Here is a 144179-nt window from a genome sequence, read left to right as displayed (position 1 = left end):
TGTAACTTATTTAATTTCATGTGTGTTTTCTATGTTATCAGCAAGTGTGATTTGAGTTTATGTATCTTTAGTGACATTAGATTCCACCTAATTTCATGTGTATTTCTAAGTCAACAAGTATTGAGTTTCCGTATGTGTAATATGTGTGTGCATCCGATAATTATAAGACATTTATTAATTGTGTTTTCTTTTTATTTTTTTGGTCAAAATTATTTGTGTTTTCATTTACAATTTAAATGGCTCGATTGATATCAATTGATGAAAGAATTTTTATTTTATTTTAGCAAGCCTGAAAATTTTGATAATTATATATCCATATTATCATCTTTCACTATATATAAAAGCAACTTTGGATTTAGGCAACTAATAATGGTGGTCGAGTGGTTAATGATAATAACTTATAATATATCCATAATTTATCATAGCCAGGGCAGAACTAGCTTTGAATTCCATGGGGGCCAAGCAATTCACTTCACACGCTGCCTCCATGCACCTAATTATTACGTTATAATATTATTTTAATTCTCTTTATATTTAAAAGATAATATTAAAAAAATATTATTTATAAAACCTTTTTGTAAATTATCTTATATTTTCATATAATAATATATCCCCAACTTTATCTCACAGTTTGGGATGGAGCAAGTATTATTTCAACTATCTAGCCATATTATAATCAATATAATTTTATTCCATATGTAAGTAAACAAAACAGTGTCGGTAATTTTGACTGGTAATTTTTAATAAAAAAATACAAATTTTAGATATCAAGTTGTTTTAAAATGAACAAAATCTCACAAAAGAGTTTATTTTTTAGAATTTTCTGTACTAGCGATTCTAGACACATGGCTTGACTAGTGCGTGTTTGGTTTTTCATTAGCCAAAAATTAGTTTGTTAAAAGAATATATGATAAAAGTCAATTTAATAAAAGTTAGTTGTTGCAATAAAATTTATATTTGGATATAATTTTTAAAAGTTAATTTGATAAACTGAAAGTTGTTTAAATTATATATAATAAAATATGCTTTTGAATGAACAATTATTAAAAAACATTAATTTTTATTATTTATTATTTTTTTATATAAATGCTTCATATTAAATTAAAATGTCTTAAAAAATTAATATTATAAATTGTATTTAATGAACTTTTTTTATATGTGTAATTTTGCAAAAAGAATGTTTTGTAAATTTGGATGGAGAGAGTATTAATTAACATATTCCCTTAGATGTTAGGTATAAATTATAAATGAGTAATATACATATATAACATAGTAATAATTAATAACTTATTTAATTAATTTTAATAAAAATTTATCACTTAAGTAGGAGAAATCAATGTAAAAAGAAATAAAGGATGAAAATGCAAAAAAAAAAACTGAACCAGGAGGAAAAAAAAAGGAAAATATAAAAATAATTTGATGTAAAAGTAAAGTGAAAGGACGAAACTGTCAGCATAAAAGTCTTCAAGCATCTAATTGTTGGAGTGAAAGCACAGTGAAAGGAAACTGCAAAGAAACCAAGCTAGTTCAAAATAATTGTTGTTCGCAGTGCCGTATAACTGAACCAAACAAATCATCACATCACATGCAAATGGTTCACTTTTCTAACATGTGTCGGAGCAATTTGACGGAAGGAAATGTGAGAAGAAAAACGTCAAGTGTTGAAATTATGAATGTACTTTTGAAAAGCTTCAGCCAGTTACATTGGCAAATTCACATTCTCGTTGTTTTTGAATGTGCTTTTGTAAAGTCATTTTGGATAGCTTTAAATCATCCCAACAATATTTGACTTTCTAAATGTGGAAATACGCTTTTAAAACGTTAAATGTTGTAAATATAAATGGACCGTAAACTTTTTGGTAGGACAAGGTTTCAGATCTGGATCCTCTCAAAAGCTTACCTCTCAATGTCTCTCAGATCCAGATCATTCAAGCTATCTATTATTCCAGGTTTTGTCACATCATCCCACGTAGCAAAAAATTTTGGCCTTAATTGATATAATTAAATTTTATCAAAATATTACAATAAATAAACAAGCTTGTGGGAAGTAGGAACTTATAACTTAGCGTATTTAAAATTTGGCATGCTCTATTTAACAAAAATCTATTTTAAAAAAAATCTACAAAGTAATTTTCTAGGATAAATTTTGTTAAATAGGTTAAATTTTAAATAAGACAAGCTCTATGTCCCTAGAAATATATTTACTTATTTTAATATTTAATAAAATTTAATTATAAATAATTTATTTATATCAAACAGGCCACATAAGGACATCGGATGGCTTAAATAGGGAAACAAAATTTTTTTATCATTTTTGGTTTTCAAAATTTGTAAAATCACTCTGCAGATTTTTTTTAAAACAGATATTTGTTAAATATGCCAAGTCAAAATTTAAATACACTAAGTTATAAGTTCCTACAAGCCTGTTTACTTATTGCAATATTAAGACAAAATTTAATTATATCAAATATGGCCAAAATTTTTTGCTACATAAGATGATGTGATAAAATATGGGATATTAGACAGCTTGAATGGTCTAGATCACAAAGTTGCTGAGAGATGCTAAGAGGCAAGCTTCTGAGAGGATCTGGATTCCAAGATTTCTTGAAAAATTTTGATAGTCATACAAAGCATTGATTTACTGGAAAAATTAGTTACTAAAGGTAAAATTTATGGGGGTGGAATACCTCTTCTTCCCATCTTCTTCATATCTTTTCCTCCTTCTTATTTTTTTTTATAATAAAAAATTTAGGAGAATTGAGTTCTTGAGACTTGTCAAGGCCAAGGCATGTCTCCATACTTAAAAACCATTTACGAAAATACTTACAGATTGTTCATTAATAAGATTCTCACAATAACAGTGAGATTTAAACCCATGACGTGACATTATAAATTACTTCTTTTATTTCTATATATAAAATATTTTTAATTGAATCACGCAAACAAATATAAGTTGGTTATCTAATTAAAAATATAACAACATTTTAATTTTACCCTTAATTATTGTAAATAAAAAATGAATATCTTTTGTAAAGTAAATTAGTAAGAGTATATATCTTTTTCTCTTTTTAATTTAATAAAGATATAATGGTCATTCATTAAAAAATATGCTAACAACCTCTTATCTTTAGGGATAAAAAATATTCTAAAAAATATTTTATATATAAGAACGAAGGGAGTATAAACTAAATTCTTATCAACTAAACCAATCTTTGTTGGCTTTCTTTCCTTTGAACTCTAACCATTAGATTAAGGTTTGAATAGCTCATGTTGGATCTCCTATAAAATTATTCTTAAAATGTTAAATTATAAAAAATATAAATAATAAAATTCAAACAGTTAAAATTTAATATGAACAACTAAAAAATACAATCACATCAAAATAAAATGAAATATTTTATCAAAGATCAAGTTTAAACCATCAAAATCTTGATCTTATGATTAGAAATCGGGAAGAATAGCGGAAAAGGACAGGAATGGAACTATGAAAGAGGGGAGAATCCGGTCCCAAAAGTTATATTTAAAATAAATATTAATATTTTTTTATAAATTAAATTCAAATATTGATTATATTATGCTAAATGTAAAATTTATTTAAAAATACTACTAAAGAATCTTCCTTTCTTGAAAATCCCATTTGCTGCACTCACGGCGTTAATTAAATTATAAAGTAGTCTTTAGCAAATAAAAAGCTTCATATTGAACTGATCAATACTCTTCAAAATTGATCACCCTGTTGAATCAAAGTTTCTGCACGTTCTTTTGAAAGTTAAAACTTCAACTTCTCCAACTACGGGTTGGCACCTCTCTCAAAATCCTTCTAAATACCTCCTAAAGTCTCGTTTGATTATTAAAAAGAAATAAAATAGAATAAATTAAAAAAAATAAAATAACAATGAACTAAATCTCTCTTTTTCCTACGGTAACTATGATAAAAACTCATTAATATATATATTACTTTTTTTGGGCCAAGAACAAAGAACTATATCATATTAACGAAATAGGGTGCATAATACAAGCAAAAAAAAATGAAACAAGGACTAAACAACAAGACACAGGTGTTAAAAAATGAAAACATCCCAAACTCAGAGAAGTCACAGTCCAAGAAAAGATCCAATAGATGTAGGGGTTGAGTAGCCCAGTCCAAAGAGCACAACTCCTTTCCTATTGCATGAGAGATCCAATCAGCAACACGATTCAAGCTTCATGGGATCCACTGAAAGCTCCAAGAGCTTAGTCTTGGCCTATGATTTAAAATATTATCCACTAAGGTCAAGCTTTCCCAGTCAGGGCAATGATAATGGAATTGCACAGCTTTAACCAGAGGGAGATAGTCAGATAGGAATAACACTTGAGAAAGTCCGGCAACAACACACCAACATACACCTTGAAAAACAGCCTCATCTTCACTATAGAAAGGCGAGATAGCACAAGTAGACTTAGCAACCATATGCACAGAGTGACCAGATGCCTCTCTAGCAATAAAGCCAAGGCCAGCCTTATTTCGAGTTAGAAAAGTACCATCATAAAAAGCAAAAAACATGAATCTTCTATGATCAAGCACCCCACCTCTAATAACAACTTGAGCATTAGTAGCCTCTTGAGCCCTGTTGTCCACACAGGTGGCTCTGATATCAAAATTATACCACAAAGAACTTAGCTAGTTGAATAATTCCTCTTGCTTCAATAGATTTTTTCTCAAGGACAAAAGAAAACTTGGCTTTCAAAATTTGCCACAGTGCATCTTTAACCTTCATCCTATGAATTGAAATGGAACTAATCCCTTCAATCTAAGACGATGAACTTGCATATCCATGTATATAATTAGGCCTACTATGAGTTTCCAGCGCAATCTTCTCAACATTGACAGGACTCTTGAAAGTATACAAGGGTCTTTTTGATTCTTCCTTGCTAAGAGCGGGCCTTTTTTTTTCAGATCCTATATTGGCAAATTGCCTTGATTTGTTTGAATTGTCCAATACCCTAAAGTTTGAAGCATCATGCTCAAGAGCATTGTAATTTTGGTTTAGATGAGATTGAAACACTAACCACCCAGCCGCACAAGTTGAAGTCCCAATCCTTGAAAAGCTCTATCTAATTCGCTTCACCCCTTCCAAAATTATCTTCATACACAGCCCTGGACCAAAATTACAACCCTCAAAAGAACCTATCAACGATCTTCATCCTCTCTGTTACTATTAAAATCAAACCACCCACCCATCTCTAAGGCGATTGCAACCTAAATCGACATTCCACTCTAGATCTGATGACAGCACCAAGCCTCCTTCACCCTGCTGACCATTGTTCTTCCCAAAACACCATCGCTACTCTTCAAAATCCCCCACTCACACAACCCAAAACTTGTAGTCACCAGCACACCAACCCAAAACATAATCACCCACAAGCTCAGCCAATGTCGAGAAAAAGATGTTGCTGACGACATATTCCACCATATGGTGAACTCTCAAGGAATGAGAGAAGGGCCAAAACTCTAGCAAAGCATTCTCTATAGCAAGGAGCTTGAAGACCTTTTTCATTAATATACACTACAAATGTGAGAATCATCACATCCTCTAAAAATCTTATGAATCATGATTTCTAACCTTATGAATCAAATTACCTCTCTTTTTTATAAATGTGCTCACCTATTCCCTTTGATCATGTTTTTTTTCTCTTATATCAGTATTGCCAAACACATCTCTATTTCAAATCCTTAGCTTAGATTGCATATCCCTCAATTTGTCAACTGCTTCTTGCTCCTTATTCCAATTATCAGCAAGAAACTCTTTAAAGTTGTCATGCAATCATCCAAGCACCTTCAAAACGAAAAGACCTTTCATAATAGTCTCTATTCCACGCCTCAATGCTAAGGAAGATGGGGTGATGATCAGAGTTAATTCTTGACAATAAACTCCCACAAAAGCTTGTAGAAAACGTCTTTGCCAAGCATCTGTGCAAAGAAGCTTGTCAATAATTAGCTTTATATACACACGATCAAGACCCTTCCACTTAGGCTCTCGATCTCCAAGTGAAAAGAGGGCCATATGAAAATCGATCAAACCATTGTGATTAATCCATTTCCCTAAACTTATCGCACCTCTGGTTATTAATTAATCCTTCCCCCAACTTTTTGCTCCAACATACTAGGGCCGTCGCTAACCATTAAGGCCATCGCCTAGAGCCTCACATAAATTATAGATCTCATTTAAGTTATAGTATTGAATTTTACTTTATAAGCATGTAATAGTATTTGACTTTGTTTCTTCACTCTATTAAAATATATGCAGAGATAAATTTAATGAAAAGTGAAAGATAAATATATAAAGATATTTAATGAAAATTCTACACGTTTTGTCCCCAAAAAAAATTTGGGATTGAACATTAATAACAGAACCAATAATAACCGCTTGCATTTAAATAAGTTTTAAATTCTAAAATTATGTAAACTCTATCAAAGATATATAAACTGTACTATAATACTCCCTCTAATCCTATTTATAGGATAAAAAGAATATAATTTTTTTGATCATATTTATAAGTCACATTATTAAATTTTTATTATAAATTTCTTTTTTTATCCTCTATTGAATGTTGGTGAGAGAAAATATGTCATTGAAGTGTACATATTTAATAGGGGCAAAGTTGAGAACTTATTAAATTTTAAGATAGAGTTAATGATTTTTAAAGTTTTCCTTGATATTGGTAAAATATGTTAAAAGTGACTTATAAATAGGACCAGAGGATTATAAGTTAAAGTATACTCTTAGCTTCTTAATTATACACAAGATTTTATTTTGATCCCTTAATTTTGTAAAGTGTCTTTTAAGCTCTTTAACCTAACCAAATTAAAATCTTATACAGTATAAAATTAAAAAACTAAAAATATACTTCAACCTATAATATAAAGTGAATTAATTATTCATATTTCTTATTAGAAGTAAAATCTTAGAATTACTTTATCAAAAAATATTGATAAATAATTTTGCAGCTCACAAACATAAAAAATAATATGCAAATTTATGAGTTACATTACAAGATATTGGACTTTTGTATCAATTCTACCTTAAACCTCAAAACTTCTAGACACGGCCTAGCAATCTCATATTTCACAATTAAGTCAATAAACAAATGCCTCCTGAATAACCTTCGTTGTCAATAGTCTCAAAATAAATGAAGCCGAGCTTTTTAATAGTATATATTCTTAGCTTTGTAACCACACTAGAACTTGGTTCCAACAAGCACACCATATGAGAACGAAATTGTCATTAAAGTTCTTTGAAAGAGTGAGCAAAACCTTTCCCATTTGCTCCTCTAGCTAGCATTCACATCATGGCTCTCACAAAATAAAGAAATAAATAAATAAAGATAAGAATTCACTTTTTTATCAGTCAAGGTGAATTCTTAGTCACATTTAAATCAGTTACTTTCTTACATCACTTTTTTAATATTAACCGAGGCAAATGACTGGCCTCGCAAGCGCACAAGATTAGGTCAGAGTAGTAAAAATCTTGGAATATTACAAGAGTGAATCCAGGAAAAAAATGATTTTTTTTATTTTTGAAAGTTTAAATTGATTTCTAGGAGATAATTAAACTAAATAAATCAGCAACAGTAAATAAAGAACAACATAATACACAATAACTATAGTTAAAATATCCAATCAACAAATACTAGGGATCAAGTCTTGGTCAAAGCCAACTATCTGATCCTGATCAAAGTTGAAGGTTTGGTCCCGATCATCATTGACGGTCCAATCCCGATTAGTGCTAGCTGTTAGGTCATGATCAAAGCCATCCTTCCAATTCGAGTCAAAGCCGTCCGTCCGGTCTTGGTCACATCCAGCCATCTGGTCATGGTTGGCACCTGCTTTGCTCCCAATCCATGCTGGCATTTAAGGTCTCGATTGGTGTTATCCTTGCATTTCCTATTAAAGTAATAGGTCCTTGTCTGCATCGGCCATCAGGTCCAATCAATGGTGGCTGTTTAATCCCGGGATTAAAATAATTAAATTAAATAAATCAATAGCAATCAATAAAAACAATATAATACACAATAACTATGACTACAATATCCAATGAACATATACCAGGGATCAAGATTCATTTACTAGGAGCCTTCACTCAATTTCTCGTTCCCATTCAATTACAATGACAACCGTTACGAAAATATCTCAATTACCTCTTAGTATATTAGATTGTATCTACATTTGCAAGTTGTTCATGATAACTGCTTGTCTGCTTCTTTTTTCTGTTTTTGATTTCTCATCTTGATTTATTAATTTGCATTCAGCTGTGATGTAATCGTTTCCTTGCACATATTTTTTCCATTAATATAATTTTCTTTTTTATCAAAAAGAAAAAACTCATAATATCCAAAAGGGTCATTCTCTCCAGAGGGTATTTTTGGTCTCCTCTACGATCGATGTAATTAAAGTTAGTATTAATTCAGGCCTAGTCTCTCTACTAAGTCTCCTCAAACTTAGTCGCATGCTTCAAATATTGTTAATGCACCAAATACATGTCATTGAAATTTCCCACATGCATGACTGGAGGGATTAATGAGGACAGTTATATCCCAGGTATTTTTTATTTAACTGACGTGTACTACAACATTGAAGCATGCGATCAGCTTTCAGGTCCAGTCTCTCTACCAAGTCTCCTCAAACTTGGTCGCATGCTTCAATGTCGTAGGACACGTCATTTAAGTTTCCCACATGCATGAATGGAGGCATTAATGAGGACGGCTACCTCCCAACTATTTTTTAATTTTACTAACCGTCCTGTTTATTGTATATCAAGCTTTTCTCACGCAATCCAATCACCATTAGGTAAAAGTGATTATATATTCTGTTAATGATGGGAAAAGTTATATTATTTGTGAAACAAAATTGATTAAATTTTAATGGGGGGCCCTCGACCAAACATAGTGAAAAAGAGGACACTTGAATTTCTAAAATTTTAGTAAAGGACCCATATGAATTTTTATTTGAATTTGTGACAAAAATGATAAAATTGCCCTCATATAAATGAATAACATAAATGATTTATTTGTTCCCACACTTTATGTTGTTCATTTATTTACGAAAGTTGTTCGTTTCCTTACTTCACTTGTTTATAACCTTAGTTTCACTTGATTTCATTCCTAGTATTAGTTTCATGATAAGATGACTTGTTCATTTCCATACTATATATTGTTTATTTATTTACGGGATGTTGTTTGTTTACCCACTTCATTTGTTTATAGCCCTAAAATGAAATTAAGTGAAAGTAGAACTATAAACATGTGAAGTAGGGAAACGAACAACATCTCGTAAGTAAATAAATAACATATGATATGGGAATGAATAAATTGTTTATGTTGTTCATTTAAATAAGGGTAATTTTATCATTTCTATCACAAATTCAAATGAAAATTTATATGGGTCTTTCAGTGAAATTTTAAAAATTTAGAGGTCCTCTTTTTCATTATATCTAGTCAAGAATCCCTCACTGAAATTTTTCCAACAAAATTATATATTCATTGTGAGATTATTTGTTACAAAATTGAACATGGTCCAATCAATAACAATAATTTTAGAAATTGAAATTATTTGTAAGGATATGATAGAATATAATGAACGAAAAAGAGTCCATCCCATTTAATTTCTTTCTCATTATTTCTTGTATGCATTATCTCATTGCTTTCTCTAATTAAGACACTGATATATCTTAGCCATCTTCATCATCTCATGCATGCAGACACACACACACACACACACACACACACACACACACACACACACACACACACACACACACACACACACACACAAACACTATGTTTCATTATTACTTATAAATAAGGATATTTTTAATTATTAGGATGCATATAATTTGTTTATTATTAATTGTAAAAATCCCAGTTAATTAAACTCTTAAAAGTAAGCCTTCTTCTAACACGTCAATTCCAATTGCGTGCCTATTAATTAAGCAGTGCACGTATAAGTGTTCATGCCTAATTGAAATTGACTCACTCAGTCTACCATGCATCGTATATAGACCGATGGTAATTATGAGTAGTACTGTGGGTGTAGCTAGAAGTTTGAATTTTCCCTTATAAATAGATACTTCTTAGTTCATCAATTCATATCCATTTTCTCATTACCCTCTATGTCGACGTCACCGATCATCCATGGCCACCAGCTTGAGGTTACTGGTATAATATTGTAAAACCCTATTTTTCTACATATTTCTTAGTTAATTAGTTCGACACTTTCAATTTTCCTTAATTATGTCCCTATAATCAAACTCATCATTTTTTAACTTTTCTGTCTCTCAAGTCGTAGGATACAACATATTGCCTGAATCGTGTTGGATTCCCTGGAGCCATCCCTTGTATGTCTGTTTTCAATATGCTGGCAAAACCTACATTACAATCCACAGTCAAGGTGAATTATTCTTAGTTTTATTTAATATCTTTTTGGTTCTCTTATACATACATTACACAAATAATACATTGTAAAAAATTCATTTTTATTTGTAGAAATATTTGTAAAACATAGTTTTTTTTTTTGTTTTAACCTTAACTGCTGGTCAATAGTAGAGCACAATAACATCATGCAATTCATATAGCCAACCTTACCTAACATGATAAACTTTGTTGTTGTTGTTATTGCTGCTGTGTTTGATATTAACTGGCCTAAATGCATGATGTAAAAAGACTTTTTTTTTGGGTGTACTAATGTTTTATGGAATTCATGACTTGTGAACTCTATAATCTCTCTATGTTGCAGATGGAGGAATGAATAGCACTTTTTCAAATAAATTTGATTTCCCACTAATTGAATGTCAAAGTGAGCTTAAATTTGTGGTTTGGAAGAATATTCATGCTAATTGTCCTTACGAAGATTTTGTGGGCAGTGGCAGGTAATAATACAATTTTCTTTTAATTTTTTTTAAAAAAATCCTAATCTTTAGTTCGATGAATTCTATATTTTATTTTAATTGGAAGTTAACTACAAAAATCACGGTTCATCACTTTTCACATAAAGAGAACGAAGTTTTAAGGTTCACCCTAATATTGAATTCGAAAATAATGGTTGGCAAAAAAAAAAAATAAAAAATGATGAAGATGATGAACTTTTGAAGAAAAATATAACAATTGTTTCTTATATTTTTAACGTATTTTGGTTTTATTCATCTGTTATATTAGTTCCCTATATTTTTAGACATAATCGTAAGGACTTAATGGTGACTAACTTACATAATTGCACGTAAACTCTTTTACTTTTCATAAATTATGAGTTGTATATAAAAAAATGAGTATAAGGCAAGAAGAAATAAGTAGGAAACTAAATCAGAATCCTCAAACGCTCGATGAGCAAAGTTTTAGAAAGAAGAAGATGTGAGGGTTTGGACAGAAAGGTCGTTAGTAGTCACTTAACTCATATAATGTCCAGCTCATTATAATTTTACAAACTCAGCAACAGAATTAACAAAATTATATGTGCACATTAGCAAACTAATTTTAACTATGTCAATGACGGTAAAGACTAATTATAAGCGTACAAATGACTTCGTTCAATTTTAATTAATCTCATTATATATTTTCGACACTTTCAGGGTTCAATTGCAGAATGTCGTTTCAAAAGGTTTTGATGAATCCTCTTGTCCCTTTCAAAATTGGAACAATAGGTAATTAAGTAGATCTTATATTTATTTGATTTTTTTTTTCCAGAATCTTACATGATAAAAATTTTCCTTCTTTAATTTGCAGGCATCTTGCTGGTGAATTAAAACTTGTAATGCGGTGTGCAACCCATTCTAAGGTTGGTTAGATTAAACTGTCCAATAATAGTTAGAGAAAATTACATTTTCTTAATTAATTATCAGATATGATCGTTGTCTTTAATTAGATTAATCTTTTTAGCCATCTTGCCGAAAATCATAAGTTAAGATATATAGAGAAATTTAAAACAAATGAGTCAATTACTAGTTAGTATCAATTAAAAAAATAGATGTATGGCATGTGTGTGTGCGTTTTGTATTCCCCTATCGCAATTAAACTTAATATTTGTTTTAAAATGGTAGAAGTTATTGAAATAGTATTTGAAAATTTCATATGTAAAATGACAAAAAAAATTAAAAAAGAAAGATAGAATAAAAAAATAATTTTGCAGATCAAAAATGCCCTCCAATTACAATTCTAAATAAAAAAGGTACTTTTAATTACTCCATTCATTTTTTTAATCAAATATCGCTTTCCAACAGAGTAGTTACTTATTTTTAAACTAACATCATTTTTCTATATTTACTTTTATTTAATAAAGTATTTTCCTTTAAAATAAATACAAAGTAACTTATTTACTATGGACACTTTTAGATAAAAGCACATTAATTACACATTAAAACACTAAAAATATCTTATATTATTAAACATTTAACCCCTTAAAAATGTTTAATATTTCTTAATGGGGGAGTAAGAATTATCAAAAATAAATATTTCATATCTCTTTTTTGGTGCAATAATAAAAATTCATAAATGTTTGGCTCTTGTTATCATAAGTGATCAATTTTGTTTGCAGAACGATCCATCCTCTTCAGAAAGATCGCCACCACAAAGTTATCCACAATATTCCTATCCTTCACATGATTTTTCTGTAGGTCCAAATTTATCAGACTGGCCTCCTCTTTTTCACCATCATTCACCTCTATATCCTCCACCGTCGCCGGGCTATTATCCGCCTTCATATCCACCATCATTGTCTCATCATTATCCGCCGCCTGTATATCCTCCGCCATCACTCCATCAATATTATTCACCTCTATATCCTCCTCCTCCGCCATCGCCACCACCTTATTATCCACCTCAATATCAAGTTCCATTGTCTCAACCGCCGATTTCTTATCTGCCGCCACCACCGCCACAAGCAACACCATCACGTTCTAGTTTTCTTCCTATACAAATGGTTGCTTCCCTGGCTTCAATTGGAGCAAGCTTGTTTCAGTTTTTTGAACGTCAACTTATCATTTCATCCGTCTTTAACGCGAAGAACATGCAGATGAGAAAGCCAACAATATTGGTATTTGATTATTGTAACCTATTTAATTTCACGTATGTTTTCTAAGTTAGCAAGTACAATTTGAGTTTATATGTTATGTGTAGTGATATATATTCCTCCTAATTTCATGGGCATTTTCCAAGTCACCAAGTATAGAGTTTCCGTATATGTAATGTGTGTGTGTGTGTTTATTAATTTGCGCTTTTTTTTTTCCGGCCAAAATTACTTGTGTTTTCATTTACAATATCATAAACGGCTCGTTCGATATCAATAGATGAAAGAATTGTTATTTTATTTTACCAAAATTGAAAATCGTAATAATATTTATATTATCCATATTATCATCATTCACTATAAAAGCCACTTAGAAATTGGGTGATTGATAGTGTTGATCGTTAGTGATTAATTAATGATGATGGCTTATAATAGTACTTGATTAACTGAAGATAATTTAACATATAATCAAATGTAATGTGCTTTAGAAATAAAAAAATAAAAACAATTTGAAGTTATTTTTATTTTCAAAAAAATAAAAAATAAAAACAGTTTTGAAAGTATTTAAGTTTAAAACATCTACCCAAACAATTTTTTATTTTTTATTTTAAAAAACAAGACAATTTTTTAAAAACAAAACCCAAATAGAGCCTTTTATATGATGATGGAGATGATGGTTTGTTGTAGTTGTTGCTATACCTAGCTTAGCTTTTATATGTAGCTTTGAAGACATATTGTTTGAAATTAGAGAGAGAATCCAATCAAGATATTGAAGGATGAACAAAAAGATCACTGAATGATATTATGTTGATAATATAATGCAATCAAAACTATATGAAGCTTGAGGTAGTTGTGAACATAAACTAACCTTACATCAACTGTGCTTTAAATATAATTACTTTTAATAAAAAAATATTTATAAGTAACTAAAAATAATAATAATATGAAGTGGATTGATCTATACTATAGATTGATTAGAATCTTCAATCCTTTAGATCCTTTTTGTAGATTAGAACCTCTTAAAAGGATCTTTTTGTGAAACATCAAGGGTAAAAGATAAATTATTTTTGACTAGATTTGTTTTTGGGATATTGCAATAAAATTCATTTAAATTATATATAAATGACTTTTTAATCTCTCGAGATATCATAATGCTCTTGAAATCTTTAAAAAAAATTTCATTAAGAAATTAATATAAATGATCAAATTACCCTTAATTTAGATATAAATTACTATTCATAAATTTTGTTCTAAAATTCATAATTTTTTTAAATAGCAAGAATTCATCAATAATTTACAAGGTCACATTTAAAATCTTGTTATTCGTCAAGTATTGCAAATATTAATTACTATTCACAAGTTTTATTTTAATATTTTCAATTTATCTTCTTAAAATTATAAGAATTCAACAATAATTTACAAGTTTGAATTAAAAATAATTTGATCATTTATATTATTTTTTTAAAAATTTCAATAGCATTAGTCTATTTAATTTCAAGCTTAAGCAATGGTCAACTCATCAAAATCAACAAGCTTAGACCATGAATTTATTAAAAAAAAAACTCAGCAAGTATAGATATACATTGGCCAAAGTGTCATATATACAAGCAAAATAACATCTCACAAAAATTATATTTTCTGCAAATCATGGTATTAAAAAATTCTATAACATTACGTCAACCGAACAACAATATTACATGAATTAGAGAAATGCTATATTAGATCAAAATACTTTTTTATCCCAACTTCTCTTGAAAAAGAACTTATTGAAACCTCTCACAAATATGAAAGCCTAAAAATTATCCAATCACTAGCATATCATTTCCACAATCCAACATAAATAAATTCATAGTTTATTTATAACATTATATTAGTACTTCTATCCTATTCTTTCTCAAAGAAATGCCTTCTAAAATTTATACTTACTGCCAACATTCCACTCTACTTCCCCAATTGAAATTTTTGCTTCTCCACTTAAACAATTAAGAACCACAAATAACTCTTCTCTCCATCATTGAAACCATTAACAAACAAAAGAGGTAAAGATTTAAAATTTCACATTCCTATGTTAGTCATGGTGACAAAACTATCCACATATATAGACGCACTCTCTTCTTCTCTTAATCACACAAAAAACTATGACCCCCTTAAACTAGGGGCAGTGCCAAGACTCTAGACGAGGGGTGCAACATTTTTTTGGTTTCAATTGAATATATTTAAATGTTTTTTGAAATCCAAATATTTTTAAAATTGGGCTAAGGGGCACAAAATATTTAGACCAAGAGATATTAAATAGTGAAACATCTAACACCTCCTTATAATTTTCTCTAGTGAAACATATAACATATTACCCCCTGACTTATACATAGCACTGCCCATGCCTTCAGCCATATAAATAACAACTGAGACTCCCCTGTTCAGCAAAATAATAATCGAAATAACAAGGCAAAATTACGATTGATTTTCTTAATCTTATTTTAAATGGGTATTAACTTGGTACCTTCCATTCATTATTCTTACCTCAAAACACCCATACATGAACTTTACAAGATATCATAACAGTATTTTCATTCACACATTTTATTTACTTAAACTCATTGATTTTATCCAAAACCTCATAAATTTATGCTTGTCTTATTCCAAGCATTCCACAGCCTTAATTTCTAAGATTTTATCTCTCTAAGCTCCTCTTTCAAACCTAGAATCCTAAGAAACCACTATAATCAGATGAAAGCTTGAGTTGAGTAGGTTTGGAACATGCATTTGCATGTGGGGTTAGGGTTTAAATGATAGGTATTTGGCTGGTTAATCCCTCTCTCTCGAAACTCTTACCATAGCCATGGAAGCTGAATACGCACTTCTCTCTCTCCACTCACGCCGCTGTATCCGATTAACTTTCCTTTTGTCATCCAAGTGCTCTGCATCCTTACTTCAATGTGGCCCATTATTTATTAATCCAAATAATAAATACAAGCCTAATTCCCTATTTTCTATTTGCTGATATACAAGCCATTTCCATCCATGGGCTCAAAATACTAATTTTTATTGTGGAATCTTATGGGAAGAATGATGATATTTCTAAAAGACCCTAATATTCTAAATCTTATAATTAATTTTTTTTTGGATATTTTCTAATTACACATATTAATTTAATTCTTCCAAATATTTCTTTCCATCATATTCTAATTTTTCTTTATGCCCCAAAAATAATCCTTATTTATTAGTCTATAACTTATGATTATCTTTATCCAATGATATATTAATCCCAATATCTTCTAAAAATCATTTACCATATTTCTCCATATTTGAATAATTGAATAATATCCTTGTTTAAATCTTATTCCTAAATTCTCCATTAATTAGCATACAAAAATCCGGGCATGACATTATATAATATGTAGATTGTGGTGTTAGCATTATATTATTGGAAGAAAAGGAATAGTTATAAGGGGAGGTTTGTTTGCAAGGAGAAAATGTAACCTCTACTTTTATGTTGTGGTGTATGTTGTGTGATTGGTTATGTGTGTTTTTTATTAAAAAAATTATTGTTTGGAAATATAATGCTTGGAAAAATGCATATTTTTTATTTGAAAAATGTATTGTTAGTAGGATGAAAATTTTATATAATTATGTTCAATTTGAATCTCTTGTTTTTGGAAGCTTAATTAACTATTCAAAAATTCATTTATTTAGAAATCTTTTATACATAACATGTTTGGGTTTGGGATAGAAAATGGAAGGTTAATTGTGCCGATATAGAATTATTATCTTGTGATATGCCCCACATTGGACACAATAAATGCAGCTTGTTGGGGCTTAGGTCAGTTTATCTTTACTCAGGTAAACAATATTAAGTATAGACTTCAATTTGGATATAAAGGAACACATAAGGAATGTGGGCATGCATTCTTGCTTAGATTTGTTTGGAATTTGTTTGGATTAGTTGTTTTTCAACTATATCTCAATTTTTTTATTTTTTTAAGATAATGCAATGGAATTTCAATTGCACTTGTATAAAATATTTAAGGAGAGAATAGTTTAAAATATAATTTTATTTAGGAAATTAAAATTTTAATTAATATTTTTTTGGCCAAGTTAATTAATATTTTTTAACAGTATAAATTAATTATTAATATTTTATATTGTGACATGGTGAGTAAGTTATAATAATGGAAGCTTATGATAATAAATTATTTAAACTCTGCGGGCTGTGTTTTTCTGACTTAAGGTTTGAATATTGATAGATTATTGGTATTGACTATTGATGAAGGTGATTGTTGATTTTTGCTACCAAAAAGAAGATAATTATTGATTTTTTAATTATTGATGATATTAATTCCTTCGATCAATTAAGCATTTAAGCGTTTTTTGCTTCTTCTTTATTCTTTTCTGTCTTCGGACCCTAGCCACCGCCAGCCTCTGCACGCCGCCATTTTCGCCGTGCCGGCTCCGCTTTTTTGTGTTCTGTTAGTTACCGCGCCACTTCTGTTCTCTCCTTCTTCAGATTTCTCCTGGTAAGGCTTTTCGCTTTCGCTTCCCGTTTTGGATGATTTTCCATCTCGGTTCTTTTTATTCTTGGTCTTTGTTATCCTTCAGCCATATGTTGATTCGGGTGAAATCAATTGCTATTTTCTTGTTGTTGGGAATGAACTTAGTTTTTGGTTACTTCAATCGTTTGGTCTCGTTCTGGGGATTGTGGGCCCTTGCATTTTGTGTTTAAATTTTTTAGCCATTGGCTCTTACTGTATGTTAAATGAATGGAATATTGTTATCTTAGTTGGGATCCTATACCAACACAAAATGCAATTTTTTTGCAATCCTGAATACGTTGACTCCAAACGAAGATAACTGGCACTCCATTTCTTTCCACAAACCTTATCTGAGTATTTAAAATTAGGAAACAGTAATATGGAGTATATGATACAGTATGATACGAAATCCTGGGATGTCGGATATGTATACTGTCAACAAATTAATGCATGAAAAAGTAAATATCATTTTAAACAAGCACACCAGATTTAAAATAACGAGGTTCATTATAAGTTACCTACAAAAGTATAAAACAAATTAAATGTTAGTCTTCATCACCATTCATATGACCATGTCGTTAATATTCTCTAAATGCTCTTCATAATGCATTTGAACGGGTGAAAATCAATTTAAGGGAATGGATGGAAAGGGGACTTTTCAAAAAGAATGCTTGTAATTCTTTACATCCTTTTCTTCTCTTAATGCTAATGTTTGTTGCCAAATTTGAGGGTAAAACATTAATTTTTTTTTTTAAAACAATGAACTGATATCTCTGAATTCTATATGTTGATTCAGGACATCTTTTGTCAGTTTATCCCAAATGCATCTTTTTGCTTCAAATTTTGTAGTCTTGAATACATATGTTCTTCAGTTACGTAACTTTCCACTCTTCCCTTCCACAAACCTGATTATATAGATAGAAGAACAAACAAGTACAATTGGTAGAACGTTAGCATATGGGTCTGAGAGGTATATATGTGTGTGTTTTTGTATATTCGTAGGTAGCTATACGTATGTAGATGTATATTCAACAAACTGACACGTGAAAAAGTAAATAACATTAAAGGAAAAAAATGAGTCTTCAAGAAGTATTTCAAATTTAAAGTAGAGGTCCATATCAGACAGGCTACCAATGAGCTTCGTTTTTTTTTTTTAAGAAGAATACTTACTGCCTTGACATCACTTGCAATACTGACTATTAACTTCAGATTAAAGAATCAAGTAGTTTTCAAGGCTAGGATTTACTTTGAAGGCTGCATATTTAGTGTCTGTTTGGCTGTCGGTTTAGAAGTGTAAAAGCAGTTTTATAACAAATTGATGGATTTGCTATTGCTATTGAAACATCCTGCAATTGATGGATTTGTTTTGGGCCATCTGAAATTGATGGATAAACAGCTTTGTTTTATAACAAATTGCAGCTGATGATGGTACATCTCATGAAAGAATGACACATGGATCCAGAAGGCAAGAAGTTTGGAGGAGGTAATCATTTGCCATATTTGTGCTTAGCTTTGAAAATGTAATTTTCCATGTATCATGTTTTGATTTTTATGTATTCTGGATTTATTTGTATGATGATGTGGTGGCCATAGAGAATTGGTTTTATAATATTGTTTAAGTTGGTTTGTTTTGAATAGGATTTTCTTAGTGTAAACCATTGTGTTGAGGAAAAATAGGGTGTTTAGTGTTTATGTGCTCTATTAGAGATCTTGGTTTATGAGGACACTGGATATCTTGGCTATATTGAGTATGATAAGCTTTTAAGTTTGCTGATCCCTTTTTGTTCTTTTTTGTATGTTGTATAAGTGTCTTCAAATTGACTGCCAATGACTTACAATATGTTGCTTCAACTACATTCAGTTCCTTATTATGTTCTTAAAAAATTATTCAAACATGAAAACTACTACAACAACAGCAGCAAACCTTATTCCATTAAATGGGGTTGGCTACATGGATTACACACAGCATTATGCTCTATCAACGACCAAATCTCTGGATATGTTGTTCACCAAAAGGTCCCGTTCAATAATTTTTGAGTAATCTATTTGGTCTTCCTCTACCTCTCTTCACATGGCTCACCTGTCTGTTCAACCATCCTCATCGGCACTTCCAATGGCTTTCTTTGTACATCTGTCATGGCCCAAGAAAGTTCTATGCTTTGTTGAATATGATTACAGATTTTAGTGTTTGTTTGAAATTTGGAGAAATTAAAAAATTTCATTACTTTGTATTGAAGATAATTCTATTACTTTCTTATGAAAAGTGAAATCAATTATTGAACACAATACCATGATCATAGATGGATTAGGGGATAGACCAATAATTTAGCGGGAAATATGAAATTGCTGTAATAAAGATATGGAACAGTGGAAGGGGAAGTTGATGTATAAAAGTGGGGAGAACTATTTTCCTCAAATTTTGGAAAACTGTTATTGATGAAGGATGACATATACAAAAAAACAGTGGAAGGGGAAGTTGCTGTTTTACATTTTGATAAAGGTTGTCAAAATCATTGCTCAAGCTGTAAAACTGCGTGATTTTTTATGCCAAAGTTGGGGTAGCTTGTTAGATTGTATTTCTGACTTGAAATAAGTGAGCATCATAGATGAACTGTTATTTGAGTTGTTTTGCCCATTAATGTTGCATTTTTTTTGGCAAATTGTTATATGAGGCGCACTTGAGTTTGTCTTAATATTTTCTTGCAATTATATTTAAACAGCTGATGACTAGAGACCAGGAAAACTACAAATCCTTGCCATTCATTACTCAGTTCAGAGATGTTTGCTTTATTTATTGTTTTCCCCCATCTTCTCTGTAACCCCTCTAATTCTCTATTTTGAGCTCTAGTTCTTCCTTTTTCTGAATTTTCATCTCAATTAGTTTGTTGATGGTGGTAAAGATGATAAACTTGTTAACTGTTAAGCAGATTTTATTTTATTTTTATTTTAATGTGATCTTGGTATTTTGGTTTTTGGTGTCATTCGAGGGACGTTGATCTACATTATAATTCTCTCTCTCAGCATGAAATGTCATATTGATTTGTGCAGATTAGTTATGTGATGAAAATCTGATTCTTCTTGCTCTTAAAGTTTGCTATGTAATGACAGTATGTGTGGGCTTATATACAAAGCATTATGTTGTGGCTCATGTTTATAATAGTTGCATTTCTCAATATTTTGTTGTTTTAGTTATGCAATATTTTTTTTTAATCATTGTTATTTTGTACTTTTTTTTTTAATACTTTGTATGAAGAGGCTAGACAATTGTAAGTGTGGAATGCCATAAGAACCTGTTTCAGGAATTTGAGCCAGAATGAATCCTCTCCAGGTTGCTTGATATCCATTGTTTTATTTTATTCTTACTAGCATTTCCAGTTCCAATTGGACCCTTTTAAGGATTTTGTTCTAATTCTTTCAACAATTTATGGGTGAAGTGGCTTGTAACTTTTTCTTGGGCTAGATTTTTTCTCACTTAGTTCATACATTGTTATTTTAACCATTAGGACCAAGGGAATTGACAGGGGCTGTGGATCTTATAAATCATTTCAAATTGCTACCCCACTATGAGTTTTTCTGCAAGAGGTCACTTCCTGAGTCAATCTTGGACACACAGTATCTTTACAATGTCGTGGGAGACACAGAAATCAGAAAAGGAGATAATATGCAGTTGGATCAACTTATTCAAACTCCATCCTTCTCAAGAGATACAGCTGCTCGTATACAGCCTTTTGACTTAGATATTCTAAAGGAAACCTTTCAACTTAGGGAAACAGGTCCCATTGATTTGCCTCCAGTAAGAAACTTCTTGCTCTGAACTTCATTTTGCCATTGCATAATTGTCCTGTATACCTGAAACTATTGATCATGTCATCTTATGAATAGGGTGAGAAGGGAGCTCCCACAATTGCTGGAAAATCAAAAAGTGAGTCTAAAGACAAGGAGAAAAGGCATAAAAAGCATAAGGGCAGGGACAAAGAGAAGGACAAGGAGCATAAGAAGCACAAGCATCGTCATAAAGACCGAAGCAAAGATAAAGACAAGGAAAAAAAGAAGGATACAAGTGGCCATCAAGTTTCCAGTGTTGATCATGGCAAGAAACACCATGAAAAGGTTGAGGAATTTTTTTCTCTGCTGCTTTTTTCTCATTCAGTGTTCTATAGTATTGGATCATAATACTGTCATCTTGCAATTTGATGAAATTAATTAGTTTCTTCATTGAATATCTTATGAATTCCGTTTTGTTTTGGTTATACATGAATTTTAAGAAAGTTCTGTTGATGCTATCAACCCTCAGTTGCTTGTGAATTACGATCCAATTCAGGACATGACTTTGATTTGATGTCAGCATTTGAAAAGGAAGTATGAAGATTTGTTTTTGATAGGATCTAAGGTAGGTAGGGAGAAATAAAGAAGATAAATCTATATTAAAATATGAGATGAGAATCCAACATCATCAATTAATAAAGATAAAGGAAAATCTTTAATAGAAGATGAGTAAGAATCTTAAACTTATACAACTAATAAAGCCAAAGGAGAATTTCCATTGATATAACAAAATAATGATTGTATTTCTAGATGATTTAAAGCTGAAGGAAAATCTTTAATAGAAGATGAGTAAGAATCTTAAACTCATGCAACTAATAAAGCCGAAGGAGAATTTCCATTGATATAACAAAATAATGATTGTATTTCCAAATGATTTCTACATGTTGTACCTTAGTATTTATAGACAGAACAATGATTAATAATTCTTAAAAATATTCCCATCAATGCATCCATAACTCAGATAAGGGGGCATAACTACTAGAAAAATAAATAAATAAATAAATAAAATGACTGGCGTAATCTATGATACCCACTACTCCTAGGACCACTCGACAAAACAGAAAAATAATCTAAAAAATATTATTAAACAGATAATATCTAAAATAACTTGAAAATAATAATTATTCCTAATATGTCTACAACTCATTATCCTATGCTACTCGGTACTCTATCAGTTTCATACTGTTTCAAAATGATGTGGAAACTTCATTCTGTACGATTTTTTCCCTTTCATATGTTACAGAAAAGGAAGCATGATGGAGATGAAGATCTTATTGATGTACACAAGCACAAGAAAAGTAAGGTAATGAAGTGAGAAGCTGTCATTGGATAAGTTACCATCTGTTTATTCGGTGCTCTTGATTCTTTATGCATTAATACTTCTTGTAGCTTCTCCTTGTCTATTCATTAAGCTTTCATTCTTTTATTTTATTTTATTGCAGCATAAGAGCTCAAAGATTAATGAATTGGGGGCGATAAAGGTAGCTGGCTGAATGGTCACATACTGAAGTTCACTTCTTTTCCTTATATGATTATTGTCTTCTGTAAAGTTTGAAGGCATCTTTGACTTGAAATTATCAAATTTTTTGAGGTACTTGTTATATTTGCCAAAATCTCAAGTCTCTATTTCTGCACTTTTATCCCTTTTAGAGTTGTCTTTTATTTTTGAAATGTTGGCGGTTGATTATGCATCTTCAATTCCTTTTCAATGAGAGTCTCAAGCATTAACTTTGTTTATTATGTACATCATTTGTTTCGAGAAAGAATTTGCTAATTTTTCAGCTATTCGTTAAATTCTTAATTGAAGTAACTGTGAACAAATTTGTGAACTGAGCAGCAATATTTACAAACAATGGAAGGTGGAGAATGGGCTGGCAATTATGAATCATCATTTGCAAAAAATTCTAACATGAATTTAACTTTCCATATTGTGATTCTATGGCTCATGATTTATTGACATTCCCCCCCCCCAAGAGTAAGCGTGAGAAAAGAATGCTATGTATTCGGAAATTGGGTAGTCTGGTTGTTTTGTACAGAGCTTGTATTGTTATGTGTTCGAACATTTTAGGACAGAAGAGGGGAATATATGTAGAGTACTCTATTGTCTGATAAAGAGAACAGCTGGTATAAATAGTAATTTAGGTGAAGAAAATAAGCTTAGACTCCTTTACAAATTTGTTGCAGCCAAAGGAAAGAAATAGAACTCATAAAGGCAGAAATCGAAAAGAATAAAGAGTGGAAAGGATCATGATCTGGCTCAATCAGTAAAGGGGCTGATTCTCTTCATTAAGAGGAGAATCACATCACTAAGAGTCATTAACACTGGGCAGGGCAAGTTTTTTGGGTACTCATCCCCATCCAATTTTCTTCCTTATTTTGTCTCCTATATCCTTGCTGGTTTTTTGTCCTATATCCGTATCCTCTGGTATTCTGTTGCTCCATACCTTCCACGTCCCAAAACACATAAAGAAACTTGTATGTTCTATCAAATTGATTCTCCTGTCCATATATTACAATTTACAAATATTTGAAATCCGAGCTAGAAATTTATAAGCTTGATACTTTAGATTGAGAACAAACCTCTTTAATCTTAGGCTTTATTCTTACCATTGATATTGATAATTATATATATATTATATTTGATGGGGATATGAGACAAGTTCAGGTTAGGGCACAAGTTGGGATTGCACTACCCAACCTCCACACAAAACCCAAACTATTTTTTCTTTAAATGTGTTCCAATCTCTTATTAAATGTCAACTTACCCAACTCAAGCAGGTGGAGCAGGTTGAGTAATTGCAGATAGGGTCTAAATTGCCGTCCCTAGCATTGGCCTTCTCATTGATTTAAGCGAGACCATATTTCACTGTTTTCGAGTTAGGATTTTACAATTATGGTGTTTTGTTAATTTCAGACTTTTGCCATAATTTGCTAGTAAAGTTATTTTTATGTTTGAAAAGGTATTGTTTTTCTATCTTGTTTGTTTCATTATATCTGCAGCCATGCTTGAATGAATTTCTAACCTTTTAAGCAATAGCAGTAATTGGTAATATCATTGATGTAACTTCTTGGGTATTGAAAAAGAATGTAGAAAAATTTCCCACATCAGTATTTTACAGCTAAGCATTGCTGGCTTTCTGGATGATAATTCTTCATTGATTGATTGATTGTTATGGCTGTATAGAACCAAATCTAGCTATGATGATGGTAACTACGTGTTTCTTGGGCACTTCCATCATCGTTAATTGATATAATTGATATTTGTTTGGAGAGACTGCTGGGAGATGACAGATTTTTGGGGAAAGCAAGATGGAAAAAGAACTATTATTGCTTTGAGGGCATCATGAAATCTTGAGTTTTACTCTGTCGAGAATTAGTACTGTCAACGTAAAGGAGGCTAAAAGGAGGGCATTTTGCTTTGCATGGCAATATTTAGTTTTCCATCATTATGTAGAATATAATTAATAGGTCTGTTGCATGCGTTTGTTGGAGAGATGCCAGGGACGCCTTTGTCCGTGAGTGTTGCATGTCAAGATTTCGGTTTTTATTTTTTTGGTTAATTAGTTAAATAAGTATAAAAATCCTACAGTATGAGAACTGCTTAATGCATGAATATCTGAAAAAGCTGATTATATATAAGGTGAAGAATGTGCTTTAAGTAAGGAACAGTAAGTCTGGTAGTCATTCTGGAAAAGCTGAAATTGAAGGAGCAGTCTCACATAGAACATCAGTGATTTTGTTTTACTGTTGCTTCCAGTAACAACTTACAGATATGCTTGTACACTACATTCCATGCTGAGATTTTAATGTAGATTTTTCTAGACATCTGATTTGGCTGATTGGTTTGTTCATGAGTTTAATGAAATCTGGACTTTGTAATTTTTTGGGTATTAAGTTTATTCTTATTTTGATTTTGATTGGGTTGGATTTGAAATTCTACGTCTGCCTCTGAGCATCTGAAACATCATCCATGCTCATGATTCCAGATCCAATTTGATTGTAGACAACTTCAGTTATGGCCATGCGACGAAAAAGAATTTGGCAAGGTTTTACATCTTCAAAATTCTTGACTTGAACTCTTTTCTTTCCCATCCTAGTAATGGTGTCCTGGGAAAAGTGCTTTGCTTCGTTTCTCTAGCTATGAACTTGAAGAACAACATGCTTTTACATAGTCATACCCAGTCGAACAAATTCAAGAGGATTGTATGAATGAATATTCAAACCTTTTAAATTGTTCCCAATACTTGTTAGACCAATAGGGATTTTATTTTTTATTGCAATCCCTTGGGAGGTGCTTTTTACCTCCGTAAAAGCTCTTCTTGTGAATAAGTTGTCCTTCATCTCGACTTCTCTGTATACCTTGATTTCAACGTTGAATGTTTTTTATTCATGCACATTTATCCTCTAAATTCCCTTGGTTTACCAAAATGGATTTAGCTTTATGAGAAATCCTTAACATGGGGTTTGATTCTTTGGAAAGCATTTGGTGGGATGAAACGCTAAAGGCCCTATGCAATGTTAGTTACTAAATTACCATCTGGATATCCTCACCTTTTATTCTGTTCACGGGTGGTACAAAATTCTTTACTTTGCGTCTGGCATTTAGTCTATGCATTGCTAATTGATTGTTTCTGATTGCTAGCAAAGATTGACTCTGCTCATAGTTTAGTTCATAGGAACTGTTAAATCTTGATGGTCGCAATATGCATGATATCTCCAATTGTATATGCAGAATAGGTGAATATTATCATGAAGGTGAATTTACTTGCCTGTTGATGGACGAAATGTTGGATGTAAGGTAAAATTTGCTGAAGTTGAACCTATTTTGTGGAGTGATTATTTGACATAATTTCCTGTAATTTTGTAAAACCGTAGTCCTTTTCACCTTCCCAGTTCCCAGTTTTGACCCTGGATATAATCTTGATCTCTCCTGGATGAGTTTCTTCTTTTAAATTATTGGAAGAACAATCAAGCAAAGCTATTCTTCCCCTTTCAATTCCCCCTCCCTTCCTTTCCTTTTCTGTTTTTCAGGGGTGGTAGTGACTCTGAATGATTTAATATTCAAATTAAACTTTAAGAGCACGTTTAGTCTGTGGATAGTAAAAATAAAAAGGCATCAATTTTGTAATGTCTATTATATTCCTGTATTCTTGTAATAATTATTATACATTAATTTTATTTTATTTATATTTTTTGAGGGGGAGGAAAAGCTAGACATCCTGCTCAATGTGCAAAAGCAATAGAAATGAAAGAAAGTTACATGGAATCTCATTTCAACATTTGGAGGATTGTTTTGCTAATATATAATTTATATGTAGGGGGTTAATCATATGATACAACCTAGCGTAGACCATGAGGATGAGTTTGAAAACTTTTTAAAGTATAGGGGCCAATATAAAAGCTAATCTAAAGTGTGTGGACCGTGGGTTGATTTCCCCTGTTTTATAAAACATTTTTCATTTCGATTTCCTTCCAAGCATGACATTGTCTAACACTCAGTCCTACTCATCTCATCCCACTAGAATGGAGTGACAAGGTAACATTAAGGATTGAGATATTTGTAATGGAGCCTAGCTCATCAAATAGTATCTATAAATGGATTAGCTATGCTGAGGGTTTTATTTTTTAAAATTACAGTGGCAAGAGCTAAAATGCTTGAAGTATTATACATGATCAAGTATATGGCCATTGGTGCTTTTCTCAGCTTTCAATGGCATAGTTCACATGGTATGCAGGACCCTACTCTAGAATGATTAATTCAGGGGGAAACAACCATGGAATTCAATATCAAATTAATATCAGTTAATGAATAATTGACTTTAAAATTGTAATGTAGTATTTTGGTCTTTAACTAATATTAATTTGTGAGGTTAAAAGATTAAATTATCCCTAAAAGTTTAAAAAAAAAAAAAAAAAACCACCTCTCCACTCTCACCAATGCTGGGTGTTGGATTGCTGCTGGCCCCTTGGCAATGAAGTTGTCGAAGCCTCCTACCACCGACAAGGTCATTGCCAGCTGGCCATTGGAGTTTCGGCACATGTGACATTTTTTCAAGAAATATTTGGTTCAAGGTGTTAAGGGAGGGTTTAATTTTATAACCTATTAATCACCTAAAAGGTTTGATGGCCTAGTGGTCACCAAGCTCTATAATTATATTTGCCACAAAAAAAAGAAAAAGAAAAAGTAAATAGTAAATAATAAATCAAACTTCTAACTACTTTTATATTATAACATAATAATATGTTGTTAATTTTTGAATTGTATTTGTTATTTTATTAATGTTATTTGTGAATATAACATGCAATTACAAGTTGAAAGTTTTAAAACTTCATGCATTTTACTTCTTAAATGTTTGAATATATTGTTGGGTTATTGTTAAAATTTAAATAGATATTTATTGAGAAAAGATTAACATATACAATTAAGCTAATTCTATCAGTTTTTTCTAACTTTGTTAAAACTTGAATAAATTATTATTAATTTCGAATGAATTGTTATGAAAACTTAAATGTATATTTGTTGATAAATGAGTAACATTTGTACAATTAAGTCTATTTTATTCATTTTTTTAACTTGTTAAAACTCGAATGAAATGTTATTAATTTAGAATGATTTGTTGTTAAAATTTAAATGGGTACTTGTTGATGAAATACTAACATGTACAATTATGCATATTGTATTCATTTTTTTAATTTGTTAAAACTCAAATGGAATATTGTTAATTTAAAATGTTTTGTTGTTAAAATTTAAATGAATATTTATTGATAAAAGACTAATAATTTAGCTCATCATATTTGTTTTTTTAACTTATTAAAGCTTGAACAGATTGATGTTAATTTAAAATGGCTTATTATTAAAATTTGAATGGATAATTGTTGATGAAAGATTAATACATACAATTATGTGCATCCTTTATGTTTTTTTAGCTTGTTAAAGCTTGAATGTACTGATGTTAATTTAGAATGTGTTATTATTAAAATTCAAATGGATACTTGTTGAGAAAAAACTAATATGTATAATTTTGTCTATCATATTCAATTTTTTAACTTGTTAAGCCTGAATAGAGTGTTTTCAAATGGAACAAATGTGTAAACAAGTCATTTTAAATCAATGACAGTTCATTCAAGCTTTAATAAACTATAAAAACATATTGGATAGACATAATTTTACATGTTAATTTTTTATCAACAAGTATCCATTCGAGTTTTAACAATAATTCATTTAAAAAAATGAATAAGATGGGTTTAATTGTATAAATGTTACTTTTTTATTAACAAGTATATATTTAGGTTTTAACAATAAATAATTCTAAATTAATAACATTTCACTTAGGCTTTAACAAGTTAGAACAATTGATGAGATATATTTAATTGCATGTGTTAGTTTTTTTTCAACAAGTATCCATTCGGGTTCTAGATACAATTTATTAGTTATTAACAAGATATTTGAATGTTTAACAAGTAAAATACATAAAGTTTTAAAGCTCATAATTTGTAGTTGTTATTGTCATATTAGCAAGTAATATTAGTAAAATAACAAGTGTAGTTTAGAAATTAATAACATACCGTTATAACATAAAAGTGGTTAAAAGTTTGGTTTAACACTTATATATATACATATTATATATATATATATATATATATATAATTAAAAGGTTTGGTGGTCTTTTTAGATAGTTAAAGGATCATAGGATCAAATCCTTTCTTGACCACTTAAGTCAAAATTCCATGGTTGTTGGTTTTTTGATTGATTCATGTTAAAAGAAAAACTTCAATCTATGATATATCCTTTATGTTGAATTATTCAAACTTTCGTTAATGATTTATATTCCTTTGTTTGAGTGGAGGGAATAAGAGATTTTAATTAGTTTGATTTAAGAGAAATTGATAAGTGGGATTATAACATTTTAATAAACAAATATGTAAGATAAAATAGTAAATAAAATTAATTAAAAGCTTTTAATCTCACTTCTACAATTTTTTTAAAATTGAATTTATTAAAATTTTCTCTCCCATCTTCTTCAACTAACCGCACCGACTTTTTTTTCCCTATCGTCATAACAAATTGACAACCTCCACCTTCTTTCTTCCGCTTTTTCACTGCAATTGATAAGTAGATAGTAACCAAAATAATATGTAACTTAATTTATGATAGCTAAGTACTTGATGAATTTTTTTAAAAAATAAATTGTAAATATTAATTTGGAAACTTGTAAATATGAATTCCAACTATAAATTAAGAGTTATATTTAAAATTTAAATGTCTTATTTGCAATTAAAATTTCATAATTTATGACTATTTGAATTAATATTTATAATTAATTTTTCAGAAAATTTGGTATAATTGTCTTAAATTCTAAGTTTTGGAGCTTTAGTGTCATCGTTAAAAAAAAAAAACACACACACACACTGAGAAGAGTTTCCTAATTAGAAACTGGCCTGTCCTAAAGTTAAATTAGTTAACATATTGGTCGATGTGCTAAACAAGAAAAGATAATGACTTTGCTGATGAATGGGTAGGAGATACGAGACAATAGATGTACTGTTATAGCCAATTAAGTTAAATCTTTTAATTTATGTATTCTAGTATTGATGTTATTCAACAATATCCTTTTCTTATTAATATTTACATTTTCTGAATTCAATTTAACTAAGACCAAGGTTAAAAAAAAAAAATAATACTAGAATCCTCATCTCTTGATTCTTTTCATTCTCTTAATTAACTATTTAATAATTACCATATATTAAATTCTCATAAGATTTCGAATAAGCCAAATTTAAACATACTACAAAAGTTAAAAGGTGATTTCAGTGAAAATTAAAAAGATCAATGATCACAACGTGAAACACAGTACATGTGTAGTAATTTTATTCACAAAGGGATAATGAAAATAACAAGTGAGATTTAGGGTATTACTTTTCAGTGTGTGTGTGTGTAATAAAAAAAGATTTTTTAAAAATTCACCTGTAAATGAAAAAAGGAAAGCAATGAACCTATCATACAATTACAACCTATAAAATCAAAGCCGAATTATAGCACCTGAAATACAGCCTACCCATACCCTCAAGTTAAAAAACAAACAAATAAATAAATAAATAAATTATCAATACCCTTCTTTTTCCCTGCATCAGCATTCTCACCATAACAGTTCCTCCAACATATTACACTTCTCACCATTGCCCTTGCTAGCCACCAAAGACATACCCTTCCGCTCCTTAATATAAAATAAAGTTTAAGATTTTTTAATCTTAAATATTAGATAAAGTTAGAGTAATTAATGTTGTCTTTTTCAATTTTACTCCTTATTTATTTATTGTCATTTAATTCCTAAATACCTATTTATCATGTTCATTAATTACAAAGAAGGGTAAAATTATAAAGTTACATTTTTTTTTTACAATTTGAATATACCTCTGTAACACATGCACAAATTCTCAATCACACTTGTCGCACCCAGAAAAATAGCGACGCAGACGACACACAAGCGGAGGTTTCGACCTTCACGGTGGGAACCGGACAAAATAAGAAGTCGCCACCGAGATTTTGAGGTAAATCTTGAGAAACTATTTAAAGGAAGATGAGGATAGTCTACAAAATCAGAGAATAGGTTTGGGAATCGGTTGAGTGTGGGAGAGATGTTAGGCACCCCATAATACCTATTCGTGAGAACGGTTACCCAAAGTTTGTTGTGCTATATTAATATAGTTTTAAAATTATTTTAATTATCCCTTTTATATTTATGTGTTTGATATAAAAAAGACAAGAATTAAATGAGAAATATTTATTTATTTATGAGGGAGGACTTGATTCAGAATTTGACTCTAAGGCCTACATACTCTGTGATGGGAATCAAAGTCTACGTAATTTAGGTTTAAAGGTTTGTTGGTGAAAATATTTTTTTTAAAGAGAAATTAATTAGAAATAGTTCACTATAAAACAATTTCTAAAATTTTGATATGTGTGTTTTAAATTGCAATAAGTGATTTAATTTAATTATTTTTTCAATTTTTAAATTTTTGGAATAAAGAAGGAAAATAGTTTAAAATTATTTTTTTTTATATTTTATGATTAAAAATTTTAACTGCTATACCTATAGAGCCTTATTGGTTCATATGATAATGCAGTTGTTATAAATATTTGTGGAGATTTTAAAATCTTACATGATAAAAGAATTTAACAATTTAATTTATTTATTATATTCTTATGTATATTTTTTAAGTATCAATAACATATTTAAAATGTGTATGTACATGTTTTTTTTTTTTTGAGAAAAAATATTAACCATCATACCTGTAAAGCCTTATTGACTTATATGGTAATATGATTGTCCTAAATATTTACAATGATTTTGAAATATCACACGATAAAGAAATTAAATTTAAATACATCTTTAATTTAATTAATTTAATATATAATTTATATGTATTTTAAAAACTTAATCATTATACCTGTAGAGTCTTATTGACTTATACAATAATACGATTATCTTAGAAGTCTACAGAGATTCAAAAACCTCACATGACCTAAAGATATAGTCGGTAAATGTGATTACAATTTAAATACATTAATTTGGTTAATTAATTTTTTAAATTGTGTATTATATGATTATTTACAAAAATTATTTATTCATTATAGAAATTGAAAATCACTGCATCTGTGAGGACTTATTATCCCCACGATGATGTGATTAATTTAAATCTTTACGAAGATTTTTGAAATCTCATATGAAACTTAAATTATTAATATGGATTATAAAAAGAGAGTTAAATTTAATGATGAGCCATTGAAATTCATATAAATATGTACAAAATTGATCCTCATACTTGTAAAATCTTATTGATTTACACAGTATGTAATCATTTTAATCAGTTATGGAGACTCATACGATTTTCACACAACCAATTTTACTTAAGACAAATGAAGTTATGTCTATTAAACACACATGGTCACATTCATGCAAATTTAAATTCTAATTTTTAAACTGCCTAGCAATCTTTATAATTATGACTTAAGAAACAACTTAGCGCAATTTAAAATGCATTCTCCTTAAGTTACCAACAACATAAGCAACTGCAACTAATATTGTTCAATCAACGTAAAGTGACACTTTTGAGATTAATCATAAAGGCTAATTCCTAAAATTTTAAAAAACCTCAAAATGTTGTAAGACAAGTATATACTTTAACCTTTAGGGAGAATGAGTTCAACCGCTCCTTATTATTTAAAACCGAGCCTATCTAAGTTAAAACTATAAGCTTGAAACTTTTATTATCTAATTGTTTCCATATAACATCTTGATTGTTAAAAGACAAAGCAGCATGATTTATGGCCTCCTAAAAACCTCTAAGGTAGCCAAATCATGAAACAAGCATACTAGTAATTTCAAATATTCAAATTCATGATATAGGACCAGATTTCAGCAACATACGTCTACTAATTCTAGATGTGCCTACTCTCTTATTTCACATTTTTGTTGGCATCTTAAACACACCCTACGAGCATACATAATTCATGTAAACCCAGAGTAATCAGCTAATGAAATAGGATCATCAAGCTTACAACAAGCAAACTTAGTAAATATTTGAGAAAATGATTTCAGCCTTTCAATCCGTACACATCTGAATAAAACAATCACATAGCAAATCAAATTTCATAGAGTAGAACGTAAAGTGGAATCAGGAAGCCAAACGAGAATTTAAAACACAAAAAATGAATTCTCAAACCTATTATAGTAAGGAGATATCAGTCTTCGATTCTTCAGAAATCCTCTTCTTCCTTGATCCTTCTCACGTTCGGCAAGAACAGCCTCCTCTCTCAGTCTTTTGTTAGAATTGATCCTTCCCACGTTCGGCAAGAACAGCCTCCTCTCTCAGTCTTTTGTTAGAAAACTACTCACTCTCTTAGACTCTCGTTCTATCTCCCTTTTCATTTCTCTATTTTTTCAGCCAGAATAGCCCCCTCCTCTCGGTTTTTTTCACTCTCCCTTCTCAGAAAAAATTTCCAAATTTATACAGAGAAGAGAAGGGATGAATCCATCTAGAGTCATAATTACTTACTTGCCATTTATCTTTCCAATCTCACACACCTCAGCCTCAGATCGCCTTCCCTGTTTTGCTTTTTTCCCTTTCTCTCGCTGCATCTTCTACGTGTGTGTGCTTTCCTTCTTCGGTCGCGTGCATGATTCAACTTCGATGTCTGCTCTTTGCTCTATTTCTGCCTCTTCTCTCTGGTGCTTTCAGTGTCTATAGCTCAGGTGTGGTCGCGTGTTCTGCTTCCTTCTTTTTTTCTTCTTATTCTGCGTCTGACTTTTCGCTTCTCCTGCTTTCTTTCTTCATCTTTGTGTGGTCGTGTCTCCTCTGATCTCGCTGTATGGTGCTGCTCTACTTCTTTCCTTCTTGTTCTGTGTCTGGGCTTTACTTCTTCTTCCTTCGCTGGTCTCGTCTTCCATTGGCCGCGTGTGTGTGTGCTCCTTCTGCTTCCTTTCTCTGCTGCATCTGACTTTTTCTTTTGTCGTGGAAAGCAATGTTTTGGGGTGGGTGATATATCATTTCACCCACCCTTTTATTTTTATTTATTTTTTATTTTGTTAACCTAATTTTAAAGTTAATTTAAAAGAGTTAACTTTTAAATATTAATTCCTAATGTTCTGAATGGTTGGAATAATTTTTTCCTTAAATTTAAGAAATATTTTTTTAAATTTTATTAGATTATTTATTTTTTAAACATAATCCTAAAAAGGATTAAATTTTATTTTTGTATATATATATATTTTAATGAACAAAAAGAAAGAAAATCCTAACCAACAAAAGATTATCTAAAAGGATCGATTATTGAAAAATTTAAGATTATCTAAGAGTATTGTTCAAGAGTATTGAACAAAAGATTAATTTTGTGTACACTTGAAACTTCTAGTGATAATCTAAAAGTATGGCTATAATCACTTTGTTTCATAATCGATAGAAACTCATCTTTCAATTTTTCTATTTCTTTTAGATTATCTTCCTTCGGCTTGTCAATATTTATATTTTTCTCTCTTACTGTTTTCCTAATGTAAGACGGTAAGTATGGCTTTCCACTTCGAGTAATACCTCCTGGGTTTGCTATTTCATTGCTTGTTCTAGCAATCAACGTTGAGTTTTTATGGTTCTCTATAATGCTTTGATATCTCCACAAGACTGCTTGATCACTTTTATAGGGAAAGGGATGAGGTGTGTTTATGGTCAATATTGGTTGTCATGCGTGAGGTGCAAGATCTATAGAAACTTTATTGATCACAAAAAGAGACTGCTTGGACTTACTCTTTTGGGCTTGAGTTTTTAATGACAAGCTCAATACACCTTTTCTCTACCATGCACACTTTGGTATCTCCCTTTTTTACCAACACAATCCCTAACACCATCATTTTTCTAACAGTTTCTTCAAATTGTTCACAACTTTCTATGTCATGGGCTATTATCTCCTGATGATATTCACAATATCTAAGCATTTGATCATTGATATTATCTTTGAGGAGCATTTCTTGCAAATAGCCATACTCCTTTAAGTGAGCATAAAGCTCATTTATAGGCATCTTGATCTTTACAGAGCTTCTAAAAAATGTATCCTCTTCTTCGATAGCGTTAACTCATTTTTCATGGTTTAGAAGTGGATCAGTGATAATGGTAGAGCTTCCCTCTTCTTTAAGCTAGATATGATTAGAATCAACCAGGTCTAGCATATTCCTTTTGAACGTCACACAGTCTTTTATTGAGTATCTAGGTGCACTCATGTGGTATTTGCAAATAGCATTTGGATTATGCCATGTTGGGTAAGGTAGACCAAGAAGCTTATAAGGTCGTGAACCTAATAATTGGGCTGCCAAAAGTTTATGGTATAATTCAACATTTGTTAATCCAAAATTAGGCCATAGGCGACTATCCCTGGATTGGATATTTCTTCTCTCTCTATCCTGCTCGTACTTGTTAGGCCTGAACTCGAATTGTGTCTGTCTTTAATTCCTTCCCTCTATTTGATAAGGGACTTAGGGACTGGTAGTAGCTTGTCTTATAGGTTGAATATAGTTCACATTCCCATCTTTCTTTTTTTGGTCATAATTCTTTCGTGAACTACTTTTAGCTTGAAAAGTGGCTATTTTCCTCTCTCGTATGTCTGCGTCAATCCTTTCTCTAATTACCATTAAATTAGTAAAATCAGTAACATGTGTTCCTATCATATGTTGGTAAAATGGCTTAGCCAACATATGAATAAAGTATGAGCAAAGTTCAGAGTTCACCATTGGAGGTTGCACTTGTAAAGCCACTATTCTCCATCTTTGAGCATATTCTTTGAATGATTCTGATGATTTCTTGGTTATTGCTTTCAATTATTCTCTAGTTGGAGCAGTATCAAGATTGAACTTGTATTGTCTTATGAAAACGTCTACAAGGTCTTTCCATCTTTTAATCTTTGTTTGTTCTAGTTGCATGTACCAAGTCAGTGCAGCTCTAATTAAGCTTTCGGGAAAGAAGTTTATTAGAAACTTCTCATCTTGTGACCATATAGACATCTTTGTGCAATAAGCCCTCAAATGATAACTTGAGTTACTTGTACCATTATATTTATCGAAGTTTGGCATCTTGAATTTCTTGGGAACATCAATTTCTGGGGTCAAGCATAATTCCTTTAAGTCTAAGGAACCCCACGCGTTTGATCCTTGAAGAGCCTTTAATTGATCTTTCATCTCTCTAAGTTCTTCTTTCAACTTCTTCTCTTTGTACGACACTTCTGGGATTTAGAACATATAGGCATGATCTTTCCCAGGACCATCCAGTATGTTAAAGGCCCTTATTCTAGAATCTTGTTTCTCTAGCGTGGGTATCTTAAGGTCTGATCCTTAGTTTAGCTCAATTGTTTCGTTAGTTGCATTCTCATTTACTATGGTATTCTGCGGTGGATTATCATCACTCTTCCCTTTTAAAGTCTCTATTAGCAGTTTCATCATGTCACTTATTTTGGCCATTTTGAATTCTACTGCAAACATCCAATCATTTAAGGCCACTGACTCATTCATATTTGAACTTTCTATAGCACGACTACGCGATTGTGTGGTGTATCTTCGAGTGGTGGGAATTTGGGCAGACAAGTTTTTCCTACAAGGCACAATGTTGGCTTACTTGTGTAACATAATAATTAATTTTAATAAGTTTTACCTTTTACTTTTTTTTCATGAGATAGCCAGCATTGTATAGGCATAAGGGTTTCACGATACAGGCACCTTTTAAATTCCTCTAAAAATTTATTATTTCATAGGGAATTTAAAGTTGGCCATTAAAGTAGAAGGACATTAGATCCCATTAAAATTCAAGGTTTTAAGTGAATGATGGTAATACAAACCAATCAACAATTTCACAACCAAAAAGGGTCATATAGATCCTTATACAATGATTTAAATGTTAATATAGATTTAAAACTTTGTCACACTATTAAGTTCTTTTACAATTTCATGGCATAAATGGAAGAATTCAACAATCTCTAACGGAGTTCCTCTGGGGAGAACTATGCCTTCAACTTGCTTGAATGCTCTTGTAAATTCTAGAATTTTATCGTTAGCTAAATCGATCATCTGCCTACATTTTAACATCCATTCTTTAGTTTATTCTATTTGATCAAGGCAAAGTGATTTCAACTCCTCTAAGACTTCATTCTGTTGATTAAGCCTCTAAATAAAGTTCTGTGCTATCTTAGATGTACTTCCTCTTACCCTAGCTAGTTCATTCACCTTCCTCTCCAATTGTCATGTGAGCGTATTGATTTCTTGCTGTATCTCCTTGACAGGCCTGATGTCTTGTAATTCCTTCTTTAATGCATTTTCCCTGACTATTTTGACAAGTCTTGCTTTAGTACTTTGAACCTTGTCATCACTACTTTGCATCTCTCTTTTTATCTTGGCATTTTCTTTTCTCAATTTCTTAATCTCAAGTGTTTCTTCAAGGTTATGTCTTTCTGTTTCCTTCACTAGCTTCTTCCGTAACTCAATGCATTCATTTTGGCATTTTTTCAGTTCTTCTTTATTCTTGGACTCTGAGCTAGCAAGCTCTTGTAACTCATTTTCCTTCATCTTCAAACATTCAATCAGCTGCCTATTAATCTCTTTCAAGTCATTGTATAATAAGGGATTTTAAGGAGGGAATGAAGGATTTTCTCCTTGAATCATACTCTTCAGCCAAGTAGTGTATTCTAAACTTGAGTTTACTATATGTATCCGTAGCTCAATCTTTCCTTTGTACCCTATCTTTTGCCATGCTTCTTTAACATTCTAGTTTGACAACTTCATTCCATCCTCCTCATGTAGAAAGTATAACTCTTGCACCTCTTCCTTAAAAGGAACATTTTGCTTATAGGCTAGTTAACTTAACACTAAGGAAGGGTTATAGTTGATACACCCTTTGGGTCCCATTAAAAACACATTTGAAAAGTCATCACAATAGTAAATAACCTCCTCTTTCCACCGCCAATCTAGTTTCTATAGGATGAAATTTTCTCTAAGTTCTGTGAAGGTTCTTTTCCAATCCATATAGCTCATTCCGTGAATCACGAATTGTCCCTTAAAAGACATAAGTGGATTACTGTCTGAGTCATTCTTCTTTCTGAAAGGAAGCGTCTTTCCATAAAGGTGGCCAAGCATCCATATATCCAATAATGCAATACAACAATTAACCTTTCCTTTCCTTTCCTTTCCTTTTATTATGACATTGAGCTAAGGTCAAGTATGTTTCTGCCAAGATTGCTGGTACCAGATTTACATTATGATACTCCACCATTTGGAATACACTAATGGCTCCTAAATCAATTATGCTAATTGATGATGGAAACAAGATTATTCCATATATGCACAAGGCAAAGACCGTGCAGAACATAACCCAATCCTCTTTTTTTGCTAAAACTTTCAAGTAGGCTTCTATATCAGCTCTTGAGATTCCCTCTACTTGTCCTGGGCAAGCCATTCATACTTTTTCCTTAGGAATTTCCAAAATTTTTACTATCGTACCTCAAGACGGTAAATACTCAAAATAAAGATGTACTACCATATTCTCCTTAAGGGGCATTCTCAAAATTTCTCCATATTCCTCCAAAGTTGGTGCCATTTGGAAGTCTTGAAATGTGAAACACCTTAACGAGGCATCCCAATATTGGCTTAATTCTATTATTGCATCATTATGTATTGTGATTGACAGAAGATCTAAGATACTTTCATATTTCCTTTTAAAATCTTGCATAATCTTCCCTTTGATATAACGGCTCAACTCAATTAGGGTTTCTAACGACTCAACTTTTACAGATAACTTGATCCCTTTTCCTTAGTATAACTTTCTAGTATGATTTAGATTTGTACTACCTTCAAGTGCCATTTATCCCTTATGCTGATTTCACAAAGCTTCTGGATAGCTCACTATTCTTGTTAAGCAAAGCAAAAGTTAACAATATGCAATTCTCATGATTTTAACAAGCTATCTAGCTCCTTTTTTTTTTTTTTGAAAATCCACTCTTCCAGACACTTATTACATCATAGGGAGATGGAGTAAACAATTAATCAAGAGGCTTAAATCCCCTACATGATTAACATTGAAAGGTTTAGCCTTGTAATTTTGTTTTTTTAAGAAATAAAAAATTGATTTTAGTTATAGATATGTTCGGAGAAAATCCCTTCTCTCCTCAATGTGTTTATTGCCCTATAGGGAGAAAGGGATAAATTAACCTATGTATAGCTAAACCTGATACATGACTAAAGTCCCGACTTTAAAAGCAAAATAACTCAGTCATCTAATAACAAGAGAAATTTTGTTTTAATTTGTGGTTTTGTTTTTTTTTAAACAATGTGAATGCCTTTATGATGACATTTATGACATGTTATGAAAATGATGCAATAAAAGATCAATACTCTTATTCTGTGTCTTATTCAAAGAAACTTAAGTTCATAACCGAATGTTAGCTAGAATGGTTAGCTATTAGCTTTCATCTAAAATGTGTAACTCAAGGGTAGATGTATATTCCTAACAGATAAAAGGCTCCCAAGATGCCCTCACCCAAAGGTGAAGAGCTTACTTAATAATTTTGACCCTTTAAGAACATAAGCTCTACAGGGATCAAATTCATTGAGCAAGTAACAGCTTAGGTGAGGTATTTATGGTAACCGCCAAGAGTTCAAAAACTCCACAAGGAGACCAATACTAATCTTTACTAACCTATGGTACTCATAGACTCGGGTATAGGGACCAAAATGTGTGTGTGTGTGAAATTGTGTAAGTGCACAATGTGTAATGAGAGCATGTAAGTCTGTCACCTTATTCTTATATGCTACCTAATCTTCATCTGTTAATCAAATCAAATAGAGAGACAAATATATATATAAATAAAAGTCTTCTATCTTAAGATTTATTCCACATGTTATCTATCTTAAAAACATGTTATGTGTGTTTACCATAAAACAATTTCTGAAATTTTGTTATGTGTGTTTAAATTACAAAAAGTGATTTAATTTTAATTATTTTCTCAATTTTTGAATTTTTGGAATAAAGAAGGAAAAGAATTTAAAATTATTTTTCTTTATGTTCTATGATTGAGAATTTTAACTACTATACCTACAAAGCTTTATTGGTTCATACGGTAATGCAGTTGTTATAAATATCTGCAGAGATTAAGAAATCTCACACGATAAAAAAATTTAGTAATTTAATTTATTTATTATATTCTTATGTATATTTTTTAAGTGTCAATAAGATATTTTAAATGTGTATGTACATGTTTTTTTTAAGAATTTTTGGTTGCGTGTTCTGCTTCCTTCTTTTTTTCTTCTTCTTCTGCATCTAATCGTCTGCTCCTCCTGTTTTCTTTCTTCATCTCTGTGTGGTCGCGTCTCCTCTGATATTGCCGTACGATGCTGCTCTGCTTCTTTCCTTCTTGTTCTGTGTTTGGGCTTTGCTTCTTCTTCCTTTGCTGGTCTCGTCTTTCTCTGGCTGCGTATGTGTGTGCTCCTTCTGCTTCCTTTTTTTGCTGCGTCTGACTTTTTCTTTTGTCATGGAAAGCAATGTTTTGGGGTGGGTGATATATCATTTCACCCACCCTTTTATTTTTATTTATTTTTTATTATTATATTATTTTTTATTTTGTTAACCTAATTTTAAAGTTAATTTAAAAAAGTTAACTTTCAAAAGTTAATTCTCAATGTTCTAAATGGTTGGGATAATTTGAGAGAGATTTTTTCCTTAAGTTTAAGCAAGAGTTTTTTAAATTTTGTTAAATTATTTATTTTTTTAAACAAAATCCTAAAAAGGATTAATTATATATATATATATATTTTAATGAACAAAAAGAAAGAAAATCCTAACCAACAAAAGATTATCTAAAATAAAATTAAATCCTATTAATTATTTTTTAAAAATATAATCCTAAAAAAGATTAAATTTTATTTTTATATTTTTAAATTTTTTTGTTATTTATTATTAATTTTATTAAATTAAAAAAATATTTAGATAAAATACAGTGTTCGTAGCACCTTTTATCATCTAAACATTTTATTTTTCTGTACAACTCTTGACAGCCTGCCTCAATAATCAAATCCACCCCACCAAACCCCTGCCCCCCCCCCCAAAAAAAGCCAAAGAAAAAAAAAGATATTCCTCACATGCAAAGTCTCCAACAAACCCATTCTTTCAGACGTAAACCTCTCCAAAACTAACCTCTTTCATTCCTACCCCCTTCTCCAAATGCTGCTTTCTTTCTGACCAGATCAAAATTCAGCAGCATCTATCTTCACCTTCACTCTTCCTCCACTTAGGGCAGACCAGCTCAAAGCTCTCTCAATACTCTTGCCAGATACAGTCCTCATTTTCCTACTATCAACCTCCCAAAATTCCCTTGCTAACCTAATTGCCCTTGATAAGCAGTCCACATCAATCTCCACACCCTCAAACACAAATCTTCTTCATCATCATCCATCCCTCTACCCATCTATCAAACTTATCCACTCCCACCTTCCCAAATTTCAAAGCCAAAGGTGATCCAAACCAGCAGCCTCTGACCCAAGAACACAAGAACAATCTACCCTACAGATATCACAGACAGGTTTATCATTCGAAAAGATCTTTAATGACCAAGACAAATACATATAACAACAACAATCTTCTATAACTCTTTCTAACCCACTCTCAAGATTGTAATTGACAGATTTCCCCAAATTCTCATCATCATCAAGAAAAGATCTCATCATCAGTGATACGCTCATTAGTCATTGCTTTAAACTGGACTTGGATCTCATGGTATACTCTGCTACAAGTTGGGCAAAAGAAGATGACTTATTCTCTAGCAATCCTGTGGGTGTGTCACACTCCTCAATCAGTCCTGCATCAATACCATGGAAATTATATATAAATTGAAAGGGTACATCAAAGTACAGAAACTAATCAAGTTCAAAAAATAATCAACTATCATCTTAAGTTGATCTTGATTGAGCAGCGGAACCATATCACTATCAAGGACAGAAGTTATTCTACGTGCAATGATAATAACTGTACACTCAGAGAAGTGTTGCCGAAGAATTTGCTGAATCAAATTATGTGTGGCAGTATCAACTGATGCAGTAGCTTCATCAAAAACTAAAACCTTACTTTTCTTCAGTAGTACCCTACCAAGACATACCAATTGCCTCTGACCCATGCTCCAGTTCTCACCATTTTCGCTAACTACACCCATTTTCACAAAAGCAATCAGTTTTCATTTCTGGGATCAGACATAGTATAATATACTATCTCTTTATGTTCATAGGAAAAAAATAGAAGACAAACCTGCAGAACGTAACATTCCTTCTTTCTTTTGAACTATGTCTTTAAGTTGACATTTTTCCAGAGCCTAAAAGCATATCAATCCATAAAGGAAAAGCCATATTAAGAAACATACATAACCAATGTTTGTGTGTATGCATGTGTTTATCAAATAATACCAACTTACCTCCCAAATCTGTTCATAGTGTACTCTTCCAGTGGGTCCAGGTTACTTCTTACTGTCCCCTCAAACATGGTTGGATCTTGAGGAATGGTACTAAGTCTAGACCTCAAATCATGAAGTCCAAGTGAGGAGATGTTGATGCTGTCGATCATAATTCTCCCAGCAGTTGGCTCAATGATTCGAAGGAGTGTTTGTATGAGAGTCGTTTTACCACTTCCTGTTCTCCCTACTATGCCAGTTTTTAGTCCTCCAGGGAATTTGCAAGTCACACCACGCAACACAAGTGGCAGATGAGGGGCATAACAAACCTTCGTCATCATATGCATGAATATTTAGAATCATTTGCATGCAATATTAAAATGTTAAATGAATTGACATGATTCATCTCCTTAGCAGGCAGAACCGTTCATTTTTGAGGATAAATTCCAAACCTTAATAAATGGTAAACTTATGTATTACAAACTATTTGCCACAAAATTACACGAAAACAAGATCCTAACATGCTATATATGATTGAGATGCACACTTGGAGTCAAAATCATTACTTGCTCACATTACCTGAAGATCATGAATGTCGACTTCTCCATGTGATGGCCGAGAAGAATCTGTTTGAGTTTCTTCTATTACAGGAGGTTCACTTGGAATGCAACTGTATTGTAGTATTCTTTCTCCTGATATAATTTTTGTTCTCCATCTTGCATAAAGTGGTTATCAAGGAAGCTTGTAATATGTTTAGATTAAGTCCATATGTGACAACTAAACCAGCAATACCTTTAGAAATAAAAAAAAAAAATAGATAGAATAAATAACTTCCATTATGTAAGTTGATCAACTATCAATAGGTTAAGATTACAAAATTGAATTAGGTACCTGGATCTATAGAACCCTTTGGCACTAATACCAAACATATTAAGGAAAAGGCAAAAGTGATGGAAGACACATATCCAAGCGAAAGCACAACCATTCCATAGCACCAGCATTATTGAACATTGGTTGAGAATACTTATCCATTAATTTCATGTTTGTTTCTGCAAATCTTGATTCTTGGTTAAAGCTCCTGATGGTGGTTGATCCTGAAATTGTTTCAGCAAAGTGTTGAATGATTGGAGCTTTACATACTCCAACTAATAGAGATTGTTCTCGAGCAGCTGATATATAATATTGCTGCAGAATGACAAGATTGTATGGCATAGTTGTTAAACAGACAACATGATATAGTATTCATATGTAACATAAAGTTGGCAAATAAGTGCATAATCTTTGTTGGCAGAGCCAATGCAGGAATGAAAAGGAAGAATATACAAGAAATATGTGGAAGCTTATTTCATGCAAGACTACATTCTTAAAGCAAAATACCTGGTACCAAATGCGGATTGATATCACAGTTATAAAGATGGTGGAAACCTGCCATGCACCTTGAGACATTACTACTATATTTCCCAGGAGCTGGATTACAATGTAGGCGAATGGCCCAACTTGATAGGGAATGCTTAGATCCACTGCACTTTGGTCTGTAGAAGTCTACAGGAAAACAAAGATGAAGAAAAACTGTTAGTGACTCAATGGATTATTCTTGATACGTAGTTAATGAAGAAAACCAACATGATGAGAGAGATAATTAATTTGAAGGAGAAAGTTGTATAAGATAGATAAACTGCAATATTTTATTACTTTTTAGCTAAGATAAGAAAACAAGAAATAAAAAATGGATAATCCAGACTTCTACTTACTCCATTAATGATTCTTCCACTAGGAGTGGCTTCCAAAAATGACATAGGGGCACGGAAAATGCACAAGTGCATTTTTCTGAAGAGTACAGTTGAAATCTTAATGCCAGCTACAGAAAGAAGTATTGCTATGGCAAGGATGAAGAGAGAACTTCCAATGGATATAGTAATATAGGTAGTTATAAGAGTATAGGCTGTGATTGTTGATTCCACATCTGATGAAGTAGGTGTTGCGCAGGCCATCCAATATTTGCTTCTAATTTGAAAAAGTTGAAATAGAATTTGTCCCAACAATAGACATGGTACAAGAGCTCCTCCATATGCTGTTGTAATAAATTTCCAATAGATTGAAAACCCAAACCTTTCTCCCTCTCTTCCTCTTGAACAAGTAGGCCTTTTGGTTCAACTGCACCTGTTTTCCCACTGCTTTGTGTATCTTTGTTTACCTCTATTTCTTCTTTAGCTTTTGCACCAGAGATATTTATTGGGAAAATGACAATGAAGTTCCAAAGGACTAATTTTATACTAGTTAAGTCCTAAATAATTGTAAAAGGCCAATAAAGTCCCATGTTATTTTTCACAAATCAAACTTACAAAAGAAATGACAAAAATTCCCTTATGATTAAATATAACATGTACACTCATCATTAATGAGTGTTGAAGAATACCCACCATTAATGAGAGCTGCATGTAAGTGGTGGAGTTACACGTTGAAGAATACCCATTATTAAAACAAAGTTGTGTTTGGAAGAGGTGGAGTTGCCTTAATTATTGACTCAAGAAAGCTTAAGGAGTTGTGCTAGTGCGTTTAGATAGGTGTGTCTTTTTTTTTTTCCCTAAATCCCTGCATCTAAACAAAAAAGTTTACTCCATTAAGGTCTGATTTCTTGCAAAATGGCTCTCGTAAGGAAAAGATGGAATGGTTTTTTGCAAGTGAACATGAACTTTTTTTTTATTTCACGTTTCTAAAGATTTGGCATGAAGATTCGACCTTTTGCAATTGAAAGTGTAATAATTTATCATCAAGTGTCTATATTTTAAGATGGAATGCTGTCACTGCTTCACTAATGAAAAAATCACTTATGTCAAAAGTAACTTGTTTCTAAGTGATATATTATTATATTTTATTTTGTTTATTATAGGTTGATATCATTGGGTACGATGGAAAGTAGTTGTTTAAAGAAAATTTTTTGTTATTTTCATTTTGGTGGAGATATTGTAAAAGATATGTATGGGACAATGCATTATGATAGGGGGAGTTGTAATGGAAGAATGATTAGAGAAGGAATGTCTCATGAAGGACTTGTTAGATTAATTTCATTATGCTTGAATTGTGATTTAAATGGAATAGAGTTGAAGTACACAGTAAAGTTTGATTGTAATGCTCTTTTAGACCTTAAAAATGATGAAGGGATAAATCAATTAATGAAATTGAATGTTAATTTTGCTCATGTGTATGTCATTAGGAAGATGCAACAAAGTACAAAGGCAACAAGAGATTCAATTGATGGGTAAGTTTTTTTAATCGCTGCATGATTAATATTATGCTAATATGAATATGAATGGTAGTAATAAACATGATTTGAATGGAAATGCAGAGTAGGATGTTTAGTTGGGAATTCACATGCTACACAAGATCTTGAAATTCTACCATGTGCAATATAAAGTATCCCAACAACAATGCCTAAGCTAAATACAACAAAGTGGAAGGATTTGCTAGTAGGACCTAGGCAGATTTTTGCAAGTGCTGATGATTGTAGACAAGCAATCTACAAGTATAGTATTGCACACAGGTTTAAATATAAATTTGTGAAGAACAACACAAATAAAATAATTACAATTTACAAGGCAAAAGGATGTCAGTGGAAGATATCAGCATATTCATTAAGGAAGTCAATGCCTTTACTTTGTGTAACAACTTTCAAGAATAAGCACTTACATTCTACTTAAGAAGACCTTGAAGTTTCTTACAATGCAAGGTGCACACTGACTTCATCTATAATTGATGACATAGTAAGGTATAATGTGGAAAAAAGACTCAATGAAATCAAAGCTGACATATATAGAGACTATGGCATAAGTCTAATTTATCGTCAAGCTTTAAGAGCGAAAGAGAGGGCATTGGTGGAAATAAATGGGCTTCCTGACCAATCATATATGTTTGTTCCTTGGTTGTGTAATAGACTAATGGAGATTGATGCTAACACTATAGCAAAATGGGTGGCTTCTGAGAATAATAGATTTGAACATTTATTTATTACATATGGTTGTTCCATCAAAGGATTCTTACTTGGGGCTAGGCCTATTTTATATATGGATGGATGTTTTCTTAGTGGTCCTTATTGGGGCACCTTACTGGTAGCTTCAGCTTACGATGCCAATAATGAGTTGTTTCCATTAGCTTTTACAATAGTTGGTAGTGAAACTCACAATGATTGGACTTGGTTTTTGCAAAATATTAGAGATATCCTTGGTTTGCTACAGGTAACTATTGTTTCTAATAGAAATAATGCTATTATTAGTGCTATTAGAACCATATTTAGTGGCGATCGACATGCATTTTGCTATCGACATGTCAAGGAGAATTTTAGCTCTGAGTTTAACAAAGTTTGTAGGGAAAGGGGAAGGAACAGCAAGGAAGAGGCACTAAAGTTGCTTAATCACATTGCCTATGCAAGGCATGAGCATGAATTTCATATAGCCATAAGAAATTTGAGGATGTTCTCTCCACAATTAGCAAGATGGGTTGAAAATCAAGACAATATTAATCGGTGGGCACTATCGTTGTTCCCATTTCGATATGGGATAAGATAATAACCAACTTAGCCGAATCATTCAATGCATGGATTCTTGAGGAGAGGAGGCATAATATATGTGTTCTTATAAATGAGCATAGGGACAAGTTGAGCAAGAAATTTTTTGCAAGGCAGCCATGAGTAAGTGGAAAAGCATAATTGGTCTTAATGTTGAAGCAAAGTCGAAGGAAAATATTTTCAGGGCAAAAGTTATGATAGTTTAGCTGCATGGCTCACATATTGCATTGGTTCGGACATTGTGTGGAGAAATGTATAGCATTCCTTGCCCACATGCCTGTGCAGCCATAAAAGAAGTGCATGGTAATGTGTATAACTATGTCGAGGAATGTCATCTTCGTTGCTCACAGGAGAAAATATACAGTAGCACTATACATCCTGTTAAGACCCATGAACCAAACCTTTTTGCTGCCTCCTAGAACATCTCAACCATCTGGCAAACCTCCTTGTGTGAGGATCGTGTCTCAACATCAACAAAAGAAGGCTTATCATTGTTCTCGCTGCCATGAAGCAGGTCATACGTGGAAGAGGTGTAGAAATCCAAATTCAAGTTGATGTTACTGTAAATGGGTTACCATATGAACTTGAATTTGGGTGACATACACATATGGGTTATTTTAAGGGTTTTTTTTAGCATATAGCAGCCCTTTTTTTGTAAATCCAAGTTGATGTTTCTATAACATGAGATTAGATCAACTTGAATTTGGTTGACATATATAAGTTTATGTAGATATATATTGGTAGTATTAGGGTTTTTTTTGGTACATAGCAACCCTTCATTTGTAAATCCAAGTTCATGCTTTAGTGTATGTGGACAGATGATATGTGCAGATGCATTAGATGAATTAATACATGTTTCTTACCAGCATAGTTCATATCTTCTGTGATCATTAAAAGTGTGCCGTCTTAAAATTTCAAATAGAGGTAAGAAATTATTCGTAAAGAAGTTGCAAAATTTGTATGTCAGTTGCAAATTACTAGAGGCATGTCAAAAATTAATTTGGAAGTTTGCAAATGCAAGAATTAAATAGTTCTTCGATCCAAAATTTTAAGTATGAGTTGCAAATTTTTTTTAAGGAAGTTGCAAAATTTGGTGTCTCAATTAGAAAATATTGGAACGCTGTCCTAAAAAAAAACTCTTGTAAGAATTAAATAGTTTTTCGATCCAAAATTTTGAGTATGAGTTGCAAATTTCTACTAAGGAAGTTGCAAAATTTGGTGTCTCAGTTGGAAAATACTAGAACGCTGTCCTAAAAGAATAACTCTGATAAGAATTTAATAGTTCTTCGACCTAAAATTTTGAGTACGAATTGCAAATTTCTCCTAAGGAAGTTGCAAAATTTGGTGTCTCAGTTGCAAAATACTAGAACACTATCCTAAAAGAATAACTTTGTAAGAATTTAATAGTTCTTCAATTTAAAATTTCGAGTACCAGTTTCAAAGTTTGCCTAAGGAAGTTGCAAAATTTGATGTCTCAGTTGCAAAATACTAGAACATTATCCTAAAAGAATAACTTATAAAAATTTAATAGTTCTTTGATCTAAAATTTTGAGTATAAGATGCAAATTTCTCTTAAGAAAGTTGCAAAATTTGGTGTTTCAGTTGCAAATTACTAGAACTTTGTCATAAAATAATAACTCTTGTAAGAATTTAGTAGTTCTTCGATCCAAAATTTTGAGTACGAGATGCAAATTTCTCCTAAGGAAGTTGCAAAATTTGGTGTCTCAGTTGCAAATTACTAGAACCCTGTCCTAAAAGAATAACTCTTGTAAGAATCTAATAGTTCTTCGATTCAAAATTTTGAGTACGAGTTGCAAATTTCTCCTAAGGAAGTTGTAAAATTTGGTGTCTCAGTTGCAAATTACTGGAATGCTGTCCAAAAAGAATAACTCTTGTAAAAATTTAATAATTTTTCGATCCAAAATTTTGAGTACGAGTTGCAAATTTTTCCTAAGGAAGTTGCAAAATTTGGTGTCTCAATTGCAAAATATTAAAACGCTGTCCTACAAGAATAACTCTTAAGAATCTAATAGTTCTTCAATCTAAAATTTCGAGTACGAGTTGCAAATTTCTCCTAAAGACGTTGCAAAATTTGGTTTCTCAGTTGCAAAATACTGGAGCTTTGTCTTAAAGGATTTAACTCTTTTACAAATTTAAGAGTTCTTCAATCCAAAATTTCGAGTACCAATTGCAAAGTTTGCGTAAGGAAATTGCAAAATTTAGTATCTCAATCATAAAATACTAGAATGCTGTCCTAAAAGAATAACTCGTATAAGAATTTAATAGTTCTTCGATTCAAAATTTTGAGTACAAGTTGCAAATTTCTCCTAAGGAAGTTACAAAATTTGGTATCTCAATTGCAAATTACTAGAGCTTTGTCCTAGAATAATAACTTTCTTAAGAATTCAATACTTACCACACCCAAAATTTTGACACACAGTTGTGACATTGGCTATATATAATTGATTTGGTTGCTTGTTCAACTTGCTTGATAGTCACAAAGAATGTTTTATATCACTTCACTTGTCCTAAAATAATAATGCAATTAGAAAATTCCATGATTTATTTGTTACATTGAATTGGATCACCATATGATTAAAGTAATATAAGTAACAGCCCAACTGTATCAATTGGCAAGAAATACACATTATTTTAATTTGTTGAAAACAATAAGTATTAATTAGTATCTGTGATATAAAATCAGCATGGAGGTGTTGGCAATCTTGTTCAAACAAAATCATAATTTAGTTAGCTAAAATGCATGCATGTGACCGAGTTCTGATCAAATAACATGTTTTGGATACAAAATTAACCAAGCATATCTCACAAAGGCCAGCTCAATTTTGTGGCCAAACATCCTATTTTTATAAGCCCTGTAATTTATTGGTAAAAATATTCTTATAAGGCTTAAAATTTAGATACAGCTTCAAATTCAATTGAACATGTCCTCACTTTACAAACTACATAGTCTACCTTCAACTAAGACACTCAAGGGAAAAAATTAAGGAAGAGGCAATTTTTACAAAATCAGAATGGTGAACGTTGATGAGGAGCAAGATCTTCAACAAGGCAAATGCATTACACCCATCAAAGATTAATGATGAAAATAAGTCACAGATTAAAAATTCATCTAGACTTCTTTCCTACCCTCTTTGGTCGATTAGCTATCGAGACAGAGGCAAAAACTTTATTTCTCACTTCATTTCTTGTGTAATTTACCAGCCACCACATCACATCCACCCTAAACTGTCTTAGTTATTCCTAAAAAAACATAAAGAAAGTTTAAGTTTCACATTGATAATTGGAAGAAAAAAATTAAAAAGATTGTAGATCACATATGCATACGTTTGAAAAGTCCTCCATAGTCAGTCCTCCTTTTCTTCTTCTACCATCCCATTCTGCACAGTACTTTATCACATATACCCTACAATTATCTCTACAAATATGAGCAATTAAGATAAGGCAAAATGTCTACTTGAAATGAAAGGTAGTTGTTTTCATAGACAGTTACTTACACATGACTCTATTTGAAAAGTTCTTCAAATATCATCTCCATCTGAAAATCCTCTCCATATTTCTTCGGGTCACATGCTTGTAACAACTCAATTATGCAAGTTCTTTACAAATAGTTTCAATGTTAGATAACCATTCTCATCTAAAAATTTAAGTAACCTAAAGTAGTTATGCAAAAGCACTAATAAACCATACCATAAATCAAGCCATCATCTTCTTCTCTTTAAATAACTTCCCAGCTAATAAATCAAGGATGAAAAATTTTTCATTTTTTAAATTAGCACAATAACAAAACTAGTGATTGAACACAAGCATGGGTAAGAAGAGGTAATCACAATTTCGAAGGTTATATCCAAGTTTATCGGGCATAAGCATCTTTGATCCTTAAAAATAGAACATCTTAACTTTTTATCCCTTAGGTTGGCCATAAATTCTGAATCAAATATGTACCTTTACACCTTTCCTTCATGAAATTGCTCACCAATCACTTTTGTGACCATGCTCATGGCCTATAAAGACCACATCCAATACTCAATGTACTATCCAATTAAGCAATTAATTAAAACTGTCAGACATACCACTGTACTTATCCATTTTTTTAGGACAAAGACTTTAGCATTCAGCCCTAGTTAAGTAGTAATCATACATCTCAACGACATACCTACTAAAAAAAGTGTTATGATATCAAACATAATGCACCATAATTATCAAAATGTAATATCACATTACTTACTCTTCACCCTCTGCTTCATTGGTCAACCTAGTGCAATATTTATATATTTGTTGTTCTTTCATTAGGATTTCATATGTTCTCCTCCTCTTCTTGCCATCTTGTCTTTCATCACTTTCTTCCTTACCATCAGAGCTTTCATCTTCATCTTCTTCAAATCTAGCTCCAGCTACAATTTCATGTCCATCATCATCCTCATCTTTATCCCCATCTTCATCCCCAGCTTCATGTGCATCTTCAGCTTCATCTTCGCCTTTGTCTCCATCTTCATCATCTTCTTCAGCTTCATCTTTATCTCCACATTCCTCTTCCTCCACTTCTTCTTTGCTTGGTTCGCCAACCTACACAATAGCTTTACTATCAGATATTTGAAGTTGGTCAAGACTTTGTTGCAACTTCAGCACTTTACTTGCAAATGTATTAGCATATTGCAAAAAGTCTTCGTTTATCTCCCTCACACCCTAAACAAGTTTTAACACCAAGCTTATTAAGCAAGTGAAAACTAAAACATAAATAATAAATTATGGACATTTATATACTGGGTGAGTTATCACTGCAAGTAGAGGTAAAACTTCAGACACTTCATTAGTCTGACCACCATAAAGAATGCCATGGATGCTTTCTTTTTCCAGCTTAACCTGTTTTTGCACCATGTATTGGTTCCACAAATGCATCACGGGCGTTCCACCATCTACTGGCGGTGTTGGGCCCAATGGAAAATGGTGCATGTAAAATATCTGCACCAGAAAGATAATTATAATCTAACCAATAACAAATAAATTAGAACAAAATATAGAAGGATTTCAAATAGTCTATACCAGTAAGAAAAATAAGCATCCTCCTGCATTCTTCTTCCTTCGTCCACTCTTTAATGCTGTCTTATAAGTCAAAATTTCTCTAATAAGCTCCGGTAACACAAAAGAGGCCAATCATATTCTTGAAAATTTTTCTTCCCACTCAAACTTTTAATACTCCTCATACTAACAGTTCTATTTGTTGTAGGACAAAGAAATGTTCCAAGAGTGAATAACAAAAACACCGTTTCAAAAATTTTTTAGCCTCGCCGGATATTACCATATTCTTCAACTCAATGAAGGGTTTGCCAAGATAATTCTTCTTTAATGCCTCAGTTCGTTGTCATCGTCTAAAAAGATGGCTTTCCCACCATAAGGCACACCTAAGATAGTGTGCACAACCTTCCCATTAACACTTACTTTCTTTCCTCTAATTTCAAGTGTTGAGGTTGGTGTGTCAAAAGCAAAAATTACTTGTTTACACAACTCCCTCGGTAGTTTATTAAATTTAAAATCTAAAAGAGCTTGGAACCCCATTTTCTTGACCTTGGTACATAACGTTTTATGTTTGGATATGTATTCCACAACTTTCTTGAACTAGCCAGGAGAGCAACACGTATTAAATGGAACCTACAAACCAAGAGGAATAATATAACACCGTACAATGCATAACAATCATATTAAAAAAATCATTAATTTAAAATAAATACAAGTGAGTGATACCGTTGCCGTGAAACAAGATACTGATTCCTTGCCTCGTCCATCTAACGAAGTCATATTTCTATATCTTTCTTGTTCAGCATTTAATAATTTTTGCCAACTTTCTCTCATTGAGTCATTAGCTTCTATAAGACTATTGAATTTTTTTTCATTTTTTTAAGAAACTCTTTCTTCAAGTTGTCGTATCTTGACTTCTTTTTTAGTGTAGCTTTCTTGTTATCCATAATTTCTTGCTGTCTCATATGCAAATTACATTTTTCTAGTTCATTTTTTTAAGAAACTCTTTCTTGAAGTTGTCGTATCCAAACTTCTTTTTTATTGTAGCTTTCTTGTTATCCATAATTTCTTGGTGTCTCATATGCAAATTACTTTTTTCTAGTCTATAACAAAAGAAAATGAAATAGATTCAGCCCAATGTTACACCCAAAAACACACCAAAAACATATACACTGACATGGAATAGTGAACATGTAAGGTGGCAGCTTTTAATTCAGCCAAATTCTCTCCATTCTATCTTATTGTCTGGCTTTTACTTTTCTCGCTATTTAATTGATTCGGATATCACAAAAATGAGGAAAAGCTATGAGTGGTCAACATTAAAAATATCAAGCCACTGTGATTACATATAAGCTAAACTAAAGGACATGTATACGCAGTGATTACAGTCCCAAGCCACATCATTACAAATATAATCTCAATACAAATGCTAGAAATCCTCTGAAACACACACCACATAGACATAATAAACACACACACAGCTAGCTTTTGAAAATTAAATCCATAAACATCATATTTTCACTTTAGCTTAAAATATAGCCCCATCTCTCATCCAAGGGTCATTTAAATGTCATTAGAACTAGAGTTAGAAAGCACTCCCCTTGCTTTAAGTCTATGCTCTGATTTAAAAAAATGTCTAAATAGAAGAGAGACATTTGGGTTAGGCAGCTTTTGAAGTGTAGGCATCCTAATTATTAAGAACTCTAAAACATATATACATATATATATAATATGAATGAATGGATCATGAGATATATAAAATTACAAAATAGTATATTGTTGGGATATATACAACACTTAAGTTTTAAATAGGTTTCAAGTGCTTGGCAAAACTAAAGAATGCACATACCAAACACCACCTAAAAGATTCTTCATATTTCAATGTATCTCATCATAATTTGGCTACTATAATCATAAATGGGAAGGGTACCAATGCACACATTATCTCTTGGTGTAACAAACTTAGAACCTCACATAAGAGGAAGCAAAACAAACATTAGAAGATATGAACAAGAACCAAGTCTTACAAGATGCTACTCAAATTGGAAACACCATATTGATATGCCATATTTTATTACAAAAATTAACACCTAAATAGAAGTATTTTACAAAATCTCCCATGCATATTTCCACAACTTAAATTGGTTTATCATAAAACAAATGAGTTTACTTAAATGTTTAACCAAATTGACAGTTTAACTTAAACAAAATCAAAATGATCACTCCAGTTAGTCTGAGTCAATAAATATTCATTGTTCTTGCATTTTAAGCAGCATTTTATTTCTACATTATCAGCCTTTGATCAGTCCAATGTTTGAATTTATGATTATTACAATTCTTAAATTGTAAGCCTACACTTAAACAACTATTCACATAAAAACATTGCAAAGTTGATGAATTAAGCAGTCTGCACCTTGATATAGACCTTTAAAGTTAATAAAACGTAGAATAGCATGATCAAATGCTAATTACCATTGGATAAAGTCACTCGCATTCACTAAAATGAGTTCATAACACAAACTAGTTTCAAAATAGCATAAAATTACTAGACCATCTTTTATTAGCAAATTTCCTAAAATCCAAATATGACAGAAAACCAAAGTCCACTAGCCAAATCAAATATCCCTAAGCTCAATTCCAATATAGAAAAGACAAAAACTAGGAAAATTTCCCAGTTGAAAGATTCATACATACTTCTTCTAACTTGGAGAACATACGTCTGAAGCCAAAATATGCAGGCAGCTTAAGGACAGTCAGACACAACATAAACAGTAATAAGTAGTAATACACACTAAATATCATTAAATGACAGAATGAGAGACAGGAAAGTCCCGGTGATACATTGAGGGACAAAGCATGCTATTATTTCCCACGGATCATATACCAAGGAATTTGAAATGTGCTGGTTTGGAATTCTAGAAAAAAAAATCTAAGGCACAAGCTAAGCCTTTAAAAACCTATCGAACCAATCAGATGCTTCTTTCATCATGGATGGTGTTGTTTGATGCTCAATTCCAGGTTCTGCAATCAGCTATAGCAAAGAGATCATATATAAATGAAAATATATATCTTGGAGAAAATAGTGATGGAAAAACTTTTATCCCCATATCAAATTAAAATATGAAAAAAAACTATATAGAATAAAACCCAAGACTTACTCAAGTAATCTTGGTAGTTTTTGTTTTCATTAATTATTGATACAGCGAGAATGAATCAATTAGAGCCTCGTCTCACTACCCATATCTTCATTAACCCCAACCCCTCCCTAAATTGTGTTTGAACAAATAGTCTTATTTGTGTGCAACAATGGCCCATTGTCTAAGGCACAGATCCAAATGTGAGTGATGCAGAAAGAATCAAATAAAACACGTAACGTCATCAAAATATCACATGATTCAATTTTCAATAATAAAATGGCAAAATGGATGACCCTCGCACAAACAACCCACCATTTATATGTACATGCACTTGTTTGTGGCTATGATAGCAGGGCAAGATTGTAGTTTGAGTAACTTTCCTTTCAATCTTTAGCCAAGGGCGGGTTGGAGTTACACAGTTTAGGGGTGATTTGCCCTAATCCCCTCTCGCCCAAAAATTTTTTTCACATGTATGTATATATGTATAACATTATTACCTAAAAAATTTTAAAATCTACTACCCTCATCATAAATTTTTTAAACCCAAACAAGATTCCCCCCTGGGTTTTGTACCTGATTAGTGTATCCTCCAACGAGAAGGGACAGAGAGAAAATAGAGAAGAGACGACAAGCAATGTATCCTCCAACAAATTAATCAAAACAGCTCGCGTCAAGGCAGAGAAGCTTTCCTCCAGTCAATCAATCGAAAGAGCTCATACTAGGGCATAAAAGCTTTCCTCTAGTCAATTAATCAAAATAGCTCCTCGCTATGGCAAAGAAGATCAAAATAGAGCTCATTGCTAGGGTAGAGAAGAGAGCTTGTCGCACACACGAGAACTCGTCAGCAAGGCAGAAAAGAAACCGAGCATTTCAGAGTTACTTCAAGAAGGCTGACCCAGAGAAGAGAGCTCATCGCACACAAGGAACTCATTCAGTTCAAGAAGGTTGACCCAGAGAAGAGAGCTCGTCGCATCGCACACAAGGAACTCGTTCGGCCAAAGAAGAAAACGAGCATTTTACTTGATGAAGCATGTTTCAGTCTTTTCCTGTAACATCAAAATATCACTTAAAGACTCTAGGACTTCAGTGGCCTTTTACAATTATTTGAAACTTAATTGGTATAAAATTGATCTTTTAGAACTTGATTGTCATTTTTCTATATTTATCTCTTCTGCTATACTTAATTCATCAAATACTTCTCCTCCATCCAATGAATCAAGTACAGACAAAGCTTTTCTATGTGCACCAACAAGTACTATAAAGTTAGTCCCTGAGTTAAGCAAATCATTGTACTTTCCGCATTGAGTAATTTTACCATCTTTCATGACCTAAGCATAAGGTATGATATAGAAAGATTAGAGGATACAAGACATGGTAATTTCTCTTTGAATTTATGGGGATTAAATTCGTAGAATCACTTACCAAAAAAAGATCAGCAGCAGGTAAGAACTCTAATTGATGAGTGATATAGAGGACAGTCTTTGAGCTTAGAAGACCTAGTAAACATTCCTGCCATATACAGAAGTAATGAAAGAGCTAATCAATTTTAATATTTTAACAAGTTTGATGCCATGTTACTATATAAGTTAGAAAAGCCAAATCTATATTGCATAATCACTTCTAGAAGCTACCTTAAAGAGGTGTGATCCCGTATGAGCATCCAAAGCACTAAATGGGTCATCAAATAGATATATTTCAAAATCTTGGTAAAGAGCTCGTGCAATTTGTATTCTCTATTTCTGCCCACCACTTAAATTGATTCCTTTTTCTCCAATAATTGTTTGATCACCAAATGGCAAAATCTCCAAGTCCTTCTTCAGGTAGCATGCTTTAAGGACCTTCTCATATGTTTCCCTATCCGTCTCCTTCCCAAATAATATATTCTCTTCAATCTTGCCACTTTGAATCCATGGAGACTGAGCAACAAAGGCCTTTGGTCCACACACTCTCAATATTCCTAATGTCTTTGGCATTTCTCCCAAGAAAGAAGAAAGTAGACTAGACTTGCCTGAACCAACAGTACCACAAATAGCAACCCTAGTGCCTTTAAAGATTCTAAGGTCTATATTTTTTAATGTCATATTAGGTGAAGATAAATCCCAGGAGAAATTTCCATTAATTACTTCAATTGCTATATCAGAACTACCCATTGGAAGCTTCTCCACAGCATCTGACTGCAAGTCATCAAGACAGAGGAATGATGCAATCCTATCTAGAGACACCTTAGTTTGTGCTATCATTGACATTGTGTCCGAAGACTATGAATAGATTGCTGAAGTATACGTAATGTAGCAAGTGCAGATAAGATCTTCCCTGATTCAAGTGCAATCCCTCTAAGTACACAAGTGCCGAAAGTAACCACAGATACAAATGTTAGCGCAACCCAGAAGACAAAAGTGGTGATGGCAGTTGTAGAAACATATTTCCTTAACCAGCTCTCCTCTTTCTTCCTCGATTTAATAACTTTAGACAGAAACTTAAATTCCCATCCTTGTAGTTTGAGAATTCTGATGTTCCTTAAAATCTCAGATGTGGCCTTCATTCTTCTATCTTTTGACTCCATCAATTTGCCTTGAAACCTTTTTTGCATTGACCCCAAGGGAATATTTGCCAGCATTACAATAACAGCTGCAACAAAAGCTGAAATAGTAGCCAGCCCAAGATTTTTATATAATATATACAAGGCCAACATAACTTCCAGAATCACCATCCAGAAATGTTGCATATACTGACAAAATTCGCCAACTCTGTCAGCATCGACTGCCATGAAATTGGTCATTTCCCCGGAAGTGTGCCCCAGCTTGGACTGACATGAAAGAGTCAAACCTTTACTATAAACCATTGTCACAAGCAGTGCTCGGATCTTTATTCCAACTTGCTGCAACCTAAATTTCCTCTGTCTTTGTGACAGGCACTCAATAAGCTTTGCAACAAAAAATGCTGCCACCAAAAGATATCCTTCATTCTTAGGAGTTTGTTTGCCATTGAGGTATTGAACAAAAGAATCAATGAGATGTGGACCAACAAAAGAAGCCAAGGTGTTTAAAAGTGCAAGAATAGCAGTTGCAATAATCTCTTACCAAGCTGAGAGTATTAATGATCTCACCAGTAAGTGTGGTAACTCTCTTTAATGTGCTACAGTCAGCCTAAAATTTATTTCTGAAAGTTGGAAAAGCTCCAATTACACTGTCACAACTGGCTAGTTGTGGCACATCTTGAAGCTCTAAAGTCTTCTCTTTCCCAGCAGCAATCAAAGGACCCATCCAAGAGAAGGTAAGAATGCTGAAAATTCCAGCATTTGAATAAGGAGTAACAGTTTCTGCCCCCTTGGTTTTATTTGACTCTGATTTATAATTGAAGTCAGTATTATCCTTCAAAAGTGGCTCTTGAAGAATTCTATCTCCACCCTCATTTTTCACAGAAAACCCCAGGTAACCAATGAGTATGCTCAGAATAGAGGAAACAACATCGGAAATCAAGTAATGGATGGTTAACTGAGCTTGCTTTCCGTGGAGAAAAACATTAATGTCCAGCAGAAAACAATAACAAGAAATAAGGATGGACAAAGCGCACCAAGTTCCGAAGAAAAATGTTAATCTCATATCAGCTGAACTGAAAATGAAGCTCCCAAAACGAAAGCAAGCACAAATAACACCCAAAGCAACTGTTTTAAGCACCAAATCCAAAAGGGTCACGATCATTTCATCAGACCAATTCTCTGCATACCAATAGAAGTAATACATTTGACACATGGCAAGATTAAATGCTGAAGCACCCAGAGTACAAAACAGAGTTCTAATATTCAGAATGCTTCTAAATTTCTCTTTGGAACCATCTCTGGCATCCTCTGCAATTTCATTCCGCATCCGTGAAAGGGAAAAAGCAAGTAAAAGCAAGTAACTATACTAGATGGAGAGAAGCTGACAACAAGCGTAAGAAAATGGGGTTTAGCTGAAGATGAGCCGCCAAAACAAACAACATAGCTTACTTGAGTATGAATAAATTAACTGTCAAATAAGCAGCTTTCAGAAATTGGGTGTACCAGATATTTCAGTTCAGTTGTAGGTTAACGTAATGCCCAAGGAAGAAACATGAATTCAAGTGAGGTTAGTTTACAGGAAAGCGATGGAACTCTGAAATAGAATCAGACAGCTTTGTTAGAATTCAACTCAAATCTCAATGTATGTGTTGGCGACTAAGAATTGGAGAGATTATGAGAGGAAGGACTTTGAAATGTTCGGCGTATGCTTCTTCCCATCCATTATTCCACCGTGAATGAATAAAAAAAATTGTAGTTTTTCAATATAAAATGTTGACGATGGAGTCATTTATTCGTTTTGTTCTAGCAATGCAGTTATAAAAGACCAACGTGCTTGGCAGGAAACTGCAGAACATTTCTTCAGAATGATCGAATGGGAAATAGCTCATTTTTTCTTTATTTTTGTATTTTAAGTTTTTCAAAGGCTAATTAATGAGGTTTTTTTCCTTCCAAATGCCTTTAACTAGATGTGTAATTGAAAAGATTTTTCAATTAAAACACTATGAAATAGAAGTAAGCATAAACAAAGGATATAATTTTAAAGATAATTAAATAAATTAATGGGGGTTTAATTATAAAAGGATCAAAATCCTCTAAAATTCATTTCCTAATATTGTATTTGGATACATATGCATTTGGATTTAGATTTGAACCAAACTCATTATTTACGTAATTAAAAATATATGGATTTGGATTTAACCCAAATTCAAATCCAAATTTTACTTCAATCTTTTTATAATTTGAAATCATTTCTAAACCTTTATTATTTTAAATTCTAACTCAATTTTTTTTTTGTAATTTGACCCTAATCTATGAAGTTTGATCAGCTCGCCAACAATAATTGGACTAAATAGCTGAAGCTGACTGAAACAAGCCACCATTGTTGACAGGAATTGAATTGTTGCAGCCAACTTGGATTGCACCACCGGTGTCAGTTGGGACTAGATGGCCGACTTTCATTGGGATCGAACTACCTGCATCAATGGGGATTGGAGTGCAGGTGACAATTTATAATAGACACTTGACTTTTGTTGGAACCAAACCACCAGCATCGACCTAGACCGAATGGCCAACTTCTACCAGATTAAACCATTGAAGATGACTCAAACAGGCCTCGACTTTGACTGGGTTGACTTCTACTAGGACTGCACCGTGACGGTGATTGAGATTGAACAATTGACTTCTATAGGGAACAAACCAATGACAATGATCGAGATCAGATGGCCGACTTTCACCTGGACCAAACCAACAATGATGACTAGGACTAGACGGCCAACTTCAACCGAAACTGGACTGACAGTGATGAACGAGACCTAATGGCTGACTTCCATTAGGATTGGACTGACAATGATAATTGGGATTGGATCGCTGACTTTCATCAAGATCGAGCGACATATGTTGACTGGGATTGGATGGCCTCTTGCTACTAAGATTAGACCACTAGTACTAACCATGATTGGATCGTCAGCGATTCAATGTCAGTCGAAGTCTCCATTCCAATCCTCATCAAAGTTGTCAACCTATTCATGGTAGGAGTCAGTTATTCAATCCTAGTTGTAGTTACAATCTCGATCGACAAGAGTGATCTAATATCAGTCGCCTCCTAGTTGAAGTCGGCCATTTGGTCCCAGTCATCACCGTCAATTTGATCTTGTGGAAGTTCATCGTTCTTGCTGTCAATTTGTTCTAGGTGGAAATTAGCCTTTTGGTCCCTGTTATCATCGTCAGTTCTGTCTCGATGAAATTCAACCATTTGATCTTGTTGTTATCAATGCTACAATCCCAATTGGCGTTAATTGTCTAGTTCCAATGGAAGTTTGTCATTCAAGCCGTCGACTTTGACTAGAAACGAATTGCCGACATCTTTCAAGTTTCTTTTAAATTTAAATATAGAATTTCAAAGGGAAAATCACACTAGGTCCTCTAGAGTAAATAAAAATATAGCCAAGTCCCGCCAGATAGAGAAAATATTCTGCAGTCCTCCTTGGTCCTTTGATGTGAATAATTCAATATGTAAAATTACTCATTTACATTGACTAAATCAAAAGAAAAGAATGAAAAAAGAGAAACCATTTGAATAGTTTATTTTTCCTTCTTCTTCTTGTTCCTTTTATGTTGTTAGTTAATTGATCTTGTCAAGCTTTGGTTCGTCTATTGTAATTTTTATTTTTTATTTTTTTTTAAAAGGACAAACCTGCTCATTGTACCCACTAAAAAATTTATAATATCTTTCTTACACTAAAAAAATGTAAAAAAATTTTAATTAAATCTCATCTCTCAATAAATAATTACTTGTATTTAAACTAACACTATATTTTTATATTCACCTTATATAATCAGGTGTTTTACTATAAAAATAAATATAAAGTGATTATTTAATAAAGATTTTTAAAAAATAAGGTAATAATTATACTTTAAAATAATAAAAATACCTTATATTTTTTTAACACCTAACCTATCATAAAATACTTTATATTTTTTAACGGAGTGAGTAGCATTTTTTATGAGATAAAATGTTCAAATATATAAGGTATTTTAAGTTTTTTAAAGGGTAATTAATGAGTTTTTATTCCAAAATACCTTAATTAAAGGGTTAATGAGTAAATAGAACTCTGAACCCTTGCTCAAAAATTACTCTGGACCCTAAACTCTTAAAATATGCAAAATAAATTCTAAATTTTAAATTCATAATAAAATAAACATTAACCATTAACTTTTTAACACCATAACTATTCATGCAAGTACTGTAATAATTAGGGTTAAATTCGTAAAAAAATAAATTGTAAATAGTACCTGTATAAACAGTTACAGTGCTAAAAAGTTAACGGTTTGAGTTTATTTCGCTATGAATTTAAAAGTTTTAGAGTTTATTTTACATAGTTTAATAGTTTAGGGTCTAGGGCGATTTTCAAGTAATAGTTCATGATTCTATTTACTCATTAACTCTTAATTAAATATGTAATTAATAATTTTTTTCAATTAAGACACCCAATAAAATAAAGGTAAGCATGAACAAAGGGTATAATTTTAAAGATAATTAAATAACTTATTGAAGGAATTGATTTAATTAAAGATGTTTTATAATATTAAATGGAGGGAATATTAATTTGTAAAAAGATCAAAATTTTCTAAAATTCATTCCCTAAAGTTTCGTGAATTTGAAAGCATTTGAGCGGTCGGATAAATCAATGACAATAAATGCGTCTGATTTTGATTCATGGGTGACAATAGGAACATAGGGAAATATAAATATGTAATCTGTACATGAAATGGGAGAAAAAAAAATTGAAAGCATTTTGCACCAAATTTTACTATTTTGATCTCAAGCAAAGCATATGATTTCATTTATTATATGATAAAATCCTGAATATTTATTTAATCAAATTTTTTTATTTAAAAATATAAAATATTTTTTGACAAGTTAAATGTTAAAAAATATAAATATTTTAATTTTTTAAGGTGTATTTATTATTTTTTAAAAAGTATTTTTATTAATGAATGAAAGGAAGAGAAATGCCAACATTAGAGATAACGAAGTCGATACCATCTTCGACAATTCACTTAAATCAACGCGTTTCTCACATACACAGTCAACAAGCGCCAAGCAATCTTTTTCCACAATGACGTTGTCACTCTTCAAAGTTGCTGCTAACATCAGTCATTTCTTTAGTTTAGCGCTAGAGCTTTGAAAGCCGAAAGAGGGACTAAATTTTTGAGCTAATGAGTAAATAAAATTTTAAATTATTATTTAAAAATCATCCTAAATATTAAATTCTTAAAATATATAAAATAAATTATAAATTTTTAAATTTATAGCAAAGTAAATCCCAACTGCTAATTTTTTAATATCGTTACTGTCCATACAACTATTGTTCAGCATTTATTTTTCTATAAATTTAACCCTAACTGTTATAGTATCTGCGTGGGCAGTAATAGTATTAAAAAAGTTAACAGTCATAGTTTATTTTAATATAAATTTAAAAATTTATAATTTATTTTATATGTTTTAAAAGTTTAAAGTTGAAGATAATTTTTGAGCAAAAGTTCAAGGTTCTATTCAGTTATTAACCCTAAATTATTTTCCACAAAAGCCCATACAAAGTCCCCCCTGAAAAAATGATTTTTGCAAATAATGCCAAATATATTAAATATTTTTATTTTTTTAAGATATAATTAATATGCTTTTTTTAAAAAGTGCCCACGATAAATAAATTACTTTATGTTTATTTTAAAGTAAAATACCTTATTAAATAAGAATAAATATAAAAAGATATGTTAGTTTGAAGAAAATTAATTATTTTATTATAGGATATAATTTAATTAAAAATATTTATATTTTTAAATAAAGAGAATAATTTTTAGGTAGCCAAGAGGTGGGAATTTGAAGGTAAGTATCATAGGAATATCCATGATAATCACCTCCTCATTCCTGTTGGACTCCAAATAATCCAGAGTAACCAACACATGTGCAATACCAAACCAAACGGATTAATTCGAAAAGTTGGCTCACCACCAAACCAAATGTACTTGACCAATTGCAGAGGAAGCACAAATATTCAATGACTACATCACAGATTGGACATATTCTCGTATGCTACTGAAAGAGTCAGTAATTCAAGACAAATTCAACAGGTTCACCAAAATCTGTTTAAAAAAAATTAAGATCAAGATTGATTATATACCTTCTTTAAAGAGGGTATGATACTTTACATCGATTCAAATAAACTTGACCCAAATTAAGACTGACGCAAATAAGATGACTGTTAGAATTTTTGACTCTATATGTAAATAGAGTTGGTATTTTTAGCTAAGCCTTTTGGGCCTATCCAAACTCGATCAAAAAATATTAGAGTTAAGCTTGACTATATAAAATTTTTTAAGAGGATAATATACTTTAAATCTGATTCAAATAAACTTAACTCTCCTCCCAAATTACCATCTCTAGCCATCATTTCCTCTTAGCTAAAGCTTCAATAGTTGCAATAGCATTAGATAAGATACACCATATAAAGTGTTTGTATTTGAGGTAGTATTCTAATCTTTCAGATTTTTTGCTAATAGTTTCTTCCTTAACTGCTCTTGGTTGTGTCATTAGACAAGATTTAAGATTATCATTAATTCTAGTAAGATATGTTAAAAGTGATTTATAAATATAACGGGAAAAAAAATAGTCTTAGTCAATAGCCTTATATCTATTATTATAACTCAATAAATTAACGCACTAATTTAAGTACTTAATTAAAGTGCTGATAGTAAATGAGAGTCCTTTATAAAAATTGAGAGGCACCTTCACATGTGTTTCCCATCCCATGTTAGTGAATAAAATATTACATTTTAAAATAAAATGCTGCCAATAAGCTTATAAAAATATCAAACTGCACAGCTGCACTTTTAATTGGTAGGAGATTAAATACTCAAAGTTGGTAGTTGGCCAAAAAAAAAAATGTCCAAAGTAGGTGAGTGAATACACACACACACACACAGAGCAAGGACCTAAAATTTTTGGGTCAACTTCAATTTTTTACACATAGCTATTGATTAAAATACAATATTAAAAAAAAGAATTATACAAAATTGACACACAGTATAATTAAATATCATAAACTCTATTAATAATTGAGTAAATTAAAATAACATCACTGCATATTTCTTTTTTAAAAAATGACAACACCAGATAGCAAAATGATAACTAATTGTGATGTTATCGCCATGCAAAGGCCATCATCAGCGCAAGGTCATTATTACTCATTATGTATATAAAACTACTCAGTCAATTTATACATTTCTACTCAGTCAAAAAAAAAAAATTGACAAGATCAACATAAAAGTAAAATATACGCCAGTAGATCTTTGCAAATAGTGTTCGGTTTTTTGTTCTTATTATTTTATTGGGTTAATGAGCAAAATAAATTTTGAAATGTTGTCGAAAAAACGCTTTCAACCTTAAACTTTTAAAATATGCAAGATAAACCCTAAATTTTTAAATTATAACAAAATAAATTTTAACGGTTGATACTTCAAAGTTTAGGATTTATTTTGTACAATTTAAAAGTTTAGGGTTAAAGGTACTTTTAAGGCAATACTTTAAGGGTTATTTTGCTCATTAACCCTATTTTATTTTGTTATTATCATTTCCTTTTACTAGCATAAAAAATATTTTTTAAACTTGGTAAAACGGAATTGCTAAAACAGTTCTACAACCAGTATTAATTTAGTGGAATGAATTAATTATGACCTCCTAAACATAAAGTATTGAATTTGAGTATATGTGTGGAAAACATTTTTTTCAAAAAAATTATCCAAGGCGCAAATTGTTTGTTCAGATAAAGTAGAATGTTCTAAACCAATTATTGCCATAATTGGTCTAGAATAAGTGAGTTTCTAAATTGTTTGTGACCATAATTTATTTGGAAATTACACTTTTAATCTGGTTATTATCACAACCAGTCTAAAATCTAGTTTTTAAAATATTTAGTTTGTTTTCCCCCTAACCCCCTGTTCTACACCTAAAAAGAGGAATAGACAGCAAATATGCAAATATTCCAACTAGTCCAATATTTCAATTCAATTGAAATCAATTTTTTAAATATTTAATACCATGCTAAATCATATATCTGTGTTGTAAATTTAGTTTTGAAGCCTTTTTATAAACTTTATTTATGTCAGAAGAGTTTTTTGTTAATTCCCTGTAATTAAGCTGTTAAGATTTGAACAATAACTTGTTTTGGTGAACCAAAAGACTATGTGATCAAACCTCCCCTAGCTACTAGTAGCAGTCTTCCTAGCAATGACAATGCAAGTTTTTTCAAGGGAGAATGACAAAGAGGTGATTCAAATTAGGTACAAAATGTTAAACTTTATAAATTTATAACTAAATCTTTTAATTTTGTAACTGCATTGTAATAAATTTATAATTTATTTTTTAAATTTTAACATAATTGAAGATTAAAAAAAATATTTTTCTGTTAAAATTTAAAATACAGGTTACAAATTCATCATAATAAAGTTGTAAAATTGAAAAATTAAGTTGTAAATTCTTAAAATTTAACATTTAAAATTTAACTTGAATTAATTAATCCTTTTTAAACTTCTTTGTCATTCTTGCTTTTTTTAATGGAACATATCATTTTAGTAATTGACACACAAAATTTAATTACGAGGGGGCATGTAGTGTTTTTTTAAAAATATTTTAGGCTTTAATTGCAAATGTCTTTTTAGCAAGCCCTAAGTGAAATTCTCTCTATTATTATTATTATTATTATTATTACTATTATTATTATTTTTTTGGTTGAAACACTCAAATATCATTACTTTAAATTTAAAAGGAGACCCAAAGTAAGGTGGTATGAATGATAAGGTTAAATTTTAAATAAAGCAATCCAAATTATATGACTTTTTTTTTTTTGGGGGGGGGGTGGGGGAGCTCAGAATCAAAAAGGTGGGTTGTACCTAATCCCAGATTTGGTGGTAATTCTTCCGACCATTTTTTTTTTCCACTACTAATTGGTAATGATTGTTCAAAGATTCTAAGAAAACTCATTCAAAATAATCACATGATTCACAAAGTTGAATCAAAACAAATAATAAATTAAGTGATAATTTTTAACTATATTACAATTACACAAACTAATTTTTATTCCCCTAAACGACGAAGGGAAGAATACATACGACTTCAACAACTGATGATTATTATGAAGTATTCCAAATAATTATCTTCTTTCTATCTTTCATAAGTGTTAGCTTTCCATACATACATTGCTCTAAATAAACAGCCTAATAAAAAACAATACAAACAGCCATAGAAGGTTAACATTATTTAATTGAGTCATAACAAATTTCACATTAACCAATTCATTGTGTTTGGCTGATTTCCTCAAATTCTCGTCATCATCTGGAAACTGCCTCGTCTTGTTCAGTGATAAGACCATCACTCTAAACTGGACTTGGATCTTATGGTATATTCTGCAACAAGTTGAGCAAATGAAGATGACTTGTCCTCTAGCAATTTTGCTGGTGAGTTATACTCTTCAATGAGTCCTGTATCAGTATCCATAGAGATCATATGAAAAAGAGAATTAAAGCATATCAAAGTATAGAAACTAGAGAAGTTCAAAGAAGAAGAATAAGCAACTTAGCTGACCTTGATTAAGAAGCAAAACCATATCACTGTCAAGAATAGAAGTTATTCTATGTGCAATGGTAATGACAGTACAGTCAGAGAAGTGTTGTCGAAGAGTTTGCTGAATCAAATTATCAGTGGCAGTATCAACCGAAGCAGTAGCTTCATCAAGCACCAACACCTTACTTCTCTTAAGTAGCACCCTACCAAGGCACACCAATTGCCTCTGACCCATGCTCCAATTCTCACCGTTTTCATTAACTACACCCATTTTCACAAAAGCAATTAGTTTTCATTTCTGGGATCAGAAATTGTATAATGTGTCTTTGTGATGAAGAAAAATAAGACAAACCTGCAGAGTCCAGCTTTCCTTCTTTCTTTCGAACTTCATCTCCAAGTTGGCACTTATCCAAAGCCTAAGAGCATGTCAGTCAATGAAGGCAAAGCCAAATCAAGAAACAGAAACAAATTTAATTATTGGAACATGACTTGATGTTTGTGTGTGTGAATGTGTGCTTTACAAATATAACAAGCTTGACATATACCAATATATATATGTATGTATGTATGTATAACAAACTTGCCTCCCAAATTTGTTCATCTGTGTACTCTTCCAAAGGGTCTAGATTACTTCTCACTGTGCCTTCAAACATGGTTGGATCTTGAGGAATAATGCTAAGCCTGGACCTCAAATCATGAAGTCCAATTGACGAGATATTAATTCCGTCAATCACAATTTTCCCGGCAGTCGGCTCAATGATCCTAAAAAGTGTTTGTATGAGAGTTGTTTTACCACTTCCTGTTCTCCCTACTATGCCAGTTTTCATTCCTCCGTGGAATTTGCATGTTATGCTATGCAATACAAGTGGTAAATGTGGGGCATAACGAACCTTCATTATGTGCATGAACATCTTTACCGTTACTATAAACATAATGTTGAATCCATCGACAAAAACAATCTTTTATATGGCATAATCCATCCATTTGAAGATAAATTCCAACCCTTAAAAAAGACAGAGAGTACCTGTAGATCAATAATATCAACTTCTCCATGTGAAGGCCATGAAAGATAAGGTCGATTTTCTTCTATTACAAGGGGAGGCTCACTTGGAATGCAAGTGTACTGTAATACTCTCTCCACTGATATAATTTTATTTTCCATTTTGCTAAGATCCACCATCATCCAAGCTTGTAACAAGTTCAGGTTAAGTCCATATGTAACAGCTAATCCAGCAATGCCTTCATATATATGAAACAAAAGAAGTAAACAATTCATATACAAGTTATCAATTGGTTAATATGGTAAAATTGAATTAGTTACCTGGATCTACCACTCCCTTGGACATAAATATCAGGAATATCAAGAAAAAAGCAAATGTGATTGAAGACAACATATCCAAGCGGAAGACGAGCCATTCCATAGTGCCGGCAATATTGAAATTCAGACGAGAATACTCATCCACCAATTTCATATTTGTTTCCTGGAATCTTGACTCCTGATCAAAGCTTCTGATAGTTGTTGCTCCTGAAATTGTTTCAGAGAAGTGTTGAATAATTGGAGCTTTGCAAAGTCCAAGTATCCGTGATAGTTCTCGAGATGTTGGTAAATAGTATTGCTGCATAATTACAAGTTTGTAAGACATAGCTAGTCAATCTATGTCATGATAAAACAGAAACATTCAAATTATAGTTAGCAGATTAGGGCATAATCTATGCAAAACAACAATAGAGGAATGTATTGGAAATATATGGAAGCTTATATTGAGGAAGATGGCATGATTTAAGCAAGATACCTGACACCAAATGCTCATAGATATTACAGGTATGAAGATGATGGAAACCTGCCATGCAACCTGAGACATCACTAATATAATTCCTAAAAGCTGAATTGAAGAGAATGCAAATGATCCACATTTATAAGGAATGTTTGTATCCAATACACTTTGGTCTGTAGAAGCCTGAAAGAGAACAAAGAGGAAATAGAAAGATTTAAGTGACCCAAGCTATTGAATAAAACCAGCAAGATGAAGGAGGTTGTTGATTTAAGTGATATAACATTTAAATTTAAACTTCATAGAATATGACATCTTAATACTATTAAGAGCTTATAGGAAGAAGAAGAAAAACAGTGGCATGTCCACACTTCTACGTACTCTACTAATGATTCTTCCACTTGGAGTGGCATCAAAAAATGACATAGGCGCGCGGAAAATGCAATTGTGCATTTTGTTGAAAAGTAGAGTTGCAGTCTTATAACCCGCAGTAGAAAGGAGCATTGTTCTGGAAAGGATGCAGAAAGAACTTCCTATGGCCAAAGCAACATAGACAATCATAAGCATAAAGGTTCCAGCAGGTGCTATTACATTTGATGAAATGGGAGTTGCCCAGGCCATCCAATAATTGCTTCCAATTTGAAGAAGTTGAAACAGAATTTGAGCCAACAATATAAATGGTACAAGAGCTCCTCCATATGCTGTTGTGATGTATTTCCAATAGACTGAAAGCCCAACTCTACCTTTCTCCCTTTCTTCCTCTTGAATGAGCTGACCTTTTGGTTCAACTACACCATTTGTTTTTCCAATTTGCCTATCTTTATCTTCCTTTTTTTCATTTGTAACTTTTGCATTAGAAATATTTACTTCTCTACTTCTTGCACATAATTTATCAGACGCTTCCCCTCCATCAAATGAATCAAGTGCAGACAAAGCTTTTCTATGTGCTCCAACAAGCTCCATGAAGTCGGTCCCAGAGTCAAGTAAATCATTATACTTTCCACATTGAGTAATTTCCCCATCTTTCATGACCTAAACACAAGATATGATAAGAAAAAGATTAATGAATGCTAGACAATGAAATTTCTTTTTAAATTGACGAGGATTAAATTTTGAGAATCACTCACCAAGATAAGGTCAGCTGGAGGCAAGAACTCTACTTGATGAGTGATATAAATAATTGTCTTCGAACTTAAAAGGCCAAGTAAACATTCCTGCCATATATAAAAATAATGAAAGAGCTAACAAACTAAAAAAATTTTAACAAGTGCGTTGTCAATTTAAAGAATCAAGTTTGAAAATGGTACCAATAAGAATTGAAAACTATATAATATACAAGTTAGAATAGCCAAATATATTTTGCACATGGTGAAAAAAAAATTATCACAACGAGATACCTTAAAATGTAATCCTATATGACAAACAAACTGATCATAATGAATAATTTACCTTAAAGAGGTGGGATCCCGTATGAGCATCCACAGCACTAAAGGGATCATCAAATAGATATATATCAGCCTCTTGATAAAGAGCCCGTGCAATTTGTATTCTCTGTTTCTGTCCACCACTCAAATTGATTCCCCTCTCTCCAATAATAGTCTGATCACCAAATGGCAAAATTTCAAGGTCCTTCTTCAGGGAGCATGCTTCAAGAACCTTCTCATATCTTTCCCTATCCATCTCCTTACCAAATAATATATTCTCTTCGATCTTCCTACTTTGAATCCATGGAGACTGAGCAACAAATGCCTTAGTTCCGCACACTCTTAAGTTTCCTGATATCTTTGGAACTTCTCCCAAAATACAAGATATTAGACTAGACTTGCCTGAACCAACAGTACCACAAACAGCAACTCTCATGCCTTGAAGGATTGTGAGATTTATACTTTTTAACGTTGTAGTAGGAGATGAAAAGTCCCAAGAAAAATTACCATTGGCTACTTCAACAGCTATGTTAGATCTACCCTTTGGAATCTTTTCTATAACATTACACTGCAGCTCTTCAAGACGAAGGAATGATGCAATCCTCTCTAAAGATACCTTAGTTTGTGCTATCATGGAAATTGTCTCTGGAAGCCTATATACTGGCTCTTGAAGCATTCGAAATGTTGCAATCGCAGATAAGATCTTTCCTGATTCAAGTGGGATCCCCATGAGTATACAAGTGCAAAATGTAACCACAGATACGAATGCGGGGGCACCCCATAGGACAAAAGTGATCATGGCTGAAGTATAGACATCTTTCCTTAACCAGCTTTGCTCTGTGTTCCTCAGTTCAATAACCTTAGACAGAAACTTCATTTCCCATCCTTGTAGTTTTAGAATCCTCATATTCCTTAAAATCTCAGATGTGGCCTTCATTCTTTTATCCTTTGACTCCATCAACTTGTCTTCGTATGTTTCTTGCAATGACGCAAAAGGAACATTTGTGAACATTACAACAACAGTTGCAATAAAAGCTGCAATCGAAGCCATCCCGAGATTTCTATACAAAATAAACATGGCCAATGCTACTTGCAGAATTACTATCCATGGATCATGCATGTTCCAAGCAAAGTCTCCAACTCTTTCAGCATCAACTGTCATGAAATTGATTATTTCACCAGTTGTGTGGCCTTGCTTGGACTGACCTGAAAGGGTCAACTCTTTACTGTAGACTATCGTCACGAGCAGTGCTCGGATCTTTATTCCAACTCTCTTCAACCTAAAGAACCATTGCCTATGTGACAAACACTCTATAAGCTTTGCTGCCAAAAACACGGCCACCAGTACATATCCCTCATCCTTAAATGTTTGTTTGCCATTGAGGTATTGAACAAAAGTGTCAATGAGATATGGACCAACGTAAGAAGTCAGTGTGTTCAAAAGTGCAACAATAGCTGTTGCTAATATACCTTCCCAAGATGAGAGTATTAATGACTTTACCAGCTTAATTGTGGTTACTCTCTTTAATGTACCCAACTCATCCTCAAGTTTATTCCTAAAAGCTGGAAAAGCTCCAACTACACTATCACAAGTAGCTAGTTGTGGGACATCCTCGAGGTTTAAAGTCTTCTTTCTGCCAGCAGCAATCAGAGGACCCACCCAAGAGAAGCTAAGAATGCTGAAAACTCCAGCATTAGAGTAAGGAGTAACAGTTTCCTCCCCCTTGGTCTTATTTGACTCTGGTGAATTTCTAACATCAGTATCATCATTCAAAAGAGGTTCTCGAAGAAGGATGTCTTCGCTCTCATTTTTCACCATAAGCACCACGTAGCAAAAGAATACACCCACAAAGGAGGAGACGCCATCAGAAACTAAATACTGAAGAAGTGGTATTGAAAAGTGTTTAAGATGGAGAATAACGTCCAGCATAAAGCAGTAACATGAAATAAGGAGGTAGAAAGCGCACCAAGCTTTGAAGAAAATTGGAAATCTCCTTTCACCTGAATTGAAGAATCCTGTGTGCGAAGAAGCACCAACAATCCCCCAAGCTACTGATTTAAGCGCCATATCCAAAAGGGTCGCCAACTTTTCATCAGACCAATCATGTCCATAACAATATAAGCAATAGAGTAGAAACAGGACAAGGTTAAATGCAGAAACACCAAGACTACAAAACAGAGTCCTCTTATACTGAGTGCTCTTAAGTTTCTCTTTGGAATCATCTCTCGTACCCAGGGAAATCTTTTTCCACGCCCAAGAGACAAGAAACACTAGTAATAAAGCTAAGTGGAGAGAAGCAGAAGCCAAGTGCGAGAAAATGGGATTTTGGAGAAAACCCACCAAAACAAACGCCATTGAATAAGTTGATCGTCAAAGAAGGAACATTCAGAAATGGAGCTTTTTTCTGAAATGGGGGTGCTTGAGGTAATTCAGTGGTTCATGCTCTGTTGATGGTTCTAAGAGGTTGAGAATGGACATGATTTGAGCTTACAAATGGAGAGATTGAGGAAAAGAGTCAAAGATGAGAGAGATTGATTTTGAGGCAGGTTAACGTGGCGTCCAAGGAAGAAGACGACCAAAACGAAAATCAACTCAAAACTCATTTAAAAATATTGGTGGGAACCATTAAGAATGATATTGGAGATCCAAGACCGCAAAAAATTATTTTATATTTTAAAATAAAAATGTTGACTGAAAACTGTGAAAAGAAATCACCTAAATTAATTATAGTTATAGACGGAATTGTTATCCTCGAGCACCCACAGGCCACAACATGTCCGTTGGGGATCAAAACAGTCTCAAGGAAATGGCAATATTGGAGCCGGTGTATAAATAAAGTGTCCAAATTTGTTACACAGTCCATGCAGTGCACAGACAAACTTACATCAAAGACCACGAGTGTGTAAAATTTATGATGGATAATTAAAAAAAATATAATTTTTGTTTCCCATACTTTTAGTATATTTTGGTGTTAGTCCCTGTGTTTTTTTTTTTTTAGTGCTCCAAGTTCCTTAAATTTCATATATATGTAATGTTGCTCTTTATCATCACTGATGGAGTTAAATTTACTAATGTATACATAATTATATTTAATTTTCTTTTCAAATTGATAAAATTATAATGAGTTGGATATTGTATGAGCAAAATGGATACTAATTTGTCTATTTGTTTGCCCTAACTGTGTTTTTTTTTTTTTGGATAAAGGTACAAACTTACTCTTGAATTTTCCCTCCAAGAGTATCGGGTATTTTAAATCTTTTTTTAGCAACATTACCCTAAAACTTTTCAAACTACTACAATATTACCCTGCTATCAGAGTTGATTGTTTGTTGATCATTTTGTCTGACTGGACTTGTCACGTGACTACCACATGCATTTTTTAAAAAATAAAAAAATAATAAAGGTGCAAATTTACTCTAAAACTTTTCCTCCAAGGGCGCCATATCCTCACTTTTTTTAGAAGTACTGTTGCCCTATTGTTAAAATTGACTGTTTTGTTTAACTTTATTTGCCATGTGGTAGCCACGTTGCATTTTTTAAAAATTAAAAAAATGCCGTCTCCTCCCTCCTTATGTCTCAGTTGCACATTACTCTCCCTTCTTCACATTCAGCCATTCTTCTTATTTTCATTCCTCCCTCCTCCACCTCGGCATTTGCAAGACTAGAGCTAAATGAGAAGCCTCATAGCTGTCGCCCGCTGAATTGTTATTTCTCCCTACTTGGCGTTGGTCAATCTAAGTTTTTTATTTTTTGTTCTTGTTTTTTTTGGATATTTTGTATTATTCTTGAATTGTGTTTTTTTATTTTCTTTCTCTCTACCCATTGTCTTTGGTTGTTTTTTGATGTTGAAAATCTGGGTTTGATTGTTTTTTATGTTGAATTTCATCTTATTGTTCTGGTTATTTTGCCTTTTAAGTGTTGTAGATAAAGAAGAAGAAGCTAATGAAGACAAAGCATAACTCTTTTTTTTTTAATTTTCAAAAAAATGCCATGTGGCTACCACGTGGTAAGTGAAGTCAAACAAAATAGTCAACTCTAACAAGGCAACATTGTTTTAAAAAAAAAAGTTAAGGATATCAAGTGCTCCCTGAAGGAAAAGTTTCAAGATAAATTTGTACCTTTATAATTTTTTTAAATGCCACATGGCAAGTCTAGTCAGACAAAACGGTCAACTCTAATGCCATTGTAATGTTGCACCATTTTAGAAAGTTTTAGGTTAATATTGTTCCGAAAAGAAGTTCAAGACACCAAGTGCTCTTGGAGGGAAAGTTGCAAGATAAATTTGCACCTTTGTCCTCTTTTTTCCCTTCTAAAGCTTCATACATTGCACATTTAAATATTCTAATTTAATATGCTGTTTATTTTTTTTTTTGTTTTCTACTCATGTTTTATACAACTCATCATAATTTTAACATTAGTGAGCATATTCTGCATATGTTAGCCATCATTAAGTCCTCATGGTCATATTTAAAAATATATAGACTAATGTTGTAGATAGATAAAATTTAAAGAACTTGAAATAACAGAAAAGGTGTACAAGGACTAACACCAAAATATGTTAAAGTATAAGAACCAACACTAGTATTTGTCCCTAAATAATATTAATATCATTATAGATTTTTCATGTTTGTTCCAACCAAATATGTATTTTACTCATTTGTTTCCATTTATAAGGTAGAGAAAGAGTATTTGTATTGGTGCTTTTTATAGGGTACCTCAATAATGGTTGTGTCCATTGTTATCCTGTTGATCATATTAAATGTTGAAAATGTTATTCAATATTAGAGCATTTTATTTTTAAAATATGTATAGCTAATAAAATTAAAATTAAAAATTTGTTAAATTTTTAAGCAGCTCATATGATGTTTAAGATTCTATGTTTTTTTGTCTTTTTTGTGATTTTTTTAATTCTTTTCTATAATTTTTTAAGTTCTTTTATGTAATTTTTTAATCAACTAATTGTCAAAATTAACGGCAACAGGAATAATGTCACAATTTTAAATGTTTAGGGATGAAAATGCACTAAGAACGAGTTTAGAATGTCAAAGCTCATGGACTGTCAGTTTAAGGGCCAAATTATTATTTTACTGTCTTTAAAAAACTAATTAATATTTTATCTACTTTTTATTAAACTAGACAATTTTTCTCGTGTTTTGCATGACACTACCACAGAAAATACCCATACTTGACGCTTATTTTTCACAATACTTGACGGTTTTTAACAATCAAGTAAGGGTGCGACATATATTAAAGAAATAATACTTGACGGTTAAAAACCGTCAAGTATTAATCTTATACTTGATGGTTATTTGAAAAAAACCGTCAAGTATATGAAGTAAATATGCACTTCTCAGAATAAATACTTGACGCTTGTTCAAGTATATGAAGTAAATATGTACTTCCCAGAATAAATACTTGACGCTTGTTTTGAAACAAGCGTCAAGTATTTATGGCCAAAACCTGCCAGTTCTTTTGGCCATAAATACTTGACTCTTGTTTTCTTATAACTGTTAAATATTTACAAATACTTGACGCTTGTTTTGAAACAAGCGTCAACTATATTGATACTTAACGGTTATTTTGAAATATAATCAACTTTCAAAAAATTAATCAACCATGATTAATTCAAATATAATCGACTATATTAATTCAAACATGAAACAAAAATGGCATAATTAATTCAAAGGTTACTTTGATTAATCAACCATGATTAATTCAAATATAATCGACTATATTTGAAATCCAAATGCCTTCATTGTGATCATTTCTGATGTATAGAGCTTCATCAACAGTGTCGTTACTTTGATTTGATATCCTTTCGAATGGGTCATCTTCAATTGCTACATTTTCATTTATTTTTTCATGTAACATAAGAATAGACCACCCCTTATTAGCAGGGTCAGGGACATAAAACACTTATTTGGCTTGTTACGCTAAAATAAAAGGCTCATCCTTATACCCTTCCTTGTTTAAATTGACTTGTACAAAGCCAAATTGGTAATCAAATTTCAAGCCATTTTTTCGATTAATCCACTTGCACCCAAAGACTGGAACTCGAAAGGATATGTAATCTAAATCCCATATATGCTCAATTACACCAAAGTATGACATGTTTGCATAGATAGGATTTTTATCCTTAGTGCTGGAAATATGCATGGAATGAGCTACAAGAGTTACACCACTATTTTGCATTGTGCTCCTATCATCTTGCTCCCTTGTATAAAATGTGTATCCGTTGATAAGGTAAGCAGTGTAAGAAATGGCCTGTCTACTTGGACCGTTAGCTAACCATCTCAATTTGTTAGAAATTGAATTGGAATTAACATTTAACTTTTAAAGAATGTGCTCCTTAAACCATCTTGTAAAAGTTTTGTTGTGTTCCCTACATACCAAATTTTTGATTTATTGAGATTGTCCCTCCTAAGTTCAGCCATATGCTTGCCTACATACTCTTCAATCTCTTCAGTGTTGTGCGACACATATAAGTGGGCTTGCTCCTACTGTACACTTGACATAGTAATGACTTTGTTTCCCATGATCCCCTCTCCACTCATTCTACCCATATGTTGAGACTTTAGAAGCCCAACATAGCTAATATGACTCAGGTATTCAGTACAAAAGTCAACAGCCTCTTCACAAATATACAGTTCAACAATACAACCCTCCGGTCGACTTCAATTTTTCACATAGCCTTTCAAAATCTTCATATAGCACTTAATAGGATACATCCATCTTAAATAAGCAGGCCCGCACATTTGAACCTCCCTAACCAAGTGAACAGTTAGGTGGATCATAATATCAAAGAATGCCGGTGGAAAATACATCTCAAGCTCACACAGTGTTAATACAATTCGAGCTTGCAACCTTAGCAACTTATGTGGGTTAATCACTTTATTACAAATGAACTTGAAAAACAAACATAACTTAATGATCGTCCCTCATACTTTAGGGGGTAAAATTGCACGTATAGCAACTGGAATGAAATCCTCCATTAAAACATGGCAATCGTGAGACTTTAAGCCCTTCAACTTCAAATCTTTCATTGATACAATATTTTTTATGTTTGAAGAGTAACCCTCAGGAACTTTAACTATATTAAGGAACTCATAAAATGCAGTTTTCTCTTTCTTAAGTAGCGTATAAGTTGCCGGAGGGAGAAAGGTACGATTCCTCTTATCTTGGGGTGCTAATTCTTCTCTTATTCCTAAAAAGACCATGTCCAACCTTGCTTTTATGTCATCTTTTGTTTTTCCTGACACTTAGAGTAAAGTCCCAATAAGACTCTCACAGACATTTTTTTCAATATGCATGACATCAAGAAAATGCCGAACATCTAAGGTGGTCCAATAAAGGAGTTCAAAGAAAATAGATTTCTTCTTCCATTCGGTTGTCCCAAGGTGCCTTGCAAATGGTTTGCCAAATTCAATATCCAAATCCTTAATCTTCTCAAACAACTCATCACCAGTTAACAGTAAAGGTGTCTTACCTTCTTCTGGATTTCCATTGAATGCTTTTCTCAACCGCCAATAGTGATGTTTTTGGTGTAAAAACCTACGGTAGCCTAGGTAAACATTCTTCATCCCATGCTGAAGCCTCATAGAATGTGTTTCCTCTTCACAAATAGGGCATCCAAGTTGCCCTTTAATGCTATACCCTAACAGATTGCCATAAGCAGGAAAGTCATTGATTATACCGAAGAGCATAGCTCTTAAATTAAATCTTTCTTCTCTATACCAATCATATACCTCCATACCTGACTCCCACATGATCTTCAAGTTATCAATTAGAGGAGCCAAATATATGTCTATGTCATTCCCAGGTTGCTTGGGTCCCACAATTAGCATGGACAACATCATATACTTGCGCTTCATGTAAAGCCATAGAGGAAGGTTATAAATCACCAAAATGACTGGCCAAGTGCTGTGGCTACTACTTTGAATCCCATGAGGATTCATCCTGTCGGTAGACAATGCAAGGCATAGATTTCTACTCTCTTCCCCAAATTCAGGGTATTCATAATCAATCTTTCTCCATTGTGGAGAATCAGCAGAATGACAAAGCATGCCATCTTTTATCCTTTCATCCGCATGCCATGTTAAGTTTTTCGCAATTTCTGCACTGCTATACATGCATTTAAATCTAGGCACGATTGGAAAATACCATAGTGCCTTCACAGGACTTGATCCGTTCTGCTTGTAGCATGAGGCATTACACTTCGAACACTCGGTTAACAACGCATATTCATTCTGAAATAAAAGGCAATCATTAGGGCACGAGTGTATCTTTTCATAACTCATGCCAATTGATCGCAATACTTGTTTTACGTCATATGTTCGACAAGGAAGCTCATTTTCCTTAGGAAGTAATTCTACTTTCAAATACCCAAGTAACTCAGTAAAGCTTGCATCACTCCATCCATGTTTTGCCTTCATGTTGTACAATTTTAACACTGCTGACAACTTTGATGCACTACAACCAGCATACAACGGTGTCTTCGCATTACTTTTCAACTTCTCAAACATTTTCGGATAATCCTCGAGGTCCTTTTCAACTGCTTTGGCCATCTGTTCAAGACAATCTTCCTCAAGTATACATGTATCAAAATCATCAAGAGATTATGCACAACTTTCATTATGCTTCTGGCTACAACCAATATCATCTCTTGTCTCTCCATGCATTGTCCAACACTTGTAACTTTGATCCATCCCATTAATCACTAGGTGTTCTTCACAAGTATCTGGACTAACCCGCTTCACAAGACCACACTTTAAACATGGGCAAACAATCCTAGTAGGATCCTCCACATGCTTAACTACAAGCTTAACAAAATTTGCCACCCCATCCCAATATTCCTTGGATAGACGATTGACAGACATCCATTCCTTATCCATAATTCCTAGAAAGATTAAGAGGAAAATATGATTAGTGACTTTGACTACTCCTAGATAATAGGAGAATTAGATACAAAGATCAATTAGTCAATAAGTCACTAACCACATGTTTGCACATTCCCTCTTTAATCTTGTTTAAAACTAATAATTATATTTTAATGCTAGCGATTGAAATAATTTCGGCAGCATAACAACTTAAAAAAGAGAGTTTCCCGGGCCTTATCCCCTCTTTCTATTAATCTAAATGACAACAACAACAGCATCCACAACAACAAATACATAAAGTTATATTCAAGAATAATTTAAAAAATTAATAGTATATATAACGGCTTAAAATGAGTATTACCAGGTCTTTATGCCTTTAAAAAAAACAAGTTATCCATAATGAGACTATATATGATCCAACAACAATAATAACAACATTAATAAGAAACTCAATTTTAATTAAAATCATATTAAACTACATCAACACTATATAAATATCAATTTAAAATATCAAAAATATTAAAAACAAGGTAATTAGGTGGTATACTATTTTTATATCCTTAATGAATCTCCTCATATCAACAAAATAATTGGATGATCCCTTAATTCAATAATTAAGTACCCAAAAACTCAAAACTTCAAACACTCACTGGGAAGAACAACAATGCAGATCAAAATGAATAACACAAAAATTATTTATTACATATGAAAATCAAAATCAACAACCCATACATTCAAAATGAAGATTAATGATTGGGAAAGCAAGAACCTACCTCAACAAGAAGAGGGAACATCGACTATGCAGAAAAACAGAGACGAGAGTCTGTTGCAGAGTGATAGAGACTGAGAATCCAAACGAACGAGTGCCCACGAGACTGATGGAGGCTGAGAATCAAAAACCCCTCAAGAATCGAGACCGAAAATGTGTTTTTTGGCAGTTAGAGTGTCGAAAAATAGGTTTCGGTGGCTTTGGGTTTGTTTCTAAAGACGAAGGATTTGCAGAAATAGAGAGCGAAAAAAAAATTTGGAGGGAATTTAAATGATAATACTTGAGAGTTATTTCACAATAATTTCATAATAACCGTCAAGTATTACATATATGACGCTTGTTTTAAAACAACCGTCAAGTATATGGCAGACAAACTTGACGGTTATTTTAAAACAAGCGTCAAGTATGTGAAAAAATTTAATTTTTTTTTCTACTATTAATTTGACGTTTGTTTATTGAAGACTGACGTGTAAATTTTAGCTTTATATGACGGTTATTTATAAAAAACGTCAAATATATATACTTAACGGTTATCTTTAAATAACCATCAAGTATTTACTTAAATATTTGACACTTATTTCATAAAAACCGTCAAATATTCTCCGCCTTTTTTTATTTATTATTTTTTTTCAAATAAACGTCAATTATACACCTTTCTGTAGTAGTGTGAAGTCTGAAAAATAAGTTTTGTCATTATTTATGATGTAATATTATGACTGATTATATATTATATATATATTTTAAGATAAATGAACAAATTATTCCCTCAACTTTAGATCAAATAATACATAAATTCTAAACTCATTTATTATTTAAATTATTTTCTTAACTTCTAAAAATTGTACAATTTGGCCCTTGTCATTAATAAAAATTATTTTTGACTGTTAGTGGACCAAAAAATAACATAAATGACAAAAAATTATAATAAAAGGTTCAAAAATTACAGATAATGAGCTAAAAAATTGTAGAAAATGACCATAATCTTTTATTGTAATTTTTGAGGTTATTTTTTATTATTTTCTGATCAACTAAGCATCAATGTTAACTTTTGTTAATTTTAGGGACCATATTGCATTTTTTTTAAAAGTTGAGAGATCAATTTACACAATAAATAAGTTTAAGATTTACGGTGTCACTGAATTTAAAGTTCATGAGGTAATATATTCATTTACCATGTATATTTTATGATTGATATTTCTAAAAAATTTCTTTCTTTATGAAATCATTTTTGGTGGATTTATTCAACCTCAGTACCCTCACCATGAAAAGATTCAATTTAAAAATTAATATAATTACTTTTATTTAATTTATTTTGAGTATTACATAATGAATCATTATATTATCTAATAATAATAATAATAATAATAATAATAATTATTATTATTATTATTATTAAATTTGAATTTTTAATTTAATCTCAACTAATATATAGTCCCAATTATAACCAAACAATTACGATCTTTTCTCATAAACACACTCTTAAATAACATATTTTTTTGAGGCTAAAATACACTCCATCCAATTAGGAGTCAAAGTAAGTCAAACCTTTGATAACTTGACTTACTTTGTATTTAACCTAGCCTGTTTATTAAATATGCAAACAGGCCAAGCCAAGTTCAAGCATCTAATTTGGACAATTTAATTAAATAAATCAGGCCTATTTTTATAAAGCCTATCATATCAGCCTAACATGCCGACATATTTACATATATTATTATTATTATTATTATTATTATTATTATTATTATTATGTAATATTAAACATAATATTTAATTTAGTAATTATGAAATAATCTACTTCGTCCCCTTTGTTCAGCTCATGTCTTTTCATTCTTCCTCCAACTTGAAAGCACTAAACATTTTCTTCCTCACTTATATTTTTTTATTAGCTTTTATATGATAAATTGATAATATATCAGTTTCACGATCATTTAATTTTTAATCAATCTATTCTCTTTTATTTTTAATTTATTGGTTATATTTTCAATTAAATTAGACTTATATATAATTTTATTTATTTTATTTTTGTATTATATTATAGTTGGTAAGTCCTCTTAATTATTATATAGTTTAGTTGGTAAGTCTTCTTGATTATATAATGTAGTCGATAAATTAGATTGTGTTTTTGTAGGCTTTAATAGTTTTAAAGCATATTTGAGACATTTAAAGTTAATATGTAACTTTATTTAAAATGCTTACTTTTAAGTAAGCTTTTAAATAGGCTTTTAAAGTTGGCTAGGTTTTAGAAAGGCTCAAGCTTGAGCTTTGAAAGAAAAAAATCTTATACAAGTTTTAGGCTAGATTTAAGTTTCTAACCTACCAGACAAGCTCATGCCTATTTTCACCCTTAACTCTAGTCTAAAATGTAAGCAACTTTAATTTTAACAAGATTTTGCAAATTAATAAAATCTTTATTCTCATGAAAATAGATATTATTTTTCCTTCATACCTTTAGTTCTAATTTGTGATGAATGAGAAGAAGATTATAAATTACACACACAAAAAAAAAATATTTTACAAGAGATAAAAATTTCTAGCCAAAAAAATATAAGGGATAAAATGAGATTTTTTTTTACAAATACTAAATTGCTTATATTTTGGACAAGAAAGAGTAAGTAATATATTTAAAAAAATTTCATGTCAAAAATAAAAGTAATATTTAGATATTGTTTGGTGTATAAATGGTTTATTGTTTGCTCATTGACATTGTGATTAATGATATGTTAAAATTTAATGCACTTAATACGGTAATGAAAAGGAAGGCAATTTTTTTATAAACTAAAAAAATGCCCCATGTAATGTATAGGTTTTAGGAGAAATTCACTTATTTCATTATGTTTTTGGTTTGTCTCTGTACATTAAGTGGGTGCGTATCTTTATGAGAAGTTCTAACTTATAAAATGTGACTTTCATATTCAATTAATGGTATATTTTTAGTAGGTCATAATACATTATAATTGCTTTAATTTTTTTTTTCCTTCAGCAAATTTCAGTTTCTTAGATTGCATAAAATATTATTACAATAATTGAATAAAAACAATAGAGTAGATTGAAGGCTTCTTCATAGTTGGATAATGATTTTGGGGTTTGGCCACATATTTTACCCACACAAAAAAAAACAATATAAAGTAGATCCTTGTATAACCAATTAAAATTCGAATCCTTGTCATTCTGCCTTAAATATACCTTCAACAGGAATATAAATGTGAGTAATAAAAAAAACTTATTATTTTTTACAAATTTTTTTCACTTTAGTACATTTTAAAAATATGAACACATTGTTTCATTTTTTAACTTATTACTTGAAAAAAATTAAAAATAATTTGAAAAATATATAAATATAAAATATGTAAGTATGATATCATAAAAATAATTTTTGAATAATAGTAGTCAAAGTGGTCAAACATGCTTTAATTTTTTTAACAAATGGAAAAAAAGATAAGCAAAGCCAAAAAATGTTGTCAAAAAAAAAGCTGAGGAAAGAATAATCTTATTTTGTCTTATCTAAAATATAATAAACGTTACTATTCGTAAAACAGCGAAATGAACAGTGTTATAGGGCTTATTATTGCATTTTTTTTGCTTTTCTTATCCTTTTTCATTTTTTTTCAAAAAAAAGTACGTTTGAGCACAGTGATTGCTATTATTTAAAAATAATTTTTTATATTATATTTTATGATATCATACTAACATATTTTATATTTCTATAGTTTTCAAATTATCTTTATTTTTTTTCAAGTAATAAGTTCAAAAATGAAATAATGCGTTCATATGTTTAACAAACACAAAAGTAAAAACAAAAATTGTAAAAAACAATAAGTTTCTTTTTTAATTGTATATACTTGTATTAAAAGCAATTATATTTAATGCATAATAATGGGGTTTTGAATATTAATTCGTTATACAAAGATCTATTTCTTTTGTTTAAAAATATAAGGTATTTTTAACTAAATCTCACCCCTAATAAAGTAGTTATCTATTTTCAAACTAACTATATTTTTTCATATTTATCCTTATTAAATACCCTACAATAAATATAAAGTCATTATCAATAGGGATACTTTTGAAAAAAAGCAATGATTACACCTCAAAAGATTAAAAATACCTTATATTTTTGAACATTCAACTTCTCAAAAAATACCTTATATATTTAAATGGAGGTGGTAGTCTATATTTTTTTTTGGTAAAATATGTGGCCAAAGCCCAAATGCTTTATTCAACTATGGAAAAACCTTCCACATCTACTCTATTGTTTTTATTCAATTATTGTAATAAAATATCTATATGTTTTCAATCTAAGAGAGTGAAGTTTGCTAAAAAAAAATTAAAGTAATTATAATATGTTATGGCCTAATAAAAATATATTATTCATTGAATATGAGAGTCACATTTTATACGTTATGTTATGGCCTAATAAAATATATTATTCATTGAATATGAGAGTCACATTTTATACGTTAGAACTTCTCATAAAATATATATCCACTTAATGTAAAGAGACAAATGAAATAGATAAAGAAATAAGTAAATTTCTTCCTAATCTTACACCATACAAGACATTTTCCAGTTAAATTTAAATTTAAATAAAATGCAACAGTAGACCCATGCCACTTATTTCACTGTTTTATCAATAGTGATATTTTTTATATTTTATTATGTATAAGATTTAATAAGTTATTCAGCTTTTTATTTTTTTTAGGGAAAATAATAAAATCCCTTTGAAATATATAAATGATAATTTGATCCCTTAAAATATCATAATTTTCATGAAGTTTTTAGGGACTTTTCTATCATTAATGAATTTATATAACTTATAAAATTACCTTTGTTAAAAATAAATAATTTACAATTTTTTTTCTTGTATTTACAACTTTTTTTTCTTATATTGGCAATAATGTAACAACAAATTACAACTTTGTATATTAAATTTTTTATTTGCTATTGTATTATTGTGAATATAAGAAAAAAAGTTGTGAATATAAGAAGAAAAGTTGTGAATCATTTATTTTCATAAGGATAATTTAATAATTTATATATATTCATTAATAACAGAAAAGTTTCTAGGGACTTCAAGAGAATTATAACATTTTGATGTATTAAATTATCATTTATATATTTTAATTAGATGAATTTTATTGTTATTTTTTCTTTTTTTTTTACACTCATGAATATCTTTAAGCATACCTTATATTTTATATCTTTTATTTTAGGCCCTGCCTTACATAATTTCAAACTTTCGCAATTAATGGTTCTAATAGCTGTGCCGGCTGAAAAAAAGAAAATGTATTGATGACTGCTCAGTGACTAATAAGCATAAAAAATCGATGTTAAAATATTAAATTTAAAACAAATTGTTGAGAATAGGGTTATAAAATAATTCTACTTGTTTTTCTTATAATAAAGTCTTGAAAACAAGTATTCTTTTCGTTTTTTTAATGTCTTTGGTAATCACGTTTTTTTTTTTAATGTCTTTGATAAAGACTTCAGACTTAAAAAATTTTCGTCAATTTTTTTTAATTAATCATTGACCGAACATACGATATAATTTATACAAGTCTACTGAAAAATAATAGATCAGACATTAAATTAAGTGAGCAGTTTTGTCTTTTTTCAAATGGTCTCAAATTGAGAAGATTTTGAAGAATGAAATTTAGAGGATTTTGATCAATAATTATTACTCCCTTTGTCCTTATATATAAAGTGTTTTCTATAAACTAATTTTATCCTTAAATATAAGAGGTGATAATAATATTTTTAAGTAATTAGATAATTTTACCCTGCTTTGAAAAATGAAATAGATTATTAATTATATATTTTTCCTACAATCATCATGATATTAATTATGAGATTATTAGGGGTAAAACTGAAAAATTATTATATTTTTATGTGAGTTCAACTAAATAAAAAACTTTTATTAGTATATAAAATTTAGTTAAAAATATTTTATATATAGGGATAGAAGTAATAACTTACATTTTCCAATGATAAATCACCAACATTAATTATAAGAAAAATTAATTTGCAGGTCCTTCTAATTTCCTTCAATTTTAAATTAGTCCATTTAATTTATTTTGTTTTATTAATCCCTTTTAGTTTGCTCAATGAAATTTTTTAATCCTTGATAATTAAAATTATTAAAGAATTATTAACTTTTTTAAAACAAAAATGCTTTTAAAATTTATAGAAAATTTAATTTTATTCATATAATATTTGCATTTTTATAGATCAATGATTAACATATTTAAGTGACAAAAACTACGAAGATTTGATTAAAACAATATAAAGAGATCTAATTTAAAATTGAAAAAATTATAAGGACCACCAAATTATGATTTATAAGAGTTATGTAATTAATTCTAAAGTTATATTATATTTTAATAAAAATATAAGAGTTATTAATTTCATTTTTTTAAAAGAAAAATAATAAATTTTAATTCTTAGCAATTAACAGTTTATTGGTCAAAATTTATAAGTTTGATTAAAATAAAATAAACTATAAGGATTTAATTTAAAATTAAAAAAGTATAAAGATCTATAGATTAATTTTTTTTAATTAAACATGTCACAATCACAAAAGTTAAAGTATACTTTTAATTTATTAACTCTATATAAAGTTTTAATTTAGTTTTTAAATTTTATAAGTATTTTTTTCAGTCTTTTAATCTTAGTATTGTTAATTTTAAATAATTATTTTTTGTATCAGTCATTATTATTTAAAAAAATTAAATTAATATGTTAATATTTAACAATTTTTTATCAATTTTTAAAAATTTGATGTAAGAAAATTTTGAGATGAAATTAACAATATTTATAAAATTAAAAGAACAAAATAAAATTTTGTGTAAAATTAAAAGACTATGTATACTTCAGTCCAATCACAAATACTAAAGCTATGTATAGTCGAGGTCAATGGCCTTTTATATATATATATATATATATATTATAACTCAATAAATTAACGCAGCAATTTAAGTGCATGATTAAAATGCTGATAAATTATGAGGCTCCATTATGGCAATTTCCCTTTATAAAAATTGAGAGGCACCTTCGCATCTGTTTCCCATCTCAAGTGAGTGAATAAAATATTAGATTTTAAAATAAAATGCTGGCAATAAGCATATAAAAATGTCTACCTGCACATTTAGCAGGAGATTAAATATTCAAAGTAGGTGAGGATATATATAATTTTCATTTTTTATTCAATATAAAAAAGACCTAAAATTATATAACTGGGCGGACCATTCAATTATTCACATCTAGCCATCGACAGAAAGACAATGTAAAAATAAAAAATTACACACAAATTTTTTATAATACAATTAAATATTACAAATTCTGTTTATAATAAATTGTAACAAAATAACAACACAACATATATATATATATATATATATATATATATAAAATGATGACAACATAACATTGTGTGTTGTCAATTGTCATTTTCTTATGCAAAGACCACCATCGACCGAAAAGCAATATAAAAAATTGGAATGCCGCAAGAGCAAGGTCATGCATATCACACCACTGATTCAATTAGGAAAAATATATTTTAGTTCCCCTATACTTTACTTGAATTTGACTATAGATCTTTGCTTTTTTTTTTTGGTGATCTAGATCCCTATACTTTTGTTTTTCAATATTCTTGATCCTTTCATGAGTGGTGTTATAGTGATCTAAAATAATGAAAAATAAAAGTATAGGGATCCAGAATACCAAAAAAAAGTGCAAGGATTTACAGGAAACTCGAATAAAATGTAGGGACCCAAAATTATATTTTCTCTTCAATTTATACATTTCTACTCAGAAATACCATGCTTATTTAAGAAAAAGGCTAAATGTGCAAATTGAGCCACCAACTATTTTTTCAAGAGCATTAAGTAGCCTATACTTTGAGATGATGCAAAGTAAATTTTCAACTTTAAAAAACCTAACATCCAGTAGCCATTTTTAATTTTCATTTAACGAACATTAACTTCCATGTAGGGCCCCACAATTTTTTGATAAAATGACATATGACACTCTACCTCAGCAAATAAAGGTGCAAATCTACCATGGATTATCTTTTGAGGAGCACTTGGTAGCCTCTGCTATAAAAAAATGAAACATGCAGCCTATCAATTTTGACCAAACATCATTTATTTTTAAATTTATAAGATCCATAACGTGTGAATCTCTCCAATCTTCTTGCTTTCATTCTTAATCTCAACTTGTGAAGAAGAAGTTCAAATAGTTTTTATTTGAAGATATTTACTAGAACGATACCAATGAAGTAGAAAAAAGAAAAGAAAGAATACAAGATTTTGTTTAAACCTTTGTGGCAATTCAAGTAAAGCAGCAGTTTGAATTGCGATACTACTACGTGAAATATCTCCCTTAACCAATCACAGTTAATTAACTAATCAAAGGTAATTAAGGGTCTAACCATAATAAAAATTACTAAGTTTGTAATTGTAGAAATGAGATCCTAAATTTTTATAGTTTAAAATAATTTAAAATACTTATTAAACTTTAAATTGGAGTAAAGTAATGGTTTGAAAGCATAAGATACCTTAGAGGAGTGAAATAGTTTAAAAACAGTTGAAAAATATCAAAGGCTAAAAAAATAGACCAGTACGTCATAGCATGTGCACATGCACCGCAGCAGATCTTTCTCTATGCCACATGCCATGGTGTAGGCACCACATGCTGCGAAGTGTTACATGTTATCAGACAGGAGCCATTTGACAGCAAATTGGACAACTTTTGACGTGCCCCATTTCTTCGTCCAAAGTTCGAATGAGATGATCTAAATGTTTATGAAAAGCTTCTTTTACAACTAACTAATGACATAGGTTTTACCTTCAAATTAAGTCATGTAAGGAAGTTGGACACCCAACATATTTTCAACCATTTTCACAATTTTCACAACTCAAGGTTGTCCAAAATTCCATACAAGTGCCAATTGTCATTCCTAACACTCAGACTATACTTATGCACATATACATATACAGAACTTAAGATTACCTATACAATACACCACCTGCGCATATATATCACAATATCAAATTTTTACTCCTCAACCCCTTTAATACTAAAAATAGAATGGGAAGGTTTTAGCATTGCATTTCATAATAAATATTTAATATTATGATTAAATCAACTTTACTATACTTGCACTAGTATTTTGACTATATCAACATTTCCAATTTATCATAAATAATATCCTAGGGTCCAAAATACATTCTAGATATCATAAATAACTATATAGTGCAAGTGTAAACAAAATGCATCCTAATCGAGAATATACTTATCCATTGCACAAAATAATTAAAGATAAGAGGCTTTACAATAGGAACCCTAGATTCTTAAGCCTTTGGAAGCTTTTTCCTTTCCATACTAGAGCTAGAGCCTATAAAATATTGAAATAGAGGTGTGAATCTAGCTACTTAGTAATCAAGGTACACCTATCCTATATAGTTGTATATCAATTAATTTAAACACACATAAATGAAATAGAGGTGTGAATATACTTTTACATGCCACACAATTTATCATATCATAATTAAACTAACTTTCATACTTCACATCTCAAACCATAAGGTACATTGCCACAAGATACATAGACATGTGACCATAACCTAATTTATTAATCCCATGCACATTTCCATAACACAAATAACTATTTAACAATGGTATACTCACTACCACAACTTGCCATTAACTTAATAACCATATGACACATCAGGTAAACACATATACATGATCAATTTCACCTTATACCTTCCTTACATCTTCCCATTAAAACCATGGATTATAATATCAAACAAGACTCCGTTCGTGTGATTGGACTACCCAAGATCCCTAATTTTGAGGTGTGACTATACTAATGTGTAAATGTAGTCACCAACTATTTTTCTAAGAATATTAGGTAGCCTATACTATAAGATGGTGCGAAATAAATTTTTAATTTTAAACAACGGAGCATCTAATAGCCTCCATTAATTTCACTTGATAGATGTTAAGTGGGGCCACAAAGCTTGACTAGAAATGTCATGTGGCACTCCACCACCATCATGTATAAAGGGAAAAATTTAGCCACAAACTATTTTTTTGAAGAGTATTGGGTTACCTCTACTATAATAAATAGACTATCTAGAACCTTCCCATCAATTTTGACCAAATGTAATTTATTTTTAGACTTATGAGATCCACAACGCATCAATATCTCAAATCTTTGAGCCTTCATTCTCAGTCTCAACTTGAGAATAAGAGGCTCAAAGAATTCTTATTTAAAGACATTCACGAGAATAATGCCAATAAAGTAGAAGAAAAAACTTGATTCAATCACTCCATTTCTATAAAAATAATTCTTGGCTAAATTAAAATTGAATCAAGCTTCTCCCATTCATAGTGTAACATCCCAAATTTTAATATTTCGGTTATTAATGAATTAATCAAGGTTAATTTGGTGAAATTGAGGTAGGAAATGAATTAAGAGGATTAAAGGACCTTTTGAGCTTGGTAATGACCTTAGGATGTGAGTCTAAGGCCAAGTAAGGGTCATGTAAGCTAAAAAGGGAGAGAAAAATGAAGGTGTGTGTTTCTACATCACGCGCTGCGGTGTGTGCATGGTCTGTTGTGGCTCAATGAAATAAACAGAGAGGAAGAACCTCCCTGTGCCACATGCCGCATGGCCTATTTTTTGTAGCATTTAGTCATGAATTTGATTCAAAAAATAGAAGAAAGAAAAGAGGGATTGAGAGAGAAACAAAGAAGACAAAGAGAGCTCTGTTAGAGCTTCATTTCTAAAAGGATCAGAGGTATTTTGAAGCTACCAAACTGTAAAAGTAAGTTTCCTAACCTCCTTTTCTCCCTTTCCAACCCATTTTCCTGAAGTTTTTGGTTAAGGTTTGAGTTGGAATAATAATTTTTAGTTCATATAGGTTATGGGTCTGAACTCAATGACTCAAATGGAGTAAATGAGAGTTGTTTTGAGTATTTAAACCTAGAAATTATGGGTTTAGACATTAATGGAAATTTGAAGGTTTAGTGAAGCTATTGAGAGCTAAAGAGAGCTAATATATCTAATAGGTAAGCCTAAATATGAGAAATAAGGGTATTAGGTATTTTAGAAGTGGAAAGTGAAGTCTTACAGGTGTGTATTTGACAATGTTGATAAGTTAGACTTGATACATTATAAATTAATCATCGGAGCACCGCATTTGGCTTGGAAAACAAGCTTGGAAGCATACATTCAGGGGTAAATCCTTAACCTCTCAAAAGTTTGAGATAACTGAAAAAACCCTATTTTAAGTAATTATTTATTAATTGAGTTTCTAATATGAAAATGCGTTACTTGTATGCATGATTGAATTGTGAGTATGAAAGAACGTTTTAAAATTAGTGTATATATCTTGTTTTGACTTGAAATGTGGACTTGGATTCAAAACATTTTGCAAATGATGGCATGTAATTGAAATGAGAAGTGTGTGACATTGATGTGATGATAGCATGGTTGTACTGATATGCAAGTATTTTATGTGTAGCTAAATGAGAAATGGAAACATATTATAAAATTGAAAATTGAAATGGAAAATGATGGTGAAAATAATATTGATGCTCACTTGGGTAGCATATTATTGTAAGCCCAACGTGTTGATATTTAAATAATGAAATTGTAAGATGAGTGAGTATTATATATTGCATAATCAATTGGCAAGAGTTCGTCTAAGAAAAGGAGTAGATAAAAATCTATATCGTATATACGGATGCTTTTCGGTGCACGAAGGTATAGCTTTATCCCATAGTTTATCGAGGGATTGTCCTATAATTTGTTGGATGGCTAGAACCTGATTATCTTTACCTATTTATCGAGAAGATAAGCTTTGGGTAAAAAAATTGACAAAATTCACATAAAAGTGAAATATATATTAGGAAGTCTCTATACTTTGATTTCATTTTATTTTTAGTCCTCATAATTTTATTTTGTTATTATCAACCCCTTTCACTAGCACCAAAAAAAAAACAAAGAAATTAAAGCTTATATAATTGATTTGCCAATTCGATAGTGAAGTTGGCTTAGATAGGTAATTTTATGACCAATTTATAAAATGAATTTCCAAACCATTTTAAAAACTATCCCAAAAGTCTTTTTCTTAAAAAAAAAAAAACTTTCTAAACCAATTGTTCAAATCAGCCTATTTAAAAATTAGTGCATTCTAAATTGTCACAATTGGTTTAAAATCTGTAGCTTTCTAAATCGACTGTGACATTAACCGATTTAGAATTTATACTTGTTAAACTTTGTTATTATCACAACTAGTCTAATTTTTTTAAAAAATAATTAGTTTAGTTTGTTTTTCCCCTAAACCCCTGCCCTGTACCTAAAAAGAAGAACAAACATGAAGCCAATATTCTAGCCAACCCAATAATTTAATTTAAGAGAGAATGATATTGAGATCTCAAAATGATCAATTAATTCAATTGGGATTCTAAATGCCAAACTTCATAAATTTATAAGTTTGGTTTTTAATTTTACAACTTTTTTATGATGAATTTGCAACTCGTATTTTAAATTTTAACAAGGAAAACAAATTTATTTATTCATCAATCATGTTAAAATTTAAAAAATAAGTTACAAATTTATCATAACGAAATTGTAAAATTGAGAGTCAAATTTATAAATTTTTAAAGTTTGACACTCGAAACCTAAGCTAAATTAATTCATTATTTTGGGAGCTCTCTATCATTCTCCCTTCAATTCAATTCTATTCAATTGAAATCAATTTTTTAAATATTCAATATTATGCTAAATAATATATGCATATATTGTAAATTTAGTTTACAAGCCTTTCTATAAAAGTTGTTGACATCGAAAGTGTCATTATTAATTCCCTATAGTTAAGTTTTAAAAAATTGAACAATAACTCGTTTTAGTGAATTAAGGGGTCATGGTGTCATACTTTTCTTTTCGGCTACCGGTGGCAACAGTCTTCCTGGCGGTGACAATCACAAGTCCTCCCCCCCCCCCCCTTCTTTTAGTGGGACAAGGCATTTTAAAAATGAAAAAATAATAATAAAATATCTTTAAAATATATAAATGATCATTCATCTTTTAAAATGTCATAATTTTTTATAAATTTATAGAGACTTTTTTGTAATTAATGAATTTATATAAATTATTAAATTGTCCTTGAAAGTAAATGATTCACAAATTTTATTTAAATATTTACTTTTCTGTTTATATTCACAATAATAAAACAGCAAATCACAACTTCACATGTTAAATTTCTTATTTGTTGTATTTGACATATCATTTTTATTCTAAATTAAAAAAAAACAAACTCAGCATTAAAAGAAGTGAGTTGTGCCTAATCCTAAATTAGGTGGCAATTCTTCCGACCATTTCTTTTTACTACCAGCTGGTGCTGATCATTGCTCTTCAAAGAAAACTTATTCAAAATTATCACATTCATGAAGTTGAATCGCAAATAATGATAAATTAAGTGATAATTATTACGAATGCATAGACAAATTTTTATTCCCCATAATAACTAAAACGGGGGGACGACATAAGACTTCAACAACTTATGATTATTAAGTACTCCCAATAACAATTTCCTTTGTTTCTTTCATTAGTAAGTATAAGCGTTAACTTTCCATGCTTACATAGTTCTAAAAGCAACCTAATTATAAACAACAATACAAATATAGAAACTACTGGACTTATGTTCTGACCAATTTATTATTGTATTATAATTTGGCTCATTTCCCCAAATTCTCGTCATCATCTAGCTAGAAACTACTGGACTTGGATCTTATGGTATATTCTGCAACAAGCTGAGCAAAGGAAGATGACTTGTCCTCTAGTAATTTTGCTGGTGAGTTATACTCTTCAATAAGTCCTGCTTCATGGAGATCGTATGAAAAGGACATATAGCAAATCCAAGAATAGAAACTAGAGAGGTTCAAAGAAGAAGAATAAGCAACTTAGCTGACCTTGATTGAGAAGCAGAACCACATCGCTGTCAAGAACAGAAGTTATTCTATGTGCAATGGTAATGACTGTACACTCAGAGAAGTATTGCCGAAGAGTTTGCTGAATCAAATTATCTGTGGCAGTATCAACTGATGCAGTAGCTTCATCAAGCACCAACACCTTACTTCTCTTAAGTAGGACCCTACCAAGGCACACCAATTGCCTCTGACCCATGCTCCAATTCTCACCATTTTCGCTAACTGCACCCATCTTCACAAAAGCAATCAGTTTTCATTTCCAGGATAAAACATAATATAATGTCTCTTCATGATCAAGAAAAATATGGCAAACCTGTAGAGTCTAGCTTTCCTTCTTTCTTTCGAACTTCATCTCCAAGCTGACCTTATCCAGAGCCTAAAAGCATGTCAATCAATGAAGGTAAAGCCTTATTAAGAAACAGATACAAGTTTAATTTTGGGAAAACAAACTAACATTTAGTGTATGCATATTTTATTGGCAAATATTACAAACTTTTATCAACCCTGGTTACATAATTTTAACCCTAGTTACATGACTATAGTTAATTGTTGATAAATTGTTGATAAAAAGTAACCCTAATTATTACAAGAAGACAAAATTACTTTTGACAAAATGGAAAAGTAAGGAGACAATATAGGTTTAGGCTTCTTTTTAGCTTTTAGACTTTATTTTCCACCACTTTTTGTCTTATCAACTAGTCTTCTTTCATCTTCTTCTTTACTTGTTAGCAGGCACTTGTCGGCAGACTAATCCAAAATATTTATGTTAATAGAAGGGTCTTACCTCTCAAATTTGTTCGTCTGTGCAATCTTGCAAAGGGTCTAGATTACTTCTCACTGTGCCTTCAAACATGGTTGGATCTTGAGGAATAATGCTAAGTCTAGACCTCAAATCATGAAGTCCAATTGATGAGATGTTGATGCCGTCAATCATAATTTAACCAGCAGTTGGCTCAGTGATCCTGAAAAGTGTTTGTATGAGAGTTGTTTTACCACTTCCTGTTCTCCCTACTATGCTAGTTTTCATTCCTCCATGGAATTTGCATGTTATGCCACGCAACACAAGTGGTAAATGTGGGGCATAACGAACCTTCATCATAGGCATGAACATCTTTAACATTAGTACAAACATAATGTTGAATCCATGAACAAAAACAACCTTTTATAGGGCATAATCTATCCATTTGGAGATAAAATCCAACCCTTAACAAAGATATACTGAGAAAGATTTTTTTTCCCCTAAAGAAATTTGAAGGAAAATAAAATCACAACATATGAATGAGATTTGCACTTGACCCTAATTTATGGCTAACACAAAGTACCTGTAGATCAAGAATATCAACTTCTCCATGTGAAGGCCATGAAGGATAAGGTCGATTTTCTTCTATTACAAGAGAAGGCTCACAAGGAATGCAAGTGTACTGCAGTACTCTCTCCACTGATATAATTTTACTTTCCATGTTGCTAAGATTCACCATCATCCAAGCTTGTAATGCATTTAGGCTAAGTCCATATGTAACAGCCAATCCAGCAATGCCTTCATATTATGCATATGAAACAAAATAAGTAAACAATTCATATAGAAATTGTCAATTGGTTAATATGGCAAAATTGAATTAATTACCCGGATCTATGACTCCCTTTGACATAAATATCAAGAATATTAAGAAAACAGCGAATGTGGTAGTAGACAACATATCTAAGCGGAAGCAGAGCCATTCCATAGCGCCAGCAATATTGAAATTTGGACGAGAATACTCATCCACCAATTTCATATTCGTTTCCTGGAATCTTGACTCCTGGTCAAAGCTTCTGATAGTTGCTGCTCCTGAAATTGTTTCGGAGAAGTGTTGAATAATTGGAGCTTTGCAAAGTCCAATTATTCGTGATAGTTCTTGAGACGTTGGTAAATAGTGTTGATGCATGATTATAAGTTTGTAAGACATAAATAGTCAATCTATGTCATGATAAAGTAGAAACAAACAAATTATAATTAGCAGATAAGTGCATGCTCTATGCAGGATAACAAAGGAGGACTGTGCCAGAAATATATGGAAATTTATATTGAGCAAGACGACATGATTTAAGTAAGATACCTGATACCATATGCTCACAGATATTACAGGTATGAAGATGATGTAAACCTGCCATGCAACCTGAGACATCACTACTATAATTCCCAAGAGTTGGATTGAAGAGAATGCAAATGATCCACACCTAAAAGGAATGTTTGTATCTAATACACTTTGGTCTGAAGAGGCCTACAAGAGAACAAGAGGAAATAGAAAGATTGAAGTGACTCAATCATGACTTATTGAATAAAACCAGCAAGATGAAGGAGGCTGTTGCTTTAAGTGATATAACATTTAAATTTAAACTTCATAGAATATGACATCCTAATACTATTAAGAGCTTATAGGAAGAAGAAAAACAGCGGCATGTCCACACTTCTACGTACTCTACTAGTGATTCTTCCACTTGGAGTGGCATCAAAAAATGACATAGGCGAGCGGAAAATGCAATTGTGCATTTTGTTGAAGAGTAGAGTTGTAGTCTTGAAACCAGCAGTGGAAAGGAGCATTGTTCTGGAAAGGATGCAGAAAGAACTTCCTATGGCCAAAGCAACATAGACAATCATAAGCATAAAGGTTCCAACAGGTGCTTTTACATCTGGTGAAATGGGAGTTGCCCAAGCCATCCAATTATTGCTTCCAATTTGAAGAAGCTGAAACAGAATCTGAGCCAATAATATAAATGGTACAAGAGCTCCTCCATATGCTGTTGTGATATATTTCCAATAGACTGAAAGTCCAACTCTTCCTTTCTGCCTTTTTTCCTCTTGAATGAGCTGGCCTTTTGGTTCAACTACATCATTTGTTTTGCCACTTTTCCTATCTTTGTCGTCTTCTTTTTCTTCTGTAATTTTTGCACCAGAAATATTTACTTCTCTACTTCTTGCACATTGTTTATGAAATGCTTCTCCTCCATCAAATGAATCGAGTGCAGACTGAGTTAAGTAAATCATCATACTTTCCACGTTGAGTAATTTCCCCATCTTTCATGACCTAAACACATGGTATAATAAGAAAAAGATTAGCGGATGCCAGGAAACAAAATTTCTCTTTAAATTGACAAGGATTAAATTTTGAGAATCACTCACAAAGATAAGCTCAGCTACAGGTAAGAACTCTACTTGATGAGTGATAAATAATTGTCTTCGAACTTAAAAGGCCAAGTAAACATTCCTGCCATATATAAAAATAATGAAGGATCTAACAAAGTAAAATATCGTGACAAGTGCGATGCCAATTTAAAGAATCAAGTTTGAAAAAGGTACAAATAAGGATTCAAAACTATATAACATAAAAGTTAGAATAGCCAAATCTATTTTGCACATGGTAAAAAAAAATCATGCGAGACACCTCAAAATATAATCCTGTATGACAAACAAACTATCATAATGAATAGTTTACCTTAAAGAGGTGGGATCCCGTATGAGCATCCACAGCACTAAAAGGATCACCAAAAAGATATATATCAGCCTCTTGATAAAGAGCTCGTGCAATTTGTATTCTCTGTTTCTGTCCACCACTCAAATTGATTCCCCTCTCTCCAATAATAGTCTGATCACCAAATGGCAAAATTTCAAGGTCCTTCTTCAGGGAGCATGCTTCAAGAACCTTCTCATATCTTTCCCTATCCATCTCCTTACCAAATAATATATTCTCTTTGATCTTCCCACTATGAATCCATGGAGACTGAGCAACAAATGCATTAGTTCCGCACACTCTTAAGTTTCCTGACATCTTTGGAACTTCTCCCAAAATACAAGATATTAGACTAGACTTGCCTGAACCAACAGTACCACAAACAGCAACTCTCATGCCTTGAAGGATTGTGAGATTTATACCTTTTAATGTCGTATTAGGGACGGGAAGTCCCAAGAAAAATTACCACTGAGTACTTCAACTGCTATGTTAGAACTACCTTTTGGAATCTTTTCTATAACATTAGACTACAGGTCATCAAGATGAAGGAATAATGCAATCCTATCCAGAGATACCTGAGTCTGTGCTATCATTGAAATTGTCTCTGGAAGCCGATAAACCGGCTCTTGAAGCATTCGGAATGTTGCAATTGCAGATAAGATTTTTCCTGCTTGAAGTGGGATCCCTATAAGTATGCAAGTGCAAAAAGTAACCACAGATACGAATGCGGGGGCACACCATAGGACAAATGTGGTCATGGCTGAAGTATACATATATTTCTTTAACCAACTTTGCTCTGTGTTCCTCAATTCAATAACCTTAGATAGAAACTTCATTTCCCATCCTTGTAGTTTCAGAATTCTCATATTCCTCAAAATCACAGATGTTGCCTTCATTCTTCTATCTTTTGACTCCATCAACTTGTGCTGGAATGTTTCTTGCAATGACGCAAAGGGAATATTTGTGAACACTACAACAACAGTTGCAATAAAAGCTGCAATCGAAGCCATCCCGAGATTTCTGTACAAAATAAACATCGCCAACACTACTTGGAGAACTACTATCCATGAATCATGCATGTTCCTGGCAAAGTCTCCAACTCTTTTAGCATCAACTATCATGAAATTGATTATTTCACCAGTTGGTGTGGCCTTGCCTGGACTGACCTGAAAGGGTCAACCCCTTGTTATAGACTACTGTCACAAGCAGTGCTCGGATCTTTATTCCAACTTTCATTAACCTCAAGGACCATTGCCTAAATGACAAACTCTCTATAAGCTTTGCCACCAAAAAAGCAGTCACCAGTACATGTCCCTCATTCTTGAATGTTTGTTTGCCATTGAGGTATTGAACAAAAGTGTCAATGAGATATGGACCAACGTAAGAAGTCAGTGTGTTTAGAAGTGCAACAATAGCTGTTGCTAATATACCTTCCCAAGATGAGAGTATTAATGACTTTACCAGCTTAAGTGTGGTTACTCTCTTTAATGCACCCAACTCGTCCTCAAGTTTATTCCTAAAAGCTGGAAAAACGCCAATTACACTATCACAACTAGCTAGTTGTGGGACATCCTCGAGGTTTAAAGTCTTCTTTCTGCCAGCAGCAATCAGAGGACCCACCCAAGAGAAGCTAAGAATGCTGAAAATTCCAGCATTTGAGTAAGGAGTGACAGTTTCCTCTCCCTTGGTCATATTTGACTCGGACTCATTACTAACATCAGTATCATCAGTCAAAAGAGGCTCTTGAAGAATGCTATCTTCACCCTCATTTTTCAGAAAAAACACCAATTGACAAAAGAATACACTCACAAAAGAAGAAACTCCATCAGAAATCAAGTATTGAATCGAAAACAAAACGTGTTTTAGATGGAGAATAATGTCCAGCACAAAGGAATAACAGGAAATGGGGAGGAGAAAACGCACCAAACTCTGAAGAATAGTGGAAATCTCCTTTCACCTGAACTGAAGAAAACGGTGCACAAAGAAGCACACACAATCCCCCAAGAAACTGATTTAAGCGGTAAATCCAAAAGGGCCGCCAACTTTTCATCAGACCAATCATGTCTATCCCAATATAAGCAATAGAGTAGAAACATAACAATGTTACACGCAGAAGCACCAAGAGTACAAAACAGGGTCCTCTCATACTGAGTGCGCTTAAGTTTCTCTTTGGAATCATCCCTCGCACCCAGTGAAAATTTTTTCAGCACCCAAGAGAAAACAAACGCAAGTAATAAAGCTAAGTGGAGAGAAGCAGACGCCAAGAGCGAGAAAATGGGATTTTGGAGAAGACCCACCAAAGCAAACGTCACTGAATAAATTGATAGTCAAATATGGAACCTTCAGAAATGGAACTCTTTTGTGAAATGGGTGTGCTCGACGTTCAGTGTTTCATGCTCTGTTGAAGGTTCCAAAAGTTTAAGAATGAAAATAATTTGAGCTTACAAATGGAGAGACAGTGAGGAAAAGAGTCAAAGGTGGGAGATGGCTTGGAGGTACGATAACGTTGCGATCAAGGAAGAAGATCACCAAAACAAAAATAAACTCGAGTCCCATGCACTCATAGTAGGAGGGAATTGCGGAGAATGATATCGGGAAAATGACAATTAGGGTAATTAATAACAATTATAAATTTTAAATTATTAAAATTTTAATGATAAACTATATTACTTATTTGTAATAAATTATGTTTTTTTAATTGACTTGACCTTTATAAGAGATTTTTGTAAATACTCAATTAATACCGTAAAGATTTTTAAGTATTTTTTTTATTAATTTTTTAAATGATAACAAAAAAAATTAAAATAATTAGTTTGTAATTCACAATTTAATTTCATTGTTTTTCAGTTGATATTACAAATAACACCAAATGTTTTTTTTTACCCAACTAATTATTTATATTTTTTAAATTACAGGTAAGACTTATGGTTTGTAATTCAAAATTTATAATTGTTATTAATATTTTTATGAGATCCTAATTATTATTTTTTTATATTATTTTCATGATACCCAAAAAATATTTTATATTTTAAAATAAAATGTTGAAACTTTGAAAAGAAGTCTACTAAATTAAATTGTAAATGAAACTTTGTTGGCCCTGAGCGCACATGTCTGTCGGCGATCAAAAAAGTCGCAAGGAAATGGCAATATCGGAGCCGGCCGGTGAATGAATAAAATAATATCCACATTAATTATAAAATCTATGCAATGCACGGACAAAATTGCATCAAAGACCACGAGTGTGTGAAATTTCTGATAAATAATCTTAACATTATTAAGCCTTTTCGGGCTAAGGTTAGAGACTTTTAATGTTTGTTGCAACCAAATATGTTATCATTGTGATTTATTTTATTCTTACACAAATTTAAAATTTAATCACCTGAAATAATTAGAAGTACTCCTTTCATTTTTATATATATATATACTCTCTCCGTTTAAAAATATAAAGCATTTTTAACTGAATTTCACCCCAATAAAATAATTATCTACTTTCAAACTAACTTTATCTTTTTATATTTACCCCTATTAAACACCTTATAATAAATATAAAATCAATATCAATAGAGGTACTTTAAAAAAAACAATAATTACACCTCAAAAGATTAAAATTACCTTATATTATTTAACATTCAACTCTTCAAAAAATGGCTTATGTTTTTTAACAGAGTGAGTATATAAAAAAAAATAATTGCATCATACAATTTAAAAAAATTGGTGAACAATAATAATTGAGTTTGAAAATTTAAAAAAATTAAACTAAAATACTCTTGCATTTAATCAGAAAAAGGTCGCATTAATTGTTTATCAAAAATGAAAATTATGAATTTATGAGAAAAATTTTAAAAAAATTATAATATTTTTTTATATATGTTATTTTTTTTATATGATTGTCCATTATTCATGGATTGAACCAGGTAAGACTACATTAATGGTAAAACTCTCCTAGTAAATATTTAATATAACTGCAAATTCAAAATTCAAACTTCAGATCATTGGTTATTGCCTATAAATAAAAATAAAATAATAAGTTTTTTGTTCCTTTTATATATAAAATTGGAAGGATTATTATCATAGGGAGTATGGCTTATATTTTAGATGGTGCCTAACCTTTGCAATTAGTAGTTTAAATAATTGCGCTCATAGTTGTCAAACTCTCAAGTTAACTTTACAAATTTAATACTTTTATATTTTTAACTTATAAACTCAAGCCAAATACAAACTCAGTTAAACTCACAAGTTTATCTTCGAGTTTATCGTTTTTATATTTTTAATTTACAAAATCGTATTAACTAATTCATAAACTAGAACTAGATGCAAGCTTGCTTAAACTTGTTAAGCTCGTTAATTTTTTTTTGAGTTGATCGAGTTAACTATATACTATAAAAAATTCAGTTCATCAAAGTTATAAGACTTGGTTTAAAGGAAAAAAATTAAAATGCAAAAAATAATATTAATAAAAAGGAAAACAAAAATACCAAAAAAAAAAGTTCCCCTATTTTAAAATTTTTGCGTCTTGTATATGATAATTTATCAATGTAGATAGGTTTAATTTCAATGATTTAAATTTTGAATACATTTAAATTAAATTATAATCATATTTTAATGGCTATTTTTTAATAGAGGTAAACTCTTATAAGTTTACGATATGAGTTTGTAATAAAAATTTATATTTTTATCATGAATTTACTTAAATTTACAAATTTAACAATCTTGATTGCGCTGCTGAAAAAAGAAATGTATTTATGGCTATAAAATTAGCCAACTTGCTCGCTTTTTTTAACAAGAAAGTATTTAAAGCAAGTATTCTATTCGGTTATAAAATAAGTGAACTTGCTTTTTTTTATTATTATTTAAAACAAACATGGAAACTTTTTAAATTAATCATTGACCGAAAGTGCAATATAATTTATACAAGTCCACTGAAAAATAATGGAACAGACATTAAACTAAGTGAGCAGTTTTGTCCCTTTTCTATTCTGTTAAAATATTAAAAGATTCCCATATGATTAAAATTGTATTAGTTTAATAATTCAAATTAAGTCATGACAATAAAAATATTTAGGGCCGTTTGTTTAAGAAAAATTCTTAAATCACGTGCAGTAAATAAGAAAAATTATTATAAAATAATTAAATAATACTTCATTTTTAATTATAAAAAATATATAAAAGTATCATAAAATATAAAAATTATTAAATAATATATGGTTGTCACCAAATACAAAATAATTTCTTCGTTATTTTATAAAAATTATAAACAATAAATTAATTTTCATCAAATCTCTAGACCATCAAAAAAATTACTTATCATTTCAAGTTTTAACGAATATTCCCTTAATTTCATACGGATGACCTTTATCATAATAATAGACATTAAAAGTATGTTGATTATTAGAAAAAATGGGTAAGGACATAATTTAATTTATTTTGGTTAAAATGCACTTTTGTTAATTTTTTATTATGTTTCAATTTATCGTTTAATTTTAGTTTAGTTTCGACACTATCCCTCGTTGATGATATTAAGTGAAAAAATAATGTTTGGTCTTTGAACCTTTTCTTCAATTATGAATTCAGAGGTTGAACTTTAGCACAAAACAATTCAATTTTTAAAATTTTTTAAATTAAAACAAGTCAATTCTTATTTTTTTCTTAATTTCTAACCATTTAAACATTATAATTTTTCAGGTTAAAGACATTTTTCCCCCAACTATTCACTCATAAGTGCCTAGTGTCCCAAACTTTCATGAAGTGTAATTCTTCCTTTTAATTTTTTAATATGGTGCATTAAACTTCTTGTTATTAAAAAAAATTAACTTTACCTATTAGTTGATTGAGAAAATTAAAAAAAAGGAGTTAAAAAATTACAAAAAATGACTCATAAAATTACAAATAAATAATATATAAAAAATTAATATTGAATAAGTTCATAAAATAATGGCTAGTCAAAATCATATTTTGGCCTTTTATTGAGTAAGAAATAACATGTGTGCCTTGTAATTTATATGTAATTTAAGGAATTAATTGATATTATTTTTTTCTTATAGGGCATTTGTGTATAATTTTTTGAATCCTTTCTATAATTTTTAAGGTCATTTCTTATAATTTTAAAATCAATTAACAATTAAAATTAATTTTTTTAATGATAAAGTGCTCAATATACTATTTTTAAAAGTTAAATAAAAAAATTGTATCACATGAAATTTTAAGATATTAGGTACTCTTAAGTAAATAGTTGATAGATGAAAATATTTTTTAATCCTATTTTCTTTTAACTCAATGAACTATAGAGGCAATCATTTTAAATCCAAGCTAAAAAAAACTTGAAATAAAGTCCACCGTACACGTGCGCAAGCACTTTGGAGGGATTTGGTTTGGGGAAGGACACAAAACATGCGTTTTTCAAGGATGATAAATTTCAAGAATAACTATATTTTGAGTTAAAAATAAAGATCAAGGCTGACCAGCCATCTATTTAAACTTATTTTTATAAAAATTTAGACTCAAAAGATGGCACTTTATATTTCAGCTTTGATAGATTTTACAAAAAATAAGGTTGCAGCCCTTTTAAATCCTTTTCTTATTTTTCCCTTAAAAATGAAATATTTTCAATTTTTAAATTAAATTTAAATTTTAAGATATATATTTATACCTTAACATTAGAATTTTTTTGGAAACTTAAAGGTAAAATTTTTATTATTTATTTTTAATTTTTAAACATTATAAATTATATTTTAAAAAATATGAAATATTATAATTGATTTCTTTTTTCAAAATCTAAACAAATAATACAAACGGCAAGCCCTAAGCCATTTAAAGAAATGTTTGGTTTTAGAAAATAAATATTTTTAAAATAACCGAGCTTTTGTATTTGAACTCTTGTCTTTGAAGATGTGAATTACAATAGATTGACTTTGGGTTTATAATAAAATTGATATTGAGATTAAGATTTTAAAAATATATTTGATATAGAGTAATATTTAAATAGAATATTTACATTAATTTTATTTGGTATTCAATCAAAAATTATAAAAAGATTGTAATGGCCCTTACCATTAACTAAAGGAAAAAAAACCACAGCCAAAAAGCTCTGGTGCATGAGAAATCAAAAGGCTATGAACGCTTTAATGCAATTAAGGTATCATAGTGAGATGAACTTGGGCCAAGTCTTGAAAACTCAACCTTAAACTTAAACAGATCAAGAGAACTATGTTGTAATAAACACCAGTCTAAAAGAAGAGCTCGACTCAAAAAGTTAGTTTATTAGAATGAAGAACCTCTTGAATTTATAAACCTTACACTATTTGTAAGGTTCTTTGATGTGAGACTCATAATAATACCACATTGTCAAGAGCTAACGTTGCTAACGGCTTCACTCCATGACACTTCACTCGACCTTTCAATAAAAACATCAATGTAACAAGCACAAGTTTATAGTGAGAGTCCATTTCAAAAAATTAGCCTATTAAAAAAGAGAGTTCCTTAAACTTATAAATCTCACACCACTTATGAGGCTTTTTGATATGAGACTCGTGGCACATGTCTCAAGCTCAAACTCAGAACCAGATTTGGAATGCTGTCAAACTCAAGGAACCAAACCTGGACACCATCAACAATCTCAAACAGAGGGAGATTCGAAAGCAAGAAGATGATCAGGTGCGATGGCAGTAGGCGTCAATGGAAATGATGAAGAATTGAAAACTCAAAGAACAAAATCAAGAACAAGAAAATTCGATTTCGATTTCAATCTCATCGTCTTTGTTTTTTTTTGGCTCATATCAAGGTCTTTGTTATTGCTTCCATCGAAGTCATCACCAACAAGAGAGGAAGCCGTCGCTAGCAAAGAAGTCATCACAGTGAATGTGCCGCCCAAACCCACGGTGAACGTGCCAAGCAAATGAGGAGAAGGTGAAGATCAAGTCAAATGTGGGTATCTCAAGGAGGGCATTTTAATCATAAAAATTTCAATATTAAGAATAATTTTATAATACCAAGGATGGTGGGTTTTAACATTCTCACATAAGGAGGATTAAGCAATTCCAAAAATTGAAGAATACTTCATACCAAACATGTCAAAGTGTATTACTTTGATCCAATTTCAATCCCTACCCTCCATGCAGCATACCAAATGGAGCCTAGACCACAGCCATAAAGGTTTATATGCTAGGCCAGCCCGTTTCTAGCTCTAATTACATTGGAACTTCAAACGAGGGGTGTTCTTAGAAGGAGTTTGATGGGATATATGGTTTCTGAAGAGATTGATTCATGAACAAAGCATTCTAAATTCTAAAAAGGTGGAGTTAAATGTAATTCACCTGTCTATTCACCATTTTTTAATATTAAACTTCATATTTTTTAGTCTCATTATTTAACAAATTAAATTGAAATTGAAATTAAATACTCCATATTTTAAAATAAAAATTCTTTTACAAGAAAATTTATTTTATTTTATATATTTTTAAATTTGAAGATATGTCCTGATGTTAGTGAGATTTAATGCCAACTTACTTAAACTTTTTTATACAAAAAAAATAAAAAACAGTATCGTGGAAACCAAAAACATGTCTCACGTCCCAAATTACCAATTCGTACGGATTGGACTTGTCGCATTTGCCAAAATGCGAGATGCTCACCTAGTCCACATAAAACTCAGCCTCAAACAAATTATTCATTTACACAAAGGTCTAATTATATTATGATTTATCTTATAAAAGAAAAGAAAAGAAAAGTTGACTGATTGACTATACTTTAAATTATTGATATTTGATTTGGTTTGAGGGGTAACAAGCTGTCTCGTTGGTCATTTATCATATATTCTTTACCACCTGATATTAATTTTACAATGTCTGATTCTTTTGAAAGTACAAACAAGTTAAAATCTGTAAATTGATTCTCTTTATTCTTGGCTTACACATGTTCAAAGTTACATAAACAAGACATTAATTTATTAAATTTAACCACATAATTCACGTACTATCTCAAGTAATAATTCCAGATATTACACACTAACTTAGCCAAATTACATAACCTTATCAGTACTCCAAACAAATCAGTGTGACAGAAAATGACTATTTTCTCGTTATAGTTCAATAATCTCGTCTTTTTCAGTCACCGGCACAAGCTTTAACTTTCCTTACATGTGTTCCATGCTCAACAAGATCCAAACTAACAAATAAAAACACACCATTTTCACAACTACTAACATCTGCAACTCAAAACAGCAAAGAGTAGTTGACGTTTTTGGATTGAATCATCACAATTTCATACAAATCCATTCATAAGGTTTTCATTGACAGATTTCCCCCAATTTCTTCATCATCTAGAAACCATGCTATCTTTATTTGAGTAAGCAAATTGAGTGATAAGCTCGGTTATTGGTAATTGGAGTTTGATCTCATGGTATACTCCGCAACAAGCTGAGAAAATGATGACGACTTGTCCTCTAGCAATCTTGGTGGAGACTCAAACTCCTCAATCAGTCCTGCATCAAGATACAACGAAATCATATAAAAAGAAAAAAAAAGTAAAAAAAGGCATATCAAAACACAGAAAACAACACAAAATCAGAAGGAAAACAGGAATCTTTATTGACCTTGATTGAGAAGCAAAACCATATCACTGTCAAGAACAGAAGTTATTCGGTGTGCGATGGTAATGACTGTACAATAAGAGAAGTGTTGCCGAAGAGTTTGCTGAATCAAATTATCAGTGGCAGTATCAACTGAAGAAGTAGCTTCATCAAGCACCAACACCCTACTTCTCTTAAGTAGCACCCTCCCAAGGCACAGCAATTGCCTCTGACCCATGCTCCAATTCTCACCATTTTCACTAACTACACCCATTTTCGCAAAAGCAGTCAGTTTTCAAATATGGGATCAGAAATGTTATAACATACTATCTCTAAAATTTCACGAAAAAAAGTAAATGAAAAACCTGCAGAGTCTAACTTCCCATCTTTCTTTTGAACTTCATCTCCAAGTTGACACTTGTCGAGAGCCTAAAAGCATGTCAATCAATGAAGAAAAAGGCATTTTAAGAAACAGATACAAGTTTAATTTTGGGACAGAACTTCATGTTGAGTGCATGCATGTTTTTATACGCAAATATTAAAAACCTACCTCCCAGATTTGTTCATCCGTGTACTCCTCCAACGGGTCTAGGTTACTTCTAACTGTGCCTTCAAACATGATTGGATCTTGAGGAATAATGCTAAGTCTAGACCTCAAATCATGAAGTCCAATTGATGAAATGTTGATGCCATCAATCACAATTTTCCCAGCAGTTGGCTCAATGATTCGAAAAAGCGTTTGTATGAGAGTTGTTTTACCACTTCCTGTTCTCCCCACAATGCCAGTTTTCAGTCTTCCAGGGAATTTGCATGTTATGCCACGCAATACAAGTGGTAGATGTGGAGCATAACGAACCTTCATCGCACACATTAATATTTTATTATCTTTTAAAATAGTACAAACATAATGTTAAATCCATGAACCAAAGAACATTTTACAAGCAGTAACATTTCCTTTTGAAGATACATTCTAACCCTTGATAAAAGACTGACAGTTGAAGTTTTACAAATTGATTGACCAAAGATTGAAAGACATTATAATCCTAACATGATCCATATGATTGAGATGTGGCGCTTGGAGTCAAATTTATGGCTAACTCAAAGTACCTGCAGATCACAAATGTCAACTTCTCCATGCGATGGCCAAGAAGGATTGGGCCGATTTTGTTCCATTACAAGAGGAGGTTCACTTGGAGTGCTACTATACTGAAGCATTCTCTCTACTGATATAAAACTGCTCTCCATTTCGCAAAGACACCATATCACCAAAGCTTGAAACGTATTCAGATTAAGTCCATATATAACAGCTAAACCAGCAATACCTTCAGAATCATAAATAAAATAAAAGTAAACAATAAGCTTCCATTTCCTCCAAAATATAAACGAAGTAATTGTCAATTGGTTAAGACGCCAAAACTTTCTTTCTTTCTTTCTTTCTTTTTTACTAACTGATATCAACATTGAAGTATATACCTGGATCTATAACTCCCTGTGGAATAAATATCAAGAATATCAAGGAAAAGGCAACAGTTATAGAAGACAACATATCCAAGCGGAGGCCAAGCCAATTCCTTGCCGCAACAATGTTAAAATTTGGCCGAGAATACCCATCCATCAGTTTCATATTTGTTTCCTTAAATCTTGAGTCTTGATCAAAGCTCCTAATGGTTGTTGTTCCTGAAATACTCTCAGCAAAGTGTTGAATGACTGGAGCTTTGCATGCTCCAGCTAAACGTGATAGTTCTCTAGCTGACGGTAAATAATATTGCTGCAGAGCAATAAGTTTGCAAGACATAAGTTAACATAAAACATGATAAAGTGCACCGCAGCAATAAAAAGTTCTGGAATGAGTGCCTAATTAATGCAAGCATAGACTGCAGGAATGAAAGGAAGAATATACAAGAAAGATGCAACCTTATATCATGTAAGATAACATGGTTTAAGCAATATACCTGATACCAAATGCTGATTGATATCACAGGTATAAAGATGATGAAAATCTGCCATGCAGCTTGAGACACCACTACTATTATTCCCAAAAGTTGGATCATAGAAAAGGAAAATGATCCGATTAGATTGGGAATGGCTAAATCTACTGCATTTTGATCAGTAGAAGCCTACAAGAGAACAAAGAAAAGAAAGAGATTGTCAATGACCCAATGCATTATTCTTGATATAGCTGTGAAAGAAAACCAAAACAAGGATGAGGGGCCTATAAATTTAACATACAAACACATTTAAAATGCATAAAGTATAATACGCTATTGCTCAATAGATTAGATAAGAAAAACAGAATAAAAACAATGCAATATCTCGACTTCTTACTCTATTAATAATCCTTCCACTTGGAGTGCCATCAAAAAATGACATGGGTGCACGGAAGATGCACAAGTGCATGTGATTGAAGAGTAGAGTTGCAGTCTTGTAACCAGCTGTGAATAGAAAAATTGTCTTAGCGAGCATACAAAAAGCACTTCCTATGGCCATTGCAACGTAGACAATTATAAGCATAGAAGGTTTGACTGGTGGTTTCACATCCAAAGAGATAGGAGTTGCCCAGGCCATCCAATAGTTGCTTCCGATTTGAAGAAGTTGAAACAGAATTTGAGCCAACAATACAAATGGTACAAGTGCTCCTCCATATGCCGTTGTGATATATTTCCAATAGACTGAAAGGCCAACTTTACCTTTCTCCCTTTCTTCCTCTTGAATAAGCTGGCTTTTTGGTTCGACTATATCATTTGTTTCATCATTTTGCCCATCTTTGTTTGCCTCTTTTTCCTTTGTAACTTGTACACCAGAGATATTTATATCTTGATCAGCTATACTTAATTTATCAGACACTTTTGCCCCATCCAGTGAATCAACTGCAGATAACGCTCTTTTATGTGCACCCACAAGCTCCATAAAGTCGGTTCCTGAGTTGAGCAAATCATTATACTTTCCACTTTGAGTAATTTCCCCGTCTTTCATGACCTAATATATTAGATACAACATAAAATACATGAGGATAAAAAACATAGTGAATTCTCTTTGAAATGATAATGATTAAATACTGTGAATAGCTCACCGAAATAAGGTCGGCAGCAGGTAAGAACTCTACTTGATGAGTGACATAAATAACTGTCTTTGAACTCAAACAACCTAGTAAACATTCCTGCCATATACATAAATAATGAAATAAATAAACTAAAATATATAAACACGTATGACACTAAATGAAGATAATGCTTCAAAAAAGAATGCAAAATAATAATTTGTAGAATATAAATACTAAATGGCATTCAAGTTCAAAAGCCAAATTCATAGCATATAACAAACAAAATGTCCTAATGGGTTACCTTAAAAAGGTGGGATCCTGTATGCGCGTCCACAGCACTAAAAGGATCATCAAATAGATATATATCAGCATCTTGGTAGAGAGCTCGTGCAATCTGAATTCTCTGTTTTTGTCCACCACTCAAATTGATTCCCCTCTCTCCAACAATTGTTTGATCACCAAATGGAAGAACCTCCAGGTCCTTCTTCAGGCAACATGCTTCAAGGACCTTGTCATACCTTTCCCTGTTCATCTCCTTACCAAATAATATATTCTCTTCGATCTTCCCACTTTGAATCCACGGAGACTGAGCAACAAAGGCTTTAGTTCCACAAACCCTCAATGTTCCTGAAACCTTTGGAACTTCTCCTAAAATACAAGACAGCATACTAGACTTGCCTGAGCCAACAGTACCACAGACAGCAACCAACATGCCTTGCATGACAGTGAGATTTATACCTTTCAAAGTTGCATTAGAGGAAGATAAATCCCAAGAGAAATTACCGTCCACTAATTCAATTGCTGTATTAGAACTACCCCGCGGAAGCTTCTCTATAATGTCAGATTGCAAGTCGTCTAGTTGAAGGAATGATGCAACCCTGTCCAAAGATACTTTAGTTCGAGCTATCATTGAAATTGTGGCTGGAAGATTATAAATGGGCTGTTGAAGTATTCTGAATGTTGCAAGTGCAGATAAGATCTTCCCTGATTCAAGTGGAATCCCCATAAGTACACAAGTACCAAAAGTAGCCACAGATACAAATGTGGGTGCTGCACCCCAAAACAGAAAGACGATGATGGCTGATTGATAAAAGCATTTCTTTAACCAGCCTTCCTCTGTTTTCCTCAGTTCAATAACCTTGGACAAAAACTTCATTTCCCATCCCTGTAGTTTGAGAATTCTCATGTTCCTTAAAATCTCAGATGTGGCCTTCATTCGTCGATCTTTTGACTCCATTAACTTGCCTTGAAACTTTTTCTGCAATGATCCCAAGGGAACATTTGCCAACATCACAATAATAGCAGCAACAAATGCGGCAATCGAAGCCATCCCAAGATTTTTATACAAAATAAACAATGCCAGTGCTACTTGTAAAAATACCGTCCACAGATCATGAATGTACAAACTGAAATTACCAACTCTTTCAGCATCAAGTGTCACAAAATTGATTATTTCTCCAGTAGAGTGGATTTGCTTTGCTTGACAGGGAAGGGTCAAGCTTTTACAATAAATCATTGTCACAAGCTGTGCTCGGATCCTAATTTCAACTTGCTGCAATCTAAAGAGACCGTGCCTCTAGGAAAGGCATTCTATAAGCTTCGCAACAAAAAATGCAGCCACCAGAACATATCCCTCATTCTTAAATGTTTGTTTGCCATTGAGGTATTGAACAAAAGTGTTGATGAGATATGGACCAACGTAAGAGGCCAAAGTGTTTACAAGTTCAAGAATGGCTGTTGCAAAAATCTCTTTCCCAGCAGATAGTATTAATGACTTCGCCAGCTCAAGTGTGGTCACTCTGTTTATTGTACCACAGACAGCCTCAAGTTTATTTCTGAAAGGTGGAAAAGCTCCAGTAACACTATCACAACTAGCTAGTTGTGGGACATCCTCAAGATGTAAAGTCTTCTGCTTTCCCGCAACAATCAGAGGACACACCCAAGAGAAGGTAAAAATGCTGAAAATTCCAGCATTTGAGTAAGGAGTAACAATGTCATCCCCCTTGGTCTTATTTATCTCTAATGCATTACTAACATCAGTATTATTATTCAAAAGAGGTACTTGAAGAATGCTATCTTCACTCTCATTTTTCATAGAAAACACCACGTAACAAAAGAATACACCCACAAAGGAGGAGACACCATCAGAAACTGAGTACTCAAGTGGTAATGAAAAGTGTTTAAGATGGAGAATAATGTCCACTATAAAGCAATAACATGAAATAATGAGGTAGAAAGCGCACCAAGCTCTAAAGAATAGCAGAAATCTCCTTTCTCCTGAATTGAAGAATCCTGTGCGCAAAGAAGCAAAAACGACCCCCCAAGCTACTGTTTTAAGCGCCAAATCCGAAAGGGTCAGGACCTTTTCATCCGACCAACCATTTCGGTACCAGTAGAAGCAATACAGTAGACACATGACAAGATTAAATGCAGAAGCACCCAAAGAACAAAACAGAGTCCTCGAGTACAAAGTACTCTTGAGCTTCTCTTCGGAACCATCTATAGCTCCCGCAGTAATTTTTTTCCGCACCCATGAAACGAAGAACGCTACTAAAAAAACTAGGTGGAGAGAAGCAGACAACAGATGCAAAAAAATGGGTTTTAAGAGAAAACTCGCGGCAAAGTACATTAGCAAGTTGTGAGAGAAAACAAACCACAAAGCTTTAAGTAAAAGAACGGGGAAAAAAAAAACTAAGTAGCGTCGTCAAAAATGGAGATTTCTGAAATGGGTGTGCAGTGCTAGAGGGTTCAGGTGAGGGGTTCCTGTTCTGGTTTTGGTTCCTGGAAGATTGAGGATGAGGAAAAATGAGCTTAAAAAGGCAGAGTGAGTGAGAGAGTGTGATTATTAACTTGTTGCTCAAGGAAGGAGAACGAAGATAACTGGTTTCTTGTAAAAAGCAAAACTGCGTATGGGAGGGATGATGTTGAAATGGTTGATAAAAGAAAATCTATAACTTTAAAACCCTTGAAAGTTTCCATAAGTCTCAATATTTATTTTTTTACTGTTTTAAATTTTTATGTTTATGTTTTTTTAGTATTTTAAGTTTCAGAGGTGTTAATGTTATAAGGATTTATAATATAAAAAAATAAAAATATATGAATTTAAAACACAAACAAAAAAATACAGCGGTTTATAACAAAATTTGATGGAAATACAACTAAATTTACTCTCTCTCTTAAAAAAATATAAAATATTTTTAATAAATTTTACCTTACTAAAATAGTTATCTATTTCAAATTAATCTTTTTTTTTTATATTTATTTTTATTAAACATTTTATAATAAATATAAAGTTATTTAAATATTTTTTTAAAAAAATAATAATTATATTTTAAAAAATTAAAAATATTTTATATTTTTTTAATATTTAACTCTTAAATGAAGAGTGTATAGTTTTTTAATAAAATAATAAATAATAAATTTTGGTTTGGAGCAAATGCATTGTCAGATTGTTGGCGTTCTTTCGTCCTGTCAACAGTTGAACACTCTTTCCGAGTGTTGTATTTGTAGTTTTTATCAAAAGATACCTTCTCCGATGAGGAAAAGCCAGAATTTCACCATGAGATCACTGTAACTTCTTTTCTTCAAATAGGTCAAATAATTCTGAAATGACATGCATGATTAAGATTAAGAACTCCTAAAGAATATTAATTATTGTTACTTAGTTGTCAATTAAATTATTCTACTGATTACTATTTAATAATAATTGACAACTTTAATATAGTAAATCGATAACTTGAATAAAAAAAATATGATTTCAGAATGATTTTATAATTTCATGAGACTTATATATATATATATATATAGATGGTTTATATGGGGCTGGAAGTGATTTTTGGTTGCAATTATTTCACCATTAACATTTTTGTACTTATCAAATTTTCCACATGTCGTTTTTTCAGTTTTTGGTTTATCTTTTATATAATTATCTAGTATTTAACGAATAATTAGTAATTTTATTAGATCTAAATGTTATCAGACATAATAATACTCTCTCTATTTAAAAATATAAAGTATTTTTTAAAAAGTTGGATGTTCAAAAATATAAAATATTTTTAATTTTTTGAAGTATAATCATTGTATTTTTTTCAAAAATGCTCCTATTAATGAATGACTTTATATTTATTATTGAGTATTTAATAGAAATAAATATGAAAATATAGGATTAATTTAAAAATAAGTAATTATTTTATTGAAAGTGAGATTTGATTAAAAATATATTATATTTTTAGACGGAGGCAATATGTTTTTTATTTGCAAAATTCGAATAACTAATCTTATTTTAATATAATCTAATTCTTTTTACTTGATCTAATCAAGCATTCTTTTTTTTGAGTGAAAATATTCTATTTTGTTTTTATTTGTTAATAAATTGGACAACGACATCAAAAACCGGTTTTGGTCCAATTAAGGGTGTTCAGCCTAGACCCGTCCTGATAGGCCCGGTATCGTCCTGATCATATCGGGACGGGTCTTGTCCTAACCCGAAAATAATCGGGACGGGACTTTACGGGACGGGACGGGACACGGGATTACCATCGGGACGTCCCGTCCCGTCCCGAATATTATATATATTATTTTTTATTTTAAATATATTAATTATATTAATATAATTTATACTTATATTAATTATATCAATTATAATTTTAATACTTGCAATTCTTATTTAAAACTAAAGTTTTTTTATATTGATAATTTTAATGGCATGGAGTAAATATGACAATATCTTTATTTATAATATATTAATTATATTAATATAATTTATTCTTATATCTATCTATTTAATAACCTTTATTTATAACATATTTCTTACTTATTTTTAGAAGAGTAATTAGCTTAGTACATCTTCATTAAAGTAGAAGAATAATGATTTAATGTTATGTTTGACTTGACTGTTGTTGTTAATCTTATAGCATAAAGATCACTTGCATTTGTTATTATAATATGTAGTTGTGATTAATATAATTCAATAATTAATTTTAAATTATTGTTATTTATGTGCTTGTGTTGTTTTAATTTTAAACTTAATAAATTATATGATTTAAAATTTTAATGAACGTTATTATCCAAATCTTTTTTCGATATTATTCTATTTATCGAGACGGCGGGACGTCCCGATCTTGTCCTGGTCCCGTCCCGACTCTTAACGGGACGGGACGACTTTCGGGACGGGACGGGTCACGGGACCAAAATTCAGTCCCGATCTTTTTTTCGGGACGGGACACGGGACGAGGGTGTCCCGGTCCCGTCCCGTCCCGTGAACACCCCTAAGTCCAATAACAACTTTAGGACCCAAAAAAAAAAATTAGAAAAGACTTTTGAATTTCAACTGCGATTTGAATTTAAAAATGTCATTATTTCAAATATCATTAATTATAAATGAACGGAAGAAATGGGATAAAAGAATTACAGGCTTCTACAGATATAATTTATATTATCGAATCAAACTAAGTAAATAATTCAATATTTAGTATATTTTACATTATAGCCTACTTATTAGATTTATTAATGAGATATCATTGTATATCAATAATAAATGCTTTATAAATTTTTTATTTTTTAATAATAAATTCCTTATATATCAGTACTAAATCCCTTATATATTAATTATAAATTTCTTGTATATCAATGTGAACCAACCATATTCTCAAATTTTTAAAAAGTTCATTCATACTTGCTAGGCACAAGAATTTTTTTGGGCTAGTAGGCTAATTTATCTAAAGAATTATAATTAAAAAAATATTTGATTATTCTTAAAAATTTTGTTCATCACTAATTAGATGAGCTTCCATGAAATTTGAAAAATATGCTATGTTATTTAGAATAAGATATGTATAAAATATAATGACATCCCTTTCATTTTATTAAATTTATGTACCTCCTACATGTTTTCAAAAGCAACGTTTCAGTGCAATTTTTAATGTTATTAAAAATATTTCATTAAAGATTGTAAAACATTTAAATTTTATTTATAATTATTAAAAATTATTAAAATTATTTTTTTTCCCCAATAGTCTAATTTTCTAATCTTCCAAAGAACTTTAAATAATTATGATAATATTTAAAAAATAATTTAATAATATTGTGTTGAAACTTTTTAACTATATTTTCAATTCTCTATTCAAAATCTAAAAACATATTTAAATATTGTAAATAAAAAAATTAGCCGACTAAGAGTATCTAGAACTCTAAATTTATTTTTAATATAATATTTTCCTTCAACATTTTAAAATGGCATATTATTACCTCATACTATTAGCAAATATTAATTTTGATTGATAGTTGACTAAAAAATTATAAAAACGGACCTTAAAATGTACAGAAAATGACAAAAAAAAAATTTAGGTCCTTTTATGTTATTTTCTTGATCTTTGTGTGCAATGAAATTTTAGGGATCGAGAAAAATTTTTTTAGGTCTTATGTATAATTTTTGAGTCCTTTTATATAATTTTCTTGGTTCTTTTCTTTCATCTTTTGGTCAAAATTAAATTTTTTTAATGATGAAAGTGATATTACGCTATTTTTTAAAATTGAATATCAATACTACATCAAAAATGAGTTTAAAATTCTAAATTCTTTTAGACCTATAATGTAAAGATAAAATTGACCTTTGACCCATTAAAATTTATACAAATAAATACTACAGGATCTACATTCTTGGAATAAAAGTTCCAAGTGATTTAATCAATACAATTTTTTTTTTCCAAACTACAATGAAAATTAATTGCTTTCAAGGACCATTAGTCATAATTAATTGCTTTGTAGGACCAAATAATGTAAATGTAGTCAATTAGTTGTGCAAAAATAAAACTACCCCTTATATACATACATACATACATACATATATATATATATATACACACACACACTCTTTTAACAACAAGTTCTCATGTGGGGAAAAACAAGTCCCATTTCCTTTAACAACAATAAATTCTCTTATTCTCATTTTCATTTTAATAACAATCATTTTTTATTAATAATTCCAAAAATTAACTTAATAATAAAGAGGAACAAGTGTAGTAATTTAGTGAACAAGTCTCATTCAAAAAAAAAATCAAATTTTTATTTTAATAATAATTAATTATTTCATTAATAACTCTAAAATATTAACTTGATGGTAGAGAGAAATTATTGTAATATGGTAAACAAGTTTTCATTCATCAATAATTAAAAAATTAATGAATAATTGATTAATGTGATTTTCCCTAAAAACAATGGGAGGGAGGATGTTGAAAATGTTAATAATTAATAAATTTTGGTTTGGTTGTTTAGGCTTTAGCGAATGCTTAGTCAGATTAACACTTTCAGATTATATGATACCCTCTGCTATTACGAAAAGGCATAATTTCACCATAAGATCACTGTAAAGCCACTTTATTTCAAAAGTTCAAATAGGTCAAATTATTATGAAATTTACAGTGCAACACCAAGAAATTATAAATTACGTTTTTAAAGAGAAATAATCAAAATGTCTTTTTTTTTTTAAACAATTCCATCATCCGGAGCCCCATAGCTAGCCTAAACAATGCCAAAAAAAGTATTAATTATTGTTCTTTAGTTGTCATATGAGCTATTGCACTAACAACTACTCCCTCCATTAAAAAATATAAAATATTTTTTGAAAATTTATATATTAAAAATATAAAATATTTTTACTTTTTTTAAGGTGTAATTATTGTCTTTTTTTTAAAAGTACTCCTATTGAATAAATCACTTTATATTTATTGTAGAGAGAAACAACTTACTAAATAAGAGTCAATATGAAAAAGTAGAATTAGTTTGAAGACAAGTTATTACTTTATTGAAAGGTGAAATTTGGTTAAAAATTATTTACATTTTTTAATGGAGAGAATATTTAACAATTATTGATAATTTTAATATAATAAAATTGACAACTTGAATTAAAAAAACATGTGATTTCAAAGTAATATTGTAATTTTGGGAGACTTTTTTTTATATTTAAATGGTTTATATGGTATTGGAAGTGATTTTTCGTTGCAATTATTTCACCATTAATTTTGTTGTAATTATCAAATTTTCCACATGTCATTTTTTAGTTGTTTTATCTTTTATATAATTAACTAGGTATTCACTAATCAAAAAAGGTCATTCAACCCTGATTAATGATTATTTAATAATTTAGCCACTAATTATACATGTCTATCATGATTATTGATTTACTAACAAGTTACTTATCAATAAAAAAAGAAAAAAAAATCTTTCAACCTATAACCTATATTAATGGTGAACATCAAAATTTGTTGCACATGTTTTGGTTAAAAAAAATATAGGGAAAGGAAATAGACGTCATTTGGTTTGCTGATATTTGCTAATAAAAAAGAAAAAAAAAAGTCAGCCAAACTGTCAATTGACAGTATTTTCAGAGAAAATTATATCTAGTTTTTTTTAAAAAAAATTAATCACAAATAAAGATTAACAATAAGTTTTGTTTGAAAAAAAATAAATCATATTCTTATTTTAATAACACTTTATTCAACATTAGTCTTTATTTATAATTAATTCTCTTAAATAAAAAAGGGTTGTATATGATTTTTTTTTTTTGTGTTTTCACCGGTTACAAATGTCTATACTGACTAATTATAGGACTGACTGACCTCTTTTAACAGATAAATATTTGTACAGCCTATGATAATATAGACATTTTTAACACACTAGTATAATATAGACATTTGTGATAATATGTACATGTGATCGTATCATTAATTGATCATTAGTATAATTGAAAATGTACATTTGAAAGTCACGCCAACAGAATTTAAAACAAACAAAATTAGTTGATCAATGAATTAGAATTCTAAGAAAATTTGTCATTAAATTCCTGCTTTTAAGAATGACACAATAAGAGGAGATCAGCCTGCTGATAAAAAGCCCTTATAATAATAAAGAAAAAACTTGCTAAGAAATCAATTTTCATTCAACTCTTCCAAAATAATTTACAATGTGTCCTTAAATATGTAAAGAATAATCCTAATTAACTTAAGTAAGACTCTTTTAAAACTCTAATCTAATAAAGTACTCACTTTGATCTTATTTATAAGGCAGAGAGAGAATAATTTTTTTAATTCTATTTATAAGTCACATCATTAAATTTTTATTATAAATTTTTTCTTTTATTCTCCATTAAATGTCAGAAAGAAAAAATATATTATTAAAGTATGTATATTTAATAACGGTAAATTTAAGAATTTATTAAATTTTAAGATAGAGTTAATATTTTAAAGTTTTTTTTTAGTACTTGTGAAACATATTGAAAGTGATTTATAAATAAGATTAGAAGAGTATAAAAGACTTTTAAATAATAAAATTACATAAAAAAATAAAATGAATTAATTAAAAGCCCTCTTATATATTATCTTTTACTTATCTGCACACATATACGTCACTTATAAATGGAATGCTTAGTACCAGACACTCATTAGAAATACAATTGCGTCATGGTACACCATGAATGCGACGACTTCACATGCAATCTTTTTTTGTTTTTTTGTTTTTTGTTTTTTTGGAGACCTCTTTTCACAGTGAGCTTCTTTCACTTGACTATAAAGTGACACTCTTATTTAATGATGGATACTTAGTCGACCAGTCATGTATCACTCTTCGGTTAAAAATATATATATATATATATATATATCTTAATTTGACTGCACTATTGAACTTTAAGATTTTGGTTAATCATTTACAAATACTTTAGAGGGAAAAAAAATACTCTTTAATGTTAACAAAATGTCAATGGCTATTATTACATGGACGAAATTGTATTGATTTTAACATTTAAGGGTGATATTGCTTAAATAAATAGTTTAAGCACCCGTAAACACTACATGTGATCCTATATTTTAGATTAAATAAAATTTATCTAGCAAAAAAAAAAAAGAAAAGCTTCAAAAAAAGTGTCTTATATTGAGAACTAGAAGAAGGATTGTTTGTGAAATGATATGTCAACTAATATCCCGATGGAGCAGATATACAGTACAGCTTAGTAATTTTGGTAAATGGAAGATAGTAACATGAATGAGTAATGTAGCAACAAAATAACGTGTGGGTACATGTATGGGATTCAATCATTCAATATTCAAAGTTCAAACCCTCCAAAAGTGAATTTTTTTTTTAAAAAAAGAGAGATAATAAAACTTTTAATCAATTTGATTTTTTACATTTTCTTAAATTTTCATGTTAATCTTTTCATTCTTGAAGCACTATTCAAATTTCAAATTAATCTAATATATAAAATATATTAATGATTTGACACATATATTTATTTAAATAAAAACAATTTAGTTCTCAAATCAAATTAATTTTTATTAATGTAGTTCCTTATATGCATTGTTATTTTGCTTCTGAGTCTATTTTTTCTTACCTAAATACTTATACTCTTTCATATTTATCAACATGGCTACCAACAATATTTCACCATCGGTGTCAATAGATTTTAATTGTGGTACCTTCTATTTAAACAATAAAGACCAAAGTAATAATTGAAATAAATTTAAAGAATCAAATTAATGACAATTAAATGAGGAATCAAATTTATAATTGGGATAAATTTTAGAGACTAAAAGTTTCAACATTCATAAAAAAATTTGACTAATAAAACTTCTTTTTTAAATGTCGTTGGTCCCTATTTGTTGTAAAAATTAGCAATTCAAAGTTTTAATTTATTTTTAAGAAAAATTAATTTGCAAGCCCTTAAGAATTCTCTTCACTTTTAAGCAAGTCCTTGTGGGTTTTCTAATCAAGTCCTTATACTTTCCCCAGTTGTAACTATTGATCCCTATACTCATAATCTGTTAATTTGGAAGACAAATGGTGTTAGCGACAGATGACATAGCTGTCAATTAACATGCATATGGATTAAATTTTCAATCTGAAGTGAGCAAAAAATAAATAAATCAAATCAAGACCAACAAGGTTACACACTAGACATGCAAGGAGATGATGAAGACAAAAATCAAATCACCTTTTGAAAATGCTTATGATCCTGGCGAGGCATTTAAAACTGTCTTTCATTCAATGGCGCAGGCTTTAACTTGTCGTACATATCTTGTTCTCAACAAGGTCCTAGCTAACATAAAAACACATCATACTCACAACTACCAGCATCTGCAACTCAAGACAGCAAAAGGGTTTAAACATTATTCAAGTGAATTATCACAGTTTTCTACTAATCTATTCATAAGATTGTCATTGAGCTCCCAATTTCGTCATCACCTAGAAACTGCAGTATCTTTGTTTCAGTAAGCAAAATCGGTGATAAGCTCATTTAAGGGTACGGGGACTTGGTTCTCATGGTATACTCTGCAACAAGCTTAGCAAAAGATGATGACTTGTCCTCTAGCAATCTTGTTGGAGAATCAAACTCCTCAGCCAATCCTGCATCAATATCCATGGAAATCATAAGAAAATACAAATTAAAGCATATCCAAGCACAAAGAAGAATAACAAGCAACTTAGTTGACGTTGATTGAGAAGAAAAACCACATCACTGTCAAGAACGGAAGTTATTCTATGAACAATAGTAATGACCATACAGTCAAACCCACTGTTGTTGGGGACTACTTAGCCTACACATGCCAGACCATCACCTTTGCTTCCAACCGATTGGCTAAACCCAAAAGTCTGACTATCGTTTGCCACCACAAGCGCCACCACGTGCCACTTGACTGAATCTGCCTTGTGCTACATTTTCAATGCATGAGAGCACATCTAGGCTTTGTTTGGCCTCCGGTCACCTTTGTTCTACTCAAAATCTCCTCTCCTTGTTTTAGTCATGTCCAACAAAAAAAGCAAGTCTGACAATACTGGGTCTTCCTTGTTTGAGGTTTCTGGGGAGTTGTCCAGTGTTTTGGTTGCTTATTGGTTGATTGGAGCCAACTTTCTAGCTTGGTTTCATTATGTTCTTACCTTTTTAAAGGGCTAAGGGAAGCTTAAACATTTACTTGGGACCAGTCCCAAGTTAAGAGAACCTAAGTTCGATGCTTGAAATGAAGCTAACTTAATGGTAATGTCTTGGCTGTGGCAATCTATGGCTCCTGAAGTTAGTTGCACGAGTTTGTTTCTATCCTCGACTAAGGAGATTTGGCATACAATGTACTAGACTTACTTAAAGGTGAAGGATGCTACCTAAATTTATAAGATACAGATCAAGATTTCTAATACCAAATAGGGAAATAAATTTGTCACTCAATACTCTACCCTTATGAAGAGCTTATGGCAAGAATTAGACTACTATCAATTTATTACTTTGAAAGATCCTGGTGATGTAGCTACCTTTAAATGCTTTATTAAGAAGTAGAGAATTTTTAAGTATCTTGCTAGATTTAATTCAAAATTTGATCCTGTAAGAGTTCAAATCCTTGGTCGAGAAGATGTTCCATCTCTCAATGAGACCATTGCCATTGTATTAGTAGAAGAAGGCTGCCGAGCAGTGATGATGGAAACTCCAATTGTGGAAAGCTCTACCCTAATTTCAAGGAATATTGCTTCTCATTTTATGGAGAATGAAAAATGAGGGGACTCTTCTAAGAAAGAACTTATTCGATGCTCTTATTGCAAGAAGTTATGGCACACCAAGGAGAAGTACTGAAAGTTGCATGGTAAGCCTCCAAATATGAAAAAAGGGCAAGTTCATGTGGCTACTAATTCTACGAGGGAGAATTCTAGTCAGACTAATCTTAAGGGGGAGATTGAGAAACTAAGATCTATGGTAGTCACTTGACAAGGCGACCACTTTTAGTTCTAGTACTTTAGGGTTCTCAAGTATCTCCTTTCAGCCTTCATTTGTCTTATTTTCATCTACATTTACTACCTCAAAACAAGATTTTCTTCACTCTTGGATTGTGGATTCTAGAGCCTCAAACCATTTGACAAATTCCTCTAAGAATTTCATATCTTATACTTCATATCCTAGTACTAGGAAAATCATGTGAGGTGACAAGTCTGTAGCTACTGTGGCTAGTCAAGGAGATGTCAATTTGAGTGATAGTCTTATCCTAAAAAATATCTTACTTGTTCCTAAACTATGCAAAAACCTTATCTCTATGCAAAAAACTTGCTACTGATTATGATTGTTATGTCTTATTCTCTCCTATCTCTTGTCTTTTTTTGAAGCGAGAAATGATGATTGGACTTGCTGAAGAAAGAGATGGACTCTATTTTTTTTATGAGAAAAATGAATGTAGTAGGATTCAAAACTTGATCGCTTCCTCCTCTTCTCAATCAAAAAGAGTTGATTTTAGAAAAGACCAAATTTGGCTTTATCATCATCGTTTAGGTCACCCTTCGTGTAATGTTTTGAAAACTATGTTTCCTTCTTGGTTTAAAGATATTCCTGTTGAGTCTTTTCATTATGATCTTTGTGAGTTTGCAAAACATAAACAATCTTCATATCCTATGAGTCATAAAAGAACTTATGTTCCTTTTAGCCTAATTCATAGTGACATTCGAGGTCCCTCTAATGTCCTTAATGTTATCGAGTCTTAATGGTCTGTGTCCTTTATTGATGATTGCACCCATGTAACATGAATTTATTTATTAAAACAAATATTTGATGTTAGTACTATTTTTTCCACTTTTATAACATGATTAAAACTTAATTTAGAGTTGGGATACAAAGGTTTAGATCTAACAATGCATAGGATTTTTTTAATCAATTAATTTTCATATTTTTTGATACATATAGAATTTTAGATGAATCATCCTATGTTAACACTCCCCAACAAAATGGGGTAGCTGAGAGAAAAAATAGTCATCTTCTTAATGTTACTAGAATCTTATTGTTTCAAACTAATTTTCCTAAGCAATATTAGGGAGAAGTTATTTTAATTGCTACACACATGATTAACAGACTTCCAACCATTGTCCTTGGTTCAAAAAGTCCTATTGGTATTCTTATTCAATTTTTCCCTAATTTTAATGCATCAAGTGGTCTTATACCTAGAATATTTAGATATGTTGTTTTTGTTCATGTGCATTCTCAAAAAAGGACTAAACTTGACCCTAGAGCTTTTAAGTGTGTGTTTATTGGGTATTCCTCTACTCAAAAAGGTTACAAGTATTATCATCCTCCTTCTAAGAAGTTTTTTGTGTCTACTGATGTCACTTTTTCTGAATCTAATTCATATTTCAATACCCCTCTTGAAAAAGAAAGCCTTCTTAGTGAGGATTAGGATCATACTCTTATTGTTAACAAACTTCCTAGTTCCTTACCTAGTGAGACCTTGGAAGCACTATCAACTTCTAAATCTAACTCATCCACTATAAGTTTCACTTGGAAGAAGAGAATATCTCAACTTACACAAGTCTAATTATCTAAAATGGCTATTACTCAAACTTCTAAACTCGTGCATGAAAATTGTGAGATAACTCTTGATTTTTCTAAAAACACTAAAATCCCTTTGAGTTCTCATGATGTTTCTGATATAGTTAGGATGTATCTAAAAATAATTCTAAATAACTTGATTATAATCTACCTATTGCTTTAAGAAAGGGGACTCGTAGTTGTACCAAAAAATCCTTATACCCAATATCTTCATTTCTTTCGTATGAAAAATTATCTTGCAATCACAAAGCTTTTCTTGCTAGTCTTCATCCTATTTCAATACCACAGTCTATGTTTGAAGCATTAGCAGATGAAAATTGGGTTAACACAATGAAGCTTAAGATGGACATACTTGAGAACAACACCATATGGGATCTTGTTCCATTACTAGAAGAAAAGAAGCTTGTTAGGTGTAAATGGGTCTTCACTCCCAAGTACAATTCTGATGGTTTTTTAGACAAATATAAGGCTTGGCTTATTGCCAAAAGATATACTTAGACATATGGGGTTGACTATGAAAAAAATTTTGCTTCTGTTGTAAAAATGAATACTTTTTGTATTTTATTATTTTTAGTAGCTCTCCATGATTGGGAATTGCTACATTTTGATATGAAGAATGCATTCTTACATAGCGACTTAAAGGAAGAGATTTATATAGAGATTCCCTCCGAATTTGATTCTCATCTTCCTTGCAAGCTTAAAAAGGCTTTGCACATATTGAAATAATCACCTAAAACATGGTTTGGTAGGTTTTCAAAGGCCATGGTAGGCATAAAGTTCAAACAAAGTCAAGGCAATTACACTTTGTTTATCAAACACTCTTCCCCAGTGGGAGTAACAATTTTACTTGTTTATGTTGATGGTATCATAATAATAAGGAGTGATTTGGAAGGGATTTAATCTCTGTGAAGTCAACTGATGAAAGAATTTTAAATGAAAGATTTAGGGAGGTTGAAATATTTTCTGAGCATTGAAGTGGCTCATTCTAAGTATGGCATCTTCATATCCTAAATTGGCCTTCTCATTAAAACAGGAAAAATAGGGACCAAACCTATAGTCACTCTAATTGAATAGAATTACAGACTTTGTAAGGAAGGAAAACATCCTTACAAGTCAAAGAAAAATCATAAGCCCAACAAACCTCCTTATCCAAAGCCTTCTGTCAATAAGAAATCCTATTAAAGACTTGTTAGGAAATTGATTTATCTAGTTCACACTAGGCCAAATATTGCCTATGCAATGAGTGTGGTAAGCCAATTTATGCATGATCCTAAAGAGCCTCATCTACAAAACGGTTATTGAATACTAGAGTATTTGAAGGGCATTCTAGGAAAAAGGCATTTTGTTCAAAAGAGGGAAAAGATTAACTATTAAAGCATACACGGATGCAAATCATGGAGGGGATATAGGTCATGGAAGGTCTACATCAGGTTATTATATGTTTCTTGGCTCAAATCTCATTACTTGGAGGAGTAAGAAATAGGATATAGTATCTAGATCTTGTGCTGAAGCTGAGTTTAAAGCTATGACACTTGGAATTTATGAGTTGTTGTGGGTAAAGATAATTTTATCAAATTCGAGAATCAAATAGGAAGGTTTAGTGAGACTTTATTATGACAACAAGTCAGCTATCAAAATTGCTCATAATCCTATACAACGTGATAGGACCAAGCATGTTGAAATTGATCAACACTTTATCAAAGAGAAGGTGGAAAGTGATCTAATCTGGACTCCTTACATACTATTCAGTGATCAATTGGCAGATATACTCATCAAGGGATTATCAAGTGAACATTTTCATATGTTAGCATCCAAGCTGGAAATGGATGACATCCACTCTTAGTGTTAAAATATATAGTTATAAATTTATTTATTTTTTAATAGATAGTTATTAGTTGGTGGTTAAAGATTAAGATAACATTTATTATTTTTTTAATATTCTCTTATAAATATCACAACCAGCTCTTGTAATTGGTAAGAGTGAAATAATGAAGAGTATTTTTCCATCAAATTTATCAATCAATAGCAGTATCAACTAAAGCAATAGCTTCATCAAGCACCAATAGCTTATTTCCCTTAAGTAACACCCTCCCGAGGCACACCAATTACCTCTGACCTATACTCCAATTCTCATCATTTTTACTAACTACACCCATTTTCACAAAAGCAATTTGTTTTCATTTCTAGAATTAGAAATAGCATGTTGTCTCTTTTTGATCAAGAAAAATAGAAGACAAACCTATAGAGTCTAACTGCCCTTCTTTCTTTCAAACTTCATCTCCAAGTTGACACTTGTAGAGAGCCTAAAAGCATGTCAATTAATGAAAAAAAAGGCATATTAAGAAACACAAACAAGTTCAATTTTCAAATAGATTTTGGTGTTGAGTGCATGTATGTTTTTATATTCAAATATAACAAACCTACCTCCCAAATTTGTTTGTCATTGTACTCCTCCAACAGGTCTAGGTTAGTTGTCACTATGCCTTCAAATATAGTTGCATCTTGAGGAATAATGCTAAGTCTAGACCTCAAATCATGAAGGCCAATTGATGAAATATTGATGCCATCAATTAAAGTTTGCCCAGTAGTTGGCTCAATGATTCCAAAAAGTGTTAGTACGAGAGTTGTTATACCACTTTCTATTTTCCTGACAATGCTACTTTTTAGTCCTCCAAGGAATTTTTATGTCATGCCATGTAACACAAGTGGTAGATGTGGAGCATATAAACCTTCATCATACACATTAATATTTTATTCTTTTTTATAATAGTGCAAACCATGAACCAAAGAATATTTTATAAGCAGTAACATTTCTTTTTGAAGATACATTCTAGCCCTTGATAAAAGACTAACAGTTGAAGTTTTACAAATTGATTGATCAAAGATTGAAAGACATTATAATCCTAACATGACCTATATGATTGAGATGTGGCACTTGGAGTCAGAGTTATGACTAACTCAAACTAACTACAAATCACAAGTGTCAATTTCTCTATGTAATAGCCAAGAAGGATTGGGTTGATTTTGTTCTATTACAATAGGAGGTTCACTTGGAATGCTACTATACTGAAGCATTATCTCTATTGATATAATGCTAGTCTCTATGTTGCAAAGACTCCATATCACCCAAGCTTGAAATATGTTCATATTAAGTCCACATGGGATAGCCAAACTAGCAGTACCTTCAGAATCATAAATAAAATAAAATAAAAAAATAATCCTCCATTTTCTCCTAAATGTAAGCAAATTAATCGTCAATTTGTTAAGATGCCAAAATTTTCTATTTTGTTGACCAACAGATGCCGATACTAAATTACATACCTGGATCTATAACAACCTGTGGCAAAAATATCAAGAATATTAAAGAAAAGGCAAATGTTATAAAAGACAACATATCCAAGCAGAAGCCAAGCCAATTCCTTGCAGTAGTAATGTTAAATTTTGGTCCAAAATACCCATCCATTTGTTTCATATTTGTTTCCTTAAATCTTGACTCTTGATCAAAGCTTCTAATGATCATTTCTTAACATCGTTTCAGCAAAGTGTTGAATTATTGGAGCATTGCATGCTCTAACTAATCATGATAGTTCTTGAGCATATGGTAAATAGTATCGCTGAAGAATAATAAGTTTGCAATACTTAAATTATCAGCATGAAACATGATAAAACGCAAAGAAGCAATAAAAGTTTCCAGAGTAAGTGCACAATCAACATAAGCAAATATTGCTGGAATGAATTAGAGAATTGAGAAAAAAATTGAATAATGCTAATCGGATTTCACATGCCTCATGGGCTCTTAGTTTATAGATGTGGTGCAGAAAGCACCCTTAAAAGTAATATATATATATATATATATATAACAATTAAGCCACCACATATTTATAGTCTAGAAAAATGAATCAAAATACAAATTAAGAAATAAGTGAGCTTGTAGCCTAAAACTAAAAACATTAGCCCAAAAGAAAACTAATTCTCAACACTCCCCTTTAAGTTAGGCCCAAAGAAATTTAGGGTACCCAACTTGGATAACATTTACTCATGAGCTATTTTTCAAAGTGCCATTGTCAAAACATCTACTTCTTATTCCCCTATTCTCAAATGTTTTAAGCTTATCAATCCATCTTATACATTCTCTCTAACAAAATGACAATCTATCTCAATGTGTTTTGTCCTTTCATGGTACACTGGGTTTGAAGCTATTTGAATGGCAGCCTTACTACCATAATGTATAAAAATAGGAGTTAAATTAGAGATATGTGAATTTATTAACAATCTATTCAACGAAACTAATTCAAAAACAATACTACCCATGCTCTATATTCTGCCTCAGTAGAAGACCTTGACATAGTGCTTTGCTTTTTAGATCTCCATGAGATTATAGCTCCTCCTAGTTTAATTAAAAATCCAGTAAGAGATTTCTGTGTTTCAAGGCATATGGCCCAATCTAAATCACAAAAACCTTCCAATTTCATGTTTCCTAAAGAAAAAAAGAAGATACCTTGACCTGAATTTTTCTTTAAGTACTTAACAGTGTTTAAAACGGCTTTCAAATAAGACTTTCTAGGTTTTCCCATAAATTGACTCAATATGTGAACTGTGTAACTAATGTCTGGTCTAGTTGTGGTTAGGTATAAAAGTTTTCCTATTAGATGTTTGTACCTTATAGGATCTGTTAACTGTTCATCCTTCTCTCCCTGTCTAGGATTACTATATAACCTTAAACTAGGGTTCATTGGCATGTCTCTAGGTCTTGAAGCTCCTAAACCTATATTTTCTATCAAATCTAGAGTGTACTTATGCTAATTGAGAACAATTCATTTACTTGACTTTTCTATTTGAATCCCAAGAAAGTATTTTAGTAAGCCTAAATCTTTCATCTTGAAATTATTATGCAGATAACTCTTAGTTGTTTCAATTCCTACTTGACTATTTCCAATTATAACAAGGTCATCTACATAAGCCAACACAATAAGGAATTCTTTTTTACTGCTTAGTAGATAAAGAATAATTAAATTTGCTTTCTACAAAATCACCAGTAATCAAGGCATCCCAAAGTTTAACATTCCACTATCTAACAGCTTGTTTTAGACCATATAATAATTTTATCAGTTTACATACCTTCTTCTCCCCTTTTTTACTAAATCCTAGAGGTATTTTCATATAAACTTCTTCATTTAAATCCCCTTGCAGAAATGCAGTATTAACATCCATTTGAAAAAGATTTCAATTATGTTTGGCAGATATAGATAAAACTAACCAAATAGTGGTCATTTTGACAATAAGAGAAAAATTTTTTGAATAATCTATTCCTTCCTTTTGACTAAAACCCTTTACTACTAATTTTTCCTTTTGTTTATTTAAGCTACCATCAGCATTATACTTTTTTTTTGAACACCCATTTACAGCCTATAGCTTTCTTCCCAGGGTGTAACAGCCCTCCTGGGTCACCACTGCCTCTCCAGGGTCTTTTCCCAGGCGCTGGACAACACACATGTCACCACATGATTGCCGGCTTTACCACAGGTGGTACTGTGGCTATTCCTCACCCCACCCTCACGGGAGTCTTTTGGAACCTCCCCAGACTCGAACCTCCAACATCTACCACCTTAACTATTGGAGGTTGAAAAGTAAACTACAGTTCTAATAGCTTATCCCCAGAATTTTATTGAGATGTTAGCTTGAAAAATCAGACTCCTGCAAACTTCTAGGTGTGTCCATGTTTTCTTTTAACAATCTCATTTTGTTGAGGGGTGTAAACATAACTAGTTTCATGAATAATGCCATTTTCTAAGAGGTAAGTAGAAAAATCATGAGGAACTTTTGTGTATGTATAAATTTGTTTTAGGATGTAGAATTCTTATTTTAACACTTATTTAACTTTTGTGTATGCAAAAATGTTATTTAACTCTTATTTTAATAAGGTAATTGCAACTTTTGGGATACAATTTTATTTTTGGATGTAGAATTCCAACATCATATAGAAATAATAATAATCATAATATATAAATTTATAATATTTATAGATGCAAAATATTATTTTTACATTGAAACTATGATAATAATAAACCAAAGAATTAATTTTTTAAAATATATATAAACACACAAAATAACAAATGAGAGGGGGTATAAAAATTTATAATTTTAAACAAGTGGTTGAAGATTCTAATATCAACTTTTGCGTATGTAACAATATATTTGCGAGATGATTACCCTTTACCTTAAGTATTTCAAGGAAGATAACCTCTATTGATAATGGAGCTTACTCTTTTACTTATCATAAATAATTATAAAATAATAAAATATAATGACAAATAGACGAGTGGCAATTTTTCCCTTGTTATAAAAAGCTTACATACACTCAGTGGTGACGTCAAAATGACTTGTTTGGGGGTAAAGTTATGTTAACCATTAATTATCAGATAAGATGGCCAAGTCAGATCGAATTATTCGAAACATTATACTTGCCAAAACTAGTGTTTCACCAGCCCTGCTTTCCATTATAAAGTAGGGGCTTAAAAGGACATTCTTGTTTTAACTATTTTACAAGAAATATTAAGTATCCTAAACTATTTATTATATTGAAGAACTGTGGCCTCTCAATTGTTAAAACCATTTCAATGTCACTCCTTTATTAACAAATATTGACGTTAATTAACTATTAACTTCAATTTAACTTTAAGTTAAAGAACATTTTTGTCTTTATAATATTAAAGGAAGAGTAACTGGTACACTGAAGTTTAACAATATGGAGCAACTAATAGTTCTTCCTTTTTTTCCTCAAATCATGTGACCTCGTGTTTAAGGTGTCATACTCGTATGTTCCAACTTTGTATTCATTAGTTTAAAAAAGTCATTCCGTCAAGATCAATGATTTATTAAGAATTTAGTCACTAGTTATATTAATGGTGAACATTTTTCAACTTATATTAATGGTGAACATTAAAAAAAAAAAGAGATAAGTAGAAAAATCACAAGTAACTTGGTATCATGAATTGCTAATGAATCACCTATCGATAAAAAAAAATAAATAAATAAACAAAGAAAGAAAGAAAAAACATTTTTCAACTTATATTAATGGTGAACATTAAAACTTGCACACGTTTTGGTTAAAAAAGGGGGAACAGAAGTATATGCCATTTGGTTTGCCAACTAATTAATTAGGAAAAATGACAATTGAACATTAATGACAATTACATAACTTAAATTATTAAAATTAAAATTTTAATAAAAGACCATAATCCTTAATTAAAATTAAAAAAATGTAAATACTTAGTTAAAAAAATCTACTAACTCCACTTAAGACTATTTGTAATATCAATTATAAATTTATGGAAGTTAGTTAATAATACACAGATGAATCACTTTAAAAATCAAGTAAATATATTTAAAATTATTTGTAATGTTAATTTAAAATTTATGAAAATCAATTATAAATTATTTGTAAACATCATTATTTGTTGTTGTTGTTGTTTTTTTTTTTTTTGTTTTTTTTTTTGTTTTTGTGGCCAGCAATGAACATCATCTGTTAATTTGAAAGACAATTTGTGGTAGTGATACTGATGGCATACCTCTCAAGCAGCATGCACATGGATTAAATTTTCCATCTGAACTAAGCAAAAAAATGAATCAAATCAAGTAAAGACCAACAAGATTACATCAAAATCACCTCTCAAATATGCATATGATCCTGGGCGTGGCATTTAAAATTGTCTTCATTCTATGGCACGGGCTTTTTAACTTTCGGTTCATATCTTGTTCTCAACAAGATCCTAACTCATAAAAACACACTATACTCACAACTACCAACATGTGCAACTCAAAATAGCAAATGGGATTAACATTATTCGAGTTAATTATCACTATTTCATACTAATTTATTCATAACATTGTCATTGACCACCAATTCGTCATCATCTAGAAACTCTGTTATCCTGGTTTAAGTAAGCAAGTTCAGCGATAAGTTCATTTATTGGTAAGTGGAATTGGATCTCATGGTATATACTCTGCAACAAGCTCAGCAAAAGATGACGACTTGTCCCCTAGCAATCTTGTTGGAGAGTCAAACTCCTCAATCAGTCCTGCATCAATATCCATGGAAATCATATGAAAAGACAAGTTAAAGCATATCAAAGTACAGAAACTATACAAGTTCAAAGAAGAATAACAAGCAACTTAGTTGACCTTGATTGAGAAGCAGAACCATATCACTGTCAAGAACAGAAGTTATTCTATGCGCAATGGTAATGACCGTACAGTCAGAGAAGTGTTGCCGGAGAGTTTGCTGGACCAAATTATCAGTGGCAGTATCAACTGAAGCAGTAGCTTCATCAAGCACCAACACCTTACTTCTCTTAAGTAGCACTCTACCAAGGCACACCAATTGCCTCTGACCCATGCTCCAATTCTCACCGTTTTCACTAACTACACCCATTTTCACAAAAGCAATAAGTTTTCATTTCTGGAATCAGAAATAGCATATTGTTTCTATATGAGAGGGGAAAATAACAGACAAACCTGCAGAGTCTAACTTCCCATCTTTCTTTCGAACTTTATCTCCAAGTTGACACTTGTCGAGAGCCTAAAAGCATGTCAATCAATGAAGAAAAAGGCATGTTAAGAAACAGATACAAGTTTAATTTTCAGACAGAACTTAATGTTGAGTGTATGCATGTTACTATATGCAAATATAACAAACCTACCTCCCAAATTTGTTCATCGTTGTACTCCCCCAAAGGGTCTAGGTTACTTCTCACTGTGCCTTCAAACATGGTTGGATCTTGAGGAATAATGCTAAGTCTAGACCTCAAATCATGAAGTCCAATTGATGAAATGTCGATGCCATCAATCACTATTTGCCCAGCAGTTGGCTCAACGATTCGAAAAAGTGTTAGTATGAGAGTTGTTTTACCACTTCCTGTTCTCCCGAAAATGCCAGTTTTCAGTCCTCCAGGGAATTTGCATGTTATGCCACGCAACACAAGTGGTAGATGTGGAGCATAACGAACCTTCATCACACACATCAATATTTTATTATCTTTTAAAGTAGTAAAAACATAATGTTAAATCCATGAACCAAAGAACGTTTTACAAGCAGTAACATTTCCTTTTGAAGATACATTCTAACCCTTGATAAAGAACTGACAGTTGAAGTTTTGCAAATTTGATTGACCAAAGATTGAAAGACATTATAATCCTAACATGATCCATATGATTGAGATATGCCACTTGGAGTCAAATTTATGATGAACTCAATGTACCTGCAGATCAGAAATGTCAACTTCTCCATGCGATGGCCAATAAGGATTGGGTCTATTTTGTTCAATTACAAGAGGAGGTTCACTTGGAATGCTACTATACTGAAGCATTCTCTCCACTGATATAATGCTGTTCTCCATTTCACAAAGACTCCAAATCACCGAAGCTTGAAACTTATTCAGATTAAGTCCATACATAACAGCTAAACCGGCAATACCTTCAGAATCATAAATAAAATAAAAGTAAACGATAAGCTTCCATTTCCTCCAAAATATAAACGAAGTAATTGTCAATTGGTTCAGATGCCAAAACTTTCTGTTTTTTTTTTTTTAACTGACTGATACCAACATTGAATTGTATACCTGGATCTATAACTCCCCGTGGAATAAATACCAAGAATATCAAAGAAAAGGCAAATGTTATAGAAGACAACATATCCAAGCGGAGGCCAAGCCAATTCCTTGCAGCAACAATGTTGAATATTGGCCGAGAATACCCATCCATTAGTTTCATATTTGTTCCCTTAAATCTTGACTCTTGATCAAAGCTCCTAATGGTTGTTGTTCCTGAAATAGTTTCAGCCAAGTGTTGAATGACTGGAGCTTTGCATGCTCCAGCTAAACGTGATAGTTCTCGAGCTGATGGTAAATAATATTGCTGTGGAATAATAAGTTTGTAAGCCATAAGTTGTCAACATATATCATGATAAAGTGCCCATCAGCAATAAAAAGTTTTGGAATAAGTACCTAATTAATGCAAGCATAGACTGCAGGAATGAAAGGAAGAATATACAAGGAAGATGCATAACCTTATATCATGTTAGATAACATGGTTTAAGCAAAATACCTGATACCAAATGCTGATTGATATCACAGGCATAAAGATGATGAAAATCTGCCATGCAGCTTGAGACACCACTGCTATTATTCCCAGAAGTTGGATCATAGAAAAGGCAAATGACCCGATTAGACTGGGAATGGCTAAATCTGCTTCATTTTGGTCAGTAGAAGCCTACGAGAGAACAAAGAAAAGAAAAAGATTGTCAATGACTCAATGCATTATTCTTGATATAGCTATGAAAGGAAACCAAGACAAGGATGGGGGGCCATAAATTTAAAACATAAGCACATCTAAAATGCATAAAGTAAAATATGTCATTGCTCAACAGATTAGATAAGAAAAACATATATCTCGACTTCTTACTCTGTTAATAATCCTTCCACTTGGAGTGCCATAAAAAAATGACATGGGTGCACGGAAGATGCACAAGTGCATTTGATTGAAGAGTAGAGTTGCAATCTTGTAACCAGCTGTGAATAGAAAAATTGCTACAGCAAGTATACAGAAAGCACTTCCTATAGCCATTGCAACATAGACGATTATAAGCATAAAGGGTTTGACAGGTGGTTTCACATCTAAAGAAATAGGAGTTGCCCAGGCTATCCAATAGTTGCTTCCGATTTGAAGAATTTGAAACAGAATTTTAGCCAACAATACAAATGGTACAAGTGCTTCCCCATAAGCCATTGTGATATATTTCCAGTAGACTGAAAACCCAACTTTACCTTTCTCCCTTTCTTCCTCTTGAAAAAGCTGGCCTTTTGGCTCGACTATATCATCTGTTTTATCACTTTGCCTATCTTTGTTTGCCTCTTTTTCCTTTGTAACTTGTACACCAGATATATTTACCTCTTGGTCAGCTATACTAAATTTATCAGACACTTTCCCACCTTCCAGTGAATCAAGTGCAGATAACGCTCTTTTACGGGCACCCATAAGCTGCATAAAGTCAGTCCGTGAGTTGAGCAAATCATTATGCTTTCCACTTTGAGCAATTTCCCCATCTTTCATGACCTAATATATCAAATACAACATAGAATATATGAGGACAAAAAGCATAGTAAATTCTCTCTGAAATGACAACGCTTTTCTGTGAATAGCTCACCAAAATAAGGCTGGCAGCAGGTAAGAACTCTACTTGATGAGTGATATAAATAACTGTCTTTGAACTTAAACAACCTAGTAAACATTCCTGCCATATACAGAAATAATAAAAAATCCAATTAACTAAAATATTTAAACAAGTATGACACTAAATAAAGATAATGCCACAAAAAAGAAAGCAAAAGAATGATTGGTAGAATGCAAATACTACAAGGCATTTAAGACCCAAAGCCAGATTTATAGCATATAACAAACAAAATGTCCTAATGGGTTACCTTAAAAAGGTGGAATCCTGTATGCATGTCCACAGCACTACAGGGATCATCAAAGAGATATATCTCAGCATCTTGGTAGAGAGCTTGTGCGATCTGAATTCTCTGTTTTTGTCCACCACTCAAATTGATTCCCTTCTCTCCAATAATTGTCTGATCACCAAATGGAAGAACCTCCAGGTCTTTCTTCAGGGAACATGCTTCAAGGACGTTCTCATACCTTTCCCTATCCATCTCCTTACCAAATAATATATTCTCTTCGATCTTCCCACTTTGAATCCATGGAGACTGAGCAACAAAGGCTTTAGTTCCACACACCCTCAATGTTCCCGAAACCCTTGGAACTTCTCCTAAAATACAAGACAGCAGACTAGACTTGCCTGAGCCAACAGTACCACAGACAGCAACCAACATGCCTTGCATGACAGTGAGATTTATACCTTTCAAAGTTGTATTAGAGGAAGATAAATCCCAAGAGAAATTACCATTAACTACTTCAATTGCTGTATTAGAACTACCCCTTGGAAGCTTCTCTATAACGTCAGACTGCAATTCGTCAACTTGAAGGAATGATGCAACCCTATCCAAAGATACTTTAGTTTGAGCTATCATAGAAATTGTGCCTGGAAAATTATAAATGGGTTCTTGAAGCATCTTGAATGTTGCAAGTGCAGATAAGATCTTGCCTGATTCAAGTGGAATCCCCATAAGCACACAAGTACCAAAAGTGCCCACAGATACAAATGTGGGTGCTGCACCCCAAAACAGAAAGACGATGATGACTGATGTATAAAAGCATTTCCTTAACCAGCCTTCCTCTGTCTTCCTCAGTTCAATAACCTTGGACAAAAACTTCATTTCCCATCCCTGAAGTTTTAGAATTGTCATGTTCCTTAAAATCTCAGATGTGGCCTTCATTCGTCTATCTTTTGACTCCATTAACTTGGCTTGAAACTTTTCCTGCAGTGACCTCAAGGGAACATTTGCTAACATTACAATAATAGCAGCAACAAATGTGGCAATTGAAGCCAGCCCTAGATTTTTAGACAAAATGAACAATGCCAATGCTATTTGCACAAATACCAACCACAGATCGTGAATGTAACTGAAATCACCAACTCTTTCAGCATCAACAGTCATAAAATTGATTATTTCTCCAGTAGTGTGGTTCTGCTGGGCTTGACAGGAAAGGGTCAAGCTTTTACAATAAATCATTGTCACAAGCTGTGCTCGGATTCTAATTCCAATTTGCTGCAATCTAAAGAGCCTGTGCCTCTGGGACAAGCATTCTATGAGATTCGCAACAAAAAATGCAGCCACTAGAACATATCCCTCATTCTTAAATGTTTGATTGCCATTGAGGTAATGAACAAAAGTGTTAATAAGATATGGACCAACGAAAGATGCCAAAGTGTTTACAAGTGCAAGAATGGCTGTTGCAAAAATCTCTTTCCCAGCTGATAGTATTAATGACTTTGCCAATTTAAGTGTGGTCACTCTGTTTATTGTGCCACAATCAGCCTCAAGTTGATCTTTAAATAGTGGAAAAGCTCCCGCTACACTGTCAAAACTAGCTAGTTGCGGGACATCCTCAAGGTCTAAAGTCTTCTGCTTGCCCACAGCATTCAGAGGACCCGCCCAAGAGAAGGTAAGAATGCTGAAAATTCCAGCACTTGAGTAAGGAGTAACAGTTTCTTCCCCCTTGGTCTTATCTGACTCTAATGCATTACTAACATCAGTATTATCATTCAAAAGAGGTTCTTGAAGAATGTTATCTTCACTCTCATTTTTCAGATAAAATTTCACGAAACAAAAGGATATAGCCACAAAGGAGGAGACACCATCAGAAACTAAGTACTGAAGTGGAGGTGAAGAGTGTTTAAGATGAAGAATAATGTCCAGTGTAAAGCAATAACATGAAATAAGGAGGTAGAAGGCGCACCAAGCACTAAAGAATAGAAGAAATTTCTTTTCTCCTGAATTGAAGAATCCTGTGCGCAAAGAAGCAAAAACGACCCCCCAAGCTACTGTTTTAAGCGCCAAATCCGAAAGGGTCACTAACTTTTCATTCGACCGACCATTTTTATACCAATAGAAGCAATACAGTAGACACATGACAAGATTAAATGCAGAAGCACCCAAAGAACAAAACAGAGTCCTCTGGTATAAAGTACCCCCGAGTTTCGCTTCGGAAACATCTCTAGCACCCGCAGTAATTTTATTCCACACCCAGGAAACTAAGAAAGCTACTAACAAAACTAGGTGGAGAAAAGCAGACAACAAATGCAAGAAAATGGGTTTTAAGAGAAGAATCGCGGCAGAATACATCAGCTAGTTGTGGAAGAAAACAAACCACATAGCTTTATGTAAGAACAAAAAAAGTAAGTGCCGTCAAACATGGAAATTTCTGAAATGGATGCGCTAGAAGCTTCAGGTCAGGGGATCTGATTTAGATTCAGGTTCGTGCAAGTTTGAGGATGGAAGGGGGAAAAACAAGAGCTTAACGTGCTAGAGGGAGGGAGAGTGTTTAACGTGGCGCCCAAGGAAAAAAAACGAAGAGAACTGGTTTAAAGTTAGTAACTACGGTTAGGAGTTCGTTGGAAAGGTTAATAATTAAATTTTGTCGTCCAAAAAAAAAAAAATAAGTAAATTTTGGTTTGGTTGCGTGTTCTTTAGTGAATGCTTGGTCAGAAAGTGGTGCACGACTGCACGTGACTAGGTCTCATTACACCCGATTACACTTTTAGTTTGTAGTATTTGTCTTGTAGTTTACAGTGAGAAGGGTGAATGGCAATAATATCTCATAATGGGGAATTTATAATAGCTAGGTTTCAAATAAAGTTTTTTAAAAAATACGTTACAAATAGGGAGAATGATTGGTAAATTTTTCAGAAATTAAAAAATGACTATCTAATCTCACAAAATATAATAATTATAGCGAGGTCTTTTCAAAAAATTTCTTTGAGATTAAATTTTTATGTAAAATTATTTTGATATTTATCTATGACTTAAAAAGTTGTGATTTTTAAGTTATTTTAGTCACTAATAAAACTAAACTTATGAATACTTTGATGTGGTATGATAATTCTGAATGAAAGGGTTAAGGAGAATAGAGGGAAGAACAGAGAAGATAAAGATGAATTGAGGGAATTTAGAGACAAGATAGAAAGTTAAAATAAATAATACACAAACTTTATTGATAATTCATAATGAGTATAATAGACTAAGAATATTTATAGGAGTAAGTATTCTCATTGGCTATATAATTAACTAATGTCAACATTATAAAAATAAAACAATGCCCCCTCCTCAAAGAGATCCTTGTCCTCAAGGATCAATGATAATAAAGTGGAGAAACTTTTGCTAGAATTAGTACAAAGGCATTCAAGATACTTTTTCATCCAGTAATTATTTCCATTTAACTAAAATTTCAGTAATGATTCGACCCTTCTTGCGACCTACTCTTTTTTGTAAAATTTGCTTAGATTCGATTGTGTGTGGAATTTCTAGCTAGTCAAGTGGTGGATGTCTTTGCTTTACCTTAGGATCTGGACACAACTTCAACAAAGGCACATGGAAGGTAAGATGTATTCTAGAGTCAAGCGGCAAGTCAAGCTTATAATCGACTTCCCCTTTTTTTTCCATCACCTTGTAGGGACCAAAAATTAAGGAGCTAATTTTTTAGAGCTCCTTGCAGTAACAAATAATTGTCTATAGGGTTGTAGTTTAAGACAAACCCATTGTCCCACCATAAACTCTTAGTCAAATCTGTGAGCATCATCCTTATGCTTCATCAGCACAGTACAAATGATGCTTTAGAATCTTTATCATCTCTTTCCTAGCTATGAAGGACATGTCTAGCATATCTAGAACAAAATTGTGAGGTAAATAAGGACAATGGAGAAGAAGAGCCTGACTATATAGAAGTTCAAAAGGAGTAGCCTTAGTTGTTATGTGAAAGGTAGTATTGTATTGCCATTCAGCCTATAACAAACATTTACTCCATTCCTTTTGTTGCTCCCAACATATGCACCTTAAATAGGTTTTCAAGCACCTATTAAGAACTTCAGATTGCCTATCCATTTGAGGATGGTAGATTGCAGAAAGATTCTATTGAATACCTAAAATCTGCGAGAATTTCCAAACCAAAAAATGCTCTTTAGTTGCTTGATATTTTGTGGTTCAGCCCAATCAACTATGGCTTATAACTTCTTAGGATCAATTTTGACCTTTCCGTTTCCCATTAAATGTCCTAAGTATTCTACCTCATTGATAGCAAAAGAACATTTACTTTTCTTGACAAAATAATGGTTTTCTCTTAAAATAGAGAAAACTTGCTTTAAATGCTGCACATGGTCATTAATGTTAACACCATAAACCAAGATATCATTGAAGAATACTAGAACAAAGCTCCATAGAAATGATTTGAAAATGTTGTTCATAGCTCCCTAAAATGTTTCCAGAGCATTAGTTAAAAGGCATAACTAACTACTCATAATATCTAAGTTTTGAAAGTAGTTTTATGTACATCTTCTGGCATCATTCTAATTTGATAGTACCCAGCCCATAAATCTAGCTTTATAAACCACTTTATTGTGCTCAATTCATCAAATAAGTCTTCCACTTAGGGAATACAATATTGGTTTTTAATAATCTTCTTATTCAGCTTGCAATAATCTATACACATCCTCCAAGTGTCATCTTTCATTTTAACCAATACAATAGGGGCTAAAAAAGGGGGAGAGCTTTCTTAGATAACCCTTATTTAAAGAAGACCCCAAACTAATTTCTCAATTATATCTTTCTATGCAGTTGGATATCTATAAGGCTTTAAATTAATTGGATTGGTACCCTTATGTAGAACAATTAGATGGTTATGGCCTTCCTTAAAAGGTGGTAACTCTTTAGGTTCTTCAAATAAGTCAAAAAAATCCTTCAAAATAGCTGTAATTACTGTTGGAATTTCCTCGAGAGCTTGCGGCAAAAAATATTAAAGAGTAGTTTGAGGATCTATGATAGGTGGTATTAAGTAAACTTGATTTTCTTAGTAGTCTCTCATCCCTTATTACTTTAGCTGGCCTACTTTTAACTAATTAGGAATGTTAGCTTGGAGTTTACACAACTTTCCTTCATCAAAAAAACATAGTGAGGGTCTCGTAGTTTCAAAAAGCATTTTTAATGCTTTTCAACCAAAGTAACCCTAAGACGATGTTGTATGAATGTAATTCTAGAATTCTGAAGTCAAATGAAAAGTCCAAGCTTTGCATGAACCATCTAAAACCCTTCTACATTCCATGTAATTTTAATTTTTTACTACCGGCAACCTCAACCGATGATTCATGAGTATTATTAAGCTACCAGCCTAACCTTCTTACCAAGTCCAAGTCTAAGAAATCATGCGTGCTTCCTCTATCAATGAGAATTTGGAGCTATTTTCTACCAAAATGACCCACAACCATCATTAATGAGGCACCTTTAATCCTTTCAATTGCTTATAACGAAATCAAGGGTGACTCATTTTCTAGATTGTTAATTTTTTTGACTCTTCAGTTGAATTTTCATCATCTGTATTTTCTTGAATCTCAATAAAGTATAGCTGCATCTTTTTGAAGGGCATTTTATGGTTCTGAAAAATTTTCCATGGTAATAGAAGCATAAATTCTTGCTTCTATATTCAGCTTCTTTCTCTATGGACAAAGACTTAAAGGTGTTGCTGCTACTTTTTGATAAAGAACTATTACTTTTAGGGAGAGAAGAGGGTTTTTCTTTAGGTTAAGGTGCAATTTTACCTTTAAATTATTCTCAGAGGAGCAATGTTGCCCCTAAACTATTTATCGCAGCAATGTTGCTCCTAAACTAATTAAATTAGAGCAATATTGCCCTCATAGTTTAAAAATCACAAAAAAAATAAAAATAAAATTATAATAATATTGAATAAAATAATATTAAATGTATATATAAAAATATAAATGATAATTTTATAACTTGTCAGATATAAGTAGATCTTGGTTAAATTATATATGAGAAGATTCAAAAATATCTGTATTTAGACCTATAACTATCGACATCTTTATAAAAAAATAGTCTCAAATCCTATTTTATACGTGTGAATTATTTAAAAATAAAGTTAGTTTTTAGTATGATCTAATTTTTAAATTTTTAAGTTTTTTTAATATTACATTTAAAACTATCTGGTTTTCTAAAAATTGCTTTGATTCCCACTTCAACTTCGGTTTTTGGTTTAATAGCAACTTAACTCTTATCCAATCTAACTTGATCATGAAAATGATTTTTCGGTCCAAATCAAGTTATTAACAATAGCTTCAATTGATAGTTAAAGGTGCACATGCAGATACTTTTAAGTCTATTCATATCTAATTTAACCAAGAGTTACTTATATTTGACAACTTATAAAATTTTAATTTATAATATTATTAATTTATGACATTTTATTAACATACTATAAATTTGTTTCTTATATGTATGTTATATGTACATTTAATATTATTTTTATTTAATATTATTATAATTTTATTTTTATTTAATTTTATGATTTTTAAATTGTGAGGGCAACATTACTCCTATGAGAATAGTATAAGGGTAAAATTGCGCCTTAACTCATGAAAAGTGGATTCCACTAGCTATAATAACGAACATTTTAACGTGGCGGGGTAACATTACTTTGATTTGATTACTTTAGGGGAAGCATTGCCATAATGAATAGTTTAGGAAAAACATTGCTTCTCCAAAAATAGTTTAGAGGTAAAATTACACTTTAACCATTTTCTTTTCTATTAGGTCCCACCAATTAGAAGGGCTTTTTTACAAGATGCTTAAGTAGTTTGGTTCGACTATGATGATAAATTCTTATAAGTAGAGGCGTGTGTTAGAGTCTTGCCACAATTCTTTTTTTCTACCATGTGTTAAATTAAGATTTCTTGTATGCGAGCCAAAGGTCGAGCCTACTAAAGAGTTTTAGGTTTAAAGAGATGCATAGGTCCTACGTGCTCCTCCATTAATCCTTCTAATTAAGCGTCAACAAGATAATCTTGGGAAAGGTGGAGCTTACAGACAATTGAATCAAACCTGTCGTTATAATTTGCTAACGACCCTTTCTATCAAAGACAAATTAGATCACCCATAGGTTTCTTGTGTGCTGGCCCAAACATTTCTCAAAGATACTCAATATATTCATCCCAAGGGGATTCAAAACCACCCCACATTTTCTCTAGTATGGTGTGCCAAGCCTTGTCTTCTTATCTAAGTATATGCTCATCATTTGCACCTCCTTGTCTTCAAGGGTATTGTCAAGTTCAAAGAATTGCTCACAATGCATAAGCCACCCCATGATGTCAAACCAATAAAACTTAGAAAACTCCATTTTTGTAAATTGGGTCTTACGTCGGTACTAGTCTCTAGTATATATATCATTGTCTTGGAGTCAATAACCCTTTTACCTTGTGATCGCGTTGTCCTCTTCTTTCATGATTAGGAGGACCTTCTTCTCTTTCTTGCATGAATAACTACAATTGATTAAAGATGCCTTCAACCATCTCTAATAAAGCGTCCACCTTTTCGAATCTTTCTTTCAATCTTGTAACACGATCATCCATCTCTTGCTTTTTTTGGTTTCTAGTTTGTACCATAAACTATCTATGTAAGGAGAAGAGATTAAGAAGAGCTCATGGCCAAGATTAGCTAGCTTTGATACCACTATGGTGGTAGGTTACTTCTAAATGAGGGAGGGTTAAGGAGAATAGAGGGAAGAATAGAGAAGGTAAAGAGGAATTGGGGGAATTTAGAGACAAGAGAGAGAGTTAAACTGAATAATGCCCAAGTTTTATTGATGATTCATATTGAGTCCAATGGACTTATTTATAAGCATAAAAATTCCCCAATGGCTATATAACTAACTAATGTCAATATTATAAAAAGGGTTAAGGATCAATTTTGCCCTTAAACTGTATGTGAAAGTTCACAAATGACCTGAAACTCAATTATAGGTCAGTTATATCCCTCAACCTCAAAAAAAAAATTGTTTTATCACCCCACCATTTCTTTCATCTATTTTTTCATTAGTGGACCTTGTTTTTAAAAATTCTTTAATATTTTTAATTATAAAATATTATTTGTGGGCCCATCATCATTTTTTTATATTTTTTATCCTTTCCTTCTCTCTCTACTCTACTCTCCTCTCCTCTCCT

The 144179-nt window shown here is 31.4% G+C and overlaps 5 protein-coding genes and 3 pseudogenes across 13 annotated transcripts; 1 reads left to right on the top strand and 7 right to left on the bottom strand.

Moving 5' to 3' along the window:
• Positions 1 to 17386: 17386 nt before the first annotated feature.
• LOC129303108 (mediator of RNA polymerase II transcription subunit 19a-like) lies at positions 17387 to 26376 on the top strand. Of its 4 annotated transcripts, XR_008591428.1 has the most exons (8): positions 17387 to 17547; positions 18982 to 19045; positions 21066 to 21355; positions 21445 to 21672; positions 22631 to 22690; positions 22830 to 22978; positions 25374 to 25433; positions 26120 to 26376. XR_008591428.1 is itself a non-coding variant. In XM_054942157.1 (6 exons), exons 2-6 carry the CDS (start codon positions 19015 to 19017, stop codon positions 22878 to 22880), a joined length of 660 nt encoding a protein of 219 aa, XP_054798132.1. In that variant the 5' UTR covers positions 17388 to 17547; positions 18982 to 19014; the 3' UTR covers positions 22881 to 23131. The 4 variants fall into 4 exon arrangements, 1 of the variants encoding a protein (XP_054798132.1); XR_008591426.1 differs by lacking the exon at positions 25374 to 25433; XR_008591427.1 differs by lacking the exon at positions 26120 to 26376 and having other exon boundaries at positions 25374 to 25796.
• A 15275-nt stretch (positions 26377 to 41651) lies between these two features.
• LOC129302634 (ABC transporter C family member 3-like) lies at positions 41652 to 58944 on the bottom strand (annotated as a pseudogene).
• A 7739-nt stretch (positions 58945 to 66683) lies between these two features.
• On the bottom strand, positions 66684 to 72914 carry LOC129301633 (ABC transporter C family member 3-like). Of its 4 annotated transcripts, XM_054940202.1 has the most exons (11): positions 72400 to 72447; positions 70458 to 72311; positions 70136 to 70222; positions 69390 to 70040; positions 69030 to 69194; positions 68558 to 68852; positions 68261 to 68475; positions 67821 to 68126; positions 67589 to 67652; positions 67258 to 67497; positions 66684 to 67154 (listed from the first exon to the last, which is right to left on the bottom strand). In XM_054940202.1, exons 2-11 carry the CDS (start codon positions 72249 to 72251, stop codon positions 67045 to 67047), a joined length of 3927 nt encoding a protein of 1308 aa, XP_054796177.1. In that variant the 5' UTR covers positions 72252 to 72311; positions 72400 to 72447; the 3' UTR covers positions 66684 to 67044. The 4 variants fall into 4 exon arrangements, with proteins under 4 accessions (XP_054796177.1, XP_054796175.1, XP_054796176.1 ...); XM_054940200.1 differs by having other exon boundaries at positions 70458 to 72914; XM_054940201.1 differs by lacking the exon at positions 70136 to 70222 and having other exon boundaries at positions 70458 to 72914.
• A 20637-nt stretch (positions 72915 to 93551) lies between these two features.
• Positions 93552 to 94774, bottom strand: LOC129301784 (ABC transporter C family member 3-like). Of its 2 annotated transcripts, none has more exons than XM_054940373.1 (3): positions 94390 to 94774; positions 94059 to 94308; positions 93552 to 93964 (listed from the first exon to the last, which is right to left on the bottom strand). In XM_054940373.1, exons 2-3 carry the CDS (start codon positions 94306 to 94308, stop codon positions 93855 to 93857), a joined length of 360 nt encoding a protein of 119 aa, XP_054796348.1. In that variant the 5' UTR covers positions 94390 to 94774; the 3' UTR covers positions 93552 to 93854. The 2 variants fall into 2 exon arrangements, with proteins under 2 accessions (XP_054796348.1, XP_054796349.1); XM_054940374.1 differs by having other exon boundaries at positions 94059 to 94298; positions 94390 to 94768.
• A 1215-nt stretch (positions 94775 to 95989) lies between these two features.
• LOC129301783 (ABC transporter C family member 3-like) lies at positions 95990 to 99509 on the bottom strand (annotated as a pseudogene).
• A 7420-nt stretch (positions 99510 to 106929) lies between these two features.
• LOC129303960 (ABC transporter C family member 3-like) lies at positions 106930 to 112819 on the bottom strand. The gene is given in 10 exon segments (XM_054943555.1): positions 106930 to 107039; positions 107151 to 107390; positions 107492 to 107555; positions 107677 to 107982; positions 108234 to 108448; positions 108600 to 108894; positions 109079 to 109243; positions 109452 to 110102; positions 110197 to 110283; positions 110468 to 112819. Coding segments are annotated over 10 exon segments (4461 nt in total). The 5' UTR covers positions 112796 to 112819.
• Positions 112820 to 121447: 8628 nt separating this feature from the next.
• LOC129302633 (ABC transporter C family member 3-like) lies at positions 121448 to 129715 on the bottom strand (annotated as a pseudogene).
• A 2582-nt stretch (positions 129716 to 132297) lies between these two features.
• LOC129304260 (ABC transporter C family member 3-like) lies at positions 132298 to 138436 on the bottom strand. 2 transcript variants are annotated; one of them, XM_054943957.1, is made up of 10 exons: positions 135979 to 138436; positions 135705 to 135791; positions 134963 to 135613; positions 134606 to 134770; positions 134122 to 134416; positions 133762 to 133976; positions 133204 to 133509; positions 133019 to 133082; positions 132686 to 132925; positions 132298 to 132582 (listed from the first exon to the last, which is right to left on the bottom strand). In XM_054943957.1, exons 1-10 carry the CDS (start codon positions 138301 to 138303, stop codon positions 132494 to 132496), a joined length of 4437 nt encoding a protein of 1478 aa, XP_054799932.1. In that variant the 5' UTR covers positions 138304 to 138436; the 3' UTR covers positions 132298 to 132493. The 2 variants fall into 2 exon arrangements, with proteins under 2 accessions (XP_054799932.1, XP_054799933.1); XM_054943958.1 differs by having other exon boundaries at positions 132758 to 132925.
• Between the last annotated feature and the right edge of the window lie 5743 nt (positions 138437 to 144179).

Source organism: Prosopis cineraria, unplaced genomic scaffold (genome assembly GCF_029017545.1).
Source record: "Prosopis cineraria cultivar Desert tree isolate PC_DT_omini unplaced genomic scaffold, ASM2901754v1 PC2, whole genome shotgun sequence".
Lineage (NCBI taxonomy): Eukaryota > Viridiplantae > Streptophyta > Magnoliopsida > Fabales > Fabaceae > Prosopis > Prosopis cineraria.
The sequence above is the reverse complement of the archived record's forward strand: the minus strand, read 5'-3'. Positions and strand labels throughout refer to the sequence as shown.

What these genes read in the sequence shown, in the direction of transcription:
- LOC129303108 (XM_054942157.1), top strand. Translation starts at nt 19,015, where the DNA reads ATGGATCCAGAAGGCAAGAAGTTTGGAGGAG. An exon ending in AGGCAAGAAGTTTGGAGGAG is followed by an intron (nt 19,046 to 21,065) that starts GTAATCATTTGC and finishes TTTAACCATTAG; the next exon opens with GACCAAGGGAATTGACAGGG. An exon ending in ACAAGCACAAGAAAAGTAAG is followed by an intron (nt 22,691 to 22,829) that starts GTAATGAAGTGA and finishes ATTTTATTGCAG; the next exon opens with CATAAGAGCTCAAAGATTAA.
- LOC129301633 (XM_054940200.1), bottom strand. Translation starts at nt 72,788, where the DNA reads ATGGCGTTTGTTTTGGTGGGTTTTCTCCAAAATCCCATTTTCTCGCAC. An exon ending in GTGGAAGAATCATTAGTAGA is followed by an intron (nt 69,195 to 69,389) that starts GTACGTAGAAGT and finishes GTTCTCTTTCAG; the next exon opens with GCTTCTACAGACCAAAGTGT. An exon ending in CAAGGGAGTGGTAGATCCAG is followed by an intron (nt 68,476 to 68,557) that starts GTAACTAATTCA and finishes ATATATATGAAG; the next exon opens with GCATTGCTGGATTAGCTGTT.
- LOC129301784 (XM_054940373.1), bottom strand. Translation starts at nt 94,308, where the DNA reads ATGGGTGCAGTTAGCGAAAATGGTGAGAATTGGAGCATGGGTCAGAGG. An exon ending in GGTTCTGCTTCTCAATCAAG is followed by an intron (nt 93,965 to 94,058) that starts GTCAGCTAAGTT and finishes TCCATGAAGCAG; the next exon opens with GACTTATTGAAGAGTATAAC.
- LOC129304260 (XM_054943957.1), bottom strand. Translation starts at nt 138,303, where the DNA reads ATGTATTCTGCCGCGATTCTTCTCTTAAAACCCATTTTCTTGCATTTG. An exon ending in GTGGAAGGATTATTAACAGA is followed by an intron (nt 134,771 to 134,962) that starts GTAAGAAGTCGA and finishes GTTCTCTCGTAG; the next exon opens with GCTTCTACTGACCAAAATGA. An exon ending in ACGGGGAGTTATAGATCCAG is followed by an intron (nt 133,977 to 134,121) that starts GTATACAATTCA and finishes ATGATTCTGAAG; the next exon opens with GTATTGCCGGTTTAGCTGTT.